This window comes from Microcaecilia unicolor, chromosome 14 (assembly GCF_901765095.1).
Source record: "Microcaecilia unicolor chromosome 14, aMicUni1.1, whole genome shotgun sequence".
NCBI classification, from domain to species: Eukaryota; Metazoa; Chordata; class Amphibia; order Gymnophiona; family Siphonopidae; genus Microcaecilia; species Microcaecilia unicolor.
Window position 1 is genome coordinate 36,129,197 of NC_044044.1, and position 141,472 is coordinate 36,270,668.

Below are 141,472 nucleotides of genomic sequence, written 5' to 3' on the forward strand. Positions count from 1 at the left end.
GAAGAAAGACAGTCCCTGCTCAAAGAGCTTACAATCTAATTGATTTGATTGGCTTACTTTATTTTTTGTCTGTTAATGTGTACAGGAAGGAAGAGAGGAGGGTAGGTGGAGGCGAGTGGTTACAAGTGGTTACGAGTCAAAAGCAATGTTAAAGAAGTGGGCTTTCAGTCTAGATTTAAAGGTGGCCAAAGATGGGGCAAGACGTAGGGGCTCAGGAAGTTTATTCCAGACGTAGGGTGCAGCGAGACAGAAGGCGCGAAGCACAACTACTACTACTTAACATTTCTAAAGCGCTACTAGGGTTACACAGCGCTGTACAGTTTAACAAGGAAGGACAGTCCCTGCTCAAAGGAGCTTACAATCTAAAGGACGAAATGTCAAGTTGGGGCAGTCTAGATTTCCTGAATAGAGGTATGGTGGTTAGGTGCTGAAGGCGACATTGAAGAGGTGGGCTTTGAGCAAGGATTTGAAGATAGGCAGGGAGGGGGCCTGGCGAATGGGCTCAGGGAGTTTATTCCAAGCATGGGGTGAGGCGAGGCAGAAAGGGCAGAGCCTGGAGTAGGCGGTGGTGGAGAAGGGTGCCGAGAGGAGGGATTTGTCTTGAGAGCGGAGGTTACGGGTAGGAACATAAGGGGAGATGAGGGTAGAGAGGTAAGGAGGGGCTGCAGATCGAGACCAACTAGCTCAGGAAATGACCATTTTTAAAGGAAAAAAATATATACTTTTTTCTGGGTTAAAAAAGTCATTTTTAGTACTAGCAAAACATCCAAAGTCTGGTTTAGACGACATATTGAAAATGCCCCTCCATGTGTTTCACCTAGAAACAGATAAAAATGAAGGCAGACAAAGAGCTTATGGTCTGTGCAGTCTGCCCTTCCATCCATACTGTGGCTGTTCTTCATATTTTTATGGTATGATGTTCTGTGGCTTTGTATTTTGTTTTGTTATGTCTTACTGATGGCTGCTGATTGTTTTGTACTAAGCACATCACATCACTTGGGACAGATTTCGCCTGAAAAGGTGATAACACATTTTAAAATAAACTCTGAGGAACCATCGCCCTGTTACCTTTATCATCACTTTCTCTTTATTTTATTTGTTTATTTTTGTCATCTTTATATCACCAGATGTATTTACAATTGGCTTAATGTAGTAGGTTTAACACAGAATCAAAATCGTGTGCCGTAAGACATTGTCTTGGTTGAGGAGCTGGTTCCCCTCATCCGTGCTGTTGACAGGCACTTCAGCCATAAGACACCAAACCTAATCCATCTTATTCCTAGATGGCAGCCTTTTCTCACAAAACAGTCCTCGTTGGTGGAGCAGTGCAATGAAGGAAAAGAAAAGCCACATTTTTAAAAATGGGAAATCTTTTTATTAGCAAGTACAAGGCAAGACTAGACCACTACGTACTGCAGTGAACAACTGAAATAACTTCTCACAATTGAAAAGTTTGGTACAGACTTCTGCAATGCATTGTCATTTTTCCAAGAATTATCACTAGAAATAAAATAAGATGATACCTTTTTTATTGGCCATAACCTAATACATTTCTTGATTAGCTTTGGAAGGTTGCCCTTCTTCGTCAACCTTCGAAAGCTAATCAAGAAATGTATTATGTCCAGTAAAAAAGGTATCATTTATTTTCTTTTCCATGTTTTTTTTTTGTTTTATTTCTATTGATTACCTTTAAAAGTGGACTAACACGGCTACCACACCTCCTCTATCCAAGAATTATGAAATACCTCCCCCCATCTGAAAAAAAGGAACATATTATGTAGGAAACCTTCCATTCCTTAGCATCCCTCCGGACCGGACCAGGATTGGACTCTTGGGTTGTGCTCGCCTACCAGCAGGTGGAGACTGAGAAGAACTTGTGACTCTGGAGAGCCAATAAGAGCCCTGGTCATGTGACCGTAGCCTCAGTATTTTCTCAGTCTCCCAGCAGGTAGGAAGTGAGCCCAATAGTCTCTCTCTTTATCTTTCTCTTTTAGAGGTTAATAATAAGAACAACAATGCTACCTCTTCTTCTGTGCCTAGGAATTCTCTGTTAGAAGCTGGTCAGGTAGAGATTTCTTTTCCTTTCTTTCTTTTACAGCCTCTGGGGGTGTTAAACTCGGGGTGCCCCCGGGTCCCTCCCCCCTTCCTCCCCATCTCCCATACGTAGCTGGGAAGGGCTACCCATTCTCGCCAAGAGCCCTCCGAGGGAGGGATTGTATCTATCTCATACCAAGAAAAAGGTTTTTCTCTGGTTAGGAGAGAACTTTTGCATCTTAGGCTTCCATCGTCAAGAGTGAGTGTAATTTATTCCACCAAAGCCAGAAGGAGGGTGGAATATCCTGATCCAGTGCTGTAAAATGCATTTCTTCCTCACTATAGCAGCTGTATTAAAAAAACAAGACCAGCGGCTTGGATCCCACTGACCTGCTGCTTTCCCTAAACTGACATGCAAAGGGGACTAGGGATGGAGCAACAGACGCTGTGTATAGCGGATGATGGTAGAGCAGTAACTCCTTATTGGGCTGCAACTCTATAGCGTATGTATTAATATATTTTCAGTTGTCTTACGTTTAAGACTTAGGTCGGACATAGACCGCCTTGTGTGTCTGAATTTGAGAAGTATGCCCCAGTGGAGAACCCTACATTGGCATTCACCTAAAGGCGTGGGATACTGGTAATCAGAGCGTAAAGCTCTGATTTGTTCGCTGTTAAGCCTACATCGCTACATTTTTGGATTAAGTCATTATAATCTCTAGGGAAGTGGAGGAATAGCCTAATGGTCAATGCAGTGGGCTGAGAACTAGGGCAACTGAGCTCAATTACCACTGCAGCTCCTTGTGGCCCCGGGCAATCCCCTAACTCTCCATTGCCCCAGGTACAAAACTTAGATTGTGAGCCCACTAGGGACAGAGAACATACTTGGTTGTACCACTGAAAGAGAGCATATCGAATGCATTGCCCTTACCCAAAATGATAGAGGATCTTATAGAGCATCAATGGGGGAGATCTTAACAAAAATCAGAGTGTCTTTCCAGAGCAAAGACCTTGCTGGTCCAGAGAATGAAGGTAATGTGCTAATTGAATATAAGAAAAAGGGTCTTCCCACACAGGAGACAGGTCAAGACATTAGGTGACCTCCAGCCCCAAGGAAGTGCTCTTGTCGGAAAGACTGCAGTTCTCCAGCCTAGGTGTGAATTCTGCATTACCCACTTATAATAAGAGGTCACTTCAAGTAGGGTTTTGATTCCATAGTGTTGCCAAAAATCTCCAAGCCCCATGCAAAGGTCTCAGTAGAATGCTGCTCTTCAGATGAATGGGTAGTTCCCCAGTTTGGGCCTGAACCAAGTCATTCAGATGCCAAGGAGCAACATCTTCCCTTTCCAGTGGCAATGGGGTTAAATTCTGCTTATCTCACAATCAGTTCTGCAGGTGTCGAAGCACACCTGTAAGTGTGTTTCCTAAGATCAGGTAGCCCTAGAACCCTCTGCTCCAATTCCCACATAGCCGCTCTAATTTTTGTTGAGGTTTTTCTTTCCTCCCCAGCAGAATCTGGTAGCTTCTTTACATTTAAGCATGCAATCAGATGAATATACATGTTGCATCACGCCCCACCACCTGGGCAATAGTGTCGTGGAATAAGCGGACTCTACCGCTTAAAGATAGCAGAAGACAGTCAACAATTTATTCCCACTGAGTTTAAAAAGCTGACCAAGATCGTAATGTACCTCTACTCTTAAATATCTGAAGGAACCCATTGCTCTCTTCAAAGGAAAACATCCCTCCCATCCAGTTTATAACTTTGGCAACGAAAGGTAGGGCCTCCGATTTAGAAAGCTACAATTTGAACCCTGAGCGCTCATCTCTCTTCCCTGGTCTGTCTGCTGTGGTGTGCTGGTTTGCTTAAGCCCTGGCCACTCCTGGAGGTGATGTCATTCTTGTGAGCTTTATCTTTAAAACACTTTTCTTGCAGTGCGTGCCGCCAGAGCGCAAACAAGGCGCAAGTTGTTCTCCGTGCACACCTTTACTTTCTACTGCTTTCTTCTTACAGCCCTTTGTCATGTTCCAGTGTTTTACCCGCTGGAGGTGATGCTTCCACAGTAGATCCTCTTCTCACTGGAGACACAGACTATGTCCGTTTCCTCTTATCTCTAACCTTCAGCCTGATAATAGATCTTTCAGCTATCCCTGGCTCTTTCCATGGCATTAGTAACATGCTTCTTATAGATTATCTCAGTGTATGTTCATTGCATGGTTAGAGACCTTCCTCCCTTCGATGTTTGTTTTCCGTATGGTCGAGACCTGGCTTACTGAATTTAATACAGCCTGTCTTATGGTATAGGTTGTAGGGGTGGAGACGAGATTTTATCTTCTCCAGGTTTGTATTCTTGGCAGTAATCAGCACTCAGGCCTTGAACTGTCTATCCAATTCCTATCCTCTACCTCCTTTATTTCATTAGGTGACCTCAATCTATATCTTGATGACCCCTCTGACACAGTGGGCCCTGATTTGTAATGCTCTTCTTTGTGATCTCCAAGCCCATCTGCTTCCCTACTCATCAAGCAGGGCCCTGATCTCGCCAGCAGCCTCTACCATTAGTAATATTTCCTCTCTCCCTCTTCTTGGCCTAAACATTGTTCTGTAACGTTTGGCTATTCCCTCTTTCTCCTTTCCATCTGCTCTTCCCTTCCCCCATCCTATCTTCTTCCACAATCTGAAACCGTTCTCCCTCAATACATTTGTTGAATGCGCTGAAAGTTTCCCTGATCATTTTCTTCCCTTCCCTTGGAGGATCAAGTCTGCTGTTGGAACTCGACTTTCCAAGCAACCCTGGATAGGGCTGCCTCAGTATAAGTAATCCTCCCTAACCCTTTGAAAAAATATCTCAGCCCTGATGTCACCTAGGTCTTAAGCTCCTCAGGCAACAAGTTAGGAGAGCTGAAGGCAACTGGTAGGCTCACCTTCCTTCCTCCATTCAATTACAATTTCAAGACTATGTTCCTGATTCTATAAGCTTGAAATAAACCTAGCTAAATAAAAATCAAATTTCTTCTCTCTTGCAGCATGATGCAATCCATCTTGACTCTATCAATTTTTGGGAAACTAATAATCTGCACATCTCTACACTCTCTCCAAATGGCTTTAACTGCTTTTTGATAAGATCCTGAGAGCGTCATCTTCCTTTCCTACTCTTCCAATTGAATTTGATGTAAGCCCTAATAGGGAAGGGAAATGGGACTTGATATACCGCCTTTCTGAGGTTTTTGCAACTACATTCAAAGAGGTTTACATATATTCAGGTACTTATTTTGTACCGGGGCAATGGAGGGTTAAGTGACTTGCCCAGAGTCAGAAGGAGCTGCAGTGGGAATTGAACCCAGGATCAAAGTCCACTGCACTAACCACTAGGCTATTCCTCTTACCTAGGTTCAATCTGGTCTCTTCCCTAAACTTGTCACCTCCCTCTACCAACCCTATGCCTGCTTCCCTTCTGAAATGCTTTGTTACTCCTTTTCTTCTTATGTACAGTGGTGAGGACAGGTTTTTCTTTTGGCATTTTCCCTGATTGTTTGAAACTGGCTGTTCACCACCCTGCAACGATCTGTTTAATATGCTACCAATTTTGAGAGAGGAGGTGCTAGTTACTGTGATGTGGGATATTTGCAAATCTGTATTATGAAGGCTTTAGCATTCCTAAAGACATTTTGAAAATGTGGTGAGTGGAGTTTTCTCTGACCAATGATTATATTGAGCTGTGACTGTATAATAATGGTGACAGACTGCAATACAACTCCGTTTAGTGTATCCGCTGCCCTTGCAATCTACATTGGACAGACATGACTGAAGATTAAGGTCTGTATTGCAGAACATCTCTGTTTGCTAAATCACTATAATGAGGCACCTTGGGTGGACCCTTGGCTTTAATGCTCACCACAAAGCTTCAGATTTTCATTTTCTCCCCATTGAGAATTCAATCCCTGCATGGTAGAGATGTATCCCAAACACCAGTGGTGGAGAAAGACCAACATTTGATTTTTGCCTGGTCTACTGTCCATCCTCATGGATTGAATAAAGAAATTGACTGGACTTTGGTATAAATGTGCAACCATTTAATTGGTTGATACTTCTGGCATTTTCTATTGAGAAATTAGTGGGTGTTTACTGCAGTTTTAAACTACCATTTCAAAGTGTGCACCAATCACAGTGCTAGATCCTGATGACATCACCAGCCAATCTAGTCCTCAGCATTTTTGGTCAGTTGAGCCACAGCCTGGTCCTAAAAAGGACCCCCTCTGAGCCCTGCCAAATGCCTCCACTTCAATTGTAACAGGTATTTTATATTCTGTTGTACATAGTTGTTTGAGAGAGATTTTTGTGCTACAGATGTTGTAAGAAGATTGTTTCAGTTTAGGTTTTATTTCACCTTCCCTTGCGGAAGCTTATGGTAAAACAAATTTGTGTTGGGGCAGGACAACATGAATATCTTAAGTACTACTACTACTTATCATTTCTAAAGCGCTACTAGTCGTACGCAGCGCTGTACACTTGAACATGAAGAGACAGTCCCTGCTCCACAGAACTTACAATCAGGGCAGACAAACAGGGCAAATAAGAGATAAGGGAATATTAAAGTGAGGATGATAAAATAAGGGTTAACCTTATTAACCTCCAAATAAATGAGTATTGAGGACAACATAATCTTTCTTTTTGAAGACTTGTTTTTCAACATAAAGTATTTCTGACCAGCACTCAGATAAGTACACTTTGGATTTGTTTTTTCACTCTTTGTAGTCATAATAGGAAGCAGTGATAAATTAATTTCAGTCCACCTGCATGGACAGAGTGATCTCATGGGGTGAGATGTGTTACAAGCTGCCTTCTCATTCATTTGATATGTGGCACTTTGGAATTACTGAGCAAAATGAACCCTTAATGACACTATCACCACCCAACCCACCTAAGAATTAAAACACATCCTACACCACCCTACATAACCCTTCCTTCTCTTATCCCTCTTCCATCTTCTGCTTAATATTGATTGTATCTAGATCCTGTCATGACGATGTCATAACAACACTCTGTAAGCCACATTGAGCCTGCAAATAGGTGGGATAATGTGGGGTACAAATGCAATAAATAATAATAATAATATTATATAAATAAAGTTGGATATGTCTTAACATCCCAGTCGACCCAACAAAGTTATATAAATTGGGGGACTTCTGTATCCAGGCAGTGTTCTGCAGGTTGCGTTAAGCTGCTGGCAACAGAAAGGGCTGATCGCCAGAGTTCAGAGTAACCTTGCAAGCCTGCACATTTTCACATGCTATGAGTTTATCTTACTGGGCAGACTGGATGGGCTGTGCAGGTCTTTATCTGCTGTCATCTACTGTAATTTTTAAAATATTACATATTACTCCTCTACAAGTTTTCATTTATATGATTTATTCTTGTGACAGGCTTCATATTACAGGGTTGTAGACTAATTGTTTTTGATTAACTGTGTTGGGGTCTAACTTCTCACTTGGTTTGGTTGATTTAAATTTCCTTTATATTGACTGGATAAATATTACATCAGGAAATGCTAGGGAAGTAAAATTCCTAGACAAAAATAAGGGGTCCTTTAGCAAAGGAGCGGTAAGCCCAACATGGAAGTACCACTGCACCAGCCCAGCGCTAGTTCCCACCCCAGGAAGTGCCGGGGTGTACCCAGCGCTGACGGGTTAGCACGGGACTTTGTAAGTGCTCCCCCTCCACTGAAATGGCCACACAGCCATGTCTTAAAAAAAAAAAAAGACCTGCCTTTTACCCACTTCAGTAAAAGGGGTCCTTGGCGCGCGTCAAAAACATACACCGACAGTGCAGTCCCCCTTTTGCCGCTGCTTCATAAAAGGACCCCTCAGTGACTGCTGCTTGGAGTAACTGGTCCAGGAACAGATGAGGGGGAACTATTTTTAGATCTGGTCCTTCATGAAATGCAGAACTTGGCAGAAGGTAATGGTATTGGGTGGGGTTCACTGGGGGACAGCGATCATATGATCAAATTTGATTTAATGACTAGAGTGAAGACACTAAGGAAATCTATTGTAACAGTATTAAACTTCCAAAAGGGCAACTATGAGGGAATTAGTTACAAAAAAAAACTAAACTAAAGGATTAGTACTTTAAATCAGACATGTGCTTTGTTTAAAAAAAATACCATCTTGCAAGCACAGACCAGATGAATTCCTTGTATTAATGAAGGCAGGAAGAAGAGGAAATGACAGCCAGGATGCTTAAAGGGTAACGTGAAAGAGGCTGTAAGCGTCTAAAGAATACCTTTCCAAAAATAGAAAAAGGATCTGAATGAAGCATAAGTAGTGGCAAGTGAGATGATAAAGCTAAAATATGAAAAGAAAATTGCTGCAGAAGATAAAAATCATAGTAATAACTTTTTCAAGTATCTCAGATGCGGAAAGTCTGTGAGGGAATCGGTGAGTAAAAGGGACACTTGGGGAGGACGAGGCCATAGCGGAGAGACTGAATGAACAATCACTTTGATGGCCTCAGTGTTGAGGTTCCACAGCATCTTAGGAAACATCTACAAGTCAGTGGATCAGGAGAACTTACAGTTAAAAGAGTATCTAACAAGTAGGGAAGATAAAATAGACAAGCTAGAAAACTGTAGTCATTGGAACAACCTTAGACTGATGGGGCTTCTTGAGACTTGGCTTAGCCAGAGTTTATAGGTCAGTGCAGCTGTGGAACTTGGTGGCAAATGCAGGTAGACCTGGCCTTGTATGACAGCATGTCCCTCTTTCCTTGGCCAAAGGACATCCTCCAGTTCCACAGGATAAATGCTGCCTGGGCTCTCAGGGAGCTTGAATGATATCTAAGAGGCTCCTTCTATCACCTCACTCCTCAGGAGGATTTGTATCAGAGCTCATGGATTATATTGACACGATTATGGGGTTAATTTTCAAAGTCTATGTGATTTGAAAATGAGCCTCTATGAGGCATATTTTCAAAGCACTTTGGGAGGCTAAGTTCCATAGGTTTCTATGGAACTTTGAGAGGCTAAGTGCTTTGAAAATGAGCCTCATTGTCTCTCAGATCATTCAGGACAGGTTATTATCCATTCCAACTTCCTCACCAGACTGCAGGCTAGCTATTATATTGCCCCTGGTAGCCATGACTAATAGGTATTTGAGACTCTAGTGGCTGGTGGAGTGACTGCTGCAGACTAGTACAAGACCTTGCTGCTAATAATAATAATAAAGTTTTATTACTGGGATGGTTTATTTGATAAACCTGTCTTGCTCCTGTAATACATAATCCTCTTTTTCCGCCTGGACTAGGGCTGGGTCCTTTTCTGAAATGGTTTTCTGCGGGATTGGAGACTTTGGGTCAGTTTGTTTAAGAAGGCAAATTGGTGCCTTTTGACATTCTAGTGGATAATTATTCGATTTCTGCACGGGATACTTTTGCTTATGTTCAAGTAAAACATTTTCTTTCATCTCATGCAATTAAGGATCAGGTGACTAGGGGGGGGACTCTTTTTTGGAAGATTTGTGTGAAGATACTAGGTATACGCGGGGTCTTATCTCTTGTTTGTATGCTTATCAGCGTAGTAGGATGTGGCCTCCTGTTGAGCATCGTTTGCTTTGGCTTCAGGAACTGGGGTTGACATTGGGCGATGATGCTTGGACAAGTATGGAAAATGCATTATCAAGTATTTCTGTTTCTATTCCTTTTCTAGAAAATGCTGTAAAAGTCTTGTATAGGTGGTATTTGACCCCTGTTCGTTTGCATCATATCTTTCCAATGCTTTTGCCTTTATGCTGGAGGGGTTGTGGTCAGAGGGGTTCTATGGATCATTTATGGTGGTCTTGTGTTAAGGTGTGAGCTTTTTGGAAAGCAATTCAGCATGGACTCCAGGGTTGGCTTTCTAAACCCGTTAGGTGGTCTCCTGAATATTTTCTGTTTCCCGGAAAGCCTCCAGGTCTTACCACATCTCAGTCACTCAGTGGCGTTCCTAGAGGGGCTGACACCCGGGGCGGATCGGCAATGCGCCCTGCCCCCCCCCGGGTACAGTGTGACCCCCCCAGCGAAAGGACACCCCCCCACCCCAGCAAAAGAACCCTCCTGGGTGCACACTGCTGGGGGGGGGAGGTGCCGTGCGCCGGTCAGCGTCGTTCGTTTCCATGCTCCCTCTGCCCCAGAAAAGGTTACTTCCTGTTCCGGGGCAGAGGGAGCATGGAAATGAACGACGCTGACCGGTGCACAGCACCCCCTCCCCCCCCCCCAGCAGTGTGCACCCGGGGCGGACCGCCCCCACCGCCCCACCTTGGTACACCACTGCAGTCACTGCTGGTTCGACATGCTATGTCAGCTGCTAGAGTTACACTAGCTGCTTCTTGGAAGACCCCTCAGGTCCCTTCTTTGATTAAGTGGTTGAATAAGTTGTGGTATATTTGTGAAATGGAAAGATTAAGAGTTGAAAAACTTTAAACGGGAGGTGGTCTGGGAGCCTTTTATTTCACATTGTTCTTTTTGAGTACAGAAGCTTAAGGGGAAATGGGATGGTGTTTTTTTGGTTTTTTTTTTAAGAGGGTTGGGGTTTTGTTTCATAAAACTTGTTATAAACTATGGAAGTTTGTATTTAAGGGACTTCTGAATTATTGATATTTTATTGCTCTTTATTATTGCTTACATATGTTGATGTAATTGTTTTATTCTTGGTTTCTGTATTGTCTCTAACTGTTTAATAAAGACTTATTTAAATGTAAAAATAATAATAATAAGTTCAGAGACTGTTTAACTCGTTTCCTTATTTGTTCTGGAATACTATAACTCTCATACAGATAAGATACAATAATGCTGGGAACCTATTTGGAGAGGCATTTATATTTTATTATTGTTGATGTCCTTTTGCTTGCATGAATCCAACTTAGGAGATGTAGTTGCTTAGAGGGTGGGGGTAACCTGGAGCATCACATACCGGGTTGCACCCCAAGCAGGATGGGAGGTTTGAATAAGGGGTAGGAAAAGGAGAGGTGGGAAGGAACTAGGTGAGCGAGATTTTAGAGGTTTTTGGGTTTGTTTGGTTTTTTTGAGGGATGAAATGGAGGATTTGAGAGAAGGTGCTGGTAGTTTGGGGACTTTGGTACCATTCTATTAAGATGGGGAATTTAAGGGGGAGAGCCAGACACTGGGATAGTTCTCCCTTGCCACCCAGGCATTGCATCTTTTTGGGACCATCCCCCCCCCCCCCCCCCCCCCAGTTAAAAGCACACAAAAAAATCTACAACCCTTAATATATAGATACCATACATCAGTTGCATTTCTACAAGAAGTCTATTTAATTGGAGCATTCTAAATTAAAACAATGGTGAGTATATGTCTCAGCTGTGTCAAAAGAAGTTGGCATCATTATACTATTTCATAAAGGTTTAGAAGTAGTGGAACAGAAGAATCTGGGACACACAGGCAACGTACATAATTATTTACATAACTCTGGAACAGCAACTAGCTTTGTGTAACATATAATGCTCCCAGTGTCTATGATGCTGTGTTTCTACAGGGACCTCTTGAAACACATCCAACAGTCGGAGGTAACTTTAATCGAGTGAGTGATCCAGCATTAGACAAATATCATGTTACAAGAAGGATAAGTGCAAAGGCGTCCCTGTATTATGTCATCCTTTAGATTTCCTCACTACTCACTCTGCTGCTCCCCAATATCTCTCCACACTCGTCCTTCCCTACACCCCTTCCCGTGGATAAATCCTTCTTATCTGTTCCCTTCTCCACTACTGCCAACTCCAGACTTCGCGCCTTCTGTCTCGCTGCACCCTACGCCTGGAATAAACTTCCTGAGCCCCTACGTCTTGCCCCATCCTTGGCCATCTTTAAATCTAGACTGAAAGCCCACCTCTTTAACATTGCTTTTGACTCGTAACCACTCGCCTCCACCTACCAACAACAACAACAACAATCATTTCTAAAGCGCTACTAGGGTTACGCAGCGCTGTACAATTCAAACATAGAAGGACAGTCCCTGCTCAAAGAGCTTACAATCTAAAAGACAAGAGAACAAACTAAAGACAAGTGAACAATCTAGAGGACGAGTGAACAGTTAATCTGATAGGGTGGATAGATTGGGGTATTTTATATTTCTCGAGCGGTTAGGCGCCGAAGGCAGCATTGAAGAGGTGAGTTTTAAGCAGAGATTTGAAGATGGGTAGGGAGGGGGCCTGGCGTATGGGTAAAGGAAGATTATTCTAGGCATAGGGTGAGGCAAGGCAGAATGAGCGGAGCCTGGAGTTGGCAGTAGTGGAGAAGGGTACTGAGAGAAGGGCTTTGTCCTGTGAGCGGAGGTTGCGGGCGGGAACATAGGGGGAGATGAGGGTGGAGAGGTAGTGAGGAGCCGTGGCCTGAGTGCATTTGTAGGTAAGGAGGAGGAGCTTGAATTGTATGCGATATCCGATCGGAAGCCAATGAAGTGATTTGAGGAGAGGGGTGGTGTGAGTATAACAGTTTTGGCGGAATATAAGACGTGCAGCAGCGTTCTGAACGGATTGAAGGGGGGATAGATGGCAGAGTGGGAGGCCGGTGAGGAGTAAGTTGCAGTAATCGAGGCGAGAGGTAATGAGAGCGTGGACGAGAGTTCTGGTGGTATGCTCAGAGAGGAAAGGGCGAATTTTGCTGATATTGAGGAGGAAGAAGCGACAGGTCTTGGCAGTCTTTTGGATATGCGCAGAGAAGGAGAGGGAGGAGTCGAAGGTGACTCCGAGGTTGCGGGCAGATGGGACGGGGAGGATGAGGGTGTTATCAACAGAGAAAGAGAGTGGAGGAAGAGGAGAAGTGGGTTTAGGAGGAAAGACAAGGAGCTCGGTCTTGGACATGTTCATCTTCAGGTGGCGGTTGGACATCCATGCCGCAATGTCGGATAAACAGACCAATACCTTCCTCTCTTCCTTCCCATACACATTAATTGATTTGATTTGCTTACTTTATTTGTTGTCTATTAGATTGTAAGCTCTTTGAACAGGGACTGTCTTTCTTCTATGTTTGTGCAGCGCTGCGTACGCATTGTAGCATTATAGAAATGCTAAATAGTAGTAGTAGTAGTAGTAGAGAGTTTTATGGGTGAAGTCACATTCCATAAGGTATGAGTTTGATTTAAGAAGAGGGCAACAGGGGACATAGCAATGGAGATTTCCATTACACTTGTACATAGACCAAATATTTAGAGGTTTGTATCACGAGTGGAGCGAGTTCACTATTACTAATCAACAATTTGATTCTTTTCTTGGAAATGGCAAAGGCTAGGCTCAGAGGGAAATGCATTTTCTGCTCCTGAGAGGTACATAGAGGGGAAAGAATCCATTTAATCTCTCCGCTACAGCTTTGTTGACTGGTGGGAATCAGTTTGCTTATTTATTTGCATTTATGTACCCTGGCTTGCTCTTGCTACCTAGAGGAGCAATGGAACAAAACATCCAGACCCTGAAGAGTTAAGTAAACATAACCCTGTTCATTAGTGTTGTGTGATTAGAACCTTGTCCTCATATTTCACAGATGTGTGTTAGAAGCCAGGATTTGGGTTTGGTCAAGTGCATTGGAAGTCATCAGAGCAGTGAATAAAGGGACATTATGCTATAGAGCATGTGTTGATGTGTGTCGAGCTGCCCTATACTGTACTTGCTTGAAGGTGTGTATGGCCCATACGGAGATAATTATGATGAAAACCAAGATAATCCTACCACATTTGCAGCTAGATAGCTTCAAAGAGTCCTTTGGGATAAGGATTCTTAAGTCCGTCTTCCTTGGAGCCCTGATATGCTTGTCATTGGTTCATAACTGAGGCTTAGGAAAGAAGGGATTCATACCGAGCTTAGAAAATGGAGACACATAGATTAAGGCTGTTGAGTTTTAGTGCTTTGCAGGTTACACACATTATGTTGCATCAGCTTTCAAATCTGCAACACTATTGCTATTCTGGACTTCAGGAAAGTAGGTAGACTCTGGCTTGGCTGAAGCTGTTTCATGGGTTAGAGACAGCGCTATATATTTCAGGTGGTAGAAGTAGAGGACATGATATGAGAGTGAAGGGGGGCAGACTCAAGAAAAATGTCAGGAAGTATTTCTTCACGGAGAGAGTGGTGGATACTTGGAATGCCCTCCCGCGGGAGGTGGTGGAGATGAAAACAGTAGCGGAATTAAACATGCGTGGGATAAACATAAAGGAATCCTGTGCAGAAGGAATGGATCCTCAGAAGCTTAGCTGAGATTGGGAGGTGGGGCTAGTGCTGGGCAAGACTTCTACGGTCTGTGTCCTGAAAATGGCAGATACAAATCAAGGTAAGGTATACACAAGAAGTAGCACATATGAGTTTATCTTGTTGGGCAGACTGGATGGACCGTAAAGGTCTTTTTCTGCCGTCATCTACTATGTTACTATATGTGTTTTCTGGGGAAAGGACTCTTAGTTCAGGGTGAATTTCAGTGTCCAGATTAAAGAGAAGAGGTTTGGAGGGGTGTGCAAGTGAGACTAGGACATGGTAAAAGTAAATATCGGTGATTGTTTAAAATAGGTAAATTTTGCTGGTTGGAAAAATTGTTCTGGACATGTACATTGAGAGCAGAGCATGCCTGCAAGAAAGTATGACAATTAGCAGGAGACCTGGAGACAGCTAAAAGCAATTTGATTGTCTGATGACTCATGCAGAAGACCTATTTCTAATCTGTGCCTTCCAGCTAAGCTGATCGAGCAGTTTTACCTTTATAATACCAGCTATTTATTTATTTCTGTTATCTGGTGTTTTTGTGGCTTTATAATACCAGCCACTGGTTTATTTTTCAGTGTCTGGTATCTTTGTGGATTTGAGATAGCACCTATTTATTTAAGAAAATGTATAAAACCATTATTCCATCAATAGCTCAATTTGTAGTTCTGACAAACCAGGCAATGTGACATTTCATCTTGGAAGATGCCAACCTTCACTGCTCACCCCACGGTGGCCAGCAGGGGGAGCCATAGTGCTCAATTAATCTAGGGGGGGGGGGGGGGCAAGACAGTGGCACAAGCCCTGTGTGCTGGTAACTGATCAAGCCAAGAGAATGTGATGAAGCCCCCCTCTCTTATTCTGTCATTCATCCTGGCTCCCTTCTAAGGGTCATTTCTCAGGATGTAAGAATAAAAATTAAAAATGTTATTAAATAGATACAAATCTGTGAATCTCTGCAGAGCTCATTGTACCTGAATATATGTAAACCGCTTTGAATGTAGTTGCAAAAACCTCAGAAAGGCAGGATATCAAGTCCCATTCCCTTTCCCTATCTGTATATTCTACATGGAATGTTGCTATTCCACTAGCAACATTCCACGTAGAAGCCTGCCCTTGCAGGTCAGCAACTCGGCCGCGCAGGCTTCTGTTTCAGGATGTCAGACTCACAGAAACAGAAGCCTGCGCGGCCACATTGCTGATCTGCAAGGGCAGGCTTCTACGTGGAATGTTGCTAGTGGAGGAGTAGCCTAGTGGTTAGTGCAGTGGACTTTGATCCTGGGGAACTAAGTTTGATTCCCACTGCAGCTCCTTGTGACTCTGGGCAAGTCACTTAACCTTCCATTGCCCCCGGTACAAAATAAGTACCTGAATATATGTAAACCGCTTTGAATGTAGTTGCAAAAAAAACCTCAGAAGTCCCAGTTCCCTTTCCCTCCCTAAAATCACTCCACATTAGAGTACACAATAAGTGGAAGCAGCTGAAATTGTAATTTTGGGAATAAGGGATCCTTTTACTAAGGTGCACTGAAAAATGGCTTGCGGGAGTGTAGGCGCAGGTTTTGAGTGCGTGCCAATCCATTTTTCAGCGCACCTGTAAAAAAGCCCTTTTAAAAAAAATTTTTGCCACCCCAGTAAAGGATTGCACGTAGGGAAGGGGAGGGAGGTACCCCTGGGCTATCAGAGTCCAAGCCCAGAGGGGGTAAGGGGGTATAGGAGGTACTAAATGGGTACTGAGTGTATTGCTTATTCGGATGTGTGAATAACAAAGGATTGGGAGGTGGGGTAGGAGGGGGAAGTTGAGTGGAAAGGGGGGGGGGAAACTAAAAGTTTGGAATTATTGTTCAGAATTGTATTGGCTTATATAGCATAATTCGCTGATGATTTAGTCCAGCGGAATGTACTGTGTGATTAATATGCTAAATGCTAATAAAAACTGTTTAAACATAAAAATTTTTTGCCAAAAATGGATGTGCGTCAAAATCAAAATTGCCGTGTGTTCATTTTGGGTCTGTGACCTTACCACCAGCCGTTGACCTAGCGGTAAAGTCTGGCGCGGTAACTGGACGTTAATTACTACGCGACTCAAATTCCACTTGGTGTGCATCCGATACACGCTTCCGAAAAGAATGATTATGTTTCAGCTGCACGTATCGGTTGTGCACCAAAAATGAAATTACAGAGCCACACGATAGCTGTGCGGTTACTCCATTTTGACGCACGTTGAGCCTTACGTGGTTTAGTAAAAGGGCCCCACTGTCTGTCTCAGAAAGATCAGGTAGCAGCACATCTATTGTTGTACGACATGGCGTCTGCTGCTAGTGTGTGAGGGAAGGTCGCCGCTGCTGCTGGTCCATTTTCTGTTCTGTTGGGGGGAGGGGGAAAGCACATCGCTGCTACCTTTGCTTTTCCTCTTCTGTTAAAGGCAGCGTGTATATGTGCCTGAAATGGTACTGTGATGGGTGCTATTATTATTATTAGCATTTGTATAGCACTACCAGACGCACGCAGCGCTGAACACCTGATACAAAGAGAGAGTCCCTGCTCAAAAGAGCTTACAATCTAAATAATACAGACAGACAAGACAGTTACGAATGAGGGAAGTAATGGGTGAGAAGGGAGGAAGGGACAAGGGGAGGGCAATTGTGGTTAGGAGCCAAAAGCAGCAGTGAAAAGGTGGGTTTTCAGCATGGATTTGAAAACAGGTAGAGATGGAGCTTGATGTACCGGCTCAGGAAGTTGATTCCAGGCATAAGGTGCCACGAGAGAAAAGGAACGAAGTCTGGAGTTAGCAGTGGAGGAGAAGGAGGACGACAAGAGAGACTTGTCCAGTGAGCAGAGTTCACGGGGAGAAATGTAGGGAGAGATGAGAGCGGAGAGGTAATGGGGGGGCTGCAGGGTACTCTGACATTTATTTCAGGGATGTATATCCTTCTCTAAAATCAATATAAAACATTCACAATATCAAAAATACTTAATAGACAAAAACAATCACATAAATCATAAATCCTAATCATTAAAAACATAAGGGAAAAACTGTCAAAGAAACAAACCTATTCTTTTATCCATCAGTAAAAGCTTTTATAAAATAAAAAGTTTTCAATAATCAGAATAAAGTCTTAAGTAACCTGGAAGATGGTTCCACAAATTCCCCCCCAGCTACTGAAAAAGTAAGATTCCATGTTTCTGCCAAATGGCAAACAGGCGCATTTAACTGTTTCATCGATATGGAACATAAATCTTCTTCATAAATATTCATAGAGTTCACAAACTATTGCAGAATTCGATCATATAGACGTTGATGGATCACAGTCAACGCTTGTACTGAACACAAAAGTTTACCGGCCACCAATGTAAATATTTCAACATAGGAGAAACATGGTCAAATCTTTTCACTCACATGAGCAACACAAGTCACTGCATTCTGTACAATTTGTACAGCCTGTATCTTAGTTAAGTTTAAACCCAAATAAAGAGAGTTACAATAATCTAATCGTAAAAGTACCAAGCTTCGCAAAACAGTAAGGAAATTGTTTGCTGGTGTCATTCCTTTTAACTTAATATGTGTAACTGAAAAAAATTATTCAATATCACATTGATCTATCTGTGTTTTGCATACTTAAATCATGATCTAACATCACACCCAAATCATGAATAAAAGAGTTTACCTGCAAATCTGCACCTCCTATATCTCACCATTGTGGTCAAAAGAGGAACCAAATCTTTTCAACATACATAAGATTTAAAAAATGTAACGATCTTGCATCTAATCTGAAATAGTATTCATGTATGTACCCAATGCTTCCGTTAACTTCTCAACATCAACAGTAATAAGAAACAAAAACTGAATATCATCAGCAGACATGTGACATGAGACTCCCTGTATGTTTTTACTGGGAGTAGCACTGTCAGGGGTACATAAGCATTGCCATACTGGGAGAGACCGAAGGTCCATCAAGCCCAACAGTGGCCAACCCAGGTCACAAGTATCTGGCAAGATCCCCAAACAGTACAATACATGTTATGTTGCTATATGACACTGGCAGTAATACTGTGATGGGTGCTCTATATGACGTGCAAACTTTCCCCTTCTTTTCACATTCACGATAGGCGTAGTGCCTCATAGGTGCATGGAGCCGCAGATAACATGGCGCCGTGCACCGAGGGGGCATGCGCGGGGTTACCAGCGGGGTGCAGGCAAGGCGAGGTACGCAGGTTCCCGCCGCTTGTGGGCACCCCGCTGGTAAGGGAGGAGAGAGGAAAGGGGTTTAAAAACCCTGGGGCGGAGCCCGGACGACCTTTTATGGTGTCTGGGCACCAAGCGCAGCAGCTCACCTGAACTATCAGGAATTATTCTTAAGCTGTAAAAGTTGTCACCAAAGACCTACATTGATTCATGTCAGTTTCTCAGGCAGTGTCTGCAGAATGTGAGAGAGAGGAAGGGAGTCTAAGAAGAAGCACTGAGGGTACCAGTTACATCAGGTCCTTGGCTAAGAGCAGAGAGTTCAGCTGCTTCTCTCCCCTTCCGTGTTTTCGGATTGAGATCAGTGAATAGCACTCCCAACTGTACCGGTGACTGGGGGTGGGGGAACGTCGGTCCATCTGGAACCGATCCACTATTGTTCTGCGTTCTCAGAGTCTGACTTCCGAGTGAATGCTGGGCAGTGTCACGCTGGCTGTCACATCTCGTCAGCATGTACCGGTTTTCCAAAATCGGGGTTTAGATTATTTCTTGCGAGCCATGCTAGGTCCATTGGATTTTCTTTGGCCTGGGAATCTACTTGAATCTCTCCTGTCTGATTCTTTGGTCCCAATGGTTTGGTAAAAGATCCGTTATGGCTCTTCTCCCCCGGTAAAGGTGCCAGAAGCAGTCCAGCATGGCTTGGGTCTCGCTCCTTGGAGTCTGCAGGCTTCTGAGCATCAGGACCTTTCCAGCTCTGTTCTGGATCCTGCTGAGAGGGAGATGAACCCTCTCCAGGTACGGTTTCTCCTACATCTGAGAAGTCTCCTTCGTGCAGGATATGTCTAGATATTGCTGAGGAAGGGAGAGAAAGAGAGGAGGGCTTTAAGGGATAGGACACAGAGAGGAGCAGCACAATTTTAAGACAGGATGCTCCAGAGATGTAGTTTTCCCTCTCTCTCTCTCTCTGCTGCCCCTTCATTCTTCTGACTTTGTTAATTTCATCCCACAATCTCCTCTCCTCCCTCTCTCCCTCAGATGCTTAGCTTTCAGGTTCCATTACCTCGGATGGGTTTGTATCCATCCTCATTAACTGAAGATCGCCATCGGAAGGGGCTGTAGCTTGGGAAGACCAGAAGGGCCAGAGAGAAGACCAAAATCTGCCAAAATAAAAATCCCAAACCCTCGACTGTGAATTTATTAAGACGTAAAAGAATGCAGTGAAAGAGCAGAGATTTGTGATCAGAAATTCCTTCCACTGTGGAAGTCACAGCAAAGAGACTTTCAGCCCACAGATTACACCATTTGCATGTTAGTGACATGAAACCATTAAATCCACTTCAATCCCAGCACAGTCCGGAGGCAGGAAGGGATGCTGCAGGCATGCTTTGAGAACCATATCTGGCGTGAGGCTCTGCAGAAACGTGGCAAGAAGGGAGGCATTGTAAGTGTGCAGTGGGAACTTGGAAGGGTTGACACTGCAGGTGGGGCTTGGGAGCATTTGCAAGTTTGGATGCGACAATGTACAGGGTGGGGGGCTAGAAGCATGGACTAGGGGCGTTGATGTGGTGGGGTGCTGCAGGTGCATGCTGGGGCATGAAGTGGAGGAGTGGTCTAATGGTTACTGTAGTGGGTTGCGGACCTGGGTTCAATTCTTTGCAGCTCCAGGTGACCCTCGGAAAGTCACTTAATTCTCTGTCGCCCCAGGTACATATATGTGAGATTCTGAGCCCATTAGGGATAGTGCAAAGTACCTGTAACAGAAATTATAAGGCCCGTGGAGGGGCATAATTGAACGGGGGCGCCCATCTCTAAGGATGGCCCCGTAAAGGGGCATCCCTGACCGTATTATCGAAACAAGATGGGCGCCCATCTTTCGTTTCGATAATACGGTCGGGGACGGCCAAATCTCAACACTTGGGTCGACCTTAGAGATGGCCGACCTTACTTTTCGCCGATAATGGAAACTAAGGACGTCCATCTCAAAAATGGTCATGGGAGAAGCCAGCATTTGTAGTGCACTGGTCCCCCTCACATGCCAGGACACCAACTGGGCACCCTAGGGGGCACTGCAGTGGACTTCAGAAATTGCTCCCAGGTGCATAGCTCCCTTACCTTGGGTGCTGAGCCCCCCCCAACCCCCCCCCCCCCCGGTCTGCCTGCCTGAAGTACACTGCACACACTACAACTGCTGCAATGGACCTGAGTATGGCATTTGAAGCTGGCATAGAGGCTGGCAAAAAAGTATTTTTAACCTGTTTTTTTTGTGGTGGGAGGGGGTTAGTGACCACTGGGGGAGTAAGGGGAGGTCATCCCCAATTCCCTCCAGTGGTCATCTGCTCAGTTCGGGCATCTTTTCACGGCTTGGTCATGAAAAAAAAATGGAACAAGTAAAGTCAGCCAAGTGCTCGTCAGGGATGCCCTTCTTTTTTCCATTATCGGCCGAGGACGCCCATCTCCTAATCATGCCCCAGTCCTGCCTTCGCTACCCTGCTGACACCCCCCCCCCCCCCCCCCGTGAACTTAGGTCATCCCCGCGATGGAAAGCAATTGAGGGCGTCAAAAAATCGGCTTTCCATTATGCCGATTTGGGCGGCCTTGCAAGAAGGGCGCCCATCTCCCGATTTGTGTCGAAAGATGGGCGCCCTTCTCCTTCGAAAATAAGCTGGATAGTCACCTCGGGATCTCTTGCAGTATATACAGTGCTGGAAAAAAAATAAAAAAAATACCAGGATGCAGGTGCTGGTCTGAGCTGCTTTGGTGGAAGTCTGTTTGATCAGCGTTTGCAGTCTGTGGAGCTGGGTTATCAAGGTCCTGTTGACAAAAGAAACAGGAATAAACCTCTAGCTGAAGTAAGTAAGACCAAGACTGAGCATATGTCAGCTGCAGCAGCTCTGTTACAGACTGGCCTGCTGGTTAGTGTAATAAGGTGCTCACACATTGTGCTTCTCCAGCTCTAGAACCTTCTTCTGCAGCTCCTGATTCTGCACAGAGCAGGCGGCCACCCTGTTAGGAAACAGAAACAGACAGACTGAAAGCAAGGCAATGTCATCTGTCTATATCCATTACTTAGACTTGATGTTCTGTCTATATATAGGCATATTATAGCATGTATTATCCACATTGTGTGTAGGGTAATTTTATTTAGTATACTGCTCTTCAATGACATCAGAATGATGATGTTATAAACCCTATAGTACTGAATAGGATAAGTACAAAGAACAACAAAAAATATACATATAATATACAGGTAGGGAGAAGATACTGTGTGTGTGTATCCTATGTAATAATTCTCACCTGCAACGTTCTGAAGCTGCCTGGGACCGTGGCTTCCGCCAGAGGTGGTCTGCTTCATGCAGTAGATAACACTGACATCACTGGCCTGGAAGCATTGAAGAGCGAGCAGGCTCAGCGAGTCTGCTGCCTTCCCTTCTGTTCACTCTGAGCTGTGACTCTGGTCCCGCCCTTGCGGAAACGGGAAATGAGGGCGGGACCAGAGTCACAGCTCAGAGCGAACAGAAGGGAAGGCAGCAGACTCGCTGAGCCTGCTCGCTCTTCAATGCTGCCGCCGGGACCCCGGTAAGAGAGGGGAAGAGGGGGGTTGGTGATTTTGGAGGGGGGGGCGACGTGCACGTTGGGGGGGTGGGGGGGAGGGAGGGAGTGGGGACTGGAACTCAGAGGGAGGACAGAGTGAAGGACAGTGACAGAGGGAGGGAGGAAGCCATGGAAATCGGAGGGGAGGAAAGGGGGCCATGGGACTTGGAGGGGACACAAGGAGAGAGGGGGGAGGAAAACCTTCCTAGCGTCCGTTTCCTTTCATACAGAAACGGGCCTTTTTCACTAGTATATATATAATACACACACACAGTGTTTAAAAACAAACTGTACATAATTCTGCCAAAACTTGACCAATTTCACTAACATTTGGCATATATCATCCTGCATAAATTTGCAATACGCCTACACTCAGGTTGGCCACCTCACCTAAATAACAACCACCTAGCGATTATCTCCTGATACGTGCAGATGCCACTTTGCTTGAATCATCAACAGTTACCGTGGTTTTCAGTCTTATTAAAAACTTGTGGCTGTTTACGATGTGTCTGGCATTATGCATTTCCATGACGTACTTGAAGTGTGTGTGTTTTGTTCTGCCTTACGTATATTCACCAAATGGTTTTAAAGTAAAAATTTGTATCTGGGGAAAAGTTATGGTTCTCGGAATTGTCAGAAAAGAGGTGGAAAAGAATAAGCATAGAATATGTTTTGAAGAAATCTTGAGAAGTGGGCTCAACGGATTGCCAGTCAGGAAGTAGAAGGCCCGATCGGTTTGCAACAGTCAAAGAACCAGACAGTGACATGACATTGTGTAGATGAGCTGGCCGGCATGAGTATTGCAAATTTAGTCAGGATGGTATATTCAGATTTTATTGAAAGTGGTCAAACTCTGACAGAGTTATTCAGTAAACTAGCTTTGTAGAGTGTAAAATAGTCTTCCCTAGAATGTTTGAAGTTCTGTCCAAAGAATGGCTGTCCCGTGGGTGTTGGTGAGGGTCTTGGGGAAGGGGTGAGGATAGGCAGCGCAGAACAGGCTAGAGTAACATAGTCTTCTGGGAGCTGTAATGTGCAGCCCAGCTGATATGTGTGTGTGTATAATTTGTATAAGTGTGTGTGTGTATATATATATATATATATATATATATATATATGTATGCTGTGATAAAGTCACCTCCAGGATAGTTGGGTTAAGGCAGTTTCAGTCTGAAATACAAGTCCCAGAAGGCATTGCAGGCAAGGAGCCAGGGGGTGAGATGAAGAACCCGGACTGGACTCCTAGCTGCAATAGGGGAAGACATGGGTGTAAGCTGGCAGGATGTGTAGAGTGGCGGCCACTAGGGGGAAAGAGAGGTAGGAAACCCTATGTGCAGGAGCTCCTCATTAGTCTAATGCTTAACTCAGCTGGTATGGGTGTAGGGGAAGCTAGTGGAAGGAGAATTATTGGTTGTGAGAGCAGAAGCCAGGGATTGATTAGGCAGGTGGGAAGGAGTCCCAGGGGAGTTCAGTTCAGGAGGAGAGAAGCAGTTGCAGGCTGAAAATCCTTGGGCAAGAGAGGTCCCTAAAGTACTGAAGCAGGCTGAAATCTCTTGGGTGTGAGGAAGTCCCTAAAGTATTGAAACCTCCTGAAAGTAAAGGCTGCTTTGTGATTGAACTGATTGTCTTGGGAATTTAACTACTGTTTGTTGTGCACTGGATAAAGAGCCCAGACTGAAACTGACTGTGAGCCTGTTTTGAATCCTGGTCTGTGCTGATAGCCTACTGCTTAAAGGGGACTATTTGCCACACACTTTCAGGTGGCTTACATGTGCTTAAGATTGAAAGTGAATGATCTACTAGAAACCTGCATGAAATAAAGCCTTAAGTTGCTGGTGGACATTTATTTCTGGACTGTACGAGGAGCCCGTGGCTGGAGGAGATTGTTCTATCCTTGGCTGCATGTAGAGGTACCTGGTTACAATGTGTGTGTGAGTGTGTATATATATATATATATGTGGAAAGGAGGTACACACATAGGTACATATGTGTGTCTGAGTATGGGAAGCAGGTATAGTTTGTAAAGGTGTGAATATATAGGAAAAGTGATACACACGTAGGGTGTGATATGTGTGTACGTGCAATGCCCATCTCTCCCCCTGAATTCACCTGTTCTCCAGTCCATCAATATATTCTTTTTTTCTTCGGCGACTGTCTTGAGCAGAACGTTTGTTTCTTATCTTCCTACGAACTTTCTTCAGAATCCGCTCTTCTGCCTTTAAAAGAGAATCTACATCACTGACAGCATCGGTGTCTCAGCATTTCTGCCTGTCGGCTGGTGGCTCAACACTGACCACTGTCTTTCTACCAGGAGTCCATATTTCAATGAGTTATCTCCGTCGCTTGGGGATTTAACAGGATTAATTCTCATGTTTTTTGTAATTAGTTAGTTTTGGGAAGAATTCATATTAAACCAGATTGAAATGATTTACAACATAAAACTACATTTAAAAATTAAATTAAAATCATACAAATAAATCATTACACAATAATCATAACCTCCTCCCCACCCCACCCCACCTCACCTAAACACATTGAAATCAGAATGCTCTGTCCCCATCAATCCACTCAAGTGCCAAACACTATTGTTTGGAAAACTGGGGTGCGGTTATCTTTTACCAGATAAGAGAGCAGCTCCCCTCCCTGTGTTAATACTAGGTTGCTATTTGACTAAGAATTGCAAGGAAGAGTCTCATTGCTAGACTGCCCAAAATCTTCAGGTGCCAAAGTGCTTCTGAGTAGGCAGCAGTGATCTCCTGCTGTACCCCCAGATGAGTGTAGAAAGCACATTACAAAGAGTGGAAGACAACACTCTGCATGTCCGTGCACAGCACAAGTGCTCTGCAGTGCAAAATGGCTGCGTTGATGCATATTCACATTAAGCAAGAGTGGCAGAAGAGCATCTGTATCGCCCAATCTGCTACCAGTAGAAAAGAAGGCTCCAGGTTACCTTGGTTAGAGGCAGATTACTGGGTAAGGACACTCCCTCCTGGGATAAGAGCCGTTTCTCTTCCTCTGTCAGGAGTAATTCTGGGTACTGTAGAATGAGAGAAGTGATCAGAATACCAGCTCAGCCCAGGAATGTAGTAACGTGATAACATAGTAGATGACGGCAGAAAAAGACCTGCATGGTCCATCCAGTCTGCCCAACAAGATAACTCATATTTGCTGCTTTTTGTGTATACCCTACTTTGATTTGTACCTGTGCTCTTCAGGGCACAGACCGTATAAGTCTGCCCAGCACTATCCCCGCCTCCCAACCACCAGCCCTGCCTCCCAACCACCGACTCTGGCACAGACCATATAAGTCTGCCCAGCACTATCCTCACCTCCCAACCACCGGTTCTGGCACAGACCATATAAGTCTGCCCAGCACTATCCCCGCCTCCCAACCACCAGCCCTGCCTCCCAACCACCAACTCTGGCACAGACCGTATAAGTCTGCCCAGCACTATCCTCACCTCCCAACCACCGGTTCTGGCACAGACCATATAAGTCTGCCCAGCACTATCCCCGCCTCCCACCACCAGCTCTGGCACAGACCGTATAAGTCTGCCCAGCACTATCCCCGCCTCCCACCACCAGCTCTGGCACAGACCGTATAAGTCTGCCCAGCACTATCCCCGCCTCCCAACCACCGGCTCTGGCACAGACCGTATAAGTCTGCCCAGCACTATCCCTGCCTCCCACCACCAGCTCTGGCACAGACCGTATAAGTCTGCCAAGCACTATCCCCACCTCCCAACCACCAGCCCCGCCTCAGGAAGGAAAAGCATAGACTCCACCAGAGCCTGGGAGGAAGTGTTGAGAAAAGAACTGAAGGGAGACCTTTCCAGAGTTGGGGCATAAGAGACAGTGGAGGTAGACTTTAGCAGAGTGGCCAGACTTTGGGTCAGGGGAAGGGGCAGTCTAGAGAGACTGTACCAGAGCTGCCACAGCTTTCAGCTCTGCAGCAGCTGCTGCCACCTGCTCTGAGCTGGATTTCAGCGACAACAATGACGAGGCAGACAGCGGGAGGGGTGGCAGTTCATTCACAATACAAGCCTCGGGAATCAGCACTGATGAATTCCAGTCCTCTAGAGAGCAAAAGAGAGAGAAGTGATGCTGCCTGACTTACTCACCGCCTCCCCATAAAAGACAGGGTAACATACACTGAAGACTTTTCACCAATATTTCATGCACAGAAATAAGCAATTTAGCTGGTTCAGAAAAGTATCTACTATTGTAGTGTAAACCCCCTGGTGGCAGAGTAAGGTATTACAATGATGGTACCAAATATGTCACAGTGTTTCCCCAAAATGACTCAACACCAACCAGGGAGTTTAACAATAAAAATAATTTTTTATTTGAATTATATTTAAATGTTAATGACATTTTACCAACTTGCAAATTTAACATATGTATTTCAATTACAGGTTTGCAACACAAATCAGTTTAGAAACATTGGGAGCATTTTCAGATAAGTATAAATATTAGGTACATAAATCATTTAAGCACATTCAATTTTACAAAACACTAGATTCTTTAAACTTTCTTTTCTCCTGTCTCTCAGACCCCTGGAGACCCCCAAGGATCTGAACATGTAAGTTTTCCTCTAGTCTTTTTTTCCCTTCTTTTAGTTATCTCTCACTTATTCAGGTTTCCTTTACTATTTTCTCTTATGTGCACTTTTTAAAATAGTTTCAGCCACTTAGCTGCTCTCTTTGTTTTCTCTCTCTGGCTCTCTGGAAAGGTGGGCGCCTTTTCTTTCAGGTGATGACCTCCAGCATCAACTTTCTTCCAGTCTTTTCCTAGTAACATGTTCTCACCAATACAGCTCTTTCCAACTGCCAGCCTGAGCTGTTTGTCACTCTCCTGAGAGTTCCATCAGCATGCGGAGCACTCAGCGCATGCACACAGATCAGTGGCGTTCCTAGGGGGGCGGACACCTGGGGTGGCACCCCACCCCCGATGCAGCGAAGACCCCCCCCCCCGAAACAGCCCCCCCGGGTGCATGCCGCTGGGGGGGTGCCGCAGCGCGCGCCTGCTGCGAGTTTACTAACTTTGCTCGTTCGCTGCAGCTCCCTCTGCCCCAGAACAGGAAGTAACCTGTTCCGGGGCAGAGGGAGCTGCAGCGAACGAGAGAAGTTTAGTGAACTCGCGCAGCAGGCGCGTGCCACGGCACCCCCCAGCGGCGTGCACCCGGGGCGGACCACCCCCCCCCCTTGGTACGCCACTGACACAGACTACTCCGTTTCACTGCACTGCTCACTATCTCTACACCAGATCTAGAAGGAGCCAGGTAATCTTTTAAAATTTAACCCACAGGGTTACAGTAGTGATGTACAAATAATTGTAGGGGCCCTTTTAATGAGCTGCACTCAGGCATCCTGCAGTAGCTGCTGAATATGCGTCTGCTAAAAATGTTATTTTTGAGGGGGCAGAAGGTGGCCAAACATGAGCCTGTGCTGAGTGCTTAGTGCAGGAACACTGAATCGGCTCTTACCGCCTACAGAATGGGTGCCAGGAAGTGCTCAAGCAGGTTGGGTTTTTTTATGGCAATATTAGTGCATGGCCATTCATACAAAAAAAAAACATTTTTGGCCATTTTATGGCTATGGTAAAAATGGCTTTAGCACATGGAAAAAAGTACATAGGGATGTGCAAAGACCCCATAAACAATAATACAAAACATAACATACAACATGACATAACCAATGCTGAAAATAATAAAAGAAAAAAAAAAACATATAACACCTCAAACCTGGGTATAAAATATGCTGACAATATTTCAAAAGGCCTAAAATAACATAACACATCAAATGCTTGGCACAAAATATCCCCCAAAATTAATAAAGGAAAACTAAAATAACATGCAATGTGACACATCTTCTACTATAATAAAACGCAGCCTCAACGTTCTGAGGACACTGACGTCACTGAAGTCACTCACACACCGGTTCGTGGTTTCATGGTGGTGAAGCCACACAACATCTTCATGCCCCGCCCTCGCATCACACGTGATGACGTCGAGGGCGCAACACGAAAACAACGCTAATAAACGCATGGGGAGCAGTAGGGAAACACTTCCAAAAAAATCCCAGCTGCCCAGGAGGTCCACATCAACCCGGCCCCTTTCCCCACATAGCTCCGCCCCTTAGAAGTTACCGCCCCGCCCACGGTACCACAATCACCCTCAGCAACATCCCTCCCCCCCTGTCACCTCCCCTCCCCTCCCCTTCCCTTCCGCCTGTCTCCCTGGTGGTCTAGAGGTACCTGTTCGGTGGGGGCAGGAAAGAAAGAGCCCCCTCTTTCCTGCCCGTAGCAGTGGTGGTAGCATCCTTGCTACATCGTGTGGGAGTCCGGCTCTCGGCGTTTCAAAATGGCCGCCGACAGTTCAAGCTGCATTGCGAGACTTCAACTCTCGGCGCCCATTCAAACAGGCACTGGTGAAGCTTTGTAAAGGGGAGCCAAAATATCCCCCAAAATAATAACAAGAACAAAACTAAATAGCATATAACACATCGAACCTGGGTATAAAATATGCTGAAAACAGAAAAGAAAAAGTTGAAATAAAATGACACGTCCAACACCGGGCCCAAAATATCCCCAACAATAACACGTGGAAGCGTATTTTCAAAGCACTTAGGGGTCCTTTCACTAAGCCATGGTATAAAGTTCTAGAGCATCAAATCAGTTGAAATGGGACAGTAAATGGCCGTCCACTAATATTAACATCAACACACGGCTATTTACTGCCTGAGGCCTCACTGCCCCATTAGCAGGCCGTAATGACTCGCGTGCTAATCCCTGCAGCAATGTGGTCAAGCTGACCATTACTGCTGGGAATGTCCCCGTGGTACCAAAGAGAAAATGGTTTTCTACCGGGGAAACTGCGTGCCAACTTCGGAAGTACTGTTGGGCTCCGACGCTACCATCGCAGTAGGATCAATTAGGTCCTTTGTAAAAGGGGTCCTTAGATTTACATAGAGGGGCATTTTCGATTTGACGTCTAAATCCAACTTTGGAGATTTTGCAAAAAAGGTCGTTTTTAACAGATAAAAACATCTATCTTTTGTTTTCAAAAATATTTATTTTTGAATAAGGTTTTGTGCTTTAGATGTTTTTTGTTGTTTTGATCCATTTTTGAAAAACCCCAAAACAAGTAAGTGCCAAATGTAGAAAATCAAGCCAGCATTTCTGGCAAACTGGTCCTCCAGACATTCCAGGAGAGCAGTGGGGCACCCTAGGAGGTCCTTCTGCACACTTCATAAAAATGCTCCCAGGTACACGTCTCATCTTTGCTCCTCAGCCAATCCTCAGCAGAAAGATATCAGGTTAATGATCAATTATCCAGTTTACTAACCCAGTTAAATCTCGCTGCTGAGCCAAACCCATTTTGAGTTCACTGGATAATTTATCTGCTTAACCTTAGAAAGCTCATTTCTGTGGGTACTGCAGAATAGCAATGCCTGGTTAACTTTTACACAGGCCTCATCGGCTTGCCCCTTTCCCATCTTTAGAATAAACTAGTAAGCCAACCAAATTTATGCAATCGGGAGGCGGAGAAGGGAATTTGAAAAGTTAACATTTGTCTCCTGATTATCAGTCCTGATTTTTTACTTAAACTGTGCTCAAGGAAAGAGTTTTCTCAATGAGACCCAGACAAAGCTGAAATTTCACATTCTCAGTCTTGTGCTGTCAGACAGTTTTAACCCTCGCACGTCTGCACGTGGCTGGCTGTGGCTCTCACCTAGCTGTATGGAAATGAAGTTGTTCTCAGTCACCTCCTTCTTCAACCCACCCAAGTCTCCAATGTCATAAATGACCTCATACAGAGCCGCTGGTTTGTGCTGAGCCTGGCTGGCATCGGTGTGCTGGGGACTCTCAGACCGGGGATCCTCGGAAATCCCACTGTCGCTCTCTGGGGAAGCAATTGGGATTCCAGAGCTATACACGGCATTTGGGTTAATAATCATCTTAAGAAGGTCGTCTGATTCCTCACAGTCATTCAAACCCTGAAACACAGATAAGCACAGTATAACCGTAACTCAAACCCTCTGTAATCCAGTCACCCAAACCTCCTAACACACAGGAATGGGGCCTGTCACCCAAACCCCCTAACACACAAAAACGGGGCCTGTAACCCAGTCACCCAAATCCCCTAACACATAAGAACGGGGCCTGTAACCCAGTCACCCAACCCCCTAACACACAGGAAGAGGACCTGTAATCCAGTCACCCAAACCCCATAACAAAAAGGAAAAGGCCCCATTACCCAGTCAGCCTAACATACAGGAAGAGGATTTCTAACATACGGCATCACAGACTGCAGCACATTCAGGACAAAATTTGTCAGATATAATTTATTGTCTTTACCACTTACCAGCGAGAGGTCTAAGCTGTTTTTAATGCTAAAATGTAACAAGATCATATAAACGAGAAACGAAGGTCAAGTTGAAATAATATCACAGTTTTCTTTAAAAGTTTATCAATAGAAATCAAACAAAATAAAACATGGAAAAGAAAATAAGATGATACCTTTTTTATTGGACATAACTTAATACATTTCTTGATTAGCTTTCGAAGGTTGCCCTTCTTCCTCAGATCGGAAATAAGCAAATGTTGGTAGATGACAGTATATATGAGAGAAACATCAAAGCATTACTTTGACTGTTTAAAAGGTTAAAAGCCTGTTCATGTAAACAGTGGCGTAGGAAGGGGGGGCGGTAGGGCGGTCCTCCCCGGGTGCACGCCGCTGGGGGGTGTCGGGGCCTTGCTGGTTCCTTGTTCTCTCTGCCTCGGAACAGGTTACTTCCTGTTCTGGGGCAGAGAGAGCAGGGAACCAGCGAGGCGCCGACACCCCCCAGCGGCGTGCACTCGGCGGATTGGCTCTCCCGCCCGCCCCTCACCGCCTTCCAGGTATGTTCTCGGGGGGGGGGGGGGGTTGTGCTCTGGAGGGGGGAGGGTGGGCCGCGCTGCACCTGGGGGGGGTGCGCAGCGGCGACCCGCCCCGGGTGTCAGCTGCCCTCGCGACGCCACTGCATGTAAATCAGCTTTTGCTGAGTAGGGTGATAATCGGAAATCCTGTTTTACAGCTATGCCGAGGCCTTCCAAAATTTAATTTAATGTTTTCATGTTGATTTTGTTATGAATGTCATTTGTAACTCGCTTAGACTTTTTTTTAGATATGTAAGTGTAAGGGGGTTTATAGGACACTGCCCCTCACCCTTAAGAAAAGTCCCTCTCTAACTAGCCTGGGTCACCTTAAGAAAGCGAGCCAGGAGGGGCGGAGTTAAAATCTGGGAGTTTAAAAGACAGGGCCAGGCTAAGGTTAAGGAGGCCCAGGGAAGGAAGAACTGACACTCAAGTCTGTGCCTTTTACTGAACCTGGTTAACAGCTGTGACCTGGCTGAGGTAAACCAACTTTGTTGCTTGTTAAGACTTGTGAGCCTTGCTGAGGTCTGGTGGGGCCAGACCAGAGTTTCAGAAGACCTGAGAACATACAGGCTGTGTTTGGGGTGGGACAGTCCCACCAGCCACAGACTGCTTAGCCTAGAGACCTACTCGAGACTGTTACTAAATAAGAGAAACTTTTGTATCTGAGGTTCCTGGCCTGTGAGGTAACAGGTCATGGGCTCAGGTGAATAAAACCACTTACATTCACCTTTATATACCTTGTCTGGCTAAGTTATTTTGAGGGCTGAAACCGGCGACCTTGGGGCATGTTGGAGGTGGAGTTGGCGTTTAATCAATATTTGGCACTAAACTGCATCAAAGTCAGTCCTAGCTTTAATCAGTTCTTTATACCCAGTTGAGTCTGAATATTTCACTCAAGTGACTATAATTTGGCATGCTCCATATACCCAGAAATTCAACGCCGGAGCTTACCTGCTAATTTTCCTTTTCTTGAGTCTTACCAGACTAGAGGGTTTAGACTCCCCTACCAGCAGATGGAGACAGAGAAAAACTGCTGAAGCTGTCATCCCTTATCTATAAACCTGGTGCCATTGCAGTTCCAGCTAGTACCGTCTAATACAGCAACGTTTCCCAGAATTTAGGAATAGACTTCCAGGCAACAGTCTGAACTTGAACTAGGTGCAAGGACTCTCAAATGGCAGCTGTTTTCATGCTGATGGTGCTTCTAGTTGTGCTCTGCAGCCCTGAGCCCTGCCCTAAGGGAAGGGTGTTGGGAGTGTGCCTCGGAAACTGCCTTTCTCTGCAGCAAAATGTCCAGACACTTCACCCCCACCCCAAGGTACTGCACTCACATTCAAAGCCAGACCAAGGCTTGCATCACTTACGCATGTTGGATACCTAGGAGGGATCTTAGGATTTTCCTTCCAGTTGAGGCTCATCGTAACATGCTGAAGCTAGAGTCTGCCTGTCTAGCTAGGGGGCTCCAATGGTCCCACCAATGTGCCTACTTCACTGCTCTTTGCACCTACTGGTCAGGTCTCTTGCCATGGTCCTGAACTCCAGGGAACCTGCAGGGATCTCCCTGGAAATGGGGCACTGGGAAAGCCACCTCTCTGCAGGGATCTCCCTGGAAATGGGGCACTGGGAAAGCCACCTCTCTGCACAGTTACTCAGAAGTCTTTGACCTCAGTTGCTGTCCTTTCAGATCAGTTTAGTTCATTCTCCTTGTCTGGATGATAACGCAAGGGGTGAATTTGGTGGAGTTTTAATAGTTACGGACAGGGGAAGGCCATGAGGTGGATACTTGCTTAAAAGATGGTGTGAGGAGCAATGTGGAGTGGGCCTGGTGCCTCTCGCAGACCTTGTGCCGCAGGTGAGGGGAAGGATACAATGTCTTTTAATGGCACTATTGCACTATCTTAGTGGGCAGGAGGGACATGGGCTCCTCAGTCCCGTTATATCACTGACTTGACAGGCAGGAGGTGGGGAGTGTGATAGCAAGTGTATCCTGTCCCTGCTCCGCTCCCATCTAGCCCCCCTATTGTCCAAGTGGGAGGCTCTTGAACTAGCATACATTTAAACTTACTAACTGCCAGGGTTAGCTGGTTATCTATTTTGAAAATTGATCTCATAGTGAATCAGGATCATAATGTCAGTCATTCAAACCCTGTAATACACAGGAATTTGATTTAGTGATGAAATGGACTATTATCCTCGAAAGCTAATGCCTCCGTCAATCTGTTAGTCTGGAAGGAGCCACCAGTTCCTGTGGCAGTTGAGCGTCCCTGTCTGCTTCCGATGCCAGACCTAGGGTGCTTCTTCCAGCCCCTTCCCCATTATCCTAGACCTATGGAGCTGCTTCCAACCCTGTCCCTGTTACACCACATCTGTGATATTTCCTCCAGCTCCCTCTCAATTATCCTAGACCTATAGAGCGAGCGGCTTCCAGCCCCTTATCCACGATCAGAGCTTCTTCCAACCCCTTTCTTCAGCCCCCTCCCCTGCGTCCTCCAAGACCCCAGACTTACAGTGCTTCCTCCACTTTCCAAGTCCTCCAGGAGTTTCTCCGAGGAACCATAGAGATGGTCAGTGATGGGAAAGGTACTAATGTCAGGATCTGAAAACATTTCCTCTGACTGGTCAAGTAGGACTCCCATGAATGCTTGGTTTCCAGGCTCCATGTTCCCAGTACCTAGATGTGAAGAGGAAAAGAGACTCACGGTGAAGCCATATGTGCATGAAACCTAGCCGTCTCTCGTTCTGTGTTTGACAGTGTGTAGTGTCTGTCTTGAGTTGTCTGTGTGTCCTGGTGTCACTGTTGGAGAAGAAAGGATTGATAAACTGAAAAGGGACAGAGAGGAGGAGGGGAGGTTGAAGCTGCATTACCCCAGAGGAGTAAGAAAACGAAATAATTGCTTCCTTCATTCCTAGATGGTGAGGACAAGTCGTGACATGGTCAGAGCAGCAGGCTGCGTCCTGGGGAAGTCGGGGTTCAATTCCTGCTGCTGTTCCTTGTTATCTTGGGCCCAATTACTGAACCCTCCATAGTCTCAGACATAAATGTAGCTTCAGGCCCTCCAGGGACAGCAAAATTCCCAATATACCTAAATGTGACTCACCTTGAGCTACTTGAGGAAGGTGTCAGCAAGTTGTATACAAGAGCAGTAGCCTTCCTCAGGGATCCATTGTCCCCTCTTTGTACAAACACACAGACAAAGCCATCCGAAGGCAGAACTTCATATAATGTCATCAATCCTCGTATTAAAAGTAACCTCTCGCCACATTTCCTAAATGACAAATGCTCTTCAGAAATTGGGTGGAATATAACAAACCCCTTTTTAGTCTGTGTTTACAGCAGATAGTTAAAGAAGAAAAGCAGATCCGCCAGTGCCCTTAAGCCCTGCCTATGAAATAACCTGCTCCTCTCCCTGTCTGGAACAGACACCCAAGGTCAGAAAAGACCCCCACTGCTCTTCTGGAGGGTGACAGGACTAGTCACACCTCTCCTGACATTTCCTGCTACTTCTCCACTCACTAGGTACTGCAGACTGATGAGAGGGAATGCCCTGAACACCCCCTAATCTACGATTGCCATGTTCCCTGTCATCTGCACCTCCCATTCCACACATTCAGGTCTTGCCTCCCCCCCCTTAAATTTCACTGTACCTGTCCTGTAGCCCTGGACCAGGAAATGGGGCCAGACCCCTCACTCAGGAACACCGTGTGCTCCAGGATGTTCACATCCCGGAAAGCTCTCTGGCCAGGTTACACCCCAGCCATACAAGGAAGGGTTTGTTTGCAGAGTTTAAGGAGGGACTTAAACTCTGCCTCTCCTCAGGGAACAGCTCCACCCCTGCAGGTGTAATAAGATCATCCAGGCCAGGGGCTGAAATGTCTGCCCAATGCTTTGGGTGGTTTCTTAAGGAATTGGGAAGAAAATACATGTCTAAATATGAGAGCCAGATCAGAGACCACAAAGAGACTGGAGAAATGATGCAGAGAAAACGGAAGAAAACATTGTTACCCTGGAGCAGCCAAAATGTCAGAGACTCTGGTGCTACCTTTAAACTACCCTGTTTGTTTATTTAGATTAAGCTCAGACTTTCTAGTAGTAAGTTACATCCAGACACTGAGGGCAAGATGCACTAAACTAAACTTTAACCAGCCTTTAAGGAACAGTTTTCCTACTCTGGCATGCATTAAATGCAGATGAGCAAACTGTGTAGAAACCATATTGAAATGAGATGCACTAAAGTTTTCCGCTTGCTCTAACGCAGGAAAACTACGGGAAAGCTAACGAGAGGTCTGTATCTTTCGTTTTGGCTGCCCAGCTAAAACTTAAATGTAACCCCCCCAAAAAAAATCGCGAAGGGGGCAAAAACGCTGGTCAGGAGCGTCCTTTATTGATGCCCGAGGTCGCCGCTGCTCCCCCTGCATTAATCCAAATGTAAAAAAAAAAAGGATCGGGAGGGGGCAAAGGCGGTTGTGGTGGGAAGCGGGACTGGTGGTGGGGAGGTGAGGATAGTGCTGGGCAGACTTATATGGTCTGTGCCTGTGCCAGAGCCAGTGGTTGGGAGGTGGGGCTGGTGGTTGGGAGGCGGGGATAGTGCGGGCCAGACTTATACGGTCTGTGCCCTGAAGAGCACAGGTACAAATCAAAGTAGGGTATACACAAAAAGCAGCAAATATGAGTTATCTTGTTGGGCAGACTGGATGGACCGTGCAGGTCTTTTTCTGCCATCATCTACTATGTTACTATGTCAGGAGCATCCTTCATGGAAGCCTTGTCCCCCCCTCCCCCACCCAAGGTTGCCGCTGCTCCCCACTTCCCCCTGCATGAAGGTATTTCCCCCGCCCCGGAGGGCTCACAAGGAGCGGAGCAGTAGCCTAATGGTTAGTGTAGTGGCCTGAGTCAGCCGGGTTTAATTCCCACTTCTGCTCCTCGTGACCCTGAGCAAGTCACTTAACCCTCCACAGCCCCAGGTACCAAATAAGTAAATTTACATAGGAGCCAACTTCCCAAAATGAGTGGGGATGGTAAAATGAATGGAAATGAGCCATCCCTGGACACAGTCAAAGAGTTAATAACAGAGCTGGCTCTTACAAGCCTGTAGATAATATGTAAACCGCTTTAATCTTATTAAATCCCACCTCCTTTCCCTGTATATGATATGTAAAGCACCTTGATTGTAAGCACAAAAGGCAGTATATCAAATCCCCCCCCCCCCTATCATGCACAAATGCAAAGTAAGGTAGAGGCGAGAAACGTTACACTGTTGCTTTGCTGCGTCTAGGAAACCATCACTTACACGTCCATACCAGGATCCAGGCCCTGTGGGAAGCACCTCTGTCATCAGGGAATCTCCAAGCAGAAACCCTCTGGGGACACGGAAATATGTACCACACCTGATGTGAGCAAAATCCCTTTCCTAATCCCAGTTGATACAACAGAGAAGGGGAAAGTGTTTCTTAGATTGTGGTAAGAGCCAGCTGGAAAGAACTGAATTTATTCAGTGCATTTTGTTTTTCCCATGAAAGGTTTGGTTTGTAGGTTTATTATTCTGGCTTCCACACACATAATATACATCCATGTTAACATTAACAACTTTTTTTTTGTTTGTTTTGACATTCCTTAAGTTAATATATAACAAGATCTAAGCACTGCGTTGTGTAATGACAGCTGATCTGATCTCCTAAGCTTTAGGGCATTGTGAGCCCTCCAAGTACAGGCTTGCTGTAGGAAGGGGGGGTGTATCTGGTCTCGGTTCCTCGGACAGCATCAGTGCATCCCCCCCCCCCCCCAGCACCAAGGCTTCCCTCATAAATGCAGACAAAAGTGCTGTGGGCTTTGGTGCACAATGCAAAAATGATGTTTACGCATGAGGTAAACATGCGCAAAGCCTAGAGCGCCTACTGGTACTATTGATGATTCAATTCAAGGCCTTCCAAAAGGCTGAGCACGTGTGAACAGTTACAGTGAGGATTTAATTCCTGTGTGGGCATAAGAATAGACGGCGGCTGTGCGGGGCCAGAGGCATAAGTGACAGACAGGGAAGTCAAAGCTTCTTCTCCACTTAGACTATGAAAATAACGCAGAATCTACGCTCTGGAACGCTTAAGGTCCTCGTGTAATTTTTCACAATCCTCTCTCGATTTAACAACTTTGAATAACTTTGTGTCGTCAGCAAATTTAATTACCTCACTAGTTACTCCCATCTCTAGCTAGTGGAGGAGTGGCCTAGTGGTTAGAGCACTGCTCTGCCAATCCAGAGGTGGCCGGTTCAAATCCCACCCCTGCTCCTTGTGATCTTGGGCAAGTCACTTAACCCTCCATTGTGAGTCCTCCTGGGACAGAGAAATATCCAAAGTACCTGAATGTAACTCACCTTGAGATACTAGTGAAAAAGGTGTGAGCAAAATCTAAATAAATAGATCATTTATAATTACTTGAAGGTTATCAATAGAAATAAAACATGGAAAATAAGATACCTTTTTTTATTGGACATAAATACTTGAAAAAGCAACGGTCCCAGCACAGACCCCTGGGGAACCCCACCAACTACCCTTCTCCATTGAAAATACTGACCATTTAACCCCTACTCTCTTGTGAGATATTATGCAAGTTGGGAGTAAATGTAAAGTAAGTGGAGACACCATTTCCCGCTGTTCTTGTGACATATCTGATGTTAAGAACAGAAATCGGTAAAGTTAATACCACCCTTATCCTAAATCTACTATCTGTGGAGATTTCTTTGAATCAATGTATTTGTACAATTCTCCAGCCTTGACTTCTAAGCCCGAGTCTCATGGCTGAATTCCAGAAGAGACGGACGTGTCAGTCATTGCTTGGAACGTTCCCTCTCTCTTCCTGATTGGGCTGCTAGGCTATTGCCTCGGTGCGATTGGCTTCCCTTGAGGTCACTCTTGTGTTCTCCCCGCCCTCGCTGTGTCTGCGCGCGCCGCTTGGTTGGTTCTTTAATCTTTCCTGAATTGTTGCGTCACGGCGCTGGGAGATACATTGTATCCGGCGGCGGTTCTGATTGACACTGAGCGCTTTCTTCTTGCCGCCGCTGCCGGTGATGACGGCTGGAGCTCGGGCTGTGCTGCCGGGCGCTGAGCGGGAACCGGGGACCGGCTCTTTAGCCTTAATGTAGGTCTGGGGACTTTAGGCCACAAACTGTGCCTGGCTCGGCTGGAGGGACATTTCGTGCTTGTGGGGCTTTGATCGCTGGGTCTGTGCGATCTCTGTGTACCTGGTTCTGATCTGTCTCTGGGTTTCTGTCTGATCTCTGTGTACCTGGTTCTGGTCTGCCTCTGGGTTTCTGTTTGATCTTTGTGGACCTGGTTCTGGTCAGTCTCTGGGTTTGTGTCTGATCTTTGTGTACCTGGTTCTGATCTGTCTCTGGGTTTGTGTCTGATCTCTGTGTACCTGGTTCTGATCTGTCTCTGGGTTTCTGTTTGATCTTTGTGTACCTGGTTCTGATCTGTCTCTGGGTTTGTGTCTGATCTCTGTGTACCTGGTTCTGATCTGTCTCTGGGTTTGTGTCTGATCTCTGTGTACCTGGTTCTGATCTGTCTCTGGGTTTCTGTTTGATCTTTGTGTACCTGGTTCTGATCTGTCTCTGGGTTTGTGTCTGATCTCTGTGTACCTGGTTCTGATCTGTCTCTGGGTTTCTGTTTGATCTTTGTGTACCTGGTTCTGATCTGTCTCTGGGTTTCTGTCTGATCTTTGTGTACCTGGTTCTGATCTGCCTCTGGGTTTCTGTTTGATCTTTGTGTACCTGGTTCTGATCTGCCTCTGGGTTTCTGTTTGATCTTTGTGGACCTGGTTCTGGTCAGTCTCTGGGTTTGTGTCTGATCTTTGTGTACCTGGTTCTGATCTGTCTCTGGGTTTGTGTCTGATCTCTGTGTACCTGGTTCTGATCTGTCTCTGGGTTTCTGTTTGATCTTTGTGTACCTGGTTCTGATCTGTCTCTGGGTTTCTGTCTGATCTCTGTGTACCTGGTTCTGATCTGTCTCTGGGTTTCTGTTTGATCTTTGTGAACCTGGTTCTGGTCAGTCTCTGGGTTTCTGTCTGATCTCTATGTACCTGGTTCTGGTCAGTCTCTGGGTTTCTGTCTGATCTCTATGGACCTGGTTCTGATCTGTCTCTGGGTTTCTGTTTGATCTTTGTGTACCTGGTTCTGATCTGTCTCTGGGTTTCTGTCTGATCTTTGTGTACCTGGTTCTGATCTGTCTCTGGGTTTCTGTCTGATCTTTGTGTACCTGGTTCTGATCTGTCTCTGGGTTTCTGTCTGATCTCTGTGTACCTGGTTCTGATCTGTCTCTGGGTTTCTGTTTGATCTTTGTGAACCTGGTTCTGGTCAGTCTCTGGGTTTCTGTCTGATCTCTGTGTACCTGGTTCTGGTCTGTCTCTGGGTTTCTGTCTGATCTTTGTGTACCTGGTTCTGATCTGTCTCTGGGTTTCTGTCTGATCTCTGTGTACCTGGTTCTGATCTGTCTCTGGGTTTCTGTTTGATCTCTGTGTACCTGGTTCTGATCTGTCTCTGGGTTTCTGTCTGATCTCTGTGTACCTGGTTCTGATCTGTCTCTGGGTTTCTGTCTGATCTCTGTGTACCTGGTTCTGATCTGTCTCTGGGTTTCTGTCTGATCTCTGTGTACCTGGTTCTGATCTGTCTCTGGGTTTCTGTCTGATCTCTGTGGACCTGGTTCTGATCTGTCTCTGGGTTTCTGTTTGATCTTTGTGAACCTGGTTCTGGTCAGTCTCTGGGTTTCTGTTTGATCTTTGTGAACCTGGTTCTGGTCAGTCTCTGGGTTTCTGTCTGATCTCTGTGGACCTGGTTCTGATCTGTCTCTGGGTTTCTGTCTGATCTCTGTGAACCTGGTTCTGATCTCTCTCTGTGTTTCTGTCTGATCTCTGTGTACCTGGTTCTGATCTCTCTCTGTGTTTCTGTCTGATCTCTGTGTACCTGGTTCTGATCTGTCTCTGGGTTTCTGTCTGATCTCTGTGGACCTGGTTCTGGTCTGTCTCTGGGTTTCTGTGGATTGAAGGTTTTGGTGCTTTGTGGTACATGAAGATGACGTGGGGGAAGGGCAGGGTTGGATTAACAGTTTATTGGGCCCTAGGCAAATATATATTTGCGGACCCCCCCCCCCCTACAGGGTTCCCCCCCCTCGCATTTCACTTTTCCAGAAGTAGCAGGGAAAGCCTGGTGGCAGTAATACTAAGTGAGCGAGAGGACCCTGCAACCATGTCTCTCAAATGGAGAAGCTTCATGATTAGACCTGGAGAGCTGCCAAGTGACCCAGTTCCAGGAAAGAAATTCTGACCTGCAACCCTATCCTGGTACATTACGTGAAGCGTCGATTTGACTTGCTAGTATCAGGGACTACAAATATAATACACTGAATTGGGATGTAAGTTCAACCAGCGGATTGGCCAAAAAAGTCTCCCTCCTGGAGCCGGGTCACTTGGCAGCTCTGCAGCAGTGACCCAGGAACCAAAGAAGGTGCTGAAGTCATGTTTACCCTCCGGTACAAACCAGAGGTGCCAAGAAACAATGTGGCTGAGGTATTTATTTATAAAGTTTCACGTTTGAGAAAAGTTTCACAATGGAAGCAGCAAAATAAAAAAAATTCACTTTCTTTGGTACGTGTGCTGCTCTGGATGAACCGTTGGGTTTCAGCGGGTTTGGTGTTTGCAGTGACGTACCACAGGTGGGCCCAGGCCATCACCACAGCTCCCCAACCCTACAAGCTTAAATGACAGCAGATAAAAGACCTGTATGGTCCTTCCTGTCTGCCTAACAAGGCATCTCTCCCTTCCCTCGTGCAATTGGGCATCTCTCAACTCCTCTTCCCCAATCCCCTCCCCCCAGTACCTGTTTAAAGCCTTCAGTTTGCCAGCAGCAAGCAGTGACTCCTGCAACTTCTGTTTCTGCATAGGTAAGACTAGGTGAGAGGGACGGTCGGCGGGGGGGGGGGGGGGGGGCAGTGCGATCAGCAAGTATGAGTCACTGCTGGGGAAGAAATTAAGGCTTTGGGGGGGGGGGGGAGGGTAAGGGAGTGGAGCTGAGAAATGCTTGATTGCCTGGGGTTAGGGTAGGGAGAAATGCCAGGCAGGGGGAGGGGTTCTCATGCCCACCCACTTTGGGTGTCTTGTTGCGTTCTTAGGAACAAACAACAACATGACAGACGGCAAAAGTGACAAAGTCTCGAAGCAAACGATGCACTGCAAACAGTTTATTGTAGGTATCAAAGACTCAGCAGGAGCCGCGTTTCGGCCCTAAGGCCTTCCTCAGGAGTCCATACCAACAATCTCACCTTCGTTTAAATATTTGTCCAGAAAACACAAATAGCTGCACCAGGTATTACACACTTAGGGGCTCATTTTCAAAGCCTTCCAAAGTTCCATAGGTTTCTAAGAGCTTTGAAAATATGCCTCTTAATGTACTCTGTCATGTTGTAGCTTTATTGGTACAGCTATTTGTGTTTTCTGGACGAAGGTGAGATTTGTTGGTATGGACTCCTGAGGCAGGTCTTAGGGTCGAAACGCGGCTCGTGCATCGTTTGCTTCGGGACTTTGTCGCCTTTGCTGTTTGCATTCTTAGGAACTGCAGCTGGGGAGTGGAAGGCAGATCTCACCCTCAGCAGCTCATAATGCTGTGGGCATGTGAGATGTTGGGTCTTGCATATCTCTTGTCACGCCTGGAATTCATGTTTGTGCTGTTAATCAGCAGTATATCAAGTGTCATAAACTGTTAGACTTAGCTTGGATTAATGATAGAGCACTTAAACCCAGAGGGAAGTTTTCGAGTACAGAGTAAGACTATTTACATCCGACCTTTGTTTTTAGATTGTAGGTGGCTGAAGGTGCAGAACCCAGGAAACTTTGCTGCATTTCCAGCGGTAACCGAAAGGGACCTCTGACTGCACCTGTGCCCAAGAGGGATGAAAATGGTTTGGAGCCCACGTTTTCATTCTGTTTCCTGGTCCCCAGTGGGATTGGAGGTGAAGCTGGGGTCGCTGGTGACCCTCCTTCTTCTCACTCTGGTGTGCGGCCTCGTCCCTCTGTTCGTCCTGCAGTGTCGGAGGAGCATAGGTCTTGCAGGTAACCTGCCACCCCGTGTTGTTCAGATATAGGGCTTGGGACTGGCTATAGCGTTGCTCTTACCTTAGGCATTGACACGTTCAGGCTGGTTTTTCTGCTTTCTTTTTGTAAATGAAAGCATTGTGTTGGATCTTTGCAATAGCACAGGAAAATATGCCAGAGTGTCCAGGAGTGACAGGAAATCCTTTTTTCAAGGCTAGATCACCTGCCCCTGCTGAGAGATCACAAATAGACCTGTTCAACCTGACAGGTCTCTGCTTATTCTGTCCATTTTTAATTCCTGAATATTTTAGCCCACTTTTTTTCAAGTACAGCTCAAGATGGACAAGTGTCCTTATCTCCCGGTTACACACAGTTTCAGTAGAGTAAGTGGGATTTGAAGTTTGGTTTTCGCCCCGCAAACCACGTGTGGGTGTCCGGGAGGTTACGGCTGCATTGTTGAACTTTCGTCTTGGGAACAGGGGCATTTGGCCATATATGCCTGAACTGCTACTACTAATACTACTTAACGCTTCTAAAGCGCTACTAGGGTTACGCAGCGCTGTACAATTTAACAAAGAAGGACAATCCCTGCTCAAAGGAGCTTACAATCTAATGGACAAAATGTGCAGTCAAATAAATTGGGGCAGTCTAGATTTGCTGAATAGAAGTATAATGGTTAGGTGCCGAAGGCGACATTGAAGAGGTGGGCTTTGAGCAAGGATTTGAAGATGGGCAGGGAGGGGGCTTGGCGTATGGGCTCAGGAAGTTTATTCCAAGCATAGGGTGAGGCGAGGCAGAAAGGGCGGAGCCTGGAATTGGCAGTGGTGGAGAAGGGTATGGAGAGGAGGGATTTGTACTGTGAGCGGAGGTTTCGGGTAGGAGTGTAGGGGGAGATAAGGGTAGAGAGGTATTGAGGGGCTGCAGATCGAGTGCATTTGTAGGTTAGTAGGAGAAGCTTGAACTGTATGCGGTACCTGATCAGAAGCCAGTGAAGTGACTTGAGGAGAGGGGTGATATGAGCTGATATCATCAGAAAGCAGAGGGAAAGGGCAAGGCCTTGTGCCAAGTGAGTTAGGTCCGACTTTGATCGCAGCGATGGAGTTTCAGTGTGGGGGGAGATTTTCCTTCTGTCTCACCTATGCCTGTTAAGTGGTAGAGATGTCCTAAGGGCTGTCAGTGTTGATGGGGGGAGGGGGGAAGCCCTTAAGCCTAGGTAGTGATACCCTCGGTGATTGGAGATGGTTCACGTGCAGTGCCACGTTCTTCCGTACCAAAGGCCGGGCAACGCATTAATGTATGAAAATACCTTCTTCCCTGTATAAAATGTGACGAGAATGACTGTCGTGATGTGTCCTCTGAGAGAATCAATCGCTTAATATGCTTGTAAAGGGAAAATATTTGCATGAATACAGAAAGTAGAACCTAGTAAAACCAAACTGATCATTAAATGTGAAAGGTTACCGTAAATATGCATTTTGGAGCGCAACTCAGCGTAACCATTCTGTAAATGTAACCCAGTTGGGGACTTTGCCCCCGAGAGAACGAACTTGATCCATCTGGAAGGAATGACTAAAATGACAGAGGGAACAGCTGCAGGATTGAAGTGTGTTGTGCTTTACCGAAAGGGATTGAGTTGCTCAGGCTCTGAAACGTGTCTCTCCTCAGGAGCCCATCTCCCTAATTAATGTGGATCGCACCCTGCTCCTGTGACAGGACGTGTGGTCCTGGGAGTGATGTGTGTGTGTGTCTGGGGGGGGGGGGGGGTGGTAGCAGAGGCCATTCCTGAGGACTACGATGGAGTGTGTAGAGAACAGCCGGGCCTTTCTGTAACTTAACACTTGGTGCAATGCTTTTTGGGCAGATACCCGGCGGAAGGTCCTGAGTCTAGTCAGCTGCTTTGCTGGGGGCGTTTTCCTTGCTACCTGCCTCCTGGATCTACTGCCAGATTATCTTGCCAGCATGTCTGAGGCGATGGAGACCCTGCACGTCACCGTGAGTCCCGCCTTCAGTACCTGTCACTTGAGTCCTCATGCTGTCATTTTATTCCAATGTGTGTATTTGGCTTGTTCAGGAATCCCCCCCCCCCCCCAAGACTAATAGATCTGTGTTCATTCTTCCCTTTTCTTGTGCTTCCTTTCCTCTTCTCATTTGTACTTTTCTCCCGGGTGTTTATTCCTTGGGGTTTTTCCCTTCTCGCCTCACTCTTCCTGTTCCCACTGGCCTTCGCATCGTCGGCTGCCTGATCAGAGAAAGCACACAGGTAGAGGCTAAAAGTGGGATGCCGGAACATTTTCACATCTGGCACCCTCTTTTCTTTTTTCACTGCCAGCAAACGTGGTCAGTAACTGTCTCCCATTTCCTTGGATGAATAATTTTCCCTTTCCGTTGTCTTGTGTGTGCCTGTGCTTCCAATTTACTGCTCTCTGTAACTTGGGACTGTGATGTCGTAGCTTTTGGTTCCTCTTTCAGCTGCAGTTCCCATTATCGGAGTTCATCCTTGCGATGGGCTTCTTCTTGGTCCTGGTGATGGAGCAGATTGTCCTGGCTTTCAAGGACCACTCCTCTGGATCCCTGGAGGAGACGCAGGGGCTACTGGGGACTTCTGTGAATAATCACGTCCAGGCTCGGCACTGGCACGATGGCCCAGCATCTGCACCACAGCAGCCCGGCGAGGACAGAGTCCACATCCACATTGACTTCAACTCGCACTCCACCATCCGTTCCTTCATCCTGGTTTTCTCACTCTCGCTGCATTCAGTCTTTGAGGGGCTCGCGGTGGGACTTCAGGAGACCAGCTCCAAGGTGTTGGAGATCTCCATAGCTCTTCTGATCCACAAGTGCATTATCGCCTGCAGCTTGGCACTCAAGCTTGTTCAGAGCCAGCTGCGGCAGACTGTGGTGCTGGTTTGCATTCTGCTCTTTGCTGTCATGTCTCCTCTGGGCATTGGCCTGGGAGTGGCACTCACGGAGTCTTCGAACGCCATGCACCAGCTGAGCCGAAGCGTGCTGGAGGGAATTGCTACAGGCACCTTCATCTACATCACTTTTCTGGAGATTCTGCCCCACGAGCTCAGCTCCTCCCAGCAGCGCATCCTGAAAGTTCTGCTGCTCATCACGGGCTTTGCTGTTGTCACTGGTGTCCTGTTTATTAAAATATGAAACTGCTCTGGGCGCAGAACTTGCGGCAGTCTGCGTGAGAGCCACGCTGCCGCCTCCGTGTGATACACAGGCCTAAGGGGGTTTCACTGGCTCTGTCCCCCCAGGCCCTGCTGCTCTTCTTACTGGAAACATGCTCGGAGTCAGCAGTGCTTTAGCTCCTATACACAAATCTTTGCCGCTCCAGACCAAGCCCTGGACGTTTTTGCTCACAACAATACTTTTCAGTGTTCCTGCAATGAAACTGGAGGAGGAGGGGTGTTAAATGGAAAGCAGTGCTGATGGGGAAGCTGTTTTCCAGTTTGATACTGGCAACGAGAACCACTAAATCCTGCGGTCTCGGCATGAAAGCATTACCGCTGCGGATGTTTCTTATTCATAGACAGCAAAGAAATGTCACTGTTGGGAGCTGTGCCCTGCGCTTACTTTTTCTACTATTTAGATACTGTTAACACTTTTGTATGTAGACCAGAAGATTTGTTAAAGAATACTATAGCCTATATTTTTACTAAACCAAGTACAATTTTAAATTGTGGTGCCAAAATAGGGAGGGAAAATGTTACAAAAACAAGTAATCCTTGTGTGTCTTTTTTCATAATAAAATTTGTATCTATTTTGAGAATAGAGCCGTGGGTCCCTTTGTATCCTGAACAGCGCTCACGCCCTGCATTTCCGTGTACCCTCCTCTATTCCCTCCGCCCCACAAATGGTGCAGCGGTTCCATATCCCTTTCTTTCCTCTTGCTGTCCTCCATGGCCACGCTGAAATCAATTTGTTCTTTGACCCTGGGTCTTTAACCTAAGGCTGTCAACTGGATCCAGGGTTGCTCCAGTCTTGGGGTTTACTTCCTTGCATGCTGGGACTTTTGCTTTTCTTAGGGACTGCAATGGAGAAATCAAAACTACGTGTCCCTGCATGCAATGGGGTAAACCCAGAAATGGATTAACCCTGTCCTATGAATCTGGACCCAGTTGGCAGTGTTATTTCAGTCGGAGACCTATTGCATGCTGCTATGTCCTGCTCCTCCTGCAGGGTGGGATACAGTTGTGCTCCGATGTTGGCCTGTGGTTAAACTCCTTGGCTCTGCATAGGGTTACCATATGGCTCCAGAAAAAGGAGGACAGATTGAGCCAGCTGGGTTTTGGAAGTAAAACCCGTCTGGCTCAACCCGTAAAACCGGGCTGGCTCAATCCGTCCTCCTTTTTCTGGAGCCAAATGGTAACCCTAGCTCTGCATAACAGTAGCTATTGAATGGAGGGTAATTGTCAAGCCAGAGAATTTACCCACATTGTCCTTTTTTTGTTGTTACATTTGTACCCCGCGCTTTCCCACTCATGGCAGGCTCAGTGCGGCTTACATGGGGCAATGGAGGGTTAAGTGACTTGCCCAGAGTCCCACTAGCAACATTCCATGTAGAAGTCGGCCCTTGCAGATCACCAATGTGGCCGCGCAGGCTTCTACATGGAATGTTGCTAGTGGAATAGCAACATTCCATGTAGAATCTCTAATAGTAGCAACATTCCATGTAGAATCTCCAATAGTATCTATTTTATTTTTGTTACATTTGTACCCTGCGCTTTCCCACTCATGGCAGGCTCAATGCGGCTTACGTGGGGCAATGGAGGGTTAAGTGACTTGCCCAGAGTCACAAGGAGCTGCCTGTGCCTGAAGTGGGAATCGAACTCAGTTCCTCAGGACCAGGTAACCCTTCTTCAGATCTTAACTGAGCACATGTTGACAAATACCAGAATATATAAGCAAAACACAAAAGTATTCCAATGACAGTCTCACAGTTAGAGGGGTGGGGTGGATTTGGTAAAAAGCAGCAGCATGTTCTGGTTTATAATGGGCAAGAATCCCCAGATGTTTAAGTCCTGAAGCTGTAAAGTAAAGGAAATATTTTTATTTATTTTTTTATTTGCAAAGCAATACAACGTCTGTGTTTTTCTAGATTTATACTTTGATCTAGCTCATCCTGACCTGCACCCATTACCCAGGCCACTTTCGCTGGAACTTGAAGCTCGAGTCTCCACTGCTTCCTTTTCAGCCCGGGACCGCTGGCTTTGTGGGAATTGTAGTTCCAGGACTGTCCACGGTCCTTCGCAGACAAGGCGCTGCTGACGTCTTTACACTCCGTTTCCCAGCACGCACCGCGGCCTTCCGCTGAACCTTTGGCAGGCGTCCGCGACCGTGACCCCCAATGCCTGCCGGGACTCGTAGTTGGTTCCGTGATGGGGGCCCTGCCCCAGCGCGCTGCCAGGCCGGGGAAGCGGACTACACGTCCCGTCGGGCCCCGCGCGCTGTTTTCCCTGCGCCGGGTTCCAGCCAAGATGGCGGCGTTCGGAGCGAACGGGCCGAGCTCGGCCTCCAACCCGCGCAAGTTCAGCGAGAAGATCGCGCTGCAGCAGCAGCGACAGGCCGAGGAGACGGCGGCCTTCGAGGAGGTCATGATGGACATTGGCTCCACCCGGGTAAGACATGGAGGTGGGAGAGCCCTGGTGCAGCCGACGCCGCGACTGGAGCCCAAAGCCCGAGCGCTTCCCCTCTGCAAACCTACAGCCCTCCCCAAGCGCCACTAGACGTACGCAGCGCTGTACACTTGAACATGAAGAGCCAGTCGCTGCTGGACAGAGCTTACAATCAGATAAGGACAAAGAGTAGCAAGATTCCGTGCGGAATCCCAAAGAGTGGCAGGATTCCGTGGGGAATCCCAACAAAGAGTAGCAAGATTCCGTGCGGAATCCCAAAGAGTGGCAAGATTCCGTGGGGAATCCCAACAAAGAGTAGCAAGATTCCGTGCGGAATCCCAAAGAGTGGCAAGATTCCATGCGGAATCCCAAAGAGTGGCAGGATTCCGTGGGGAATCCCAACAAAGAGTAGCAAGATTCCGTGCGGAATCCCAAAGAGTGGTAAGATTCCATGTGGAATCCCAAAGAGTGGCAAGATTCTGGAATCTCAAAGAGTGGCAAGATTCTGTGTGGAATCCCAAAGAGTAGCAAGATTCCGTGCGGAATCCCAAAGAGTAGCAAGATTCCGGAATCCCAAAGAGTGGCAAGATTCCATGTGGAATCCCAAAGAGTAGCAAGATTCCGTGCAGAATCCCAAAGAGTAGCAAGATTCCATGCGGAATCCCAAAGAGTGGCAAGATTCCATGCGGAATCCCAAAGAGTAGCAAGATTCTGGAATCCCAAAGAGTGGCAAGATTCCGTGCAGAATCTCACAGTAGCAAAGATTCCGGAATCCTACAGACTACTACTACTACTACTACTTATTTCTATAGCGTTACTAGACGTACGCAGCACTCTACACTTGAACATGAAGAGACAGTCCCTGCTCGACAGAGCTTACAATCTAATTAGGACAGACAGACAGAACAAACCAGAGATAAGGGAATATTAAAGTGAGGATGATAAAATAAGGGTTCTGGACAAGTGAATAAGGGTTAGGAGTTAAAAGCAGCATCAAAAAGGTGGGCTTTTAGCTTAGATTTGAAGACGGCCAGTGATGGAGCTTGACGTACCGGCTCAGGAAGTCTATTCCAGGCATATGGTGCAGCAAGATAAAAGGAACGGAGTCTGGAGTTAGCGGTGGAGGAGAAGGGTGCAGATAAGAGATTTACCCAGTGAATGGAGTTCCCGGGGAGGAATGTAGGGAGAGATGAGAGTGGAGAGGTACTGAGGAGCTGCAGAGTGAATACACTTATAGGTCAATAAGAGGAGTTTGAACTGTAGGCGGAAACGGATAGGAAGCCAGTGAAGTGACTTGAGGAGAGGGCTTCTCCTCCCTGCACTGGGACCAGCCCCACCCCAGGTCCTCTAGCCTGTATTCAGGGATCTTCTCCTCCTCCTTCCACTGGGACCATCTTCTCTTCAGAGACCCTTCCTATACTCCGTTCCGGGACCTCCCATCCAATATCCAGGGACTCGGCCCCTTCTTCATATTGTATCTTAGGGACAATCCTTTCTCCTCTTATTAGCTATCATGGCCCCCTCCCCTCCCCCACTCATGACACATTATTAGATGTGTGCAGATGCATATAGCACAAGAAGCGGCTTTGCAAAATGTATTTTCTATAGAAAGTGGAAAAAATGTGCATGGCATGTGCATGTTTGATTTATTCTTACTGTACACCACCTTGAGTGAATTCCTTTCAAAAAGGCAGTAAATAAATCCTAATAATAAAGAAATGTATAGTTTAATCATCTGTCACTTCCACCTCCAACCCTTAAAACACGTTTTTATTGTAACAAGCTTTACAATGTTTTTAAAGTATTTGAAAATTCTTAGAGGTCGTCTCAAACAAGTAAATGCGATTACTTAGCTGATTGATGATGCCACTGCCGCATGTTGTTCTGTCTTCTAAGTAACTGCATTTATTTATTTGAGTCTACCTAAGATTTTTCAAATACTTAAAAAAAAATGTTTAAACTTGTTTCAATAAAAAAGTATTTTGTAGGGTTGGAGGTGGGAGTGACAGATGATTAAACTATACGTATAAGGGTTTGGACGCTGTGAGAGGTCGCTTGACCCATTTAATTGTGATCCATGTGACTGATGCCCTCCGTCTCCGTGTTTTTCTGATATGTTAATGTTATATGGCAATTAAGACTTTAGGGTTCTTCAGCTGCTCTGATTCCTATTTCTTATTTATTGTGGAATTATTTTTTTCTCCTTTGTATTTTTGCCAGGTGAAAGTCCAGGTCACGAGTATATGGAAGATCCCAAAAAGTAGTGTTTCCCATAGTTCAGCACTCACTAATCATTGCTACGATTTGGGTTTCTACCAGGTACTTGTGACCTGGCTTGGCCACTGTTGGAAGCAGGATACTGGGCTAGATGGACCATTGGTCTGACTCAGTCTGGCTATTCTTATGTTCTGTGTCTGCGACCCAATTTGCGTGGTTGCAGAAAGTGGGTGACCTCTGAGCAGTGCATTTAAATGTCCCGAGCCCACCTGTATTATCTTCATGGGCTCATCCTTCTTAACGCTCTGACTTTGTTCTCTCCAGAGCTGTACTGTGGAAAAAATGTCGCTCCTTTTTCAAAGAGACACCCATTAACTGTTCCAATCCAGTCAGAACTTAACAGCAACACTTTTCGTGTAAGGATTGGAGTGATTTAGATGCTAATCCCAGTGAAAAGTGAATATTTACAGTTAATACTGATCCAGAAGCAACTTTTCTTGAAAATTGGAAATTCCCTGGCTATGCTGACCCTGTAACAATCCAGAGTTCATAACATGGAATCTTAAAGAAATATTTTCCATTCACTAGTATTGTTTATGTACATAAATCCACATTTGTTCTCTTTGTGTACGTAATTTCCCTCTGCCCTCCTCTTTCATTTTCTCTAATCTGATCAATAATAAAACATTGTATTTATTCACATTGATGTTGTGCGGTCATACAGTAGGGGTTCCAGTGTTGCTTCCTGTTTGCTGTGGGTAATACAGAATTTCTGTTTGTTCATTCGTGTCTTGAGTGATCTAATTGTTTTGCTCACATACCATTTTTTTTACAAGGACATTCGATGACGTAGGTGACAAATTTACTAGTGCAGTCGGAGAGACTATTAAAGTTAGCGGATTGGTGCAAAACAATTAGTATGGGTTGATCCAGAAGTTCCCTGAAGGGCAAGTATTTTGTTTTCAAAAGTAGCAGCAAGGTCCTGATCTTGATGGGGGTACAGTAGTATTTCCAGTGATTTCAGTATTTTATATAATATAGGGGACTGTGAGGCCTTTGCAATTTGTGTTGAGCTGCTATAGTAGCAGTCTTGTATTGGCAGGTGTGTTCTTTATACTTGGTGAACGTGGAATCTGTACAGAACTTTCTCCATTCTCGTTCAGAGCGTCATAGTTGACGTCTCAATAAATGCAGCTTTTCATTATACCAGGGTTCTGAGTTCCTAGTGTGGATGGTGCGGGTGCTTAAAGGAGCTATTATATACCTTGCTTAGGGAAGTATCCCATAGGTTGGCTTGTTCATCTAGTGTAGGAGAAGAAGATTGGGTTGTCTGAGGTTCTAGAGGTATTTGGAAAGATTGAGGAGTAAGTTGACTGAAGTCTCTGAATGGAAGTTTCTTTTGATGTGCAGGGCAGGACATTGGAATCCAGTCTGCATGAAGAAGGATTCTGAATTTATTTCAGGGGAGTTGAACAATACAGCATCTAAGGTGTGGTCTGCAATGTGTGTCAGGTTCGGAGCTTGGAACAGTCAAACTTAGGTCTTTGACCATGTTAAAGAAGTCTCCACTGAAAGGTGCAGTGCGGTCTTATAAATGGATAACTTCCACCCCCAATTCTGTTCTGACTTAAATACCAACCTATCAAAAATACAGAAGAAACCTGTCTTCGCAAAAAACAACAATAATCAAAAACAGCGAAGATGACGCAAAAAAACGGGAAAAAGGGAAAAGAGAACGAACAAAAGATAAAAACCAAAAGGTAAACAAAAAAACAGTGGTGAAAATTGAAAATTGAAAAATACAAAATACACAAAAGGAAGAAAAAACTATAAAAACAAAATTATGAATAAAATATGAAAATCAAAAAAAGACGACACAAGCAAAATGAAAAAACTAAATAAATTTATTAAATTTATTAAGGTGATATGACCCGACACAGCTGTGTTTCGGCCCAACTGGCCTGCGTCAGGAGTCTGTTACACCATGTATGTATTATCTGATAATATCAGTCCTTGAAGAGTATTCGATTAAACACACCTTTATTCAACAACACTCTACCTTTAAAAAGGCTGTGTGCTCGGTGTTTTCTCTACACGGAGAAGTTTGCGATTCCTGGGGCACGGAAAGGTCATGCGCTAAGATTTTTGTCAGACCGAGCACACAGCCTTTTTAAAGGTAGAGTGTTGTTGAATAAAGGTGTGTTTAATCGAATACTCTTCAAGGACTGATATTATCAGATAATACATACATGGTGTAACAGACTCCTGACGCAGGCCAGTTGGGCCGAAACACAGCTGTGTCGGGTCATATCACCTTAATAAATTTAATAAATTTATTTAGTTTTTTCATTTTGCTTGTGTCGTCTTTTTTTGATTTTCATATTTTATTCATAATTTTGTTTTTGTAGTTTTTTCTTCCTTTTGTGTATTTTGTATTTTTCAATTTTCAATTTTCACCACTGTTTTTTTGTTTACCTTTTGGTTTTTATCTTTTGTTCGTTCTCTTTTCCCTTTTTCCCGTTTTTTTTGCGTCATCTTCGCTGTTTTTGATTATTAAATACCAACCTCCCATCCTTCTCTTTCCATCTCTCCTTAATTTTATCCCTCCTTACCCTTTCTCCCAAATTACACTATCCTATCATATTTTATCCTAGTCATATATTATCTAGCTGAACTTATCCTACACTACTAAGCCTAGCTTTACATTGTTTTACTACTGTTTTATTAAAATTGTATTAACGTTGTATTTCAGATTACTATGTAAGCCGCATTGAGCCTGCATTATGTGGGAAAGTGCGGGGTACAAATGTAATAATAATATTAAAGTCTCCCAAGACAATAGGGTTAGATGAGTGAATACAGTGGAAGCTGTTTGTTGTAACTGGGGAAGGATGATATAGTAAAAGGAAACTGAGGAAGTATTAGTCACGTGAAGAAAAGGCATTGCAATGGGGTTGGGAAATCCAGTACTTGCAATGTGAGGCTTAGCTAGTCTACTGCCCCTTTTAGCTTTCCTTTAGGAGTAGTTGAGTGAGGAGGCTTGAGTCAGGTAGGCGTCATCTCCTTCAGATAACCAGGTTTCTACTAAGCATAGAATGTCTAGCTTATTGGCCAGGATAAGGGCCTTAAATTGTTCGCCTTGTAAGGAATGAACACAAAGAATAGGCTGTAACGGGCAAGGAGAGAGAGAGAGTGTTAATCGTGTTAAATATCTAACCTACCTGTTGATGATGGGAAGATGGTAGAATGAGAGGACATGAAATGAGATTGAAGGGGGGCAGACTCAAGAAAAATGTCAGGAAGTATTTTTTCTCGGAGAGAGTAGTGGATGCTTGGAATGCCCTCCCGCGGGAGGTGATGGAAATGAAAACGGTAACGGAATTCAAACATGCGTGGGATAAGCATAAAGGAATCCTGTGCTGAAGGAATGGATCCTCAGGAGCTTAGTCAAGATCGGGAGGCGGGGCTGGTGGTTGGGAGGCGGGGATAGTGCTGGGCAGACTTATACGGTCTGTGCCAGAGCTGGTGGTGGGAAGTGGGACTGGTGGTTGGGAGGTGGGGATAGTGCTGGGCAGACTTATATGGTCTGTGTCAGAGCCGGTGGTGGGAGGCGGGGCTGGTGGTTGGGAGGCGGGGATAATGCTGGCCAGACTTATATGGTCTGTGCCAGAGCCGGTGGTGGGAGGCGGGACTGGTGGTTGGGAGGCGGGGATAGTGCTGGGCAGACTTATACGGTCTGTGCCAGAGCCGGTGGTGGGAGGCGGGGCTGGTGGTTGGGAGGCGGAGATAATGCTGGCCAGACTTATATGGTCTGTGCCAGAGCCGGTGGTGGGAGGCGGGACTGGTGGTTGGGAGGCGGGGATAGTGCTGGGCAGACTTATACGGTCTGTGCCCTGAAAATGACAGATACAAATCAAGGTAAGGTATACACAAAAAGTAGCACATATGAGTTATCTTGTTGGGCAGACTGGATGGACCGTGCAGGTCTTTTTCTGCCGTCATCTACTATGTTACTATATGTTACTATGGTGATACCATATTGAGCAATGAGGCAAAAGTGGCCAAAAAATGGGATGTAAGAGTGGATTAGTCTGCAGTTCGATCGCACACAGGAGCACGACCAGGGAGCGGGTGCCGCAGAGGCTGCTATTTGTAGGCAGACACCAATGTTGTCACTTCCGGGACCTGGGCCTTGGGTGGAGCTGAGTGTCCCGAGGTGTAAAGTAGGAGCAACAGGTACAGGCAACAGGCCTGAAAAACACAGAAGAGATAGAAAATAATGCTAGAGACAGTCAAGTTAAAGCAACAGTTCACGATAAGTAAATAGCTACTTTGAAAAAGGACAGAGATGGAAACTGATGTTAATTGAAGGAGTTTTGGGCTACTTTCTCTGAAGAATGCCAAAAACTACAAATCCTACTACTACTTAACATTTCTAGAGCGCTACAAGGGTTACGCAGCGCTGTACAGTTTAACAAAGAAGGACAGTCCCTGCTCAAAGGAGCTTACAATCTAATGGACAAAATGTCAAGTTGGGGCAGTCTAGATTTCCTGAAGAGAGGTAAAGGTTAGGTGCCGAAGGCGACATTGAAGAGGTGGGCTTTGAGCAAGGATTTGAAGATGGGCAGGGAGGGGGCTTGGCGTATGGGCTCAGGGAGTTTATTCCAAGCATAGGGTGAGGCGAGGCAGAAAGGGCGGAGCCTGAAGTTGGCGGTGGTGGAGAAGGGTGCCGAGAGGAGGGATTTGTCCTGTGAGCAGAGGTTTCGGGTGGGAACGTAAGGGGAGATGAGGGTAGAGAGGTAAGGAGGGGCTGCAGATCGAGTGTATTTGGCTAGTGTGTGATCTCGCTCAGGAAGCCGAATTTGGCTCTCTCCTTCCCTAAGTCTATTTACCTCTATTCTGTTGCCCAGGTACAGTTTGCGGGTATAATCCCCTTGGATTCAACTTTTGCTGGGAACTAAATATTTGTGCTTTTTTTGTTGCAGTTACAGGCTCAGAAGCTGAGACTTAACTGCCGGGGAAACTATTATGGTGGATCTCTGCCAAATGTGAATCAGATTGGGAGCAGCGCTTCTGAGTTCCAGGTAACTCTGTTATTGTGTCATTTGAATATCTGACTATGAGCTAAGAAGTCGTCTTTAGGGGAGAAGAGGTAGAGAATGGTTTTGGTTCACAGTGTGAGGCTTATCTTTGTGTTCTGTGTGTAGTGGAGGATTTGCTGAGGATGTTGGTGGACAGTGCAAGCTTTGTTGTTCTCTTGTCTCGGTTACTTTTTCTAGATGATTTTCCCCTATAACCTTTGTGTGTGGTTTGTGCTTGCAGGGCACCTCGCACTCACCAATGGACTCCGCTCGCAGCACACGGCACCATGGCCTAGTAGAGAGGGTGCAGAGAGATCCTCGCCGCATGATGTCACCACTTCGCCGATACATGCGAAATATATCCTTTCAGACCAGTAGCGTGCTCAGTTTTGGCTACTGCTGTCTTTCAGTGGACTGGTTCTACTCTGCAAACTAATTGAGGATTATTTGTCTGTGTAGCACACTAGCTTCCTGGCGTTTCCTCTTAAACTGTCAGCTGGTACTGCAGAAAAAGCAAAATATGTCCTCACTGCATGGCAGATTCTCAAATGGGAGAAAAATGAAATAAAGTGACAGAAGAGCACTAGAAGACATTTTAGGAAAGATTTGTTACTGATAGAATAAGGAGGTTGAGGAATTGAACCTTATCAGACTGGTTGGGCAATTATATTGACTAAATTAAGAGAAACTTAATAAGCTCATGAGCATGCAAGAGATTAAATGATTAAAAAAAACTGTTATAGGCCTGAGGTACAGGAGAGAAGGTGAATGAATATTGGGAGAGTGTGTTACAGGCCTGAGGTACAGGAGAGAAGGTGAATGAATATTGGGAGAGTGTGTTACAGGCCTGAGGTACAGGAAAGAAGGTGAATGAATATTGGGAGAGTGTGTTACAGGCCTGAGGTACAGGAAAGAAGGTGAATGAATATTGGGAGAGTGTGTTACAGGCTTGAGGTACAGGAAAGAAGGTGAATGAATATTGGGAGAGTGTTACAGGCCTGAGGTACAGGAAAGAAGGTGAATGAATATTGGGAGAGTGTGTTACAGGCTTGAGGTACAGGAGAGCAGGTGAATGAATATTGGGAGAGTGTGTTACAGGCCTGAGGTACAGAAGAGAAGGTGAATGAATATTGGGAGAGTGTGTTACAGGCTTGAGGTACAGGAAAGAAGGTGAATGAATATTGGGAGAGTGTGTTACAGGCCTGAGGTACAGGAAAGAAGGTGAATGAATATTGGGAGAGTGTGTTACAGGCTTGAGGTACAGGAAAGAAGGTGAATGAATATTGGGAGAGTGTGTTACAGGCCTGAGGTACAGGAGAGAAGGTGAATGAATATTGGAAGAGTGTGTTACAGGCCTGAGGTACAGGAAAGAAGGTGAATGAATATTGGGAGAGTGTGTTACAGGCCTGAGGTACAGGAAAGAAGGTGAATATTGGGAGAAGGCCTGAGGTACAGGAGAGAAGGTGAATGGATAGGAAGGGGTGTGTGTTATAGGCCTGAGGTACAGGAGAGAAGGTGAATGAATATTGGGAGAGTGTGTTACAGGCTTGAGGTACAGGAGAGCAGGTGAATGAATATTGGGAGAGTGTGTTACAGGCTTGAGGTACAGGAGAGAAGGTGAATGAATATTGGGAGAGTGTGTTACAGGCCTGAGGTACAGGAAAGAAGGTGAATGAATATTGAGAGAGTGTGTTATAGGCCTGAGGTACAGGAGAGAAGGTGAATGGATAGGAAGGGGTGTGTGTTATAGGCCTGAGGTACAGGAGAGAAGGTGAGTGGATGGGGGGGAGGAGGAATGTGCTGTAGCCTTGAGGATTTGGTAAAGTAATGTAGAAGCAGGGTGAGGGATGAAATTGGTGGATTTGAGTCTTTATTAAGACCACAGACTGTGTGACTCTTTAACCTTTTCTTCACATGGATAGCTCTCCATACAGCTCTGCATACTTGTCGCCGCCTCCAGAGCCCGGCTGGAGGAGGTAAGAACATCTCGCATGCATGAAGAAATCTCCTTTTTCTGCCTGTGTGTCAGTGTGCTTGCAATCAGAGAATTCTGGGATTTGAGTTACCCAAGTGCTCCTTGTGGAGTGTGTCTCTCAAAGTTCGGAGAACCAGTAATAGGTCATGAGATTGAGTGCTTTTTTCAGTATTGCTGGAAAGTTTTGCTTCTCTCACAGAAGTGAACCGACTTTTCCTTATCGTCCCTCCAGTCTTGTTCATACTGCTGGGTTTTGCACTCCTACCAGCAGAGAGAGACTGAGAAGTTCTGACTCTTGAGTAAACCTATAAGTAGCCTGTGTAGTCCTCAGGGTGTCAGTATTTCTCACTTTCCCGTGGGGATGGTGATCCTGTGTAGTCTGGTTTAGTTAGGCCCAAGGGTCTGGGGTCTTTGTCCTTTCCTAAAAAGAGAAAGGTAAAAAAAAAAAAGTCAGGGGGACTTTTTTCCTTTGTATCGGTTTCTCTCTGTCCCCCTCTGAAGACTAGAGGTAGTGATTCTTTGTTTGAAGGTGCTGGAACTCGGGTGAGGAGGTCTCTGGCCCCAGTGGAGCCAAGCCTGGGTGGCTGGGTCCCTTCTCCCCTTGTTTCTCCTGCCTTCTTTCAGGGGTGTTGTGTGCTTTTATTCCTCTGTCCCTCACGTAGGGAAGAGAGCCTGGAGAGCTGTTTTCAATCCGTAAAATAAATTAAAAAAAAATTCATCATCCCTTGGCAGTGCTGTGCTTTAGTGATGTTTTCAGCAGCCTTTCTTTTTAGCTTTGCAATTTGGATCCTCTTTCAGCAGCATGGGAGGCAGGAGACTTTTTCTGGGCTTAGCTTCGGTGGTGTAACATGAATAGTGAGAAACTAAAGCACCACAGGTCCTGCCATTATGAGTGTGGACGCTTTGGGGACTTGTAAGCACTGTAGGGAGCCGATTCTTTCTGCGGGATATGGAATTCAGTTACCTGTTATTGCTTGCTGAGTTCACCTTTTTCTGTTCACTGTTCAAATTTTGTGACAATAAACCTTATTTAGTTTATTGACTCTGCTGTCCTGGACTAAGAATCCTGGTTTGTGTTTTTGGGTCATTTCTGGGAACTGTGGGACCCCTGGAATTTGGCCCCAGTGTCTTAGGAATCACCAGGGAATAACCTGTGAGTGGGAGACTAGCCCAGAGGCAAGCGGGACCCAGTAGGTGGGAGGAGGGTGCTAGTAGAGAGTATGTGCCCAGGTGCAGACGGGCCTGAACAGTGCTGGGAGCACCCTCCAGATGGCTGCAGGGTTAACCCCAGGCAGGTGCTAGGTATTTTGTGACACATATATTCTTTCTCTGCACGTATCCAACAGATTGCAAGAACCTGTTGTTTCTTTCTCTATAGAATCACCAATATTTGTCCCTTTGTTTCTGAGCATACTACCAAAACCCATATCCACACTCTTATCACCTCTCGCTTAGACTATTGCAACTTGCTTCTCACAGGTCTCCCACTTAGCCATCTCTCTCCCCTTCAATCTGTTCAAAATTTTGCTCTTTGACTAATATTCCGCCAGTGTCGTTATGCTCATATTAGCCCTCTCCTCAAGTCATTTCACTGGCTTCCTATCCGTTTCCGCCTACAGTTCAAACTCCTCTTATTGACCTATAAGTGCATTCACTCTGCAGCTCCTCAGTACCTCTCCACTCTCATCTCTCCCTATATTCCTTCCCGGGAACTCCGTTCACTGAGTAAATCTCTCTTATCTGCACCCTTCTCCTCCACTGCTAACTCCAGACACCGTTCCTTTTATCTTGCTGCACCATATGCTTGGAATAGGCTTCCTGAGCCGGTACGTCAAGCTCCATTTCTGGCCGTCTTCAACTCTAAGCTAAAAGCCCACCTTTTTGATGCTGCTTCTAACTCCTAACCTGTATTCACTTGTCCAGTCTGTCTGTTTTATAATTCCCACCTTAAATAATTTTCTTATCCGTTATTTGTCCTGTTTGTCTTGATTAGATTGTAAGCTCTGTCGAGCAGGGACTGTCTCTTACATGTTCAGTGTATAGTGATGTGTACGTCTAATAGCGCTATAGAAATGATAAGTAGTAGAAGCATTTCCAAAAATACTACCCTGAAGGATCTGGACTTCATCTTTCTGCATAAATTTAGCTTTCAGAACCTCCTTCCCACATTTTCTTATGTCATTGGTACCCACTTGTACCAAGACAACAGGCTCCTCCCCAGTGCTGTCTAAAGTCTTACCTAGGTGACCCGTGAGGTCCGTCACCTTTGCACCAGGCAGGCAAATAACTCAGGTCCACCAGTCGCCCAGCTATCTACATGCCTAATAATCAAATCTCCAACTTGAACAGCTTTGCTAACCCTTCCCTCCTGGGCAAAAGCCCCTGTAGAGACATCCTTGGTGAAGAGGATATTGCATCCCCTGGAGGGCAGGTTCTGGCTACAGGGTCACTTCCTGCCTCTCCACAGTGATGCTTTCTCTTCAGGAGATCTTTCTCCTCCACGCCAGCACAGAGGTCGCCAGACTGGAGACGGGACTTCTGTACTATGTCCCTGTAGGTCACCTCTATAAACCTTTTATCTGCCTCAGCTCCATCGCTATTCTAGCCACCAGAGATTGAACCCGTCCCCTGAGTGCTAGGAGCTCTTTGCAGCAAGTACACACATACAACCTTCTCACCAACATGTGACTCTTGGTGAAAAAGATTGGATTGCCCCCATCTATCTGCTGGACTACTGCCTGCATCTTATTATTGGTGATTTCTCAATTAAATTGCTAATGGAGTGGGAATATGTAAACCAAAGTCCCCTAAGATTCATAGTTATGCGTTAGGCTATGCTAATATTTCGTTTTTATTATTATTTTTTAATGTGAAACAGTTTTTTTTATTGAAGAAATAAAGATACAAGCAGTCCACGAAACAGTCAAGTTGTTCAGTTTTTACAGATGCATTGCCATCTCTAACACTTCTCCCCTACCCAACCTCTATAACATGGTTATTGTAACGATGATGTAGGAAAGCGTAGAAAACCTAAATAACAAGTCAATGGAGCACGAAGCAAGGTATAGCGTAAGCCGACTGAGCACGCAGAAGAGACGGGCCTTAGTTCTTATAGACCCTCTCCAAAACAGTAGATCACCTTGCCTCAAACAGCCAGTCCAACCCCAACCCCAACCCCCTTCTTCAATACCCTCCTGTTGTTGTTATTTTTTTAATGTTATTGCTGGGTTCCCTCTGTGGATCTAAGCAGACTTTCTAAGAGCTAATTACTGGCTGATAGAGATGTCCTAATTAAATTGTAGCCTCCTAATTGGTTCAAGGACCTATAAATCAGAGATCAGGCCAGGGGTGGGTGGGAAATAATTAGTCTAAACGGAGGCTTCCTGTGCCTGTTAGCTGTGCTTGATACTATAGTAACTGTAAAATACCCCCTTCAGTGCTTGCCTATGGTAATCAATAGAAATCAAACAAAATTAAAACATGGAAAAGAAAATCAGATGATACCTTTTTTATTGGACATAACTTAATACATTTCTTGATTAGCTTTCGAAGGTTGCCCTTCTTCCTCAGATTGGAAATAAGCAAATGTGGTAGCTGACAGTGTATATAACAGTCCCTCATAGATGGTCTAGCAGGGTGGGTAGGAGATGTGCATGGGGACTTCAAAGCATTCCATAGTCTGGTGGATGGATATAACCCATTCCTTCTGGACTGGTCTGGTAGGGCGTAAAGAAAGAAAAATTATCAGGTAAGACACATAAGTTTTCCTTCTCAGTCTCCATCTGGTGGTAGGAGTGCATAACTCAGCAGTCTGGACTGGTTGAGAGAGACTAAAAGATAGCAAATTAGCTGGCAAAACCTACTTTCTCTTTCTTTTTCATTTGCTCTGTTCAGTGCTATCTGCCGTTTAGGTTTTGGTGTCCTTTGCATATGCAGCTGGAGGATCAGATTAGATTAAGAATAGCCCAGTGTAGTTCACACTTACCTGTTCCCTGATGCCTTCTTGCTTATCCTTGCTTCCTCTTGTAACACACACACACGCGTGTCTTTCTCTAGAGAACCATTCATCGCTGCCTTCTTGGTACCTTTTTTCCCCAGGGCTTCCTCTTTCCTCTTCCTCCCTTTGCTCTCTTTCCCGAATCTTCCTCTTTTCTTGCTCTTAGTCTTTAAAATGCCTGCGCTGGTCAGGTCCTGTACCCTTTTCTGTAACCCATAAGTAATCTTCCTCTTTTTCGTTATGAAGGAACATACCTTGGGGTAACTTTCCTCTGGAGAAAGGACAGTTGTTTAGGCTGCCATCAGCACTCAACAGGTGAACCCATTTTAAATTCAGCATCTTTGCTTCTTTTTCCATACGCTACCTTCTATATATAGGCTGCATTAACGCTGTGCTGTATAGTAAGTGGCATCCTAGAGGTCTAGAAATATACTTAAAAACCTTAGGAGCCAAGGAAAATGTTTTTTTGCCTTTTTGCTTGTTATTTTGTTGGGCTTTTTTCTTATTTTGCATTTTGTTTTTATTTTTTTAGTTTTATATTTTTTTTTTTAGTTTTGAAATATGTATTTTTTTGCTTTTCTTATTTTGTTTTTATTTTTTTAGTTTTATATATTTTTTTTAGTTTTGAAATATGTATTTTTTTTGCTTTTCTAAATTTTGGGTGCCGTATTACAGGTAGCTAGGAGAATCTGGCTCTTGGGATTTTTCCAAGCCTGGGTCTCTGGTATGATTTTGTATCTTGCACTGCTCTCTCTTCTCTGTCTGAGTGACATATCCCACACCTTCCTGCAGACCAAGGCTTGTGTCTCATGTTCCAGCTGTGCTGCCTGTCTGATGGATGTTTTTCATTTCGCTCTCCCACGTAGCAGAGTGTGGTGTCTTTTACCTTCCTCTTGTGTATTTCAAGGACATAATAGGGTGTCGTGTTTCATATCATCCTCTCGTGTTATCTGGGTGATTTGTCTTGCTCCACTGACCTCTTGCATATCTGAGGCACATGTCTTATGCTGTCGTCCTTCTAGTTTCCTGCTGCGTTTTTGCATATCCGAGGCACGTGCCTCATGCTGTCCACCTCCTGGTTTCCCGCTGCCCTCCTGCATATCCGAGGCACATTCCTTCTGCTGTCTTCCTGCTGCTTTATTTTGCATATCCCAGGCACGTGTCTCTCTGCTGCTATTTTGTGTATCCGAGGCATGTGTCTTGTGGTTACGGATATGGTTTATTTGAATTTGCAATACCAGCTTTACTGACTGGCAGCTCTCAGCGGTTAGTGCTGTCCTGCTGCTGCTTTTCTGCATATCCGAGGCATGTATCTCGTGCTGTTCTCCTCCTGGCTTCCCGCTGCCGTCCTGCATATCCGAGGCATGTGTCTCGTGCTGCCTTCCTGCATGTCTGAGGTCACTGGGGCTTCCCTAAACCTGGCGCGTCTTACCTCTTATCGGCTGCAGTCTGAGGACAAGGTCCCAGTGGTATCTGTGTGCTTAGGCTGGAGACAAGCTGGTAAAGGTGGTTTTGGAGAGGATTCTATCATGTGTTGGGCTTGCATAGGACTTTCCCTATACCTCGCACCCTGTCCTCTAGCCAGAAGGATGGGGGACAGGAACCAGATGTTGCTGTGATTTGCATTCCTTTCTCCCCTTCCCTTTCTCCTGTCCTCGTGTGCATCCCACGATCAAACAAAAGGCCATCCGTGCTGCAAATCTGGTGTTTGATGGTAAAGGGTCAGCCTTGGGATTTCAGCTTTCTTTTCTTTTTAATGATAGAACAAATTCTGACTCTGCTCTTCACACAAGTGTGATGAACCCCAGCTCCCAGGACACGTACCCTGGCTCAGCCCTGGGAACTGCAGCTCCTAAGAAGAAAGTTGGTGAGTTACTGGATCCCACACTTAAGATTCCTACTCCGGTTACACTCTAACTTAATCTAATCCAGTAGTTTACATACTGCCAAATCCAATATATTCAAAACAGTTTACAATCAAAGAAAATTAACAAAGCAATAAATACCAAAAAAAATGAACAAGCATTAAAAGAAAAATTATCAAAAATATAAAACATCCGCAAGATTAAGTAAACAAAAATTTATGTAACAGGTATGTACTATTGTAAAATTACTTCCTAAAAGAAGAATAAGAGGGAAACCAAATCAAGTTGGGAATTGCAGCTCTTAGCAAGAGGTGGTGGGTCTCTGTATCCCGTCTCCCGGAGCAGAGTCCGTATCTCCTAGCGAGAGGAAGTGTGTGTCTACATCCCGTCTCCCAGAGTCGGTCCTAGCCAGAGGTGGTGGGTCTCTGCATCCCATCTCCCGGAGCAGGGTCCGTGTCTCCTAGCGAGAGGTGGTGGGTCTCTACATCCTGTCTCCTGGAGCAGGGTCCGTATCTCCTAGCGAGAGATGGTGGGTCTCTGCATCCCGTCTCCCGGAGCAGGGTCCGTATCTCCTAGCGAGAGGAAGTGTGTGTCTACATCCCGTCTCCCAGAGTCGGTCCTAGCCAGAGGTGGTGGGTCTCTGCATCCCATCTCCCGGAGCAGGGTCCGTGTCTCCTAGCGAGAGGTGGTGGGTCTCTACATCCTGTCTCCTGGAGCAGGGTCCGTATCTCCTAGCGAGAGATGGTGGGTCTCTGCATCCCGTCTCCCGGAGCAGGGTCCGTATCTCCTAGCGAGAGGAAGTGTGTGTCTACATCCCGTCTCCCAGAGTCGGTCCTAGCCAGAGGTGGTGGGTCTCTGCATCCCATCTCCCGGAGCAGGGTCCGTGTCTCCTAGCGAGAGGTGGTGGGTCTCTACATCCTGTCTCCCGGAGCAGGGTCCGTATCTCCTAGCGAGAGGTGGTGGGTCTCTGCCTTTCTTTATATTTGTCCACTGTAGTTCCAGCTCGGAGTGTCTCTGCTCCCAGCTGCAGTTTGATGTCGGTGGCTGGCTGTGAATGTGCTTTCTGGGTAACTGCTTGCCAGTAGACAGTGCTAGGAAAGGGAAAAAGAGTTTAGAAAAAGGGTAAGAACTAAAAACAAAAATCCTGTGAAGTAATGTTTTAATTTTCCAGTACGTGTGACTGGCAAAGTGCTCAGCCTCATTCATATCACAGGATTGATTTCTGGATTGCCCCTTTTTGAGAGGATGTAGTATTTATTGTACAACTGTTTTTGGCAGTTCTCTCTTAAATTTTTTATTTGAACATAAGAACCACAGTTTGCTTAAAAATGCCAAATATATTTACTGCTTGATTTGTGGTGCAAATCCAGTTCTTTTGACTTCTTTCTTTCAGGTTTCTTGGATGTGGAGACAGAGAGTAAAGGTGAGTGACCCTGACACCACTCTCGTACACTTGAATGTAAGAGAAAGCTGTGCAACACTTAGAAGGAAGAGCTGAGAATGTAAGAGACAGCCGTACCTCACTTTTAGAGGGAGGAGCTGAGAATGTAAGAGACAGCCGTACCTCACTTTAGAGGGAGGAGCTGAGAATGTAAGAGTCATCTAACTGTACATCACTCTTAGAGTGAAGAGATGAAAATGTATGAGACAGCTGTACCTCACTTTTAGAGGGAGGAGCTGCGAATGTAAGAGACAGTCGTACCCCACTTTTAGAGGAAGGAGCTGAGAATGTAAGAGATAGTCGAACCTCACTTTTAGAGGGAGGAGCTGAGAGTGTAAGAGACAGCCGTACCTCACTTTTAGAGGGAGGAGCTGAGAATGTAAGAGTCATCTAATTGTACATCACTCTTAGAGTGAAGAGATGAAAATGTATGAGACAGCTGTACCTCACTTTTAGAGGGAGGAGCTGCGAATGTAAGAGACAGTCGTACCCCACTTTTAGAGGGAGGAGCTGAGAATGTAAGAGACAGTCGAACCTCACTTTTAGAGGGAGGAGCTGAGAATGTAAGAGACAGCCGTACCTCACTTTAGAGGGAGGAGCTGAGAATGTAAGAGACAGCCGTACCTCACTTTTAGAAGGAAGAGCTGCTAAATTCTTGTCTTCAGTTTAGAACATACAGAGCAGCCAAAGATTTTATGGGGTCAGGTGTTTGGCAATAAAAGATGTTACGGCCAACACTGAAGTCTTCACTGTAATCAAACTCTCAGTAACTGAGCCAGGAAGATGTACCAGTCATTGGTGTATTGTGCTGTTGGAACGGGCAACCTGCCACCAGGAACCCCCACCACCCAGCTGCTTCTTTTGTACCTGGATCCCATTGAAAGTACAGTTCCTGGTGCTTGTTCACGCCTGACCTGGTCACGTGGGTCAGTTCCTTTCACTTGTGGTTATTGTGTTTTTCCAGCTTTCCCGTTTCCGGTTCCTGCAATTGAGGACAACCTGCTGAATGAGAGCAGACAGTTACTGAAACCCTGGGATATGAGGAAGGTGAGTGTTCAAAATCCCTGAATGATTCTTGCTACAAGGACATTAGCCAAACAGAGTCCTCTTTGAACATAAGAATAGCCAGACTAGGTCAGACCAATGGTCCATCTAGCCTAGTATCCTGCTTCCAAAGGTGACAGCACAAACCTCTGGCACCGACCACTTGCCCTTGAGTGATGTCATTCAAGGGGGCGTGGCTAGCAATAGTTCCGACCAGGTCTGGCAAGTGATGTGCCATCCGAAGGGGGTCAAAGCAGCACAGCACAAACCTCTGGCACCGACCACTTGCCCTTGAGTGATGTCATTTAAGGGGCGTGGCCAGCAATAGTTTTGGAATGCTTCAACATCTAACATCTACGTACAAGGGAGTATCTCATTGCAAGTCTCTATGTGCCCTTCCACCCTTGGTTTGGGGATTAACTATGTGTGGCTGCCTTACGTCCACGTGGCAAGTGGAGTTGTAACAAAGGTTCTTCACTAACAACAGCATAAGCCAGCCACACAATCCCTCCCACCTTCCTTTCTGACTGAAGCAACTGATAGCTTACACGTAATCTTGAGCTAGAGAACAGACAGGCAGGGGGTAACAGTTACCTCTAGGAAGACTTTCCTGAGCTCTAGAAGAGCATCATGTGATGATGTCAGCAGTGTGTGTGTCCACAGAGAACCCCTGCTACAGGTAAGTGACTGTGTTTACGAGGGGAGTCAAAATATGTAACTGTAGCTCAGATGTCCTTATCTTGTAGCAAAACAAAATTCTGCTGTAACCAAAGGCTTAGAAAGAGAAAGACACGTGTGAAAGTCCACAGATTCAGCAGTTTGATTGTCCATTTCTTTTTCATCGAGGTACATTCTTATTTTCCAGTTGCCATCCAACTCAAGCCGGCCCAGATCCTGTGAAGTTCCTGGTATTAAGTAAGTGGCATAGTTTGATGGGATAAAAAAAAATGTATGGCAGGGGATGTCCAGGGAGGGAGAGAGTGTGCACGTGTGAGAGACAAGGGAGTGCTTGAGGGAAGTGACGATATGGGTGTTTTTGTATAATGGATTGTATGGTGTGGGCGCATCCATGGAATTAGAGCTGATGTTTATAGGAAGTGACAGTGTTGGTGTTTTTGTGTAATGGAATATGGTCAAGCTATAGTTTTATCAGCTGTGAGGAATCATCTTGGCAAGGTGATATTTAAATTAGTGGTGAATGTTATTTGCTATTAATAAAGTACTGTTCCCTCTTTGAGAATGTAAAAGTCTGATTTTTGTTATAGCGTTTACCCGTCCTTGGATCAACCTATCAATGTTCCTGTGATTCCGGCAGCTCTGAACACGGGTGGCTCTCTTCCGGATTTAACCAGCCTTCATTTTCCTTCCCCTTTGCCCACTCCACTGGATCCTGAGGAGTCTCTGTTCCCCTGCCTGAGTGCTGAAGGCAGCACCACCAACCTCAGCAACACTCTGACAGAGCTGGGCATCAGCTACCATTCCTCAGGTATACGGCCCTCCTCTGTGCTGCGTGTAGGTAGGGTCTGCAGGAAAGTGGATAGGGCAGTTGAAAAGGTGCAGCAGTGAGGATTTAGCTTGGAATGTTGTATTTTGCTTGGCAGAACTGGGCACTGGTCAGACATAGGTTCAAGGGGAAGTCGATGGTGCCTGGGAGCTGCCTGTTCTCTCACTACTGCTGGTGTGAGGTAGCCCCGTGCTGCTGCTGGTACTGGGGAGAAGGAGCCCCGTGCTGGTGTCGGGGGAGGGGAGCCCCACGCTGCAGGTACTGGGGAGAAGGAGCCCCGTGCTGGTGTCGGGGGAGGGGAGCCCCGCGCTGCTGGTGCCGGGGAGAAGGAGCCCCGTGCTGGTGTCAGGGGAGGGAACCCTGTGCTGCTGGTGCCGGGGAGAAGGAGCCCGTTGCTGGTGTTGAGGGAGGGGAGCCCCACGCTGCTGGTGCGGGGGAGAAGGAGCCCCGTGCTGGTGTCGGGGGAGGGGAACCCCATGCTGCTGGTGCCGGGGAGAAGGAGCCCCGTGCTGGTGTCGGGGGAGGGAACCCTGTGCTGCTGTTGCTGGTGTCCGGGGGGGGGGGGGGGAGGGAACCCTGTGCTGCTGTTGCTGGTGTCGGGGGAGGGGAGCCCCACGCTGCTGGTGCCGGGGAGAAGGAGCCCCGTGCTGGTGTCGGGGGAGGGAACCCTGTGCTGCTGTTGCTGGTGTCGGGGGAGGGAACCCTGTGCTGCTGTTGCTGGTGTCCGGGGGGGGGGGGGAGGGAACCCTGTGCTGCTGTTGCTGGTGTCGGGGGAGGGGAGCCCCACGCTGCTGGTGCCGGGGAGAAGGAGCCCCGTGCTGGTGTCGGGGGAGGGAACCCTGTGCTGCTGTTGCTGGTATCGGGGGAGGGGAGCCCCACGCTGCTGGTGCCGGGGAGAAGGAGCCCCGTGCTGGTGTCGGGGGAGGGAACCCTGTGCTGCTGTTGCTGGTGTCGGGGAAGGGAACCCTGTGCTGCTGTTGCTGGTGTCCGGGGGGGGGGGGGGGGGGGGGGGAACCCTGTGCTGCTGTTGCTGGTGTCGGGGGAGGGGAGCCCCACGCTGCTGGTGCCGGGGAGAAGGAGCCCCGTGCTGGTGTCGGGGGAGGGAACCCTGTGCTGCTGTTGCTGGTATCGGGGGAGGGGAGCCCCACGCTGCTGGTGCCGGGGAGAAGGAGCCCTGTGCTGGTGTCGGGGGAGGGAACCCTGTGCTGCTGTTGCTGGTGTCCGGGGGGAGGGAGCCCCGTGCTGCTGCTGGTACCGGGGAGAGGGAGACCCACGCTGGTGTCGGGGGAGGGGAGCCCCGTGCTGCTGCTGGTGGGGAAAGGGAGTTCCATGCTGGTGCTTCTGCTGGTTCAAGAGAGCTCTCAGAATAGTTTGTTCACTGTTTGAACTTGTAAGATGTTTTTTGTATCTCATCAGCAATGAAGCTAACGTACAAGAAATGGTTCTGTGAGCCAGCAGCTGGTATTTTGAATTATGCTTGATCATTTTCAATTCCTTTGTACTTTATTGTTCTTGTGATTCTGCTTGCTGTCGTCAGTCCTTTCAGGGAAAGCACTGTATCCCAGTATACCCCATTCCAAGTCTTTTGGATGCTTCTCTTTGTTTTATGTCATTGCGCATTCAGAGAAGGGAGTGTCTTTAACTCATGCAGTGAATGTAGGAACATGAGAAAAGCAATGCTGAGTCAGACCAAGGTCCATCAAACCCACCTTCCTTAACGTCACCAATAGATTAGTCCAGAATCTGTGGATTATGCTTATCCACCAGCAGGTGTATGAACTGATCTCTGACATAAAGGATACTTTGCAGCTGCCCTATCCAGTATTTCTCTATCTCCTGCCGGTGGTAGAACGTAACCTGTGCAACTTATGAACTTTTCTTCAGACGCTTGCTTCTGTCCTAGTTCTGGGTACAGTTGAACTGGGGGTAAAGGTTTGAGGCTACAGACTTGTTTGGGGTATACCTGGTGGTGCCAGGTCCCTTTCCCCTTCCCCAGTTCTCCTGATGCTTTAACAATCTTACCTCCTGAAAAACAAATGGCAGCTGTTACTTTAAGGGGAGTTCTCCAGAGCCCAACTGAGCAGAGCTTTTGACACCTAACTTTACTCAGCATGTCGTTTTTTTTCCTCGGGCGATTGGGGGAGGGAGAGTCCCGCTTTGGTGCTGGTAAGTCTTTACTTTTATTCTCCTGTTCCTCCCTGTCTGTGAAGTTTACATGGCAGTGCCAGCAGAGGCAGTGAAAGGAACAGTGTTAAATCTGTCCTTCCTGCCTCCAGTCTTCCCCTCAATCCTTTGACAGGGGCTCCAGGGCCCAGTTGCGATGTGGGGATGCAGTTTGAGGTTTCGGCTGGTTCAGTCCTCCTCCTCTTCAGACTGCTGAAAGCCTCAGGACATAATTTCTCCCCCGAATTTGCCCCTTAAGGGAATGTTCTCGTTAACCTCAGCAGAATTGGCCTTTGTGGCTCCTTTTTCGCCCAAATTTGTCCTTTTGCTCTATCAGGCTTTTCTACAGAATAGAGGCTGAAGCAGCCTCAGTAGAACAGCTCCAAGTATGTAAAGTAGTGACACCGTGGACTGTTTTGTAAGCTTTGTGGCTTTCAGCCAGGTCTTTCCCACAACCTTTTTAATTAATAGCTTCAGCTGTCCTAGCCATCCCTTAACTCTTAATGCACATGAAGTAATGAATTAATGTGCATTAATTCAGTGCACGCTTGTTTGTTTTATTTAAATATTTATACCCCACACTATTATATTCATAATCGAACATATACAGTGTCTTCACATCCAGTTTCAATTTGGAGCAATACCAAAATCTTGTTCAAATAAGTAAGACGTAAATTGTTGTTAAAAAGCTGAAAGGCTGTTAACTACTTAATCTGCTCTGTCACTTATGAACTTTAACGCAATATCACTTTGTATTTCTCGTTCCGGAAATGGCGATCGCCATTACGGAATATTGTAAGCCACATTGAGCCTGCAAATCGGTGGGAAAATGTGGGATACGAATGCAACAAATAAATAAATATTTCTCATAGATGGTGGTAGAAGATTCCAAAATGTTGGACCTGAGCCAGAGCCACTGGAGCATTATCTATATAAATAATTCTCACCTTCAACGTTCTGTACCTCACTGTGTGGCAGGGAAACACTGAAGCCATGTACTGTTCTAGGCTGTCAGCACCACTCACTCTCACTCATAGACCCGCCCTCAGCCACGCCCCCATCCACACATAATTCACAACCCCAACATTCTAAATGCAAATTTGTAGTTGCAAGATCCCATGAGTGTATGCCCCGCCCTCGCGTCACAACGTGATGACATGGAGGGCGGGGCTATGACACTCAGCCAATCGGCAGTTCCACCGCCCTCCGACTCTACCCCCCCCCCGACGCACTGCGAGAAACAGCGGCCTACGCAGGGCTTCCACCCCCCCCCACGCACAGCGACAAACACCGAGCTACGCAGGGGGAGGAGTGCTGTCCAAACACCTGATCCGCTGGGACCCCGAAGCTGCCGCCCGCCAAAAACAAACTACCCACCTGCACCCTCCCTAAGCTGCCGTCCTGCACCCTCCCGACGCTGCCACAGGTAAACCTTGCTAGCGCCCGTTTCATTCCTCACAGAAATGGGCCTTTTTTTACTAGTTATTAATAATCTTCAGGACTTTATAACGTATCCTTGACTCATCAGGGACCATTGTACCTTCATCAAAACAGGAATAATATGATCAAATCAAGAAAGGCCTTCGGTGATTAATAGGCAGCGTTCCTTGCTACTTGGAGAGATTTCAGAATTCACTTTGCTGAACATAACAGGATCCCATTACTGTAATCAAAACGTTGGGACCACAAGAGTTTGAAAGACTGTCCTAAAATTATGCGGTTTGAAATACGCGTTTAATGACGAACCATCCTCCTTTTTCTAAAAACGGAATTATTTCATGACGTGAGATTTTGTAGATAGTGAGGAACTGAAAATCACAACTAAATAAATCTCTTGAACTAAGGGAATGATAATACCATGAATCTCAAAGTAGGAAAGCAACGGGCAACTTAGTCAATAACAAAACATGAGTTTTAACCATGTTTAGTTGCAGCTGATTAGCAGGAGCTGACATTGTGCAAACATAATATCAAGTAACTGATAACTTCTTTTTAAAATAGATTTACGTCACAAAAATACCTAAGGTGACCGGAAAAAGCCTGCTACTTTTGTCAAATCTTGTTTTAATCAAGTACAAGGTAGAAATCAATAAAGTTTCAGGATTGAGTTGAACATGAAAACTAAATTGATGTGAATCCAAATGATTTTTTGTTTGACTCAAATCAACTAATTGATCATAAACCAACCTCTCAACAATCTTTGTCAGAAAACGTAATCAAGAAATGGGTCTGTAATTTAACGTGTTAAAAAGTTTCCATCAAAGCATTCACTTTATTAATTACTAGTAAAAAAGGCCCGCTAGCAAGGTTTTCCTCGGAGTGTGTATGTTGAGAGTGTGAATGTGCGAGTGTGTGTGTGACAGAGAGAGAGTGAGACTGGGTGCGAGTGTGTGTGTGAGAATGAGAGTATGTGCCAGGGTCCCCCCTCTCTCTCAGTTCCAGGGTCGTTCCCCCCCCCCCAGTATGTCTCCCATTTGCAGGGGTGTCCCCCTCCCTCCCTTCCTTCCTCCCAGTTGCAGGGTCCCTCTCCTCCTCCCATCCTCCCTTTTTCCCAGTTGCAGTGTCCCCCCTCCCTTTTTCCCAGTTGCAGGGTCCCCCATCCCCCCTCCCAGTTACAGGGTCTGTGTGTCTCCCTCCTCCTTTTGTCCAGTGGAAACAGCTGTAAAAACGGCAATGAGAAGCAGCTCCTAGGTTTCCTTTTTTTTTTTTTTTTTTTTTTTTTTTTTTTTGAGTGTATAGGAATGACGGCTGCTTTGGGGAGTGGAATCAGAGATTAACCAATGGGCTTCCTTGCTTACCATAGACTTGCTTTGTTCACTTCCACTCCTGTCTATTGAACGTCCTGCAGCATGTCATAGCAGCCAATCAGTGGCACTTCAGGAATGACATCACTTTTATCTACTCCACTTTCCTGAGCAGCTCTGGCTGGAATCCACGGTTCCAGGCAGCCTCAGAACGTTGGAGGTGAGAATTATTATATAAGGATATCTCACATATTAAAACAATTTAAACCTATTCCCCCACCCACGCAAAGAATCCCCCAAACCATCAGCACTTCTCACCTCACATATTTTTCCTCTCCTTCAACTTCTAGGACACAACCATTTATGCTTAAGACGTTTAAGGCCGGCAGCCTCCCTGCTACCTACCGTCTCGCTAACCTGGTGCGTCTCCTTTGAGGGCCCAAAAGTCTACCACAACACCTTAAAGCGTTTGCAGAATTCTGACTCGGTGAAAACTCCCACAACAGTGGGGAAGCGGAAACCCACCTGGGCTTTCATAAAATAATTTTTGCCACCGCATTTTGTGCAGTCTTATGAAGTAACCACCCTTGCAGCCCTTTATAGTAATCAGCACCAATATCCAGGACATCTCTGGCTCCAACAAGGAGTGCAATCTGCAGAAACGCCTCAGTTTCTCATAAGCTGAACCCACCAAAACCCCACATCATTGTACCTCTACCACCGCTACAAAGTTCTCCATTTCAAATCCACCTGACCACCGAGTCCCTCACAAAATCTGTCAATTGATGCAACACTGTACACTCCAAAACCTTAAATAAAAAACCGGCAAGTTTGTTACCATTCAGTAAAATAGTTTTCTGAGGATGGGTGAAACTGTCACCCAGACTAGCAGGTACTTGCGCCTTCCTCCAAGGACCTACATACTGTGTTCATGACTGGGGAAAGAACTATATCTGGAAAAACTTTCACCAGAGCAGCATGACATGGATTCAGCTGATTTTTTAAATTTTTGTTACATTTGTACCCTGCGCTTTCCCACTCATGGCAGGCTCAATGCGGCTTACATGGGGCAATGGAGGGTTAAGTGACTTGCCCAGAGTCACAAGGAGCTGCCTGTGCCTGAAGTGGGAATCGAACTCAGTTCCTCAGGACCAAAGTCCACCACCCTAACCACTAGGATGACGAGTGGATCTTATTCCAGAGAACTTACCTACCCATTGCTCCACGCCATTCCCCTCCTCACACACCCTAAGTCCTCACCAACTCCACCTGCAACGCCCCACTGACTTCCAAAAGGTGTGAAACAACAAAATGCCAACAAGGTAAAAAATCTCCAATTAGCTGGAAATGTCTACTAGTGTCCGTGAGGTTGATTACTCTGCCTCCCAGGAGCCGTCCTTAACATGGGAGTCCTCACGTGTGTAGGTAGTATCCTGCTTGTTGAAAGAGAAAGTTGCTTACCTGTAACAGGGGTTCTCAGGCTAGACCAGCTGCACAATCCTGCCTGTCTTCCCGCACAATTGAAGTGAGCAGAAACCTTCATGCTTGTGTAGAGAAAACGCCTCGTTCTGAGCTCATCTGTCTTGTTGCTATTGGGATCACGGCCTCTGCATATGCAGCTGATTTCTCCTGTAACTTAGCTGTTTCCGGTGTTGCGATGGTGTTGTCCTAGTATTGCTGTTTGGTTTTAACTTAATTTATTCCTGTCTCCAATTAATTTGGGATTTTCTTCTTTTTTTCTTCTTCCCACAGGACTTATCTCACCTATGCAGAACTCCCTGAGCAATCCGTGCCTTCAGGCCTCCCTAAGCAGCCGGCCTCTGCCCTCCTCAGCCAGTAACCCCTCCCTATCCTCCTCCCCGAGCGCTCGCTGTAGGCAGGGCTCCTCCACCACCTCCAGCTTTCCCAGCTCTTCCTCGTATCTCCCCACGATGAATCCACTGGCGTCAGCAGCTGTCAGCACCTCCCCCAGGCGCAGGGTGCCGCTCAGCCCCCTCACTCTCCCAGTGGGGGGAGATTCCAGGAGGCCTCACTCGAAACAGTTCTCTCCAACAATGTCCCCCACGTTGTCTTCCATCACTCAGGTATGCATGTGCCATCATGGTTTTTCTTTCTGGTTTTGATTTTGCTGTTTTATTTCCATGCCGTTGAAATGTAAAAGAAAACTATCGTTTTTTTCATCTGTGGGATAGGTGATCCACACATTTACATAAGTACATAAGCATCGCCATGCTGGGATAGACCAAGGGTCCGAGCCCAGCACCCTGGAACCGACAGCGGCCAAAAGAACAAGCAATTTGTCCCACCCATCCTAGAAATACTGTATTATTCCATCGTCCATTCAATAAACAAGAATTCTCTCTACCAGATTCCTGGATCTGCAAACCCTAAGTCTACGACCGCCCTGTCCCACTCCTAAATACATAATGCTTACCTCTATATCCTGTCTGTCCAACTCCTGGATACGTAAGCACTACCCCCATGTCCTCCTCTGTCTGACGCCCGAATAGGCAAACTATAACCCTGTGTCCTCTGTGTCCCACTCCCAAATACACAAGTGTTACCCTTGCAAAACATCTGGAGTAGAAGAAAGAAGCAGACCTTATGAAGAAAAACGGTTTCAAATGGACCCAGTATTAGTGAAGTTTGTTGTTTTACACCAGCTGGTTTTCATTGCTCTTGACACAACCTGCACTTCTGACGAAATATGGCCTTGTCGGGCATTGGTTTGCGACTCAGGGAGCTGGGCTGCATCTTTCTGTGATGGGGAAAAAGGATCCTTGGGGAGAAATTCAGACAGTATGTTTCCAGACATTTAAACTGGAGGGTGGGGGTGGCAAAAGGAATAAGGGAATTCAGAAGGTCATGATGGCAGAAGGAAAGGTTATGTAAATAACGAAAACCATCCTAACTCAATTCGCACATGGAAAGGAATGAGCACAAATGCTTGTAGTCTAAGTAGAAAGGTTCAAGATCTTCAAGCCCTGATGTTTGAGGAAAACTTGGATATTGTTGCTATTACAGAGATCTGGTTCAGTGATTCCTATGAATGGGATGCGACCATACCAGGCTATAATCGTTTTAGAAAGGATAGGGAGGGCTGAAGAGGTGGAGCAGTGGCGTACGTGGAAAAACAATATCAGAGTGTCCGAAATGCAGGCTACCTGGGGAAAGGAAGAAGCTATATGGATCGTCCTGTTCAGAAGGAAAGGATCCTCAGGAGCTTAACCGAGATTGGATAACAGAGCCGGTAGTGGGAGGCGGGGCTGGTGGTTGGGAGGAGGGGATAGTGCTGGGCAGACTTATATGGTCAGTGCCAGAGCCAGTGGTGGGAGGCGGGACTGGAGGTTGGGAGGCAGGGATAGCGCTGGGCAGACTTATACGATCTGTGCCAGAGCCAGTGGTGGGAGGCGGGACTGGAGGTTGGGAGGCAGGGATAGTGCTGGGCAGACTTATACGGTCTGTGCCAGAGCCGCTGGTTGGGAGGTGGGGCTGGTGGTTGGGAGGCGGGGCTAGTGTTGGGCAGACTTATACGGTCTGTGCCCTGAAGAGCACAGGTACAAATCAAAGCAGGGTATACACAAAAGTAGCACACATGAGTTGTCTTGTTGGGCAGACTGGATGGACCGTGCAGGTCTTTTTCTGCCCTCATCTACTATGTTACTATGTCCTGAAAAGAGAAGATGGAACTTGTACCCACATGGGTGTTATCTATAGACCTCTGGCACAGATGGAGAAGCTGGACAGAGACCTGATAGAAGCTTGGTGTGAAAGGGGAGATGCCACTTGCCTGATGTGGATTGGAACGTCCTGTTGGCAGAATCAGAAAGTAGAGAGATTGTGGATGGCTGTCAGTGCCTTACTCAGACAACTGGTGACAGAACCCACGAGGGAATGGTTGATGTGGCTCTGATATTGTATGAACTCAACGCGTCAAATCTATGTGTGATTGAAGCAGATTATTGAAGAGACTGATCAATTTATTTTATTACATTTGTACCCCGCGCTTTCCCAGTCATGGCAGGCTCAATGCGGCAGGCAATGGAGGGTTAAGTGACTTGCCCAGATTAATCAGCCACAATGCGTTGTCAGTGAACTGGTTCATGGACTATCATTGGACCTTTGCCAACTAGGGTTCTCATGGTGGAAAAATGGAACTGACGAAACGGAAATGATTCAGAGTATTCCCCCAGTGTTTTACTTGGGATTTTATTCCCGCTTCATTTGCAAGCTTTATATGCATGAGGGTTGGTTCTAATGTACATTTTGTTATTGCAATATGTTCACTGCATTTGTTTATTTTTTGGAATGTTATCCCTTCTCAGTTTGGTATACAGTGGGGGAAATAAGTATTTGATCCCTTGCTGATTTTGTAAGTTTGCCCACTGACAAAGACATGAGCAGCCCATAATTGAAGGGTAGGTTATTGGTAACAGTGAGAGATAGCACATCACAAATTAAATCCGGAAAATCACATTGTGGAAAGTATATGAATTTATTTGCATTCTGCAGAGGGAAATAAGTATTTAATCCCTCTGGCAAACAAGACCTAATACTTGGTGGCAAAACCCTTGTTGGCAAGCACAGCGGTCAGACGTCTTCTGTAGTTGATGATGAGGTTTGCACACATGTCAGGAGGAATTTTGGTCCACTCCTCTTTGCAGATCATCTCTAAATCATTAAGAGTTCTGGGCTGTCGCTTGGCAACTCGCAGCTTCAGCTCCCTCCATAAGTTTTCAATGGGATTAAGGTCTGGTGACTGGCTAGGCCACTCCATGACCCTAATGTGCTTCTTCCTGAGCCACTCCTTTGTTGCCATGGCTGTATGTTTTGGGTCATTGTCGTGCTGGAAGACCCAGCCACGACCCATTTTTAAGGCCCTGGCGGAGGGAAGGAGGTTGTCACTCAGAATTGTACGGTACATGGCCCCATCCATTCTCCCATTGATGCGGTGAAGTAGTCCTGTGCCCTTAGCAGAGAAACACCCCCAAAACATAACATTTCCACCTCCATGCTTGACAGTGGGGACGGTGTTCTTTGGGTCATAGGCAGCATTTCTCTTCCTCCAAACACGGCGAGTTGAGTTCATGCCAAAGAGCTCAATTTTTGTCTCATCTGACCACAGCACCTTCTCCCAATCACTCTCGGCATCATCCAGGTGTTCACTGGCAAACTTCAGACGGGCCGTCACATGTGCCTTCCGGAGCAGGGGGACCTTGCGGGCACTGCAGGATTGCAATCCGTTATGTCGTAATGTGTTACCAATGGTTTTCGTGGTGACAGTGGTCCCAGCTGCCTTGAGATCATTGACAAGTTCCCCCCTTGTAGTTGTAGGCTGATTTCTAACCTTCCTCATGATCAAGGATACCCCACGAGGTGAGATTTTGCGTGGAGCCCCAGATCTTTGTCGATTGACAGTCATTTTGTACTTCTTCCATTTTCTTACTATGGCTCCAACAGTTGTCTCCTTCTCGCCCAGCGTCTTACTGATGGTTTTGTAGCCCATTCCAGCCTTGTGCAGGTGTATGATCTTGTCCCTGACATCCTTAGACAGTTCCTTGCTCTTGGCCATTTTGTAGAGGTTAGAGTCTGACTGATTCACTGAGTCTGTGGACAGGTGTCTTTCATACAGGTGACCATTGCCGACAGCTGTCTGTCATGCAGGTAACGAGTTGATTTGGAGCATCTACCTGGTCTGTAGGGGCCAGATCTCTTACTGGTTGGTGGGGGATCAAATACTTATTTCCCTCTGCAGAATGCAAATAAATTCATATACTTTCCACAATGTGATTTTCCGGATTTAATTTGTGATGTGCTATCTCTCACTGTTACCAATAACCTACCCTTCAATTATGGGCTGCTCATGTCTTTGTCAGTGGGCAAACTTACAAAATCAGCAAGGGATCAAATACTTATTTCCCCCACTGTATTAAGCAAAAATAGTGTATTTACTTTATATAAGATTCATTTTCTTTAGATATATTTAGTTTCCTGTGTGTAGGTTGCTTATTATTTAGAGCATGGGTGTATTATGTGGTTTATTTTCCTGTATTTTTTATAAGTTAAAATGTAATGCCAAGAAGTACAGAAGAGATGTCCCGGATAGGAGAGGGGAGATTGGTAAGTTCGTCTCGGGGGTGGGACCTTGGGATGATGGTGTCTGAAGATCTCAAAGTGATGAAACAGTGCGACAAGGTGGTGACCACAGTCAGAAGGATGCTAGGCTGTATAGAGAGGTGTAACCAGCAAAAGAAAGGAGGTGTTGATGCCCCTGTACAAGTCGTTGGTGAGGCCCCACTTGAAGTATTGTGTTCAGTTTTGGAGGCCTTATCTCGCTAAGGTTGTAGAATGACTTGAAGCGGTTCAGAGAAAAGCGACTAGAATGGTAGGGGGTTTGCGTAGCAGGGCGTATGTGGAGAGACTTGCTGACCTAAACGCGTATACCCCGGAGGAAAGGGGAGACAGGGTGATACGATACAGACGTCCAAACATTTGAAAAGTATTAATCCTCAAACCTTTTCCAGAGACAGGAAGGTGGTAGAACCAGAGGGTATGAATTGAGGTTGAAAGGGGGCCAACTTAGGAATAATGTCAGGAAGTATTTTTGCAGTGAGAGGGTGGTGGATACCTGGAATGCCCTCCCACTGTAACGGAAATCAAAAATGCTGGGACAAACACTTAAGAATCCTGTTTAGAAGGACTGGATCCAAAGAGGCTTAGCGGAGATTAGGTAGTTGGGCAGACTTCTGTGGTCCGTGCCCTGATCAAGGCTGAACAGATTTGGATAGGCTGGAGTGGAGCTATTCAGGGACAACAACTTAAGAAATTTTGGAATGGGGCCAGTGCTGGACAGACTTCTACAGTCTGAGCCCTAAAAATAGCAAGGATAAATGAAGATCAGGTATCACTTCATACCATATGTAATGAGTTTATCTTATTGGGCAGACTGCATGGACCATACAGGTCTTTATCTGCCGTCATCTACTATGTTACCCCTCCAATCATTTTTATCCCGATTTCCTCATACACAAATTGTACCCCTTCAATCCATCTCCCAGTTTTCACGTACACAAATCTTACCTCTCCGATCATTCTTCTGATTTTCACATACACAAATGTTTCCTCTCCATCTTTGGTACCCATTTCTTGGATACATACTGACTCCCCTATAAAGAAACCTTACACGTATAGACCCCTACATCCTATTCCTGATTTCCAGATAGGCAAACATTACCTTGTCACTCTGGGAAGTCACTTAACCCTCCATTGTCCCAGTTACAAATAAGTACCTGTATATACTATGTAAACCACTTTGAATGTAGTTGCAAAAATATATCAAGTCCCATTTCCCTTCCCTTCTACGTCCTCCTACCTGAGGTACAGATACTGCAGTAAATGCTGCTGTATTGCCCTTCCCATCTCTCGGATATACACACAGGTTTTCTCGCTACACAGTTCCTGATTCCACCTGCATTACGCTGTGTGGTTCACACTTATTTCCATATTGCGCTTCCACAAGAAAACAGAATACTTTTCAGAGTGATTTACACAGGTGAGTAACTAACTCCTTTTCTCAAGGCTGATGTTTTAAACTGCATTCAGAGAGGGAGCATTTCTGGGAGCAGGGAAAGTCCACCCGTTGGGAAACTTTTTAACTCTTTCCAAATGCTTTTACAGGAAAATTCCACTTGTAGAAAAAGCAGGTGGATGTGAGCACTTGAAGCTTTTCAAAGGGAAGATATACCTGTATGTTCCTTTTGAAAAACGGTGCAAAGGGCTGAGTTAGAGGGCTTTCATTTGAAAATTATTCAAGACATGTTTAGCTGAATCCTCTGTCCTGGGCTTATCTGGTTTCTTGGTATCATGGATTATTGCAATTGCTGTGCATTGTATCTCTGTTGTAAGAAGCCTTCTCCGGCTGATGGCAGAAAAGGTGGTCAGCGGTGTCTGTAGTGACCTTCTGCTCCTTGAAACTTGTCCAGATAGGACTGTAGTGTGATAAGGCGTCATTCCCTCACCTTGTTCACTCTTTTGCCTTGCTGGGCATGGGTAGCTTGGTATTTAGTGTAATGGGCTTGCAACCAGGAGACAATCAAAAATAGAAAAAGGAAAAAAAAATCTTCCACATGGAGAACATTGACACCACAAGAATAGAAGACGCCACAAACCCAATGCAAACTGGAGCAAGACAAATAAATTCTTCAGACAGCAAAAGACTGTTGGCAACTTGACTTAAACAAAAGTTTATTCCACAAATGAATACACAGAAGCTGATAGCTTGACCCGACACAGGTCGTGTTTCGGCTATCCTGCCTTCATCAGGGGTCCTGTGGAAAAATTTTTGCAACTTCGAAGTATGTAAATGCTGAACTTCAGCTAAACGCGATCTCTGTCCCTAGAGACCCCCGATGAAAGCAGGATAGATTTCCACAGGAAACCTTCAGGGCATTGGAAGTTGCAAGTTTTATAGAGAGGTTATGATTTGAAGGATATAATCCCTGTGAGGGTATAAAAGAAAAGAAAGCCGGCAAGATGTTATAGGTGGAACGATATCATCTTATAAAGGGCATTTGAATCCTCATGTATGGAATAGTCAGCTTTATTTAAAAACCTTTCTAGCTTCCCTGACTTATAAAATTATAAGCAGGAAACATCAAACAACAAACTGGTGAAATTAAATCAAAAATATAATATAACGGAACCACTAAATGAATCCTAAATCAAAATAACAAACTCCAAAACAACATAAAATATACACAACATAAATTAATACAATCTTAAAAAAAAAAAAAGAGTAAATAATAAAAGAGAGGCCTGAATGCCTATGTGAGCAGCAAGGCGGAGACTGCTTACAGCGAGGTCTATGGCTCAGCTGGCCATGAACTTCCTTTTTATGTCTTTGCTCCAGGCATTTCAGTACAGGTCAGCTTTACTCCACAGAGCGATTCTAAGGATGGAAACGGGGTATTTTTATGCTAAGTGTTTTATCCATCTGTTTGAGTGTTTTTATTGATTTGGGTTATATTTATCTAGGGAGGTGATTTGCCATGATGTGATAGAAGTGAAATGCACGTTAGCATGTTCCTTTATTCCCTGCCACTGAACGTAGAATCTTTCCCCCCCCCCCCCCCCCCCCCCCCCACTATTTGTTGCTATTAGTACATGGATTCACCAATTGTTCAGTTGTCTGTTGTCAGCATGGCTGGCAGTAACAGGAAAGGTCATGGCTTTCATCAGTTTCCTGTGGAGTTCAGGAAGTCTGGTGTGTTTACTTTAGATTCTGTTGGGTAATTGCAGGGTGTTCCCTTGGATACCAGCAGACTGCCAGCAGAGCAGAGACTTCCCGTGTACCCCTACAAACCCAGCCTACCACTGCAACCCCAGCAGCCTCTGAAGGAACCCCAGCCGCAGGGTGTGGAGCGGTCACAGCAGCCGCTGCATCAAATCACAAGCATACGGAGAGACTACACCACTCCATGCTATCATCACTCTTTCATGCAGCAATGTAACACCCATCCCGGAGGAGAAATTAACCTGGGGAATGTAAGTACAGGTCAGCTGTCCTGTTAGTGTGTGGGATTTCCTTTTCCTAAAGCAGATGGAAGTAGAGGAGAGGCCTGAGATCTGCTCAGTCTGGGATAAGCACAATGACATAACCTCTGTTTGCAATAGAAACGAGCCATAATTATGAAATTAGGAGATTTTCATGCACAAAATAAAGCACAATAAAAACACATCACTCCCAACCACTCTCAACAGAGTCTTTCCCGAGACCTAGTCCCAACACTGAAAAACATATCAAGTCCACTGTAACCCCCCCCCCCAATTACGCTGAACAGATACCTTCCTGAGACCTACTCTCAAAACTGAAACCCATATCCACCCACTGTAACACTGAAAAACATAACCCCTCCATAACTCCAAATTGCTCTCTTCACAACACTGAAAAACATGTCAACCCCACTGTAAGCCTCAATCACCCTCAACAAAGACATTCACAAGATATACTCCCAACACTGAAGCACATATCAATTTACTATAACCCTCCACTCAGCCTCAACAGAGATCTTTCTGAGATTTACTCCCAATGCTGAAAAAAACATAACCCAGTATAACCCCCAATCACCCTCAACAGGGATCTTCCCGAGACCTACTCTCAACGCTAAGAAAGCATATTAACCCACTATACCCCTCAAAAGAGTCCTCAAGGCTTACTCCCATTGCTGAGAAAGCAATCAACCCATTATAACCCTACTACTACTACTTATCATTTCTATAGCGCTGCTAGACGTACGCAGCACTGTACACTTGAACATGAAGAGACAGTCCCTGCTCGACAGAGCTTACAATCTAATTAGGACAGACAAACAGGACAAACAAGAGATAAGGGAATATCTCTGCTTTAGCCTGCCTCCTGCTCTTCCCATTCCCTGTGTTTTCCAGTTGAATGTTTGTACTTACAGAAACAAGCTCTGTGCCTTTCAGTAGCCACAACCTGAGCGCTTCTCTTCAGTCTCAGGTTCCCCTGATTACCCTCAACACAGACCTTTCCGAGACCTACTCCCAGTGCTGAAAAAGCATATCAACCCACTATAGCCCTCATAACCCTCAACAAGAAACCTTCCTCAGGCCTACTCCCATTGCTGAGAAAACATCTCAGCCCACTATAACTCTCACTCACCCTCAACAGAGACCTTCCCAAGGCCTGCTCCCAACACTGAAAACCATAGCAATCTACCATCAACAGAGATCTTCCTGAGATCTACTCCCAATACTGAAAAGCATAGAACCTACGCTCAAACCCAAACACTCTCGAGGCTTTCTTGAGACTACTGTAAAAGGCATAACCCACTATAACCCCCAATCACCTTCAATAGAGCATTGGAACATTGGAAATAGTTGATCTTTTGTTGAATCTCTAAGAGACATCATATAGATTAGATAAGTATATAGGAAATCATTTCTATGTATCTAAGCTATATGATGTCACTAGAGATTCAACAAGAGGTCAGTTATTTGGGATGCTATGTTTTTTCAGTATTGGAAGTAGGTCTCATGAAGGTCTCTTTTGAGAGTGATTGGGGGTTGTAGTGGGTTATGTTTATTTCAGTGTTGGAAGTAGGTCTCATAAATGTATCTGTTGAAGGTGATTGGGGGTTATAATAGGGTTGATATATTTTTCAGTATTGGGAGTAGGTCTCGTGAAGTTCTCTGTTGAGGGTGAATAGGGATTATAGTGGGCTTGATATATTTTTCAGCATTGGAAGTAGGTGTCTGTTGAGAGTGATTGGGGGGTTATAGTGGGTTTTGTTTTTTCAACATTGGGAAAAGGTCTCCTGAAAGTATCTGTTGAGGGTGAGTGGGGGTTATAGTGGAGTTGTTATGTTTTTCAGTATTGGGAAGTTCTGTTTAGGGTGAGTGGAGGTGATCGTAGGTTATGTATACATATATATGTAACAAAACTTGATACGTACCTTATGTAGGAAGGTACATATTAATTTTTTTTTATATACATATACTAAAAAAACCCCAACTTCAGCAGACATTCAAGCAGCACAGGTTGCTGCAGTGAGAGGTCCTGGATGAAAGAAAGATTAAGAAAAGTAGACAAGATAGTAAGGATATATGTGTACTAACTGGTTGATGCCAGGGGCTGCTTGGCGTAGCTGGGAATAGCATGCTGTCCGGCTCTGCGCCCTCTGTACATTCAGCTTTTCTGTCCCTAATTCTTGTTCCCACTTTCTCTCTCGATCTCTGTAGCCGGCATCTTTGCTCGGTGTTCTCTTTGATGATTCATGCTTTGACAATCAACTTACAGTGCAACAAGCAAGTGCCTTGTCGCAGCAGGTATGGAACAGCGTGTAGGGTTGCGCTGTCTGCTTTAGCCTGCCTCCTGCTCTTCCCATTCCCTGTGTTTTCCAGTTGAATGTTTGTGCTTACAGAAACCAGCTCTGTGCCTCTCAGTAGCCACAGCCTAAGCGATTCTCTTCAGTCTCAGGTTTCCCTCACTGTGAATGGTGTTAAGTGCTGTTTCTCTGTTCTGCAGTGTGGAGATTGTTGGAGTAGAAGCAGGGCCGCCGAGAGGGGGGGACAGGGGGGACAAAAGTCCCCGGGCCTCTGGGGGGGGGGGGCGGCGCTGCTGCAGTCCTGCCCGCCCTCCGTAGTTCCTGGAACTAACCTGAAGCGCCTTCACGTTCGCATCGCAGCAAGCAGCATCAGCAGGGCAGGCCACTCCTTTCTTCCGTGTCCCGCCCTCGCCTGATGTAACGTCCGCGAGGGCGGGGCACGGAAGGAAGGAGAGGTGTGCCCTGCTGATGCTGCTGCTGCGATGCGAACGTGACGGTGCTTCAGGTTAGTTCAGAGGGCCCGGCAGCGGGTGGAGGGGGGGCCCGGCGACTTCGGATGGGGAGGGGCGCGACGCGACCTCGGGTGGAGCCCGGCGACTTCGGGTGGGGGGCCGGGACGTGACGCGACCTCAGGTGGGGGGGGGCCCGGGGCAGTCTTGTCCCAGGCCCGGCCCCGGCTCTCGGCGGCCCTGAGTAGAAGCAAATTGTATTTTTATTTTAAGTAAAGTGATGTGGTAGCCGTTTTAGTCCACTTTTAACGGTGATAAATAGAAATTTAAATCAAAACAGAAAATAAAATAAGATGATACCTTTTTTATTGGACTAACTTAATACATCTTTCAGTTAGTTTTTGAAGGTGACCGTTCTTTAGATCGGAAATAAGCAAATGTTGACAAATAGAATACATAAGTGAAACACAACAGCATTCCAGTGACAGTATCACAGGAAAAGAGTGGGGTGGGTTAGGTGAGAGACAGGGAGAAGAAGATGGATGGCTGATAAGGGGGTGAGAAAGCAGTATAATTTTATAGTTTATAATGGGATGGAAGCCCAGATTTTTGTTAAGTCCTGTCTGGTGTGTGTCAAAATATTTCAGCATTTTGACTTCAAAGGTCTTATGTTCCTGGATTGTCATAAATGTGATATATTCCTTAAACAGAAATGGGAACAAGACTTAGGATTCTTACTAGCGTCTTGGGACGTGGCAGTAACTTTGAAGGGGATTCGACGGTTAGTCACAGATGAAAGATTGTGAGAATGTGGTTCTACTACTACTACTTAACATTTCTAGAGCGCTACTAGGGTTACGCAGCGCTGTACAGTTTAACACAGAAGGACAGTCCCTGCTCAAGGAGCTTACAATCTAAAGGACAAATGTACAGTCAGTCAAATAGGGGCAGTCAAATTTGGGCAGTCTAGATTTCATGAAAAGGTATAAAGGTTAGGTGCCGAAGGCAACATTGAAGAGGTGGGCTTTGAGCAAGGATTTGAAGATGGGTAGGGAGGGGGCTTGGCACAAGGGCTCAGGAAGTTTATTCCAAGCATTGGGTGAGGCGAGGCAGAAAGGGCGGGGCCTGGAGTTGGCGGTGGTGGAGAAGGGTACTGAGAGGAGGGATTTGTCCTGTGAGCAGAGGTTTCGGGAGGGAACGTAAGGGGAGACGAGGGTAGAGAGGTAATGAGGGGCTGCAGACTGAGTGCATTTGTAGGTAAGAAGGAGAAGCTTGAACTGTATGCGGTATCTGATCGGAAGCCAGTGAAGTGACTTGAGGAGAGGGGTGATACGAGCATATCGGTCTAGGCGGAATATAAGACGTGCAGCAGAGTTCTGAACGGATTGAAGGAGGGATAGATGGTTAAGTGGGAGGCCAGTGAGGAGTAGGTTGCAGTAGTCAAGGCGTGAGGTAATGAGAGAGTGGATAAGAGTTCGGGTGGTGTGCTCAGAGAGGAAGGGGCGAATTTTGCTGATGTTATAGAGAAAGAAGCGAGAGGTCTTGGCTCTCTGCTGGATGTGCGCAGAGAAGGAGAGGGAGGAGTTGAAGATGACACCGAGGTTGCGGGCAGATGAGACGGGGAGGATGAGGGTGTTATCGACTGAGATAAAGAGTGGAGGGAGAGGAGAAGTGGGTTTAGGTGGTAAGACGATAAGTTCGGTCTTGGCCATGTACAGTTTCAGGTGGCGGTTGGACATCCAGGCAGCAATGTCGGATAAGCAGGCCGATACTTTGGCTTGGGTTTCCGCAGTGATGTCTGGTGTGGAGAGATAAAGCTGGGTGTCGTCAGCATAAAGATGATATTGGAAACCATGAGATGAGATCAGCGAGCCCAGGGAAGAGGTGTAGATTGAAAAAAGAAGGGGTCCAAGGACAGATCCATGAGAATGTACTCTGAAGGTACGGTGGGAGAGATAAGAGGAGAACCAGGAGAGGACAGAGCCCTGGAACCCAAGTGAGGATAGTGTAGCAAGAAGTAAATTATGATTGACAGTGTCAAAGCGGCGGATAGGTCGAGGAGGATGAGGATGGAGTAGTGGCCTTTGGATTTGGCAAGGAACAGGTCATTACAGACTTTAGTGAGTGCCGTTTCTGTTGAGTGTAGAGGGCGGAAACCGGATTGAAGCGGGTCAAGGATGGCATGAGAGGAGAGAAAATCAAGGCAACGGCTATCAAGTATCTTGGAGAGGAAGGGTAGGAGGGAAATTAGGCGGTAGTTGGAGGGACAGGTAGGGTCAAGTGATGGTTTTTTGATGAGTGGTGTGACAACAGCATGCTTGAAGGGTATCAGGGACAGTTGCAGTGGAGAGAGAGAGGTTGAGGATATGACAGATGGGGGGGGGGTGATAGTAGGAGAGATGGTATTAAGTAAGTTGGTGGGGATGGGGTCTGAGGAACAGGTGGTGCATTTCGAAGAGGAGAGAACATGGGTGGTTTCCTCTTCGGTGATATCAGGAAAAGAGGAGAAGGAGGCCTGGGTTGGTTGGTGAGGGAGTGGGTTGAAGGGTGAAGAGGAGGAGGTGGCTTGGTAGTGAACTCAAGGTTGATCTTTTGCACCTTGTCGCGGAAGTAGTCAGCCAGTGATTGAGGAGAGAGTGGGGGGGGGGGGGGGGGTGGGAGCATATCAGTTTCAGTTGGAAGTAGCAGATAAATGGAACTAGATTTTTGGAACTACTAGTGTGTATGATATATTTACATACACTTTTGATAGTTTGTACCCCTGACGCAGCCTGAGGGCGAAACGTGGCCACGTCGGGTATTGTTCCAATAAATGCATTTGATTCCACTGCTTCAGTGTACAGGGCATTACAGTAGTCTAGTCATGATGTTATCAGGTCATGGACCACTGTGGTCAGACTCGTCTTTTCAATATATGGAGAGAGATTTTGTAGCTGACGTAGGTGATGGAGACAGTATTTGAAGGTTGTGTGAGTTTTGTGGGATCAGAGTGAGTGATAAGTCTAGCAGTACCCCAAGATTCCTAACCTGTGATTTTAGGGGGAGTTCATACTTCCCAAAAGGTATTTTAAGTACATAACTCTTGCCACACTGGGACAGGTGAAAGGTCCACCAAGCCCAGCATCCTGTTTCCAACAGTGGCCAATCCAGGTCACAAATACCTGGCAAGATCCTGAAAAAGTTCAATACATTTTATGCTGCTTATCCCAGAAATAAGCAGTGGAGTTTCCCCAAGTCAATTTAATAATGGTCTATGGACTTTTCCTTTAGGAAGCCGTCCAGAACTTTTTTAAAACCCCGCTAAGCTAACCGTCTTTACCACATTCTCTGGCAACGAATTCCAGAGTTTAATTACACGTTGAGTGAAGAAACATTTTCTCTGATTCGTTCTAAATTTACTACTTTGTAGCATCATCACATGCCCCCCCCCTGGTCCTGGTATTTTTTGAAAGAGTAAACAAACGATTCACGTCTACCCATTCCACTCCTCTCATTATTTTATAGACCTCTATTATTTTGAAGTTGGGTATTTGTCCACTGTCATTGGAATGCTTTTGTGTTTCACGTATATATTCTGATATTTGTCAACATTTGCTTGTTTCTGATCTGAGGAAGAAGGGTGACCTTCGAAAGCTAATTGAAAAATGTATTACGTTAGCCCAATAAAAAGTTTCATCTTATTTTCTTTTCTCTGTTTTGATTTATTTTTATTTATTATTTTAAGTAGAATTTATCCGCTACATATGTCTTTTTCTTTCCTTAGTTTGAGCAATTTAATATGGTGGAGAATCAAAGTGGCTGCTTAATGCTTAATAACAACACGAACTTAGAGCAGGCTGGAACTTTCCACTACCAGCAAGTTGACAACTTGACTCCGCTGGGCATTAACAGCTTTCATGATCCCACGTTATTGACCAAGCAGAACCTAAGCAACTGTAATGGGCCTGGATCAGTTCCTAACATAATCCTGACAGGTAAGTCTCCCTCCCCAAGAGATTGTTCAGTACGTTTAAGTTGTTCTCTCTGTCCTGTGTGAGATCCTTGTATATTTTCCTTGACTATTCTATTGCGTCTCCCATGCTCGAATCTGATACTTGACGTCTTGACACTCTTCTGTTTGTGTCTTAGCAGGTGACACCCCGCCTCCAGGCTTTTCAAAGGAGATCACGTCGGCCTTGGCTGGACTTCCAGGCTTTGAGGTGGACATTTCCCTGGGGCTGGATGAGGACCTGAAGATTGAGCCTCTCACACTGGACGGTCTAAATATGCTGACCGATCCTTATGTCCTTTTGACAGACCCCACTGTGGAGGACTCCTTTCGCACAGATCGTCTCTGACAAAACCTGAATCTGCAGGATTCCCTCTGCATGAACCATTTCTGAGAAACCTGTTCCTGCAGGTTTCCTGCTGCACTGATCAAGTCTGTTGTGCCACATGGACTGGACACAGCAAGAAGAGAATGCGCCAGAAAACCACAGGGAAAAGTACTTATGGAGCATTGCAAAGAAAATCAGAGAGATTTGAAGCTTTTCTTGTGTCTGTCCTGTGCATTATTTGTGCCCTCCCAAGTGGCACTTGAAGAATTTGAGCTAAATGTGCTGGCATATGTGTGCTGAAAAATCACTTTTGATACTGTGTGATTCCATGTAACATGTGTCTAGCATGTTACAGCCGTGTGATGCTGTTTTAAGTGATATGCTGTGCAGTGCCAATAGTTGCCACCTGAGGCCCAGCTGCATCTTCCAGAAATTTATGCTCACATTTTTCCAATCTTTTAGAGGTTTTGATTGTGAAAGTCTTTCCACTGAAGGCAACTTAGTATTTTTTGTAAACAGTAATAGGGGAAGTTTATGTGTGTGTGTGTATATAATGTGTAATATTACTCCACAGCTCAGTGTACACTTTTGACATTAGCTGGCAGTTTGTATAATTGCAACAGAGGTAATGTCCTATGTAGACACCCTTTGAAAAAAAAGGTTTCTATTGATTTCTATTGCAAGTCTTGTAATTGTGGAGGTTTTTTATGTGTATTGTGTGATTTGCTGGGGAGGGATGTATAAAGCACTTGAAACTGCTCATCGTTGCAGCAGAGGCAACATTTGAAGGTGATTGTACATATGTGATCTCTGAGCAGAGGTTTTTTTACAATTTTATTTTATATAGCTGGAGTCTTCCGCCATGCAGGAGATGAATAGTGCACCTCTAGTATTTTTAAATGTCAATAAAACTTTAATTTGTATTTCCCTGATTTCTTGCATGAGATGTATTCCTCTGTCTTGCCGTCAGCTCCAGGGGCCCCAGATGTTCCCTATTACATGTGGTTGCTTGGGACCTTGGGCAAGTTGCGAAACCGTCCATCGCCTCAGATTCCAAACAATATCTAGTGTGCCTCACTTTATCTCCCGCTTGTGCTATAATTTCTTTTGCTCCCCCCCACCCACTGCTGAGTGCAGGTGGAGGTGAGTATGGCAGATAAAGACCAGCACAGTGGCTGGAGTTGTACCTGCTTCTATGTGCTGGTTACCCCTTTCATGCCTTGATTAGGGCCGTACCTGCTGCTCTGCGCAGGTTACATCCCTCTGTGCCTTTTTTTCCAAGTGTTAAGTTGGTTAAGTTTTGCTCTGATTCATTGCTCTTTCTATATAGGGATTCTCTGTGTTTATCCCAGTTCTTTTTGAATTCTGTCACTGTTTGTCTCCACCACCTTCGAGGGCATTCTAGGCAAACGCCACCCTTTTGGAGTGGAGGAGTAGCCTAGTGGTTAGTGCAGTGGACTTCGATCCTGGGGAACTGAGTTCAATTCCCACTGCAGCTCCTTGTGACTCTGGGCAAGTCACTTAACCCTCCATTGCCCCTGGTACAAAATAAGTACCTGAATATATGTAAACCGCTTTGAATGTAGTTGCAAAAACCTCAGAAAGGCAGGATATCAAGTCCCATTTCCCTTTCCCTATCTGTATATTCTACATGGAATGTTGCTATTCCACTAGCAACGTTCCACGTAGAAGCCTGCCCTTGCAGGTCAGCAACTCGGCCGCGCAGGCTTCTGTTTCAGGACGTCAGACTCACAGAAACAGAAGCCTGCGCAGCCGTGTTGGTGATCTGCAAGGGCAGGCTTCTACATGGAATGTTGCTAGTGGAGGAGTAGCCTAGTAGTCAGTACAGCAGACTCTGATTCTGGGGAACTGGGTTCGATTCCCACTGCAACTCTTTGTGACTCTGGGCAAGTCACTTAACCCTCCATTGCCCCTGGTACAAAATAAGTACCTGAATATATGTAAACCGCTTTGAATGTAGTTGCAAAAACCTCAGAAAGGCAGTATATCAAGTCCCATTTCCCTTTCCCTTTTTGTGAAAGCATGTTTCTTTTAAAAGTTTTCTCCCCTTCATGTTTTCTACTTCTATAGCTTTCTTGTCTTTGGGGAAAAATATTGTCACTAATAACTTTCAAGTATTTAAACCATAGGCATTGGACAGGGGGATCCACAGGTACCAATGGCACCACCAAACTGTTCCTTCCCTCATAAGAACAGAAAAATAGCTATACTGGGTCAGATCAGGGATCCATCTAGCCCAGTATCCTGCTTCCGACAGTGGCCAATCCATGTCACAAGTACCGACAGCTGCTGACCTCCTGTAAAAATGCCCTCTTACAAGGCTGTGCAGGTGGTTGTTGCTTCCGGCCCATGGGTTGTTACCGTTGGTATTGTTAATGATACAAGAGAGCTTAGAGCACTGTACGATGCCTGTGGTGTGGAAATATTATGTTGTGCAGCCTTTCCTTAAGAACCTTTCTTTGGATTCTCACCATAGACCATTTTCTAAGTTTCCAAGTTTGTTAAAAGTTAATATACCACTCGAAAAACACCCAGGTGGTTTACAATACTAAAATCAAACCAAATGAATATGAAAACAACACCAATCGGCGATAGGAAAGCTAAAACAGACAGATTTTCACACTACAAACAGAACATAAACACACACATCCAGAAGACAGCAGGGCTCCCAGCAAACAGTGACGAAGGCAGCAAACTGGGGGGGGGGGGGGGGGGAGAGAGAGGGGAGAGCCAAACATAACAGTCAACAAATTGTTTTTTGGCAAAATTAGTGGAAAAGATAGTGATTGAGCAGTTGGTGTATTTTGTGGAGGACCGGGGGGGATTATACATCCTAGTTAAGAGTGATATTGTCGGTGGTGGGAGGCAGGGATAGTGCTGGGCAGACTTATATGGTCTGTGCCAGAGCCGGTGGTGGGAAGCGGGACTGGTGGTTGGGAGGCGGGGATAGTGCTGGGCAGACTTATACGGTCTGTGCCAGAGCCGGTGGTTGGGAGGTGGGGATAGTGCTGGGCAGACTTATACAGTCTGTGCCAGAGCCAGTGGTGGGAAGCGGGACTGGTGGTTGGGAGGCGGGACTAGTGCTGGGCAGACTTATACAGTCTGTGCCAGAGCCAGTGGTGGGAAGCGGGACTGGTGGTTGGGAGGCGGGACTAGTGCTGGGAAGACTTATACGGTCTGTGCCCTGAAGAGCACAGGTACAAATCAAAGTAGGGGATACACAAAAAGTAGCACATATGAGTTATCTTGTTGGGCAGACTGGATGGACCGTGCAGGTCTTTTTCTGCCGTCATCTACTATGTATATGTTACTATGTATTGGATGTTGGGAAGGTTGCTTTGGTGGTGTATTTATCTACTGTGTTTGATGTCAATCACGTATGGTTATTAGAACAGTTAAAAGCAGTAGGATTAGGAGGTGTGGTCTTGGCATAGTCTTGATTATTTTTTTTTTGTTTTTTGAGAGGGCAGAGTTTTTCAGTGATGGAAGGTTTGGAAATGTCCATTTCTAAGCAACTTTCTTGTGGGGTTCCACAACGTTCCGCCCTCTCTCCCATATTATTTAATATATTTTTGAGCCCTTTATTATCTCTCATTCAGCAGTTTGCTTTTAGTCCATATGTTTATGCTGCTGATCTTATTTTTCAGTAAAGGATTATGTTCTTACTGATTTGCAGTGCTGTTTGGAGGCAGTGGCTGCAAAAGGCTCGAATAGGAAAAAGACTGGGGCATGTTGGGTGACTGGAAGGAAGGTACCGATAGTTGATGCATTTCGGTACCTGGGAGTCTGGATTGATTCCCATTTAACTTTTTTGACTCGTGAGGTCTGTGGTTTGCAAGAGTTATTATATTACCCTGTGCAAATTGAGGGCAGTAAAGAAATATGTTGATGAGAATTCTGTTTTAGTTTGGCTCATGCTTTATTTACAGTTGGATTATGCTAATACTATTTTGGCTGGGATTACCAAAGTTAATTCGAAAAAAAAAATTGCAGCCTTTGCAGAATACTGCTATATAGATTGTAGAGAAAAATGTCTGCAGGAACACAATACAGCCCCTCCCAATAACACCCTGATTACAATTTATTCAGTTATTATACTTCCTCAGTGTAGATCCATATGATGCACAAGCTGCCATGTTTGAAAATATAAATGCCACTAACAAAACAGAAGGACAACGTGGCTGCAGCAACAGCTCATGGGTTCGTTTGCTTTGTTTTGAGTGTAGGGCAATGACGGCAGCGCAGGGGAGTGGAACCAGAGATTAACCCTACTTGCTTACAGTGGATTAGATAGGCTGACTCCCACGTCCTTGGATGCGGCAGCTCATGGGTTAGTTTGCTTTGTTTGAGTGTAGGGCAATGACGGCAGCGCAGGGGAGTGGAACCAGAGATTAACCCTACTTGCTTACAGTGGATTGGATAGGCTGACTCCCACTCCTGTCTATTAAACGTCCTGGATGGGCAGCTCAATAGGTTTGCTTGCTTTGTTCTGAGTGTTAGAGATAGCGAGTGAGCGCGGGGAATGGAAAAGCGCGATTAATCAAATTGGCTTCAACGTCTTGACGTCATCCCGTCTTCTGCTTTCCTTTTAACTTCCTTGGCTAATGGTCTTTCTCGGTGCATTACAAGCCTCATTCTGATGCTCCAATGGCTTCCGTCCGTGAACTTCTGCAAGCCTCGTGCTGATGCTCCAATGGCCTTTCTCGGTGCTTTGCAAGCCTCATTCTGGTGCTCCAATGGCTTCCGTCCGTGAACTACTGTAAGCCTCGTGCTGATGCTCCAATGATCTTTCGCGGTGCTTTGCAAGCCTCATTCTGGTGCGCCAATGGTTTCCGTCCGTGAACTACTGTAAGCCTCGTGCTGATGCTCCAATGATCTTTCGCGGTGCTTTGCAAGCCTCATTCTGGTGCTCCAATGGCTTCCGTCCGTGAACTACTGTAAGCCTCGTGCTGATGCTCCAATGATCTTTCGCGGTGCTTTGCAAGCCTCATTCTGGTGCGCCAATGGTTTCCGTCCGTGAACTACTGTAAGCCTCGTGCTGATGCTCCAATGATCTTTCGCGGTGCTTTGCAAGCCTCATTCTGGTGCTCCAATGGCTTCCGTCCGTGAACTACTGTAAGCCTCGTGCTGATGCTCCAATGATCTTTCGCGGTGCTTTGCAAGCCTCATTCTGGTGCGCCAATGGCTTCCGTCCGTGAACTACTGTAAGCCTCGTGCTGATGCTCCAATCATCTTTCTCGGTGCTATGCAAGGCTCATTCTGGCGCTCCAATGGCCTTTCTCGGTGCGTTGCAAGCCTCGTGCTGGTGCTCCAATGGCTTCCGTCCGTGAACTACGGTGCGTTCCAAGCCTCTTGCTGGTGCTCCAATGGCGTTTCTCGGTGCGTTGCAAGCCTCATGCTGGTGTCGCTATCTCTTTCTTCCTGTAGTCCTGTGTATTTCGGGGTTCGGTAGGGACCGGGCTGTGCTGGCGATGCCCCGCGTCCGGAGGCTGGGAGACGGGGATTCCGCAGAGTCCCGGAACAGTATCGCAGGCAGGCTGGATGTTCTTCCCGGTACATAGGTCTTTCTTATGTGCCATTCGTTTGTGTCTCTTCGTGCAAAGTGCAGGGTTGGGTTTTTTTTTTTTTTTGGTGAAATTCCCACTGGGGGAGTGGGGGGGGAGGTGGTCCCGGTCCTGGTCCTCGGGCTTTGTTTGTGGTCTGCTGCTTTTTGCAAAAGCTGACACTGGTCTGTCCATGAGGCTGAGAAGAGGGAGGAGGAGCCCTTCTTGCTTTTACAAGTAGCCAGGAAGCGTGTTTTGGACTTTGTTCTGCTCTCAGGAGAGTGCACACGTTGCCCACCTGGGGTGCTGCGAGCAGGGCCAGCACATCAATTAGGCGGTCGCCTAGGGCAGTGGCTGCAGCCACAACAATATGATAGATCCTGACAAATCAAAGAACCAGCACGTTTTCAAATAGCCCATTTCTGTGGGTAAACAGCTTTTAAAGTTGCCCCCCCCCCCCCCCCCTGAAGCTGCCCTTTTGTGGCCCAAACACTGCTCATGGCCAGTCACTGGATGATGTTTCAATAAACTTCTCACATTTTGACCATTGTCTGGCTTCCATCATTTTGTGTCATCTTCGCTGTTTTTGCTGCTTCTGTCTGATTTCAAAAGTTCCTGTTCTTTTCCTAGATATTTAAATCACATCATCTTGAGAAAGGACATACAGTATTAGGGACCTGAAAGTGTCTCGAAGATGGCATCAAGCTGAAGGTTCGTATGTATTATTGTAAGCTGCCTAGATTTTGTAGATAGGCAGGATATAAGAAGCTTTTAAATAAAAATAATGCCAACGGGGCTCTGCTAATTTGTCCTGTTCAGTTAGGGGCAGTGGAAACAGCTCTCCTGGTGTAAACTTTTGTCACTTGGTAATAATATTTGTTGTGATAGGCACTAGCCTAATTAGAAAATCCAAGATAAGTTTTCTTTGTGGCTACTTTTTCACTGTGGGTAGGGAAATTTCTCCTTATCTATCTGTTTAGTCTGCAGCAGCACTGGCCAGCAGACTGCTACAGAAGTCACGCAATCCCCACCTCACTCTGAAGAGCTGTTAAATTAGGGAGTGTGTGTGTGTATTTTTTTTTTTAGGTTCTTATATGGTCACTTACTACTCAGTTTTGTGGGTTGTATGAATACATTTTAATGTGAACAGATAACTTAGAATCATGTCGTACATATGGAAAAATAAACAATAAATAATTTATTAACCAGGTAACACAGGTGCTAATAAAATTAACGAATGTGACTGCTGATAAGACACCTCCCAGCCTAACATCCGAAACCTTAGCTATAGGTCTGTGATTGCTAAGTGTATCTATTATTCCAGTAACATAGGTGAGTATGTCATGTAATAGTCACTGAATGTGACTTTTAATTTGACTTCTCCCTACCATCCTAAAAACGATCCAGGTCAGCAGCTAGGAAATGGGCCCCTCTCCCATGATCGGCTAAATTCAGTTTCTTTATTGGCTTGATACTTTACATGTCATCCCTGCTCGTGGCACTTAAAATGTTGTTGAGACAAAAGCAAAACAATTATTGCTTGTATTTCTTTCATCACATTTATACATCTCTTTCCTGTAGCACCCAAAGTGATTTCCAGTACTCTGTCCTTCCATCCCCCCTTCCCACCTCTAGCAATCTTACCCCATACAGCATCGGCTTCATTTATTCTTGACTTCTGTCTATTTAGTACATCGCTGCCACAGTTCCTGACATCAGAAGGCTAGTTTAGATTTAGTGGGGCTGTACTGAACTGCTTCATCTGAGTCTCCTGTGATTTGCCGTTGCATTCTATGAGATATTATTATTATTGTTTCATTTGTATCCCACATTTTCCCACCTATTTGCAAGCTCAATGTGGCTACGTATACTGTAAAGGCATTTGCCTAGTCCGATAGAAAAACAAATACAAGGTGATGAGCCACAAGGAGGTAAGCCACAGCCACAGAATAGAGTGCTAAAAAACTTGGTTTGGAATTGGACATAGGCCCCCAGAAGACAAGCTATGCCCAAGCAGCCCTAGAACAAGGCATAGTAACAGGTCATATAAGAGTCCAGCTAGTGGCAGACTCTGGAGAAAGGGGCCGTGGCTTGGGAATGGGGTGTGTTGAATGAATGGGAACTGTGGGGATAGCCAGCTGGGATATATTGAATGAGGTTAAGTCCCTGCTTGATTGTACTGAGGAGAACGGGTGCTGAGGGAAAATGGTCAACTCGAGGATGAGGATGGGGAGGGTCCCTGGGGGGAGATAATCAGCCCAAGGATGGGGAAGGATGCCGGGGCAAGATGGGCAGCCCAAGGAGGAGGGAGGGAATTGGGTCAAGATGTTCAGCCTGAGGAGGGGGGAAGGAAGTCGGGTCAAGATGGTCAGCCTGAGGAGGGGGAGGGACATCGGTGTCAAGATGGTCAGCCTAAGGAGGAGGGAGGGACATTGGGTCAAGATGTTCAGCCTGAGGAGGGGGGAGGGACGTTGGGTCAAGATGGTCAGCCCGAGCAGAGGGGAGGGATGCCGGATCAAGATGGTCAGCCCGAGGAGGGAGAGGGATGCTGGGTCAAGATGGTCAGCAGTGGGAGGGATGACAGGGGAAGTTGGTCAGCCTCGGACTGAAACAAAAATGGAAGCCTAGTCAAAGATAGGAAATGCATGTTAATTTTACCTTTTTAAATGGAAAATGTTGGCTTTGGGAAATACCTTCCAGTGACACTTAATTCTTTTAGGAAGCTATCTCAAAATATCAAAACAACTGATCTCCTATAGATGATATCTGTCCCTACCAGAGATGGCGAACGCCTCTACAGTACAATGTAAGCCACATTGAGCTTGCAAATAGGTGGGAAAATGGGGATACAAATAAATAAGTTACAAATAAATAAGTATACCACACACATCAGTGGTGTTGCTCACTGATTCAGTCTTAATTCAGCTCTTCATCGGTGTATGGTAGTGATTTTCTAATATCAAAATTGTAAATATCTTAATCCTTTTTCTTTGTAGGATTTTATATCAAAATTATTTCAACTTTAATTCATTCTTATAGTTAGCCCAAGTTGGATACCATCAGGGGTTATGAAAATAAGACCACTTGTGATAGTAGAAATGTCATCTATGCTGTCTCTTGTCTTTGTGATTTATTTTATATTGGCCGGAGTAGCCTCCCTGTGAAACTTAGGCTTAATGAATGTAGATCATGCATTCACACAAGATCTTTACAGACTCCCCTGGTTCAACATGGGTACAAAAACAGCAGGATATCAGGTGGCGCATGATAGATCAACTGCACGTTGGGTGGGAAAGTTGGTGACTTAGAAAAAGTATTGAATTACCTGAACAAAACTGGATAATTAGGTTACATACAGTTTCCCCAATGGGGTTTAAGTCTAGAAATTGAATGGGTGACGTTGTTATGATCCTGGGCTCTGTGACTGCCCACAATCCAGTGATCTATTTGAGAAGTATATACGAGAGAGAACACCATGAACATGAGTGGGTTGATTAATGACGGCATCGTTTCTAAGCAGGTATTTTTTAAGACCTAAGTTGTTAGATTGACATGGGTGTGGTTTTTTAATATTATTCCATATTTCTGTTGTCTTTGCCAGCTGTATGCCTTGATATGGCTGGAAAGTGAGACATAGTCTATGTCGGACAAAAAAAACCCCATCTGAAATACGTCTTTGAGATGAGTATTGCAATTTAAGCATCTATTAAAACTCTTAAGAATGGATTAAAGTTGAAATAAATCCTAAAAGGTTAAGAATCCAATATTTAAAATGTTGATATTAGAAAATCACTACCAACACCAATGAAGAGCTGAATTAAGACATGAATCAGTGAGTGACGTAAGAGTAGCCATAGAGGCATATTTTCAAAGCAGTTTGGGAGGCTAAGTTCCATAGGTTTCTATGGAACTTTGGGAGGCTAAGATGCTTTGAAAATGAGCCTCATAGTGGGTCAGACCAATGGTCCATCTAGCCCAGTATCCTGTTTTCCAAACAGTGGCCAAGCCAGGCCACAAGTACCTGGCAGAAACCCAAATCGTGGCAACACTCCATACTACAAATCCCAGGGCAAGCAGTTGCTTCCCATCTCTGTCTCAATAGCAGACTACAGACTTTTCCTCCAGGAATTTGTCCAAACCTTTTTTTTAAACCCAGATACGCTAACCGCTGTTACCACATCCTCTACGAAAGAGTTCCAGAGTTTTAGTATTGAGTGAAAAACTATTTCCTCCTATTTGTTTTAAAAGTATTTTCATGTAACTTCCTCGAGTGTCCCCTAGTGACACTGCTGAGGTTTGTGGTATGATTATCCTCTATGGGAGAGCAGAGGAAGGCTTTTCTTTTCTGTTGTCTAGTGTTGCACTGGCTACTCTGACATACTGGGGTTTCTAGTTAGGTTTAGTTTCTACTTTATGGCCCCTTATGTTGTATTTTGCAAATGTCAGTGAGCTGAGTGGCTCTGGATTCTAAGTTTGGTGGAGGAATGTGAACCATTTTGACTTGTTCTCTTGTCCACTAGATGTATTGGTGCTCTGGTTCTTGAAATAATATGTGCCGTGCTGGCTTTTCATAGGTTGGGCTGCTGCTGTTTGAGTTATTCTGTGTTAAGAAACGTAAAGGATGTACTTTTAAGATTCAATCTAATTTGAAAAAAAATTCACTTGTATGGTGGAACATTGCCCTGGTGTCCCAGATTTGCAAACCAAAAATATGACAACCTTACTGTTTTTTGCATCGGGGTAATTTGGGCCGGGTGCAGCTGATTCTGGGAGGGTTCACTTCACTTCCTCTGCAGCTGCAGTGAAACTTCATCACTTCCTCCTTTTTGTGAAAGTACAGAAGTTAAAGCCTGATGTAAGAAAAAAACACCCTAGGAAGGTCAAGATAGGGCGGGGGCTGTGCTGAGGTTACTCTGCAGTTTGGGTTAGGCCTGTATCCAGCTCTGTGTGAGGCTCCAGTCCTCCTCTTCCCTGAACTGGTGTCCCTGCGTTAGAGGTAGGGGACGTGTTGCTGCTGAGGAAGGAGACATGTGCTTCATGGTTGCTCAGTGGCCTGAGAGGAGCAACAGAAGAAGTCCTGTAAGGTATGAGGTACAGCCTGTTACGGGCTGCTCTGGAGCACATGTCTGTGGGTACGTTGAAGGAGGGTATCGTCCCTGCACCGAAAAGGAAGCTTCCTCTTGGAGCTGCATCTGGCAGTCCAGGGCCAACTCAAGAAGTCACGTCATCTTGTGCTGGCTGCCTAAAATCATCTTTGTGGGGCAGGACATGGCAGAGGCCGTGGGCTGAGCACATTTGTTTAAGATCCGTTCCCTTTAGTCTGTGAGTGAGTGAGTAGTGAATGCTGGTCTGAGAAGCAGTGACTCTTACATGGGATTGGTAGCATGGAACTTTGCTACTGTTTGGTTTCTGCCAGGTACTTGTGACCTGGCTTGGCCACTGTCTTGGCTAGATGGACCATTGGTCTATCCAATCTGGCTACTCTTATGTTATGTTATGCTCCCTTGTCGTCCTGGCTGCTTCCCGTCCTCCACAGCTCTTTCATTCAGCTTTATTTTGGGAAATCCAGTCTATTTCCAGAGTTCCAGGAACTGTAAACCCTTGAAACCAAAACCAACAGCTGCAAAGTATTGAGGGGCCGCTCGCTACCAACTCTCTGCTCCCTTATGTGTTCTCTGCGCCTTGCCTGGTGCCCAAGACAGAAAGAAGCTTTTGTGCTGAGCCTTCATCATCGAGGGGTTCTTTCATTTGTGGGAGGGGGATTTTCTAACACACCCGGTCTTTGTTCCTTCTCCTGCATCAACCTCCTTGTGAGTCTTTGCACAAGTGCCAGGGACACTTTTTTCCAGCGCAGCTGTTTCATTGTGTGGATCAGGGATGGGAGGGAGAGAATATCGGCATGTGTACAGAACAGAGTCTGTACCGTGGAGGACTTCGTGGCCACCAGAGACCCAGCCAGGACTGGGACAGGGCTCTTCCTGATGGTGGGACCATAGATTTGGTGGCTTCTTACTGAGTACCGTCAGGGGGTTCAGATGGCTTTGAGCTGCAGCCGAATGTGGGTGGGTTGGAGCAGGGTATGTTCTGAAGGGCATTAACTGTGCAACTTGCAATATTGTATGAAGGGAGATTCCCCAGCAAACGAAGGATGTGAAATCTCACCCACGACTCCTTCCTTTCTCGGCAGCTTCTGCTTTCGCTCATTCTATTCTCATGTTTCGAGTCTGGTCTTACATCTTCCCCCTAATTCAAGGAAATTGTCTCCATCCCCGCTGCGCCTCACAGCAGATACTTGGCAGCTCTCCTGCTCATTTTGGTTTTGTATGTTGGCCGGAGCTGCCTTGATTTTGAAGTACAGTGCTGTGAATCTCCTTTCACCTCTCTACTTTGAATCTTCTTCCTTCTCTGGCTGAGCCCAGGCTCCGCAGATTGTTGCTGGCCATGCTGTCCTGCTGCTCTGGGTCTGATTGCTAGGTATTTGCCTTGCGCAGTGGGAAGCTCTCGTAAACCCGAACCCTGGCTTGGCTGGTTCAGGAATGAAACCTAGATCTGCCAGCTGCTGCTGCACTTCTTCACTCCAGTGTTTTCATGCACAGCTGAATAGAGGTCATTGTACTGTATCTCCCTCTGGCCGGTCTGAAGCGAGAGAGAATATGTTGCTCGTTGCTGCTGCTCTGTTTCCTCTTCTGTGCTAATAACTCCTCGGCCGAGCTGACTCCAGTTCATCAGCACAGAACAGTCCAGTGAGAAACAAACTGGAGAAGACTGGAGCCATTTTCCTGACATGAAAATCTGAATGGAGTGGTGGATAGCACAACGCTTCCAAGTGTACAGAGCCATGTGCCTTTGTAAGTGGAGGTTTATAATATAGCTCAGATAGATTTTATTAAATCAAGTTTCATTTACCTTGGGGGACACTGTGCCCCCCTCCCCCCAGTGCTGTTGTGTGTCACTGCATGGATGGATAGGGCAGTCGCCCACCTTAAGAGGATTTCTTACAGGTGCCATATAAATTGCGCTGGTTCAGCATCATGGTGTAATTGCTGCTCTGCTCATGGTAATTTGCTTGTCCACTACAGCGACTCCCTTCCTGGATTTTTAGCACTTCCAAACTGGCCTCGATGCAGTTTTGCCACCTGATTCTCAGTCCCTCTAAAACAGCAGCTGAGTGGATTGGTGGTACACAATCCCCTTTCTGAGGACACTGCTTCATGGATCTCTCTAAAATTGGTTCTGCTCTTTAAATACTTAGCAATTTTCCCTGATCAAGGATTAACTTTTCACCCACTCGTGGCAGCGGTAGAAATAACCTGCTTCTTTGCTCTTAGGTGATTCTGTGTCGTACGTCCCTTTCTTGACTTTACTGTATTTGCTGTCCTCCTTCCCCAACTACATTACTGCAATATCGTCTGTTCTGGTCTCCCCAATCCCTTCTTTGTTGCATTCAGGTGGTCCAGAACAGCTTTTTAAATTCACAGCTCTTTCTTTCCTGCAAAAATGGAATTTTCTTTCTCCCTTTGTTTTTAATTCAAGGAAGTCTGGATGAAAGGTGTAATAAACCAGAAAGGGGGGGGGGGGGGGTCATCCCTGTGGCTTAATATCAAGTGCTGTGCATGGCAATGTGGTGAACCTGAGTTCCATTCCCAGTTTGGATCTTCCACATCACATCAGCTCCTAGGCCGAGTGACGTAGTTATTATGCAGCAGCGACACCCACTGGCCAGGGTCCGCGGATGTGCCCCACCCCCTACCAGTTCAGGACCAAGCTAGGTGAATTGGGACTGAATATAAACTAGGGGAAAATCACAGGGCAGAGGAAGGTTTATGGTGTTGGATTCCAGTGCTGGTTCTGATCTGAAAACCCAAAGGAGCAGGAAGAAGTTGCTAACACCTCTACCCCCTCCTCCACCCCCCCCCCCCAACCAGCCAAAATAAATAGTGCAGATAAGGGTCAAATAGTAGAACAGCGGTTCCCAAACCTGGTCCCGGAGGCACCACAGCCAGTCAGGTTTTCAGGATATCCACAATGAATATTCATGAATAGATTTGCATCCAGGGCAGGCAGTGTACGCAGATCTCTCTCGTGAATATTCATTGTGGATATCCTGAAAACCTGACTGGCTGGGGTGCCTCCGGGACCAGGTTTGGGAAGGCAAAGAACTCTGCCTCCAACCCCTCAGTTACCTCAATTAATTGCCAGTGATAAGCAGGTGTGTATAGGGCGGATGGCAGATGGGGGTCTAGGGATGGGTGTCAGTTATTGAAAATATAACGTGTGGTCTGCTGTTTAAAAAGCATTTATGCCAAGCAGTGGCATCCATCATCCTGGTTAGTGCTTCATCTAGCAACGAGGCCGTCCTAACTTAAATCCAGACAGCTAGTGCCGGTCGTCGCTAAATATGTCATGTATTTTACGTCAAGCTCCATCTCTGGCCGTCTTCAAATCTAAGCTAAAAGCCCACCTTTTTGATGCTGCTTTAACTCCTAACCCTTATTTTATCATCCTCACTTTAATATTACCTTAGCTCTTGTTTGTCTGTCCTAATTAGATTGTAAGCTCTGTCGAGCAGGGGCTGTCTCGTCATGTTCAAGTGTACAGTGCTGTGTACATCTAGTAGCGCTTTAAAAATAAGAAGTAGTAGTATTTTCAGTGCCACCGGTCCGCAGGTAGCGCTGCTAAATATGTGGATTGTTTAACTGCCTTTGCTGGCATTTAAAACACTGACTGTGACTTTTGAATATTCAGTTCATGCATATTCATTGTGGCTATCCCGAAAACCTGACTGGCAACGGGTACTCCAGGACTGGACGTGGGGAAACACTGCCATAAGCTACTGCTGGCGCTTTCACTGATGAGGGGGTGATGTACTATAGATCTGATCTTTGCTGGGGCTGATGGAAGTGGGGCTTCTTTACTATAGCGATCATAACAGTAAAATCTGTGAAGACAGGGAAACTACTGCAACGGCATTTAACTCTGAAAAGGGAGAATATGATACAGAAAAAAAAACCCCCAAAAGGAATTCTTTCCAGCGTGCACAAGATGTGGTGATTATTTAAAATACCTTCTTGGAAGTCCAGGTAAGATGTATTCCACAGATTGGGAAAGGAAGGACTTGCAACTTCCACGTAGTGGTTAAAATAGAAGAAAGGGCTAACGTGGGAGGCAGAGGACAGAAAACACACTGGAGACTTTGGGGGTAGTGAGTACGGGGGAAAGAATATGGATTCCTTCTGTACAGCCCCCAAAAATATAGACGTTTTTCTTCGAACCTCTATTCAGGAAGCTTTATGCTATTCTCCATGGACAAACAGGATGAGTCTGCTGCAGCCTAGAAGACCTTTCAGAGCATCAGCATATTTCACCACAGCGTCTGCGCAATATTGCTCCAGACTATTTTACCCATCCAACTGGACGCATGAATCTTCTGTTCTCCTGTAGTTGTTTCCTATACACCCTTTTCCTTTTATGTGTTGATTTCATTTTGGTGTTCCTTTTGTCTTCTTTTCATTCTCATCTTTGCTTACTGCCCAAGGGAGACAGGGCTCTCCATTATTGTGTCCTTAGATCCTTCCTTTAATGATGGACTTGTCATAGGATTCAACAGTGGAAGATGGACAGCCTCCAAGAATCTCTGCCAGCTGGAGAAGGGCTTTCAGATTACTGGGGTGGGCTGTCCATATACATCAGTTCCTCCCTCCCCCTTTCACGTCTTCTCTCCTCTGCAAGGAGGGTGGGGACTTGATGCTCAACTTGAAGAATCTCTCTCTTTTGGAGTTGCCCATGGGAGAAAACAGCTTACCCCTACCAGACCCTATGCTGTGACCACCTCTGAACGGGCTCTTTCTCTCTCTTTTTTTTTTTTTTTAATGAAACAGAACAGTGCAAAAACAACATAACCGTTATCCATAGAAATAAGTGAAACCTCCACCCCTAATCAAAACATCACTTCGTAAATCCTCATATTCATTGTCCCCTTAGACCCCCCCCCCTACACACACACAATCTTGCCCTTTCTCTTGTGCTGGTAGACCTGAACCAACCCTACCCACCACACTCTTACCCCCTACTGTCCTGTAGAAAAAGCAGGTCAAAACACTTTGTCCAGGCACCTTGCTTGCTATGAAAATTGGGCAATCAAAGGGAAACCTAATAAGCACTGCCATGAAGTCCCATGGTTCTGGCACAGAAGTCCTGTACCAAAGGACAGGTACCCTACTGTCGAGCATTAGGTCAGTCCCGGGAGCAGCTTGACGTCACAGCACCATGGACACTTATCAGGACTGTTAGCATCATTGCCTTCGCCTGTGGTCAGCAGTTTTTGTGCAGATGGGCAGCCCTGAACGGCTCCTGATTCAACACCAAGATCTAAAGCTAAGCTGAGCCTTCCTCGTCCTGCAGCTTGACCGAGCACTTTGGCTTGTAGAACTATTTTAGGTAAAGGTGGTTAATGTCTGTTTGAAAGGACTCAATTTATATAGTGGTTCCAAGCTGTCAATCTAAAGCAGTATTTCCCAAGTCCTGTCCTGGAGTTCAAGTGCTGTACAAGGCTAAATGAAATAAAACAGTAAGATTTCAAACATTACCTGCATCACATTGGGCTTAGCTTTATATCAGCATTCATCCACCAAAGACTCCTGAGGAAGGCCCTTGCAGGTCGAAACACGACTCCTGTTAAGTCCTGGATGTTTAATAAAGTGTTAGTTTGAACATTATCTGCTGCCTTTTCTCTTGTGACTGTTTTGTTTGTGTGACTAAAGGGTTTCTGTTCTTCTATTGCCTTGCCATTTTTGAACAGCATCCATTCCTGATATAAATTTTTGACCTTTGCAGCTGTTCCTCTGTTTTTATTCTCCTTTCTTTCTTTGCCCCTCTATTTCCTACTCCTCTCCATCATGTAGTTAGCAGCTTCCTGTCCTCTCCCCCTTCCTATCTGTGGCCCAGCATCTCATTATCTTTTCTCTCATGGCCTAGTATTTCTACATCTCCTCTCCCTTTCTACTATTACTTATCATTTCTATAGCCGCTACAAGGCATATGCAGCGCTGTACACCATACATGAAAAGACAGTCCCTGCTCAAGGGCTCACAATCTAAATAGGACAGGCAAACAGACAGAACAACTAAGAGGTAAGGTAATTAAAGATTTGGGATAAAAGGGTACAGGGCAAGTGAGTAGTAGTTAGGAGTCAAAGCAGTGTTAAAGAGGTGGGCTTTTAGCCTGGACTTGAAAAACGGCCAAAGACGGGGCTAGATGTACAGGCTCGGGAAGTCTATTCCAGGCGTGAGGTGCAGCGAGATAAAAGAAACAGAGTCTGGAATTAGCAGTAGAGGAGAAGGGGACAGATGAGAGAGATTTATCCACAGAATGGAGTACCTGAGGGGGGGCTTAGGGAGAGACAAGAGTGGAGAGGTACTGGGGAGCAGTAGAGTGAATGCACTTATAGGTCAGTAAGAGAAGTTTGAATTGAATGCCAAAACGGATAGGGAGCCAGAGAAGTGACTTGAGGAGAGAGCTAATGTGACCATAGAGACTTTGGCGGAAAATGAGTTGTGCAGCAGAGTTTTGGACTGATTGAAGAGGAGAGAGATGGCTAAGTGGGAGGCCGGTGAGAAGCAGGTTGGAATAATCTAGGTGAGAGGTGATAAGAGTGTGGATGAGGGTTCTGGTTGAGTGCTCAGAGAGGCAGGGATGGATTTTGCTGATGTTATAGAGAAAAAACGACAGGTTTTGGCAATCTGCTAAATGTGAGCAGAGAAGGAGAGAGAGAGGAGTCGAAGATGACCCCAAGGTTACGAGCTGAGGAGACAGAATGAGAGTGCCATCCACCAAAATAGAGAAAGGGGGGAGAGGGGAGGTAGGTTTAGGGGGAAAGATGAGAAGCTCAGTTTTGGCCATGTTAAGTTTCAGATGACATTGAGACATCCATGCAGCGATATCAGATAGGCAGGCTGATACATTGGTCTGGATGCTGGTTGAGATTTCGGGGGGTAGAGAGGTCACCAGCGTAGAGATGGTATTGAAAGCCATGGGAATGATCAGAGAGCCAAGGGAAGAAGTGTAGATGGAGAACAGGAGAGGACTGAGAACAGACCCTTGAGGTACACCGATAGGTATGGGATAGAAGTGGAAGAGGATCCACCAGAGTGTACACTAAAGGTGCGAGGTAGGATGAGAACCAGGAAAGAACAGAGCCCTGGAATCCAAGTGAAGACAACGTATCAAGGAGTAAACTGTGATCAACAGTGTCAAAAGTGGTGGATAGATCGAGAAGGATGATATTGTGGTCCAGCATTTCTGTCTCTTTTTTTCTTACCCTCTCTCCTCCCTAACTCCAACTTCTCATCACTGTTTCTTCCCATTATAGTCTGGCTGCTTCCTGTCCTTACCTCCTCCCTTCCTACCTTGCCATTGCCACTCTGCTGCTGCTGCTGCTGCCACCACCACCACCACCACCTCAAATGGAAAAAGCAGCATGGAGCCTTTAAATCCATCTGTGTGCTGCAGGTCTGATGCATCCTCACCCCTTCATAACAAGATGAAAATGTGTGGGACCTGCAGCTAGTAATGGGCTTAAAGGCCCTGTGTTACCATTTCCCTTTTCTGGCATGCATCTTTAGCTTGTCTGTTGCTCACCACCCGCTGCCTGACTAAAGCTGGGCCCTGGTGGCTCACTTTTTCCACAGTGCCATTCCGTGCAAGTGCACAGTTTATACAGTGGGTTGTGCTGGCCCAGAGTTAGTGAGTTATGCTTGAAGTTACTCACCGTGGCAGGTGGGGAGGAGCTAAAAGCTCAAAGGGGCAGGAGAAAAATCGGGTGGGTTAAAAAATAATGAAGCAGTCATTGATCTGTACGTAAGACAAAAAAGCCCAGGTAGAAAGCCAGTAATTGGTTCCAGCTGGGATATTGCCTTAGCACTTTAAACTGGATTAACTGGGCAGACTGCAAAATGATACAGAATGTGAATAGTCAGAAATATTCTACTTTCATGCGTAGTAGACGGGATGTATCCATTTCGCATCCTAAGTGAACGAAAGCCCCTAGCCTTGAGAGTCAGTGGTTTAAATCTGTATCTTAATTTCATTTTCCAGCATTGACAGATGCTTGAAGCTGCTTAGCCATGACTGAAGAGAACCCACCACAGCTTGTGGAGTATTTTGTAGTGGCGGGATTGACCGACAAGTCAAAGCTCTTAGAAGATGAGAGTCACCAGTGCATAGCACGTCCTACAGAGCCCATCACTGACGTGGCAGTCATCGTCCGGTCCCTGGGAGAGGACGTGCCCGAAGGCTTCACATGTATAGAAAACACTCCGACGGGGCATGTTGCAGACCTCAGTGCTGGTATTCTGAGCACCTCCCAAAAGTACCTATGCTACAGGCGAGGACGGGACAAGCCTCCGATCATCGAACTGGGGTAGGAAAAGCAGGGGTTTATGGGGGAGTAGAGTTATGAGGGTACTGAGGATAGATGTATAACTGGATACTTGGGGGTGATATAGCGGCCCATTATGAAGTATCAGGGTTAAGTGGGGAGCGAGATATTAGAGGGTGATGGGGAAGTGGGAAACATACTGGGAGTATCCGGAGGGGGTAGATGGGGAAATGAGATACTCTGTAATGGGAACGTGGGAAATGATATTGGGATGGGGAGAAGAATGCTAGGTATAATACATTGAAAAGCTAATACATGAGAAGCTGCCTGAGGAGTCGGATACCAGGTGTAAAGCAGTGGTGGGGATGTAGAGAGATACCATCTGTGAACAAGTGGTGCTATGTTGAAGCTCAAGAAGCAGCTTTTTTCTATCACTGGGTATCTCACATTGTTTACAGATTTCACACAGTTCAAAAGACAGCTGATGGCTTCCTTGTTTTCTAATGTATTCTCGCTTAAAGCTTGATATGACCATTTACTTTAGGGAGTGTTTGGTTGTGGTATTTTTTTTTTCTTTGAAGAATGGTTATGTCCGTATTCTGGGAAATTGAGGGTTATTGATATCTGTGTTGTTTGAATGTTATAGGTGGGATAGAAATTAGATGACTGTTGTTTTGTGTTAAATTTCTAGGGTTTTCTATGAAGGGAAAGATCAACCAAATTTAGAATACCAGATCATTGATACCACCCCCTACAGCCACTCTGCTAATCTGAACTCAGGTGGCCCTGGACACCATCGAACATTCCTGATGTATCGCCGGGCCCCACGGTCCCAGGGCCTGAACACTCCTGGTGTGACAGACATCTGCATCATTATACCCAGCAAGGGGGAGAGCAGCCCCCACACCTTCTGCCGAGTAGATAAAAACCTCAACACAGCCATGGTAAATAGTATGGGGTAGAATTTGCTAATCAGGCCAGCACCGTTTGTCCGCCTGCCTGTTTGATGTGATCTGGAAGAGAGGCACAGCACCTGCTCATCTTCTTTTCTTCCTTGCAGTGGGGTCCAGCCCTGTTTCTCTGCTATAAGAAGTCCATGTCCAAGGCTCACTCACTGGTCTATGAAGCAGGTCTGTGTAACTTGATTTTAACGCATGACTGAGGAGGTTGTGTTTGATTTGGGTCCAGGGACGAGGAAAGGAGGGAGACTTTCCATTCTGCTGGAAATTTTGAATGTAGGAGTCACACAGTGATTGATGCTGCTCGGGGAGATCTGTCCAACCAGACTAATATAGGAGAAATGACTTCCATCGTTTGTAAGACAGATATTGAATTCTGTGTGGCTCTCCCATGTGAACATTATGTGTCATTGTAGCTTCCTTCTGCTCTGCTGACTTTTGCTGTCTCTTGTTTTTCTGGGGATGAAACTGCAGGACTGATCGGACGCTATCCCGTGCAGGACAGGGAGGCCTTCCCCTTGCCAGAGTCTGTTCCGGTGTTTTGCTTACCAATGGGTGCCACCATCGAGAGTTGGCCTCTGAATACCAAATACCAGCTACCTGTCTTCTCGACATTTGTTCTTACTGGAGCTTTGGGGGACAAGGTAAGAACCTAGTGATCAGTGACTTCAGCCACTTGTATTTTTTTAAACTTTTTATTAAGATGTTCAAGATACACATAAAGCAGTTGATGGATGCACATTGTTCAATGCATCTACCCTGCATTTCAGAGTTAACATGCCAAATTAACATTGGAATAACAATTCCCAATTCCCACCCCCCACCCCAGCCCCTCTACTCCCACCCTTCCCCCTACAGACTGTTTCCCTCCCTCCCTCTCACCCCCTCACCCAGCTTATCCGCAGCACTGTATAAGTCCACCAACCAAGGCCTGTAAGCATTAACTTTAAAGAGTATTTTGCCAATGCTGGAAATGCCACTACCTGTTTTCAAAGGGTCCCAATTTGTATTTTTGTAACACTGTCATTTTCTGCATGCTATACCCATTTTCTTTCTGTGGTTGCCTGTGCATAGTTCTGCTAGTTGACAGTTTGTGCGTCATTTCTATGAGAAGGGAGGGATGTTTACCTTATTATTCCTTCTGCTTTATATGAGAAATACCTGACAGACCAAGGAGCATAATGTCCTGTGTGGAAGTTCGTACTCTCTATCTCCACGTGCTGGTAGATGGTCATAACCCACAAGGCTCTGGATTCATATGTTGTGACTAAAGGGAAGAATTTAAGATGTAATTTTTCCATAGGCTTTCAATTCCTGCACTACCCACCTAGGAATTTCCGTGGCCTAGACAGAGTGAGGAAAATGTCATCTGCAAAGAGACTGATCTTTGTTCCTTACCAAGGACCCACAGTCCCCCAATCTGTGCTTGCTCGATCGCTTTCTGTTCAATCACCAAAGAGAAGGGGATGAGAGGGGACAGCCCTGTCTCCTGCTCCCTGTGAAGCTCAAAATCCTCCAGGCTGGATATGCCGTCCTTCTTTAACAGTTCCCAGGCCTGCCTGCACAATTCTGAACTTTTATTCACAACCATTCGCAGTTATCATAAGCCCAAAAGGAAAAGTCTGCTTTCATTTAGCTTGGCCCATAGCCCTCATGGCCTCCTGGAAAGCCCACCTTGTCTACAAAGTAATGTAGGCCAGATCTTGAAACACTTCAATATCTTTTTCTCCCTTCAGTGTAGTCTTCCCAGTTCTCTGGCTCTGCACAGACTCTGAAAACACACCAGTGTCTCTTTGGACGGTTCTTTATGTCCCTCTCCCTCAAGAGCCCAGCGATTAGATCATTCGGACCATCCCCAGCATATCTTTATACTCTGGACTTTCCGGCACCCACCGAAGCTGAACAGTGTCGGTGGGTGTGTTCTTCCAGGTCCTCGATTTTAAAGTTTATCAGGTCTCGCATCCTCCTGTTTTAGTATCTGCAATGGAGTTCTTACAGCCATTAAGCCTAGCTTCCATGGTGTCAGTGTGCCCTGCCATATCTGCAAGATACGTCTTGATCTCTTGCACTTTGCCCTGGGTTTGGATCCTTACTGAAGAAATCTCATCCTTATTTCTCCCATCCACCTGTGTTAGTTCAGGTGAAGTCAACTGGTTCTGCCTCTGTTACCGCCTACTCAACGGGGTGTTTTGCTCTGTTTAGCCCATGCTGGAGGATTTTTGCTGTGACTCATGACGGAGCACCTATGTTTCCCCAGTGACATCACTTCCTCTAGCTGCTTGTAGAGATCCTTCGCTCGTCCTTGGAATGTGGGTGAATTGTGGACCCCCAGATCAGTTCCTCTCCATTTTCCCCCATGCTCCCTCTGTGTTTGTGTGGGTACTGCATGTGCTTCTCTCTGTTGTTTTTTTTTTTGCAGGTGTATGGAGCTGCTATCCAGTTCTATGAATCGTACCCACGGGAGCAACTGACTGAGAAACAGTGCCTACGTCTGGGGCTGCTCAGTGTGGTGGACAGACACCCCATCACCAGCAAGTCTGTGCACACAAAGAAAAGCATCTGCGTCCTTTCTCACTGGCCGTTTTTTGATGTGTTCCAGAAGTTCCTGACCTTCATCTATCGCTATTCAATCTCTGGACCCCATGTACTGCCTGTGGAAAAGTGAGTGTCAGAGAGGGCAGGGGATGCATTGAGAAATGGAGGGACAGACAAAAGGATGAGGGGGAAGGAGTGAGAAACGCACAGCATTAGAGAGACTGAAACACCTCTAACCACTTTCTTTTCCTCTCGTTGGGACATGTCCTAGTGCCTAGCACAGAACAACAGAGGAACAGGAAGAGTTGTGAATATTGTCACCACTGGCCCTGATCTGGAATAGAGAAGGGACATACTCATTAGACACACGCTGCTACCAAGTCTCCTTGTTCATGTTTATGGCAGACAAAAGATGAACAGGCTGCTTACAGACATAAGAATTAGACCTTTTCTTTCCCTTCTGCTTACAGACACATCTCGCATTTCATGCACAGTGTTCCCTTCCCTTCACCGCAGAGACCTCGAATCTTGGTGCAGGTGAGTAGCTGCCTAGACCTGCTCTCCGCTAGCCTCATTCCACCTGCAAAGTGTTGAATTTTAAGTTTTGTTACCCTCTTTGCCTTTCAGATGTCGCCATATGATAATCTGCTCTTGTGCCAGCCGGTCTCCTCCCCACTGCCTCTCAGGTAGGAAGCATACCTCAGGAACTTGGGGTGAGGGGGGGAGTAGAAGTGTGTGTGGGATGAGGGACTGGGGGTGAGGGGGGAGTAGAAGTGTGTGGATGAGGGAAGGGTACCTCAGGAATTGGGGGTGAGGGGGGGTAGTAGAAGTGTGTGTGGAATGATGGAAGGGTACCTCAGGAAACGGGGGTGAGTGGGGAGTAGAAGAAGTGTATGTGGATGAGGGAAGGATACCTCAGGAACTGGGGGTGAGGGGGGAGTAGAAGCGTGTGTGGATGAGGGAAGGGTACCTCAGGAACTTGGGGGAGGTGGGAGCAACACATAAATGAAGAGAAATCCAGCAGCTGATGAAGAAATAGTGACTGAGACGGGCACATCCCTTCTGAGTTCATCTTTCTGGGCTCACTTGGTTCTGTAGTACTCATGCTGCAGTGCTGGCATCTCCAGGCTCTTGACTCTCTCTTCTCTAGCAGTCACGCTCTGGCGCTGACATCTGCAGGCTCTTGACTCTCTCTTCTCTAGCAGTCACGCTCTGGCGCTGACATCTGCAGGCTCCTGACTCTCTCTTCTCTAGCAGTCACGCTCTGGCGCTGACATCTGCAGGCTCCTGACTCTCTCTTCTCTAGCAGTCACGCTCTGGCGCTGACATCTGCAGGCTCCTGACTCTCTCTTCTCTAGCAGTCACGCTCTGGCGCTGACATCTGCAGGCTCCTGACTCTCTCTTCTCTAGCAGTCACGCTCTGGCGCTGACATCTGCAGGCTCCTGACTCTTCTCTAGCAGTCACGCTCTGGCGCTGACATCTGCAGGCTCCTGACTCTCTCTTCTCTAGCAGTCACGCTCTGGCGCTGACATCTGCAGGCTCCTGACTCTCTCTTCTCTAGCAGTCACGCTCTGGCGCTGACATCTGCAGGCTCCTGACTCTCTCTTCTCTAGCAGTCACGCTCTGGCGCTGACATCTGCAGGCTCCTGACTCTCTCTTCTCTAGCAGTCACGCTCTGGCGCTGACATCTGCAGGCTCTTGACTCTCTCTTCTCTAGCAGTCACGCTCTGGCGCTGACATCTGCAGGCTCTTGACTCTCTCTTCTCTAGCAGTCACGCTCTGGCGCTGACATCTGCAGGCTCCTGACTCTCTCTTCTCTAGCAGTCACGCTCTGGCGCTGACATCTCCAGGCTCCTGACTCTCTCTTCTCTGTTCCAGTGGAGCCAGCTTTGTCACCCTGCTGCAGAACCTGGGTGCTGAGAACACAGTGACATTGCTGCTGGCAGTTTTGATGGAGCGGAAGCTGCTGATCCATTCCCTGCGACCGGATGTCCTGACGAGTATCTGCGAAGCTCTGGTGTCGGTGAGGTTTCAAGCTGAACAGAACTGTTCTGAAACTGGATCAGTTACTAACTTACTGTCAAGTGACTGTGTACTAAAAATGAGCACTGGATCAGTTTTGCTCGTCTTTGAATGAGGCCAGAGAGCTTGAAAGTGACATAAGAATGAAAAAGAAAATATAACGAGCATAGCAGTAGGAATTCTGCAAATATTAGGAGCAGTTTTGAGAACTATGGTGAAGGTGTCATATCCTTGGATACTTTTTAGTCTTTTTTGCAGTCAGTGTTTAAAAAACGCTGACTGTCACTGATTGAATATTGTCCAGGATTTTGCACCAGTTCTCAAAAGAGAGGGGTGGGGTGGAATTTGCATTTTGATATGTGAACTTTACTGTGAAATATTCATACAGAAAGTGCACTTGTGGGTTGTTGCCTGCTTGAGTCATTTACTTATAGTTACACGTGTAAAGAGGAGGGGAAGTGATTTTCAGACCGAGGGCTTTTTGAAATTCCTCTCGCTCATTTTTCGGAAGAATTTAATACGTTCCCAGGTTTCTTTCTCTCTCTGCTACTGTCTCCTTCCCCCCCCCCCCCCCCCCCCCCCCCCCCCGTTTCTTTCCTTTTCTCCTCGGTCTCTTCCAGCTGCTCTGTTTTGCTACTACTGTTGTCTCTCTCTGGTTTTGGTCAGGCCCATTGACAGAATTGCAGACCCCTGACTAGACTCTAAGCCTGTAAACTGCACTCCTTAAGGGTTGAAAAGCAGAAAATTGTGTGCTGAAAGATTTGCTCAGCGTTACTCATCTGCACATGTGGTTTGCTTTTGTAGGTTATCTTCCCCTTGCAGTGGCAATGCCCGTACATTCCCCTGTGCCCGCTCACGCTTGCCGATGTACTGTCTGCCCCAGTTCCTTTCATTGTGGGCATTCACTCCAGTTACTTTGATCTTCATGACCCCCCACAAGATGTGCTCTGTGTCGACTTGGATACCAACACCGTCTTTCAGTAAGTTCACTGGCATTTGGGCCCTGGTGGCACAAATACAGTCGCTGTTCACAGTCTTATCAATAGTTTATTCAGTAGTAGAAATACAAACATAGCAAGATTGAAATATAGGAATATGGATGGTAATTTGCTCTCCTTCATGCAAGGAATGAACTAAATAATTTTTTGGCCTAGCTTATTTGCTTGCAAGTGTGTTAGAGGTGGAGTAGTGACGGTTACTATGACCAGCTACTGCCTGGGTGATATGAGTTGTGGTGTCTCTGTAGGCTGGGCGTCACTTTGTTATATAAGAAGATGAGTTGTCATGCTGAGTCAGACCAATGGTCTGTGGAGGCCAGCATCCTGCATATAAGAAATGTTTTGATGTGTCACATAAAGGAAACATTTGGTTTTACCTGCTAATTTTCTTTCCTTGAATCCAAGACCAGTGCAGAACACATGGATTTTGTCTGTCATCTTAACAGATGGAGAGAGAAAGCTGCAAGTTGTGAACTCTGCCCTATGAGAAGCACCATGCAACATTGGGTCTCCAGTATTCCTGTAACAAAGCAAACGCAGACATTACCTACCTCCCAACATTTCTACGGGAGGAGAGAGTTGAGTCCTTGATCAAAAGGTACATGCACCTAGAAATCTGAGGCCGCCTCCTCTCCTTCCAGATATGTAATCAAGTAGCAATATACTGATTGCCCAGAATAGTCAGGCAGTAAGGTTCAAGGGCAGGCTGTAAGACAAAATAGGTCGGTCACAAGTACTGGTTCCTACCTGAAAAGGTCCTTCGCCTGTAATCAAATCTTATTCTCAAACATTGGACGTGTGGGCTAATCTGGTGCCACCAGAATGACCATCTCCGGCTGCAGCCACTTTCTGTAGCACCTAGCCCAGAAGAGGCCATGGGGGAAAGATATACAACAGTCCTCACTGAGGCTGCTTCTGCCAGAGGGTATCCAACCCCACTGCTGATTCAGCTCCATTAGACCCATCATTTGGGGTCTCCCAGCAACTCTGTACCTTGGCAAAGGAGTCTTCCAACAGCATCCATTCCCCTGGGTCTAGAGCATGCTTCCTTAAGATATCCATATGAACGTTCTGGGAACCTGCAGTGTGTGCTGCTGACAGTACCGGAAGGTGGTTCTCGAATCAGGATATCAACATGGAGACCTCTCTTCTATCGCTAGGCTTTTCGTTCTACCTTTGTTGAAATATGCCTCTACTGTGTTGCTTGCAAAACATCCTGACTGCTTTGTTGCAAGCCACCTTCTAAAAGCCTTTCAGTGCTTTCCATATGGCTCACGTTTTCAAGTTTTAATCGACCAAGACACCTTGGTTGCTGGCCATCTGGCCCAGATAGTTTTGTTCCACAATCAACCATACTTGCATCTCAACCAGTTGGGAACTTCCAGGTCTTTTAGTAGGGTTTTGGACTTGAGCCAGCACTTCATACTGGCACTGTGCTGAGCTGACCAACAGGAGAGAAGTGATAAAAATAAGGGTCTTGTGTTGGTATAAGTCTAGGGAACTAGATTGAGAGTCACTGCCATGGAACCCAACTCTTGCATGTAAATCCAAGGCCAAGGTGCAGCTCCTTGTGACCTTGGGCAAGTCACTTAACCCTCCATTGCCCCAGGTACAAAAACTTAGATTGTGAGCCCTCTACGGACAGACAAAGTACCTGCATATAATGTGTACAACGCTGTGTACATCTACTAGCGCTATAGAAATGATTAGTAGTAGTAGATAGCCCATAAAATGGCTTTTTGGAGTGCCACTGCAGGTTGCAAGATCACACACTGTGGCCTTTCCATATGCTGTGCTCAGTCTAACTGGGAGATGGGTTTAGGAAGGGGAAGGCGGCTCTTTTGGCACTTCTCTCTTGTGTCTGCAATTGCTTCCGATATCTCCAGTCTAGGAACCTACTGCCAGGACACCAGACATCCCTCTGCCCTGGCCACTCAACTGTGTGACTAGTTCTCTAGCTGAGCCCAGGAGCTCTTCCACCAGACCAGTCTGTGACTGCATAGAATGCTCCTCACCCTCTGCTAGAGATGCTGAGAATATTGGAAAGCTGGCAGTGCATGGTGCCTCTTATAGGGCAGAGCTCACAGCTCTCTGCTTCCAACTGCAGACTGACAGGAGAACCCATGTGTTTTGGACTGGTCTGGTGGGTGATAAGGAACATTCCATCGAGACCAGCATCTTCTATATAAGAACATAAGAGGTGATGTGCTTCATCACACCAGTGGTTCATCAAGCCCATCATCCTTCAAGTTTAGTTTTATTTGATAAACTGCATATCAATAAAATATCGAAGCTGTTTTACAAAATTAAAATTGGAACATAATAAGAGGGGAAAGCTTTACAATTTCAATTGATAACCTTTAAGAGTGGACTAACACGGCTACCACACCTCTCAATTTCAATTAAAAAAGGATAAGAGAAAAACAAAGTGCAGACAAATCACATGTTACTGTGAGTGAAGAGGGACCAGGTTCAAACAGGGAGGTTTAGACTAGAGCTGCAGAAAGGCCTGAATGAAAAGATGAGTCTTGAAGACTTTTAAATTCTGAAAAGAGGATTCTGTTCTAGTGTAAAGTAGAAGTGAGTGCCACAGTGAGGGAAAGCAGGAATTCCTAATGTGACAGTGAGAAGGTACAGCTAGCAGGGGTTGATGAGAGGACCGCTGAGCCAGGAGATTAAAAAGAGCTAAAAGTAAACCCAAGTGTAGGACCTGGTGGGTGTGGTTAAGGATCCTGTAAGCTTCAAGAAGCCAGATAAGCAGAGCACAAAAAGTTCTGGTTTTGCTCACATAAGTGGTCCATCGAACTCGGCATCCTGTCGCTCATATTGGCCAACCCGGAAATATCTGCAGATACCAATTGGAAATTAATTCCCAGGGTAACAGGAGGGGATTCCCACAGGTATGTGGCCCTGGCTAATAATTGTTTAATTCAGTGTCATTTAATTTCAGTATTTCTAGTGTGCTCTCAACCTTCCAGTTCTAGGCAGATTACACCATAGTAAGAAACTGGAAGACTTTGCATTCAATTACGGTTAACATTCAGAGTAATCTAAAAGCAGTATAATCGAGCCAAGCATATTATAGTAACAAGTGTATTTAGCAAGCTTTATTTAATAAGAATTTATGAAACAAGCCTTTACCAACCTTGTAAACTTCATGCAGTCTGTTGCCTGCCTAATTTCAGTGGGAACATCGTTCTCTTCTCTCACTACCCACAAAGATATCGGCCTAATTTCAGTGGGAACATCGTTGTCTTCTCTCACTACCCACAAAGATATCGGCCTAATTTCAGTGGGAACATCGTTGTCTTCTCTCACTACCCACAAAGATATCGGCCTAATTTCAGTGGGAACATCGTTCTCTTCTCTCACTACCCACAAAGATATTGGCCTATCCAAGGAGCTCTTAAACTTGAATTGAATTGCTGTTCTACTGGTCTTAGCAGATAAAGGCCCCTTTTTGTTAAGCCACACTAGCTGCTCCCGGTCTGGTAATTCTGATAAAACCCATTCTCTTTGAAAGGGGCTCCATTGGCATTGCCACGAGGGAACTGCTAGCATGGCTTGATCAAAGAGGCCCAAAGTCAGACACCAATTTTATTTATATTTTTTAAATTAAACTTTACTGCAAAAGCAAAACTTATATGTAGTGAAATGCTACAACAAAATCGATGGTTGGACACCAAATTCAACAGATACAGTGGGGGCCATTCCCTGAAATATCTCAAACATAAATGTAATCGTAGGATAAGACATGAAATTGCCCCGTCCTAAGGTCACCATCCTGAAATAAGTTTTGCAGGCAACCTTCTGCAGTACCTGCAAATGTTGTCAGTATCCTAAAGGCGAAACCCAAGAAGCAAATGTCCTCCCGAATATTGTGCAGACCTTTTGATATACTCATCTGTATCGTTAACCTTGATTGTACAGTGTAATGATGTCCCGACTGAAAAATACTTTGAAAGTAACTGGCAGTAGATTTAAGAGAGTCCCTTAGTCAAAGTGGATGAGAGTTACCTTATTGGGCAGACTGGATGGACCGTTCAGATCTTTATCTGCTGTCATTTGCTATGTTACTAATTCCTACTTGGCCATTTTCATCAATGAGTATAATAAAAAGTTGCCAGCATGAGCTCAAATAACTTTAAGGCAGTTTCTGTTCCTTTTATCATTTTTGTCGTCCATCTCTGAACCTTTTCTAATTTCTCTGTATCCTTTTTGAGACCAGAACTGCACACAAGACTCCTAGAGGCACCCCAGACATGTTTTTAGGTTATCCAAAAATATTCATGAGAGAGGTTTGCATGCAGCGGGGGCAGTTCATACAAATATTTCTCATGAATATTTATTGTGGATATCCTTAAAACCTTGACTGGCTGGGGTGCCTCTAGGACCAGGTTTGGGAACCACCACCATAGGGTCATACAGAGGCATAATGATATTCTCTGTTTTATTCTGCATTCCTTTATGAACAATTCTTTGTTGGGATTTTCAACATATTGTCTACATTGACTTTAGGATCCTATATCCAGGTGGTAACTCCTGCACCAATAGTGGGGGTTATTTCTCGCAGTATGCATGATCTTGCACGTCATAGAAACCTAGAAAATGACACATCAAAGGCCTTAGGGCTTATCGAGTTTGCTCATCCCTATCATTTACTATGTCTTCCTCTCCCTTGGAGATCCTACATGTTTGTCCCACACTTTCTTGAATTCAGATTACAGTCTTCATCTCTACTACCTCCACCGGGAGGTCATTCCACACATCCACCATCCCTTTCTGTGAAGAAGTATTTCCTCAGGCTACTTCTGAGTCTATCCCCTTTCTCCTTCATCCTATGCCGCCTCATTCCAGAGCTTCCTTTCAGTTGAAAGAGACTCGTCTCCTGTGTGTTTATTCCACGGAGGTGTTTGAACATCTCTGTCATATCTCCCATCTCTGCTTTTCTTCCAAAGTATACATATCGAAATCTTTGTCCCCATAAGCTTTATGGTGAAGACCACTGACCATTTTAGTAGCTGCCCTCTGGACTGACTCCATCCTGTTTATATCTTTTTGAAGATGCGTCTCCAAAATTGTCCACGATATTCTAATTGAGGTCTCATCAGAGTCTTATACAGAGGCATCATCACCTCCTTTTTCCAACTGGACGTTCCTCTCCCTATGCACCCAAGCATCCTTCTAGCTTTCACCGGTACCTTTTCTATCTGATTGGTCACCTTAAGATCATCACATACGATCACACCCAAGTCCCACTCCTTTCATTCACAAAAGTACTTCACCACCTATATTTATTTACAGAATTTATATCCTGTGTTCTCACATTCTAAGCAGCTCACAAATAACATATATAATAAATAAATTAAAAAATCATTTTACTTACCACAGAGGTTAGACTACCCAATCTGTAGTTCTCAACCTTCTCCTTCCATTTTTGTTGAGAAGGGACCACAGCTACCATTTTTCAATCCTCCTGTACCACTCCTGACTCGAGAGAAGCATTAAAAGGGTCAGATAACTTCTCTGGGTTCCTTTAGTACTCTTGGACGTATGTCATCCAAGCCCATCATTTTGCCTACCTTTGGCTTACCCAGCTTCTCATGAGTACAGTCTTCTAAAAATCATAAGAACAGCCATACTGGGTCAGTCCAATGGTCCATCTAGCCCAGTATCCTACTTTCAACAGTGGCCAATCCAGGTCACAAGTACCTGGCAGAAACCCAATTAGTAGTAACGATCCATGCTACAAATCCCAGGACAAGCAGTGGCTTCCCCATGTCTGTCTCAATAGCAGACTATGGACTTTTCCTCCAGGAACTTCTCCAAATCTTTTTAAAACCCAGATATGCTAATTGCTGTTACCACATCCTTCGGCAACAAGTTCCAGAGCTTAACTATTCTTTGAGTGAAAAAATATTTCCTCCTATTTGTTTTTAAAGTATTTCCATGTAATTTCATTGAGTTTCCCCTGGTCTACCACACATCCATTCTTATTAGCGTTTTTTTTCTGCTATCCTACTTCCAGAACAGAAGTATTTAAGTAATTCCGCTTTACCCTTATCAGCTTCTACATATTCCTCCCCTTCACCTTTGAGCTTCACAATGCCAGTTTTGCACTTCTATCACTAATGTATCTAAAAAATATCTTGTCCCTTCATTTTGCCATGTTGGCTGGGGTTTTTTTTTTTTCTTCCATTTGCATCTTTGCTTTCCTGACTACTTTACCAGCTTCTCTTAGCTTTTCTAGGTATTGTTGCCTGTCTACCTCTTTCTGCGATCTTTTGTTTTTCTTACCTTTTTAAGTTACTAACTTTGAGGACCAAAATGGCCTTCTTTTCCATTTATTTGTTTCCAACAAAAAGGTTTGTTGCCCTTAAAATAGTTCCTTTCAGTTTTGCCCACTCCTTTCCTACTTCTTCCAGATGTTCCCATCCAGTTAACTATTCTTTCAGGTAATCTTCAAAGTCTTGAACCATCAATTTTGAATAAACCCTCTCCATGAGTGTCTTAATATTGAACTACGCTATCTGGTGATCACTGGATGCCAAATGATCACCCTCTATAACATCAGAAACACTCCCCATTTGTAACCATTAAGTCCAGTATGGCCCCATCTCACGAGGGTTCCATCACCAACTGCTACAACAGTTCTTCCTGTAGAGAATCCAGTTTCTCCCTATGCCTAGAATACCCCAGTGAACATCTGGAATATTGAAATCACATATTAGTATCACTTCTCTTTTCACTGCAGTCTTGTGAATGTCTTCAAATAAATCTCTGTCCGTTTCTTGTGAAGGAGGCCTGTATATCTCACCAGTGTAAAATGTCAAGTCTGGCCGGGGCCTCTTGCAGTTCCTCAGCCAGCAAATGTTTTATCAACCTGCACTGGCCGCTGTTGGAGACAGGTGCTGGGCTCTCAGTGGGCCTTGGTCTGACTCAGCATGACTTTTTGAATGTTTTTAGCTCTGAGTAGAAGTTTGCCTTCTACTTCCCCACTTTGGTTCTGTGGTGGTAATGGGCTCTGGCCCATGCTTGTTGAAATTCTGACTCCGTTGCTCTCAGAAGATACCAAGTGAGTTACTGTGAACGTGCTGATATATGTTAATGGGAAGTATGATGTGATTAGTGGAGCCATTCAGTGTATTTGTATACTGATTACAATTTAAAACGGTTTATATTTTGCATTTTGCTTTTAGAAGTGAAGAGAAAAAGATCCCTTCTTTTCGTGCGTTACCTCGTAAGCCTTGTAAAGTACTGCTGAACTCACTGGCAACACTCCATCAGCAGCTGGATGAAAGTGAGTTTAACCCTAACTAATCATTAATGCCTCACTTCTTAGCTCCAGCATCTCCTGCTGGTCTCAGCTCCTCCAAACCCCAGGGTCCTGAGTCAGTTCTTAGCTGTAGTGTCGTGCTCTTACCTGATCCGGTTTTGGCTTTTCTTTTCTTGCAGTGTACAGTAAAACGGTGGAGGATGCCACCTTGGAGTTTCTGCTGAATGATTATGATTTGATCTATGGTCGTCGGAAACAATTAGAGCTGGAAATTCAGGGATTGTTTCTGCGCTTCATGGCTTGCCTTCTGAAGGGATATCGTTCCTACCTGCTTCCCATCACACAGGCCCCCTCTGAGAAGAGCCGAGACTCTAGCAGCCTCTTCTACCTCCAAGGTACAGAGCAAAGCAATCGGATGTTTGGAGGGAGGCCAGTAGGTGATCTTGGTTGTTCTGTTGGTGAATGATTTGCTTAGCCCATGTGGCTGGATATGCATACATTGTAGATTCTGTAGTAGCTTTAGGAGAGAAGAATTTTTGGTGGCTTGGCTGGGTAGATTAGTTCTGTAACCCTTTATGGGTAATTAGGGGTGAGTGGGTGGACAGCTTAGATTTTTGGGGGGTGGATGAGTGCTTGGATGTTGGGAGTGGATGGGTGAATATTTATTTCCAAGATTTATAACCTGCTCTGTCAGGTGAACTGTCAAGGTGGTTAACACAATTTATGACAAATAATTACAAAACAATTGGTATAAAAACAAAAGACAAATAATTATACCATATAAGTCCAAAAACTGAAGGAAGGGAGGGGCTGCATAGGACAACAATAATTAACCAGAGACCATAGCTATAGAACACAAAAGAAAGGGAAGGCAGATTAACCCCGGAGCAAGTGAGGAAGGTAAAACAGTCTGTGCATGATGAATAAGCCAAGTTTTAAGCTTAGATTTGGTAAAAGAGGCTTCTGAGGCCTCTGGAAGAAGCTTCTGAGGCTTTTGGAAGCATATTTCATAAAGTAGGGACCAGACAACTGAATGCTGTTGTATGAGAAGAATTGCAATGGAAGTTCTTAAAAGAAGGTACAACCAAACAGAATTCAGAGAGACAAGGCTCTGGGGGTTGGAATGGAATAATGAAGGAAACCAAGTATGATGGAAATCTTGAATAGTAAGTTTTGTGTGTGAGAATTAAGATCTTATACTGAACATGGGAAACCAGTGTTGCTGGACCAAAAGAGGAGTAACATGGTTAAACTTGCATGCTTTTAACTCCTAACTTGTATTCACTTGTCCAGTACCCATGTCTGTTTTATAATTCCCACCTTAAATAATTTTCTTATCCGTTATTTGTCCTGTTTGTCGTGATTAGATTGTAAGCTCTGTCGAGCAGGGATTGTCTCTTACATGTTCAGTGTACAGTGCTGTGTACATCTAATAGCGTTATAGAAATGATAAATAGTAGTAGTAGTAGCGTTGTGATCAGTTTAACAGCTGTATTCCCGATAACTTGGAGGCATCTTAATGGATACTATGGAACCCCAGCCAAGAGCGAACTGTAATAATCTGAATGATTTAATAGAAGAGTATGTACCAGAGTCTTAAGAGAGGAATTGTCTAAAAATAGGTGTAAGAAACACATTTTCTGTAAGTCTAAGAAAGATTTCTGAATCGTGTGAGAAATACAGGAATCAAAAATAGGGAATCATTAAAATGAACCCCAAGAGAAAGTAAGGTGCTTTTCACTGGAATTAGAACATGATTTAGTGTTGGATAAAATGGTAGAGGAATATGGTCTGCAGAGAGCCATAATGCCTCAGATTTGGATGGATTTAGTAAAATTGTTAGTGGGCATTTGATGGGTAGAATAGGTTTTCCTTAGCATTCTAACCAGACCAGTCCTGAAGCTGTGGTTTATACCCATTGATCAGCGCTCCACCTGTTGATGGACGCAGCTCCTCCTGGAAGTTCTGGAAGGGTTTGGTGGGTCTAAAGGAAAGAAAATTAGCAGGTTTAGCCTAATTTTGTCTATAGAAGCGTAAGTCTTAGAGTTTTAAGGGAGGAAGTCAGTTGTTTTTTTGGGAAAATGGGTGAGCGGATAAATGATGTGTTTTAAAAGGGTGTTGATGATTGGGTTATGGGTGGATGGCTTAATAAATGGTTGTTTTGGAGGTATGTATAGAAAAGCGATCAGTTCTGTGACTGAGCTTGGTGAAGTTATGATATATTCAGTTATTCATTTCTTTTTAATGTAGGATTTGTGAAATCCAGAGACCGTGCATACCTGAAGTTTTACACTCAGCTTATTAAAACACAGATGTTCAGCCAGTTTATTGAGGAGTGCTCATTTGTCAGTGACAGACACATGTGCCTGGAGTTTTTTGACAGCTGTGTGGAAAAGGTAACCATTTCCTTTCCTGTTTTCTGATCTTGTTTCTCCTTGAGAGCATCAGCTGAGCCGAAGTGAACTTTTGTATTTTACTGCATGTCTGCAAAGTAGGACCCCTGAGACTGCCCAGGTTCAGTAGCTGCTAACTGTAATCATCGGTAGCTGTGATGTAGCTGAAGGCTGTACCCACAATTGTTATCCTGATACACAATCCAGCAGCAGGACACAGAAGGTCCAGATTACATTAGGGGGGGAGGGTCTTTTTTTAGAACAAAAGAACTTTGTTATTTCAATGTATTTCTTTAAAATTAATCATCAAAAACAGCCTATCTTAAAAAAATCAATAGAAGACCATAAATCAGTAAGAAAAGGCAAGGTTCCTCTCCATTCAGCTATAATTCTTTCATATTTGTAGATCTGACAAACATAATCCACCATAACTGTACAGATAATGTAATAGTGTTCTTTCAATTACTAATAATCAGTTTCAAAGCTAAGTTAGCAAAATAGACAACAATTTGGATTGACTTTTGTACATTTTTAAACAATGACACATCACAATGTCATATGGAAGTGGAATATTTAGTTGGAAAATAGTTTGAATGTGTTGCCAACCTCCAACTCAGTAGGGTCTTAAAGGGGTGGTTTCAAAGCCATTTCCTTGGTTTGAACTTGTCCACTCCCCCCTCCCCACACGCCTTTACTGAGTATAAAATGATACCTAGTTACGTAGCATGTTATTTTACCTTCATTGCCTGTGTGTGTGTTTAGGTGGGGAGGGCAGGAAATAATACATGTACATAACATTCTCAAATCTACTTAGGTTTCCAAGGGAAAAAGTAGCTTATCGTTTGATATACCGCCTTTCAGCATTTCAGCTGGTGCTTCTTTCCCAGATCAATAATCAAAGCCAGTGTATGTGGAAAGCTCATAATTGAAATGTACCAGAGCAGTGTTCAAAAGAGTTGGAAAAGAGAGTCTAGTGCAATATGATGAAAATCTCTTTATTTCAGAAGAGCACTGGACTCTCTCCCAACTCCTTTGAACAGTGCTTGGCTCTTTGCTGGGTTTTGTCTCTCTTTCTTATTTGCACCAGTGGGCAGTTTATTACTCCATTAAGAGAGTAATTCTATAACCAACACACATTTTAAGCCTGTTCTATAAAGTACTAGCACAAGTGACCAAAAACCTATTTCCTTAGCATCCTCAGCAGACCAGCCCAAAACTTGTGTGTATTGTGTCCATCGACCAGCAGATACTGAACTGCTGCAGCTGCCCTTATAAGGCGGAGCACACAGTTCAATTCTGGATTCTCTAGCTCCAACAAGTGGAAGATGGATCTTTGCCCCTTCTGGGCTGCTTTGCCAGTTAATTAACTGGTTACCAGCAGAGCCAACCAAGCAGCTAATTAAAAATAAAATTAAAAAGGGAGGGGGAGGTTTGTGGCAGAGTAGTCTTTGGTAGTAAAACTAGCTATCCTGTCTTCCTTCAGTGCTTCCTGGGAGAGCCTGGTGATAGGATTCTCTGCATCTATCAGCCTTCTGTGCCTCTTTAATTTTGCTGTCAGCAGTGTTTATCTTGGCATCTCCCCTTCCGCCAGCAGCAGGAGTGAAATGCTGCTTTGACTGCCGATTGTGGCACAGCACCTCTGGGAATTGTGCTGCATGCCTTGCCCCTTCCTCAATATCACAGCTGGAGGGGGGAGAGAAGCTCAGGAAGGGCTGGCCTTCGGTTCTCTTGCAGTAATTGCGGGGACAGCAGCCATTTTTTTTCTTCTTGCACTCCTACAGGTGAAACAGATCTCATGCTTCAGATTCTCCTAGCTGTTGAGTCCACACTCCTTTCTGCCCAGCTTTTGTTTTAGTATTATACCCATTTCACCTCCAGAGCTGCTCCGGAAGGTTCAGCTTTGAAGCACATTAGATCAGAGCAGTTGAATGATGAGATTCAGATTCTCAGCCTCAGCTGCTCCTTCTCACCAGACTCCTTCAATGGCTTGTGGGGTTTCTTGTTTAAGAGCCTTTGGAGAAAGCCGATATCTCCGTTGAAGGGGTTGACCCCACAATGGCTAGGCTCTTTGGTAGAGAGAAGCTCCCTTCACTGATTACTGAGTCTGTGTACCTAATCCTTTTCCCTAATTTGTAGATGCCCATAGCATTCCCAGCTGATAGCACAAGCTGTTCTGTGCTTGCTTAAAATGAAAAACAAACAAAAGAATCAAAACTTCCACTCAGGGGCAAGTCTCTGGAGACCACACCTCGCCCAGCCATCAAAATTCAGGCTTTCTTCTGCCTCGGGGAACTGGTGGAGCGGGTGCAGTTGATGAGAACAGCTTTCCCTCAAACAGCACCGATCTCAGTTCTTCCACACCTTTAATGTTAACTCAAGAAAGGGATTCCATGACCCCCCCCCCCCTTGAAGGGGAGTATAGCCCACCCCACACCAGTGTAAACAAATCAGGCTTCCTATCCTGCCCCCGCCCCACCCCCACAATGTCCTGCTCTAACCCAACCAACCAAGATCTGCTCTTACTTCAGCTGTTTAATAGTTTTCCAGATCCCGTACCCCTGATCAGTGAAAGGACTCCAGATCCGGCACCCTCCTCCCAGCCCCGGGTCACATGATCAGTGAAAGGACTCCAGATCCAGCACACGCCCCTCCCCCCCCCCCCCCCCCCCGGGGTCACATCATCAGTAAAAGAACAGTTACCACCAGCCACTGAATATTAATTACCCACTTGCGAATATGTTGTATTTATTGAAGATTATCTGCAGGAAGCAGCCTTCATCTTGGAGATGTCCCCCACTAAGCGTTCTTGTGTCTGTCGTCTGCAGGTGCAGGTGGACAGTGAGAAGATGGAAGATATTCCCCTGATAGAGCTGGATGAGTCTCATTGCAGCGAGCGCACAGTCTTCATTATGCCTCCTGAGGAGCCCCAGGGACCAGATGGAACAGAGCTTCCTGCATTGTACAGGTGACAGTCTGTTGTGTGTCTGCACCATAACTTCACATGAGTCTTGCACTATAGGTAGGGACTTGGCAGCATCACTATTACTAGTCTCACTGCATATTGGGGCAGAACTCTAGCGTCATTTGAGGGTTTCCCCTTGGTGAGATAACAGTTAAATCAAATGGAAAACCCCCTAGGGGATGTGCCATGAAGTTTCTAAGAACATAAGAATAGCCAGACTGGGTCAGAACAATGGTCCATCTAGCCCAGTATCCTGTTTCCAGCAGTGGCCAATCCAGGTCACAAGTACCTGGCAGAAACCCAAATAGTAGCACCATTCCATGCTACCAGTCCCAGGACAAGCAGTGGCGTTATCTAAGTCTTTATGGAATTTTCCTCCATGAATCTGTTAAAACCATTTTTAAACCCAGATATGCTAACTTCTGTTACCACATCCTCCAGCAACAAGTTCCAGAACTGTTCATTGAGTGAAAAAATATTTCCTCCTATTTGTTTTTAAAATATTTCCATGTAACTTCCTCAAGTGTCCCCTGGTCTTTGTACTTTTTGAAAGAGTAAAAAAATCTGTTCACTTCTACTCATTCTAGACCACTCAGGATTTTGCAGCTCTCACTCGTATCCCCCCTCATCTGTTTCTTTTCCGAGCTGAAGAGCCCTAACCTCTTTAGTCTTTCCTTCAAAGCGTTTCTAATTCCGCTGTATCTTTTTTTTTGAGCTATGGCGACCAGAACTGAATGCAATAATGGTGCGGATGCATCATGGAGTAATACAAAGGCGTTATGGTATTTTCGGTCGTATTCACCATCAATTTCCTAATAATTCCTAACATTGTTTGCTTTTTTGGCCACTCTGAGCAGATTTCAGTGTATTGTCCATGGTGACACCTATGTGGACCCTAGCATCAAGTAACTATGATTTGGGTTATTCTTCCCAATGTGTTTCACTTTGCACTCGTCCACATTACATTTCATCTGTCATTTGGATGCCCAGTCTTCCAATTTCTTAAGGTTCTCTTGCAGTTCCTTAATCTGCATGCAATTTAACTGTAAGGGTCTTTTTAAAAAGCTGTGTAAGTTGCAGCTTAAAATTTATTTCTTTATTTTTTAAAATTTATACCCCACCTAGGACTGAGCAGCTTATAGAAGAATATACATAAAATAATCATTCACAAACAAATTAAATTAAAACATAAAAGCACCAAAGAACTGCTTGGAAAAACGCTTGCTGACAGAAACCCTTAAGAGCATTCACCGTAATATTGTAAAGCATAAAACAGTACAACCCCAGACAGAAACCATTCTCATCACGTGGAAAGTGACCTTCTGTCTTAATACACCTAGGACCAACTTCTATAAATGGAGCCTTAAAAAAAAAAAAAAAATCGCAAAAAAACTGCCTGCTTAGTGCTGTTCTATAAACTTCATCCGTTCCCGCGACTAAAATTTCGGTTTGACCATTTACATCAACTAAAAGCAAGTGTACTTGCCCACACTCACACAGATCGGGTATATTCTATAACAGTGTGTGTAATTTTTAGGAACGCCCGAGCCCCTCCCCCTTTGTGATCCGCGCATTAGAATTTACATGCACAACTTCACAGAAGATGCTTAGAAAGTTGCAGATATAAATTCTAACTAGTGCCAAGAACTGCTTGGTAGCGGCCAATTATCGACACAGATTAGCTTGTTAAGCAATTACGCTGCAAACGCAAATCGCCTAAGCGCACTGATTTGCACGTACAATTTTAGTTGCCGCTTACAGAATCCGGGGGTTAAAGTTTTCATCTAAGCATTTAAAAAAGCTGCATTAACAAATTTAAAAACTTTAAAAAGACGACTATGTCCCAGGAGCCAGTTCCACAGTGCTGGACCCTCACTAGGGAAGACGCATGCTGATGTCTCTGCATAATAAATTGTATTTGATGCTGGTACAGAAACCCGCCTCTCGCTATCGGATCTTAATCAACGTGCTGGAGTGTCCAGTTTTATCACTTGTTGTAAATACCATGGAGCCACCTTATTCAACTTCTGGAAGCTAAGCCCTAAAACCTTATATTGAATACGGTACATAACAGGCAGCCACTGGAGCCAGTGGAGCCACTTCAACAGCGGAGTGACGTGCTCAAAAATTTTCCTTTCCCCAAAATCAATTTAGCTGCAGAGTTTCTGAACTAGCTACAAAGCTTTACATGGTGTCTTAGTGATACCCAGGTATAAAGCATTGCAGTAGTCCAGCTTCGTTAATATCAACGACTGTACCACTATGCGAAAATCATGTGCACGCAACATCAACTTCAATGTCATCGACCATTTCACTCGTGTGGTAAAAATGGCATTAGCGCATGGGAAAGGCCTGTATGAGGACACACAAGGGTCACTTTTTATCACAGTTTGTGTCATCCGCAAATGTTATCACCTCACTTGTCATTTCCATTTCCAGATCATGTATAAATCTGTTAAATAGCACCGGTCTCAGTATAGATCCGTGTGGCACTCCACTATTCACCCTCCTCCATTCAGTAAAGTGGCCAATTAATCCCTCTGTTTGGTCTTTTAACCAGTTCCCAATGCCCAACAAGCACTGCCTCCTATCCTAAGGTTTTTTAAATTTTCTCAGAGTCTCTGAAAGCTTTCTGAATTGTAGATGTACTACATCAGTTGGCTCATCTTTATCTACATATTTAATCATTCCATCAAAGAAATGTAGCAAACTGGTGAGGCAAGACCATCCTTGACAGAATCCTTGTGGACTCTGTCCCATTAAACCACATGTCTCTCTATGTTCAGCAATTTTATTCTTTATAATGGTTCACAGTCAAAATAGTGGAAAACCAAGTATTTACCTACTTGTGTTCTTAATATCTAATATCCAATCATTTAACAATTCAAACTAAACCAAAACAACAGGAGCAATATCAGAGATAGTTCATCAAAACTCAATTATAGGCTATTTAGTCTCTTATGAGCCATCCCATTTCAGACTAGAGCCTCAAGTCTTAGTTTTGTCAAACATTTATTCCTCCTGTGGCATCAACTTTTACACTTGTCATCCTTTAATAAACAACTCTTTAAAAACATGTTTTATATATAGTGATCAAAAAGACAAAAAGCACTTAGCTTAAAGCTGTAGGTAGCCATCCAACATGCAATATCTTGACACAAGATATGCATGTTTGATGTTTGGCTACCTACGTGCTGGTTACAAATCACTAACAGATCAGCAGTTTAATGTTTGAGCTCTTTCAATACCCTTAGGTGTATACCATCCGGTCCAGGTGATTTACTGCTCCTTAACATGTCAATTTGGCTCAGTACATCTTCCATGTTCACCGAGATTTGTTTCAGTTCCTCTGTATCATCATCCTTGAAAACCATTTCTGACACAGGTAGGTCTCTTCAGGGCTGCTGAGAGGGGGTGGGGGCGGTGCCAGGGTCTCTCTCTCTCTCTCTCGCTCCCAGGCCGCTGGCGCCACAGTCCCCAGTCTCCATCTGCCTAAGCTGAGCTCAGTCGACAGCTCCATTCTGTCTGCCACCGGGCCCCCTGCAGTAAAAAAAAATCTCTAAATTGAAAGCGCAGCGCCTCGTGTCTGTGTGAAAGCGGCAGATTGTCTCAGGCCTTCCCTCATTGAGTCCCGCCCTTGTCTGATGTAACTTCCTATTTCCGCGAGAGCAGGGCAACCTCTGTCGGTATGCCTAACTTCCCTGTTTTGATTGTATCCTTCCGAGATACATGCACCTCTGAGTGACTTTTGGTTGCCCCCTCCACCCCTTCTGTTCTAGTTTAAAAGCTACTCTATCTCCTGCAGCCTAGTTTCATCTCGATTATGAAGGAGCCTATCTTTGTGGAATAGGCTTTCCTTTCCCCAGGATGTTGCTCAATTCCTAACAAATCTAAAACCCTCCTCCCTTCATCATCGCCTCATCCATGCATTGAGACTCCAGAGCTCTGCCTGTCTCTTGGGTCTTCTATGTGGAACAGGGGGCCCTTCTGAAAATGCTACCCTGGAGGTTCTGGATTTTATCTTTCTACTGAAGAGCCTAAACTTTCCTCCCACATTTTCCTATGTCATTGGTGCCCACATTTACCAGGACAGCCGGCTCCTCCCACACAAGCTGACGCTTGAGGTCCGCCACCTTTACACCAGGCGATCCTCATGTCCACCAGCCACCCAACTACCTACATGCCTAATGATCGAATCTCCCAACTACAACAGCCATCCTAACCTTTCTTTTTTGGGCAGAAGTCCTTGGAGACACATCCTTCATATGAGAAGATATCGCATCCCCTGGAGGGCAGGTTCTGCTAAATAGCACATTCATAAAAGTCGCAGAAAGTATTTTTTTTTCTTGCTGTGTATAATTAAGGTGTGGAATTTGCTGCTGGAGGATGTGGTAAAAGCGGTTACCGTAGCTGAATTTAAACTCATGGAGGAGAAGTTCATAATCCATTATTATGGTTGACCTGGGGAAAGCCACTACTTATTCCACTTCTTTTCTGTGGTACAGTCGAAACAGCTTACATGTGGGCTCAGACATTTGTTTTGTATTTGGGTGTGAGCAGTAAGGATTTACTTCCTGGGATTGTACGGAATAATTTGTGTCCACAGTTCTGAAATAGGATGTGGTGGCTTTCCCAAGCCTCCATGGCTAAGTGATTTATAATTTTTCCAAATGCTGCTGCCACAGTACCTGCATATATGTAAACTGCTTTGTTTGTACCACAGAAAGGCGATAAATAAAATCCATGATCCTTTATTCTTTCTCCTTTGCCCCCTTGCATGTTACTACTACTACTATTTAGCATTTCTATAGCGCTACAAGGCGTACGCAGCGCTGCACAAACATAGAAGAAAGACAGTCCCTGCTCAAAGAGCTTACAATCTAATAGACAAAAAATAAATAAAGTAAGCAAATCAAATCAATTGCTTATTTGGATCTGTTTGCTACCATGGGCGTTTTCAAAACTCGTGGAGCAGTTGGGATAATGTACATCCGGAAACTGGCCCAACTGGCCTTCCAAATTTGGCTCTTGTGTGGACAGCCTGCTGGTAGTAGTGACTTGTTTTGCTGGGTTTGTTAGCCTCTGGTAAAGATCCCCTTCAATAATGAACGGCTCCGTTGATGGACTGGGGCTGCACTGTGTTTGTCCAGTGTACACTGATGGGTTTCCTCTTATAGGCAGGGAAACTGTGAGTTTTGTCCTTGGCAACATGTAATGTCTCTTCTCTTTGAAGCTATGATAGCTTCCCTTCATTGAGAGAGGAATTGTTTGATCGAATCCAGGACCAGCTAATGACACAGCTATGCCAGGCCAAGAGCAGTGCACCCAGCAGCCCAGCACCAAGGAGAACCAAACAGGTAACTCTGTCCCCTCCCTGTCACCATGCAGCAGCACCACACAAACCCCAAACTGGTAACTCTTTCCCTTCTCCGTCACCATGCAGCACCACAGAAACCCCAAGCTGCCAGCATCTGTGCAGAGGAACAGACGCTTATGGCCTTTTAGTTCTCTGCATGAATTTTGAGTTTCTTCTTCTCTTGTGTTGCTCCACAGGAAATTAAGATGGCCCAGCGTGTAGCGCAGAAGTACGCGTCCATGCCAGACATGTGGGCAAAATGCCTTTTGGGACACTGCTATGGACTGTGGTTCATTTATCTTCCCACCTATGTACGGGCGACTTCCAGCAAAGTTCAAGCACTGCAGATGGCGTACGATGTCCTTAAGCATATGGAAACCAAGAAGGTTCTGCTACCAGACGAGGTGCGGATTGGAGCTTCTCCCAGACAGGGGGACACTGCTACACTAAGAGCAGATCAGAACCTGCCCCCCTCCCCCACCACCATTGGAGGGACGAGTAGAAAATGCCACAACCAGGACAGATTAAAACCTGTTTCCAGGGAGAGAGTTAGATGAAAAGCAGTTTAGAGCCTGCCCCGGGGAGAGGTTTTGTGGTATCTTGTTAGTGAGAGGAGGTGGTCTGCCATTTTCCTGCCCCCACTGGTAAGACTGAGGAGGTGGTACTTCTTGGGGGTTGTTGTTCTGCTTCCTTACCTCGGCATTAGTTATTTAAGGGCCAATAACGTTTATTTGAAAAAAAAGCATTTTCATTGGCAGTGATTGGGGAATCGATATTCAGCTGGCAGTGGTGAGCATTTTTTTAGCCACCACCAGTGTTTTTCCCGAAATTTCAATGCCAAGCCATATCCGGCCACTGGCATTGAATATCTGGATTTCTGTGGCTAAATGCGATGTTCAGTACTTAACCACCTAAGCAACATCGCCTACAGACAGGACTGATTTCTATATGGACCGATTTGGCCGCTTAACTTAGGTGGTTAAGTGTTGACTCTGTCTCTGGACAAAATAGCCAGCTTTCACTTTAGTGGTCAGTGCCACTGAGGATCAGTGATTTAACCGCTTGGAATATGGACCCTGTGGTTGTTCGCCTTCATCTGCAGCAGTGGCAGCTGGTTTCAGTAGTGCAGTCTGGCAGAGGATGTAACATGGAGCTCTTCTCTCATTCACTAATTTATTTATTTATATTTATTTATTTAGATTTTGCTCATACCTTTTTCACTAGTATCTCAAGGTGAGTTACATTCAGGTACTCTGGATATTTCTCTGTCCCAGGAGGGCTCACAATCTAAGTTTGTACCTGGGGCAATGGAGGGTTAGGTGAGTTGCCCAAGATCACAAGGAGCAGCGGTGGGATTTGAACCAGCCACCTCTGGATTACAAGAGCGGTGCTCTAACCACCAGGCCATTCCTCCACCAAATGCTGCTTTTGGTGGGACTGTGGGACCATGAGTGCCATTGTGAGCCACTGATAAGGGGAGATGATTAAATTCACCAGCCTGAGCTAACGAGGTAGCTGATTTCAGAGTCTGAATACTGTGTTCAGTGCTCTTACAGGGTTTCTTTTTCAGCTGTTTTACTATGACTTTCAGGATAGGATCTTAATTGCACTTTGTGTGGCAAAAAGGTTGAACAAGCTGAAAGCTTTGTCCTGTCTGGCTCGCCTGCATTTCTTCCAAATAAGGGGATATTGGGAACTGTTGCTAAGGTTAATTCTGTGTTCCACATGAACTGGGAGATTTAAGTCCACAGATGTCTAAAGAACCAACGCTGCAGCTCTGAAGTTTTATTCACAGTAAGAGTGCAACTTGTTTTTACCCTTTGGTGCAGCTAAGGAAGAATTACCCGCTTCTCCCTGTCTTTCTGATTGTGCCATCCCTCGTGGGCCCTCTAGACCAGTCCAGACATGGTTTTATGCTCTCCTAGCAGCAGATGGAGACTGAGAACCATTGGTTTGATGACATCACCCTGCAAAGGTCATGCGCGGTCCACAGCTAGCCAGTACTTCTCAGTCTCCAGCAGCTGGTATTCTAGCCCTTTGCAGTCTGAGCTGCTGTGAGAGGAATTTGAAGATATTTCAGTTTTGCCAGAAGTGGGACTTGTTTGGGTGTTCTATTCCTCCTCCTCTATCATCCCCAACCCTGTAACAGCTGAAGACAACAGGGTTTGGATTGGCTGAGACCAGTTTGGTACCTAGGGGTGCAAAGCACAGTGTCCATCCAAGCTGTTTGAGTGGCTGGGGCACATTAGTGGCTGCACCTCTTGTTTTCCCTCCCCTGCCTTTGTGAAGGAGCCAGAAGTGCTTTGCTTGGAAGATCTGCCTTTAAAGAAAGAAGAGGACAAAAGCTGCTAAGTAACATAGTAGATGACGGCAGAAAAAGACCTGCATGGTCCATCTAGTCTGCCCAACAAGATAAACTCATATGTGCTACTTCTTGTGTATACCTTACCTTGATTTGTATCTGCCATTTTCAGGACACAGACCGTAGAAGTCTTGCCCAGAACTAGCCCCATTTTCAGGACACAGACCGTAGAAGTCTTGCCCAGAGCTAGCCCCACCACCCAAACACCAGCCCCGCCTCCCAATCTCGGCTAAGCTTCTGAGGATCTATTCCTTCTGCACAGGATTCCTTTATGTTTCTCCCACGCATGCTTGAATTCCGCTACCGTTTTCATCTCCACCACCTCCCGCGGGAGGGCATTCCAAGTATCTACCACTCTCCGTGAAAAAATACTTCCTGACATTTTCCTTGAGTCTACCCCCCTTCGCTCTCATATCATGTCTTCTCGTTCTACCGCCCTCCCATCTCCGGAAAAGGTTCGTTTGCGGATTAATACCTTTCAAATATTTGAACGTCTGTATCATATCACCCCTGTTTCTCCTTTCCTCCAGGGTATACATGTTCAGGTCCGCAAGTCTCTCCTCATACGTCTTGTAACGCAAATCCCATACCATTCTCGTAGCTTTTCTTTGCACCGCTTCCATTTTTTTTACATCCTTAGCAAGGTACGGCCTCCAGAACTAAACACAATACTCCAGGTGGGGCCTCACCAACGACTTATACAGGGGCATCAACACCTCTTTTCTTCTGCTGGTCACACCTCTCTCTATACAGCCTAGCAACCTTCTGGCTACAGACACCGCCTTGTCACACTGTTTCGTCGCCTTCAGATCCTCAGATACTATCACCCCAAGATCCCTCTCCCCGTCCGTAACTATCAGACTCTCCCCGCCTAACACATACTTCTCCCGTGGATTTCTACTCCCTAAGTGCATCACTTTGCATTTCTTCGCATTGAATTTTAATTGCCAAACCTTAGACCATTCTTCTAGTTTCCGCAGATCCTTTTTCATGTTTTCCGCTCCCTCCCCGGTGTCCACTCTGTTACAAATCTTAGTATCGTCCGCAAAAAGGCAAACTTTACCTTCTAACCGTTCGGCAATGTCACTCACAAATATATTGAACAGAATTGGTCCCAGCACCGATCCCTGAGGCACTCCACTACTCACCTTCCCCTCCTCTGAGCGAATTCCATTCACCACCACCCTCTGGCTTCTGTCCGTCAACCAGTTCCTAATCCAGTTCACCACTTCAGGTCCTATCTTCAGCCTCCTGTGGGGAACCGTGTCAAAAGCTTTGCTGAAATCTAAGTAGATTACGTCCATAGCACGTCCTTGATTAAATTCTCCAGTCACCCAGTCAAAGAATTCAATGAGATTCGTTTGACACGATATCCCTTTGGAAAAACCATGTTGTTTCGGATCTTGAGGAAAGGAACTGCTTCGGCAGTGGTTCCAACCCGAGGAGGGGTGTCTCACTCAGTAAAGGGCAAGTGAGTCACTTGCAAGTGATGCTGGGGCAGCTCAGATGTTGCAGTTGTGAAGGACAGAGAAATTGTGGGTTAGGGGATCGTTTAAATCAGCAGTGGCACTTGGGAACAGCACATGCTGCAGCGGATCTAATGGGGCTGGGCAAAGAAACAAGGTGGCCAGTAGCATTGAGGGGGCATTTTTCATTTCATTTAATAGCTTTAATATCCCACATTATTCAAAATTAAAATTTTCAGTTCAGTGTGGCTTAGTTACACATATTTACCAATTTACAAAACAATATATGTTAAAAAAAATTAGAAGAATCTCCTAAATAACCTTTCCATGTGAACTAGTTGATAAGTCGAGAGATGGTGAAGACTTGATGGAATTGCATTGGTTAGATGTGCATAGAGTTTTGCAGAGGAACTTGAGCGTCCCAGGAATTCTGAAAACTGGATCATCTGTTTGTTCTATTTGCAGGGTCCAGAAAGGGTGAGGCCACCTTGGATCAAAAAGGCAGTTGCATTAGTATACATTGCTCAGTCATGTAGTGCCCTCTGCCCTATGGGTGCATTTCAGGGTATAGTCTGATTTCACGTCAGGATATTTGTAGGCAGTGACATGGTCATCCCTGCAGTCCTTTGTTACTATAGATTGGATATTCATGCGAGACAAGACATGGCCTTTGGGTGAGACAATTGGAGGCAGGTTTGTTAAGGTTCCACCCTAAGTAATTACTGCTTTGGTAATTTCCATGCATATGGACTGGTCTAGAGCAGGGGTTCTCAACCCAGACCTCAGGACATATCTAGTCAGTCAGGTTTTCAGGATATCCGCAATGAATATATGTATGGGAGAAACTTGCATGGACTGTCTCCATTGTATGTGGAAGTATCTCATAAATATTCGTTATGTGTATCCTGGAAACCTGAGTGGCTAAGTGTGGCCTGAGGACAGGGTTGAGAATCCCTGGTCTAGAGGGATGATGAGGAAAGATACATTTTCTTTTCTTTCCTACAGTTGGGAATTAGTGGTAAAAAAAAAAAACAGGCAAGAAGAGAGAGAGCGAGACAATGCCTTTGTTCTATTTTCTTTCAAATTTGCTGCTTCTTTCTTCTAATTCTACAGGTTAGTTCTGACTGACTCTGTTAACAATTCTTCCATTGCCCATGCTATTAATTGTCAGTTGCTTTGTTGTGAAAATATTAGCTAGGTGTGGACTGTGCAGGATCCTTATAGGATGATGTCATGAAATCAGTGGTTCTGTCTCCATCTGCTGGTAGGAAAACGTAAATCCACACAACTGGGACTGGTCTAGAGGGACTCAAGGAAAGAAATTTCTCCTTACTGACAGACAGAGGTTTCCCAGAGCACACTCCATCAGAGCGCTGTCTGCTTTTGCCACGTAAATTTGTAAAGCAGCCGCACAGGAATAAATGTGGTTCAGCAGGCTGCAAGTAATTTCACCCTTCCTGAGTGTTGTGGAGTATGATGAAACTTCTGTTTAAAGTCAAACTTGTAACTTCTTGTTCTAGGTTTGTTACCGCATTCTGATGCAACTGTGTGGGCTGTATGGAGAGCCGGTGTTAGCCGTGCGGGTGATGTTGGAGATGAAGAAAGCTGGAGTAGTGCCAAACACAATCACGTACGGTTACTACAACAAGGTATAGTCTTGTCCTTCTGAAACTCACCCCCCCACCCAAGTTCCTACCATTTTTCATACTGATTTCTGTCACCTCCTGTTTCATTCTCCCCTTCCTCTCTGAAATGTTATTGTTTTATATCCTTGTGTTTCTTGTCACCAGGCTGTGTTGGAAAGCAAATGGCCTTCTAGTACACAAGGAGGGAGGCTTCGCTGGGCCAAGCTACGCAATGTGGTTCTAGGTGCAGCTCAGTTCAGACAGCCCTTGAAAGAGAGGCAGCAGCAGGAGGCTTCCAGGATTGGCCAGCAGACCCCATCTCTCAGAGGACATGGTGAGAAATGGTGACATTGAAATGAGATATACGGGAGAAAGTTACAGACATTAACTGTTAGTCCCTTTTACATGTTTGTAGAGGTGCCAAGAAATTGAGCAGTAGAGGTTAGAATGAGACCGAAGAGATGCCCCACCTTGAAGAGTGACAAAGTAGAGAGAGGATAAGAATATAAGAGTAGCCATACTGGGTAATACCAATGGTCCATCTAGCCTGGTATCCTGTTTCCAACAGTGACCAAGCCAGATCACAAGTACCTGGCAGAAACCCAAGTCACAGCAACATTCCATGCTATCAATCTCAGGACAAGCAGTTGCTTCCCCCTTGACTGTCTCAATAGCAGACTATGGACTTTTCCTCCAGGAACTTGTCCAAACCTTTTTTTGAACCCAGATACACTAACCGCTGTTACATCCTCTGGTGAAAAAGAATATTTCTCCTATTTGTTCTAAAAGTATTTCCATGTAACTTCCTTGAGTGTCCCCTAGTCTTTGTACTTTTGGAACCAGTACAAAATTGATTTACTTCTACTCGTTCTACACCACTCAGGACTTTGTAGACCTCAATCATCTCCCCTCATCCGTCTCTTTTCCAAGCTGAAGAGCCCTAACCTCTTTAGCCTTTCCTCATACGAGAAGAGTTCCATCCCCTTTATCATTTTGGATGCTCATCTTTGAACCTTTTCTAATTCCGCTATATCTTTTTTAAGATACGGCGACCAGGACTGAATGCAGTACTCAAGGTGCGGTTGCACCATGGAGTGATACAAAGGCATTATAGTATTTTCGGTCTTATTCACCATCCCTTTCCTAATAATTCCTAGCATCCTGTTTGATTTTTTTTGTCCGCTGCCACACACAGCAGAAAATTTCAGCGTATTATCTACGACGACACATGGATCTTTTGCTTGAGCGTTGCCCCCCCTCCCCCAAGGTGGATCCTAGCATCAGGTAACTATGATTCTGATTATTCTTACCAATGTGCTTAACTTTTAATTTGTCCACATTAAATTTCATCTGCCATTTGGATGCCTAGTCTTCCAATTTCCTAAGGTCTTCCTGCAGTATTTCACAGTCCACATGTGTTTTAACAACCTTAAACAGTTTTGTGTCATCTCCAAATGTAATCACCTCACTCGTCATACCAATTTCCATATCATTTATAAACATGTTAAATAGCACTGGTCCCAGTACTGATCCCTGTGGCACTCCACTGTTCACCCTCCTCCACTGAAAGAAATGACCATTTAACCCTTCCCTGTGTTTTTCTGTCCAATAAACCAGTTCCTAATCCATACCAGAACCTTGCCTCCTATCCCATGACTCTCTAATTTTCTTAGGAGTTTCCCATGAGGAACTTTATCAAAAACTTTCTGAAAATCTACATACACTACATCAACCGGCTCACTTTTATCCACATATTTATTCACGCTTTCAAAGTAATGAAGCAAGTTGGTGAGGCGAGACTACCCTTGGCTGAACCCATACTGACTCTGTCCCATTAAACCATGTTTGTCTATGTGTTCTGTAATTTTATTCTTTATAATAGTTTCCACTATTTTGCCCGGCACTGACATCAGGCTTACCGGTCTGTAATTTCCCAGATCAGCCTGGAACCCTTTTTAAAAAATCAGTGTCACATTGGCCACTCTCCAATCTTCAGGTACTAAGGACGATTTTAACGACAGGTTACATATTGCTAATAGCAGATCAGCAATTTCATGCTTCAGTTCTTTGAGTACCCTTGGATGTATGCCATCTGGTCCAGGTGATTTACTACTCTTTAATTTGTCACTTTGGCTCAGTCCATCTTCCAAGTTCACTGAGATTTCTTTCACGTGCTCTGCAACATCACCTTTGAGAACCAGTACAGGCAGATCCCTTTCATCTTCTTCCGTAAAGACCAAAGCAATGAATTCATTCAGTTTCTCCGCCATGGTCTTGTCCTCTCTGAGTGCCCCTTTTGCTCCTTCGTGAGCTAATGGTCCCACTGAGTCCCTCGTAGGCTTTCTGCTTCTTGTGCACCTGAAAAAGTTGTTATTGTGAGTTTTAGCGTCTGCAGCAAGTTTCTCTTCATATTCTCTTTTAGCCTTCTTTATTAATGCTTTGCATCTGACTTGCCAGTGCTTATGTCACTTCTTATTTTCGTCATTTGCGTCCTTTTTCCATTCTGGAAGGAGGATACCCAATGGAACACTGTAGTACAAATTATATCGCAATGACAGGCAGGACTGCCTTACTCGCTACTTTCTCCAGATGATTTATGAATGTTAAAAACACAGATCTGTATTCTGGTATTGTTTAACATTTTCATAAATGATCTGAAGGTAGGAGTGACGAGTGAGGTGATTAAACTGTGGATAATAAGATTATCCAGTTGTTAAAATGGCAAAGAGTTGCGAGGATTTTGTACATAAGTACATAAGTAGTGCCATACTGGGAAAGACCAAAGGTCCATCTAGCCCAGCATCCTGTCACCGACAGTGGCCAATCCAGGTCAAGGGCACCTGGCACGCTCCCCAAACGTAAAAACATTCCAGACAAGTTATACCTAAAAATGCGGAATTTTTCCAAGTCCATTTAATAGCGGTCTATGGACTTGTCCTTTAGGAATCTATCTAACCCCTTTTTAAACTCCGTCAAGCTAACCGCCCGTACCACGTTCTCCGGAAACGAATTCCAGAGTCTAATTACATGTTGGGTGAAGAAAAATTTTCTCCGATTCGTTTTAAATTTACCACACTGTAGCTTCAACTCATGCCCTCTAGTCCTAGTATTTTTGGATAGCGTGAACAGTCGCTTCACATCCACCCGATCCATTCCACTCATTATTTTATACACTTCTATCATATCTCCCCTCAGCCGTCTCTTCTCCAAGCTGAAAAGCCCTAGCCTTCTCAGCCTCTCTTCATAGGAAAGTCGTCCTATCCCCACTATCATTTTCGTCGCCCTTCGCTGTACCTTTTTCAATTCTACTATATCTTTTTTGAGATACGGAGACCAGTACTGAACACAATACTCCAGGTGCGGTCGCACCATGGAGCGATACAACGGCATTATAACATCCGCACACCTGGACTCCATACCCTTCCTAATAACACCCAACATTCTATTCGCTTTCCTAGCCGCAGCAGCACACTGAGCAGAAGGTTTCAGCGTATCATCGACGACGACACCCAGATCCCTTTCTTGATCCGTAACTCTTAACGCGGAACCTTGCAAGACGTAGCTATAATTCGGGTTCCTCTTACCCACATGCATCACTTTGCACTTGTCAACATTGAACTTCATCTGCCACTTGCACGCCCATTCTCCCAGTCTCGCAAGGTCCTCCTGTAATCGTTCACTTGACGACCCTGAATAATTTGTGTCATCGGCGAATTTAATTACCTCACTAGTTATTCCCATCTCTAGGTCATTTATAAATACATTAAAAAGCAACGGACCCAGCACAGACCCCTGCGGGACCCCACTAACTACCCTCCTCCACTGAAAATACTGGCCACGCAATCCTACTCTCTGCTTCCTATCTTTCAACCAGTTCTTAATCCATAATAATACCCTACCTCCGATTCCATGACTCTGCAATTTCTTCAGGAGTCTTTCGTGCGGCACTTTGTCAAACGCCTTCTGAAAATCCAGATATCCAATATCAACCGGCTCCCCATTGTCCACATGTTTGCTTACCCCCTCAAAAAAATGCATTAGATTGGTGAGGCAAGACTTCCCTTCACTAAATCCGTGCTGACTTTGTCTCATCAGTCCATGTTTTTGTATATGCAGAAGGATCTTGTCAAACTAGGAGACTGGGGGTCTAAATGACAGATGAAATGTAATGCAACACAAGTGCAAAGTGATGCCCACAAGGAGAAGAAATAATCCCAAGTACATCGCTGGGTTCTGAGTTAGGAGAAGATGATTTTGGAGTCATTGTGGAAAATAGTTTAAAT

The 141,472-nt window shown here is 45.5% G+C and overlaps 4 protein-coding genes and 1 long non-coding RNA gene across 11 annotated transcripts in view; 4 read left to right on the forward strand and 1 right to left on the reverse strand.

Moving 5' to 3' along the window:
- Window positions 1-18,234: 18,234 nt before the first annotated feature.
- CREB3L4 (cAMP responsive element binding protein 3 like 4) lies at window positions 18,235-36,344 on the reverse strand. Of its 4 annotated transcripts, XM_030188412.1 has the most exons (11): window positions 34,604-34,705; window positions 34,057-34,224; window positions 33,466-33,629; window positions 29,772-30,036; window positions 25,964-26,115; window positions 24,990-25,076; window positions 24,149-24,255; window positions 21,386-21,454; window positions 21,178-21,262; window positions 19,512-19,608; window positions 18,235-19,303 (listed from the first exon to the last, which is right to left on the reverse strand). In XM_030188412.1, the coding sequence occupies exons 3-11, from the start codon at window positions 33,616-33,618 to the stop codon at window positions 18,948-18,950; spliced, it is 1,371 nt and encodes a 456-aa protein (XP_030044272.1). In that variant the 5' UTR covers window positions 33,619-33,629; window positions 34,057-34,224; window positions 34,604-34,705; the 3' UTR covers window positions 18,235-18,947. The 4 variants fall into 4 exon arrangements, with proteins under 4 accessions (XP_030044272.1, XP_030044274.1, XP_030044273.1 ...); XM_030188414.1 differs by lacking the exons at window positions 34,057-34,224; window positions 34,604-34,705 and adding an exon at window positions 36,247-36,344; XM_030188413.1 differs by lacking the exon at window positions 34,057-34,224.
- A 1,556-nt stretch (window positions 36,345-37,900) lies between these two features.
- On the forward strand, window positions 37,901-45,771 carry SLC39A1 (solute carrier family 39 member 1). Its single transcript, XM_030188416.1, has 4 exons — window positions 37,901-38,087; window positions 41,793-42,047; window positions 43,891-44,021; window positions 44,499-45,771. The coding sequence occupies exons 2-4, from the start codon at window positions 41,888-41,890 to the stop codon at window positions 45,186-45,188; spliced, it is 981 nt and encodes a 326-aa protein (XP_030044276.1). The 5' UTR covers window positions 37,901-38,087; window positions 41,793-41,887; the 3' UTR covers window positions 45,189-45,771.
- Window positions 45,772-47,509: 1,738 nt separating this feature from the next.
- CRTC2 (CREB regulated transcription coactivator 2) lies at window positions 47,510-88,580 on the forward strand. Of its 2 annotated transcripts, none has more exons than XM_030188410.1 (15): window positions 47,510-47,656; window positions 54,856-54,954; window positions 55,193-55,309; window positions 56,866-56,927; window positions 61,170-61,238; window positions 62,687-62,790; window positions 64,182-64,211; window positions 65,194-65,276; window positions 66,139-66,188; window positions 66,539-66,759; window positions 73,437-73,768; window positions 80,982-81,227; window positions 83,445-83,531; window positions 87,743-87,953; window positions 88,108-88,580. In XM_030188410.1, the coding sequence occupies exons 1-15, from the start codon at window positions 47,516-47,518 to the stop codon at window positions 88,314-88,316; spliced, it is 2,061 nt and encodes a 686-aa protein (XP_030044270.1). In that variant the 5' UTR covers window positions 47,510-47,515; the 3' UTR covers window positions 88,317-88,580. The 2 variants fall into 2 exon arrangements, with proteins under 2 accessions (XP_030044270.1, XP_030044271.1); XM_030188411.1 differs by having other exon boundaries at window positions 88,111-88,580.
- LOC115458449 lies at window positions 55,965-56,698 on the forward strand. Its single transcript, XR_003940060.1, has 3 exons — window positions 55,965-56,362; window positions 56,401-56,605; window positions 56,657-56,698. It is a non-coding gene; the product is annotated as an uncharacterized LOC115458449 (long non-coding RNA).
- A 5,153-nt stretch (window positions 88,581-93,733) lies between the features above and the next one.
- DENND4B (DENN domain containing 4B) overlaps window positions 93,734-141,472 on the forward strand; it is a 62,353-nt gene continuing 14,614 nt past the window's right edge. The window contains exons 1-19 of one of the 3 annotated variants that reach the window (XM_030187083.1): window positions 93,734-93,869; window positions 94,490-94,570; window positions 106,952-107,276; window positions 107,926-108,178; window positions 108,295-108,364; window positions 108,668-108,837; window positions 110,613-110,854; window positions 111,199-111,265; window positions 111,356-111,414; window positions 112,608-112,752; window positions 113,556-113,731; window positions 120,949-121,049; window positions 121,205-121,420; window positions 123,276-123,421; window positions 126,244-126,383; window positions 131,614-131,737; window positions 131,934-132,140; window positions 137,085-137,213; window positions 137,355-137,523. In XM_030187083.1, coding sequence (XP_030042943.1) covers window positions 106,981-107,276; window positions 107,926-108,178; window positions 108,295-108,364; window positions 108,668-108,837; window positions 110,613-110,854; window positions 111,199-111,265; window positions 111,356-111,414; window positions 112,608-112,752; window positions 113,556-113,731; window positions 120,949-121,049; window positions 121,205-121,420; window positions 123,276-123,421; window positions 126,244-126,383; window positions 131,614-131,737; window positions 131,934-132,140; window positions 137,085-137,213; window positions 137,355-137,523 — 2,710 coding nt within the window. In that variant the 5' untranslated portion in view covers window positions 93,734-93,869; window positions 94,490-94,570; window positions 106,952-106,980. Of the gene's footprint in view, window positions 93,870-94,420; window positions 94,571-98,791; window positions 98,944-106,951; window positions 107,277-107,925; window positions 108,179-108,294; window positions 108,365-108,667; window positions 108,838-110,612; window positions 110,855-111,198; window positions 111,266-111,355; window positions 111,415-112,607; window positions 112,753-113,555; window positions 113,732-120,948; window positions 121,050-121,204; window positions 121,421-123,275; window positions 123,422-126,243; window positions 126,384-131,613; window positions 131,738-131,933; window positions 132,141-137,084; window positions 137,214-137,354; window positions 137,524-141,472 lie in introns of those variants that run through there. The other 2 variants (XM_030187081.1, XM_030187082.1) reach the window with 2 other exon arrangements.

Bases quoted from the DNA above. Each gene is read 5' to 3' on its own strand.
- SLC39A1 (XM_030188416.1), top strand. From the start codon at position 41,888: ATGAAAATGGTTTGGAGCCCACGTTTTCATTCTGTTTCCTGGTCCCCA. The intron at 42,048-43,890 runs GTAACCTGCCAC...CTTTTTGGGCAG, and splicing joins GAGGAGCATAGGTCTTGCAG to ATACCCGGCGGAAGGTCCTG. The intron at 44,022-44,498 runs GTGAGTCCCGCC...TTCCTCTTTCAG, and splicing joins TGGAGACCCTGCACGTCACC to CTGCAGTTCCCATTATCGGA.
- CREB3L4 (XM_030188414.1), bottom strand. From the start codon at position 33,618: ATGGAGCCTGGAAACCAAGCATTCATGGGAGTCCTACTTGACCAGTCA. The intron at 26,116-29,771 runs GTGAGAGCCACA...TTTGCTCTCTAG, and splicing joins CTTCATTTCCATACAGCTAG to AGGACTGGAATTCATCAGTG. The intron at 21,263-21,385 runs GTGAGCACCTTA...TTTTGTCAACAG, and splicing joins GAGCTGGAGAAGCACAATGT to GACCTTGATAACCCAGCTCC.
- CRTC2 (XM_030188410.1), top strand. From the start codon at position 47,516: ATGGCGGCGTTCGGAGCGAACGGGCCGAGCTCGGCCTCCAACCCGCGC. The intron at 56,928-61,169 runs GTAAGAACATCT...TTCGTTATGAAG, and splicing joins CCAGAGCCCGGCTGGAGGAG to GAACATACCTTGGGGTAACT. The intron at 66,760-73,436 runs GTATACGGCCCT...TTCTTCCCACAG, and splicing joins CATCAGCTACCATTCCTCAG to GACTTATCTCACCTATGCAG.